General features: G+C 30.8%; 12 protein-coding genes, 1 long non-coding RNA gene and 2 pseudogenes across 18 annotated transcripts in view; 9 read left to right on the forward strand and 6 right to left on the reverse strand.

Moving 5' to 3' along the window:
• The window catches only part of LOC129320800 (uncharacterized), a 3,055-nt gene extending 2,202 nt beyond the window's left edge, over nucleotides 1–853 (reverse strand). Inside the window, exons 1-2 of the long non-coding RNA XR_008595829.1 lie at nucleotides 699–853; nucleotides 1–324 (exon numbers count right to left, since the gene is read on the reverse strand). The exon at nucleotides 1–324 is cut by the window's left edge and continues 2,202 nt beyond it. This is a non-coding gene — a long non-coding RNA (uncharacterized LOC129320800). The remainder of the gene's footprint in view (nucleotides 325–698) is intronic.
• A 7,323-nt stretch (nucleotides 854–8,176) lies between these two features.
• LOC129320602 (suppressor of disruption of TFIIS-like) lies at nucleotides 8,177–11,841 on the forward strand. The gene is made up of 8 exons (XM_054966130.1): nucleotides 8,177–8,359; nucleotides 8,456–8,521; nucleotides 8,632–8,729; nucleotides 8,822–8,859; nucleotides 8,968–9,055; nucleotides 10,670–10,879; nucleotides 11,301–11,366; nucleotides 11,470–11,841. Exons 1-8 carry the CDS (start codon nucleotides 8,299–8,301, stop codon nucleotides 11,641–11,643), a joined length of 801 nt encoding a protein of 266 aa, XP_054822105.1. The 5' UTR covers nucleotides 8,177–8,298; the 3' UTR covers nucleotides 11,644–11,841.
• Nucleotides 11,842–14,075: 2,234 nt separating this feature from the next.
• Nucleotides 14,076–18,598, reverse strand: LOC129319371 (linoleate 9S-lipoxygenase 5-like). 2 transcript variants are annotated; one of them, XM_054964419.1, is made up of 9 exons: nucleotides 18,256–18,598; nucleotides 17,884–18,176; nucleotides 16,953–17,193; nucleotides 16,411–16,758; nucleotides 16,100–16,185; nucleotides 15,839–15,946; nucleotides 15,449–15,753; nucleotides 15,080–15,343; nucleotides 14,076–14,983 (listed from the first exon to the last, which is right to left on the reverse strand). In XM_054964419.1, the coding sequence occupies exons 1-9, from the start codon at nucleotides 18,419–18,421 to the stop codon at nucleotides 14,215–14,217; spliced, it is 2,580 nt and encodes an 859-aa protein (XP_054820394.1). In that variant the 5' UTR covers nucleotides 18,422–18,598; the 3' UTR covers nucleotides 14,076–14,214. The 2 variants fall into 2 exon arrangements, with proteins under 2 accessions (XP_054820394.1, XP_054820395.1); XM_054964420.1 differs by having other exon boundaries at nucleotides 17,884–18,156; nucleotides 18,256–18,366.
• Nucleotides 18,599–24,052: 5,454 nt separating this feature from the next.
• LOC129319660 (uncharacterized) lies at nucleotides 24,053–26,714 on the forward strand (annotated as a pseudogene).
• A 3,278-nt stretch (nucleotides 26,715–29,992) lies between these two features.
• Nucleotides 29,993–37,316, forward strand: LOC129320350 (vacuole membrane protein KMS1-like). Its single transcript, XM_054965769.1, has 8 exons — nucleotides 29,993–30,390; nucleotides 33,176–33,387; nucleotides 33,700–33,778; nucleotides 34,048–34,347; nucleotides 34,839–34,987; nucleotides 35,871–35,987; nucleotides 36,218–36,400; nucleotides 36,739–37,316. The coding sequence occupies exons 1-8, from the start codon at nucleotides 30,312–30,314 to the stop codon at nucleotides 36,904–36,906; spliced, it is 1,287 nt and encodes a 428-aa protein (XP_054821744.1). The 5' UTR covers nucleotides 29,993–30,311; the 3' UTR covers nucleotides 36,907–37,316.
• A 2,675-nt stretch (nucleotides 37,317–39,991) lies between these two features.
• Nucleotides 39,992–42,471, reverse strand: LOC129320387 (uncharacterized). Of its 2 annotated transcripts, none has more exons than XM_054965816.1 (3): nucleotides 42,335–42,471; nucleotides 41,902–41,996; nucleotides 39,992–41,405 (listed from the first exon to the last, which is right to left on the reverse strand). In XM_054965816.1, the coding sequence occupies exons 2-3, from the start codon at nucleotides 41,952–41,954 to the stop codon at nucleotides 40,175–40,177; spliced, it is 1,284 nt and encodes a 427-aa protein (XP_054821791.1). In that variant the 5' UTR covers nucleotides 41,955–41,996; nucleotides 42,335–42,471; the 3' UTR covers nucleotides 39,992–40,174. The 2 variants fall into 2 exon arrangements, with proteins under 2 accessions (XP_054821791.1, XP_054821790.1); XM_054965815.1 differs by having other exon boundaries at nucleotides 41,874–41,996.
• A 5,781-nt stretch (nucleotides 42,472–48,252) lies between these two features.
• LOC129320718 (uncharacterized) lies at nucleotides 48,253–50,694 on the reverse strand. Of its 2 annotated transcripts, none has more exons than XM_054966281.1 (3): nucleotides 50,382–50,694; nucleotides 50,128–50,268; nucleotides 48,253–49,444 (listed from the first exon to the last, which is right to left on the reverse strand). In XM_054966281.1, exons 2-3 carry the CDS (start codon nucleotides 50,196–50,198, stop codon nucleotides 48,295–48,297), a joined length of 1,221 nt encoding a protein of 406 aa, XP_054822256.1. In that variant the 5' UTR covers nucleotides 50,199–50,268; nucleotides 50,382–50,694; the 3' UTR covers nucleotides 48,253–48,294. The 2 variants fall into 2 exon arrangements, with proteins under 2 accessions (XP_054822256.1, XP_054822258.1); XM_054966283.1 differs by having other exon boundaries at nucleotides 50,128–50,300.
• Nucleotides 50,695–55,124: 4,430 nt separating this feature from the next.
• On the forward strand, nucleotides 55,125–58,038 carry LOC129319661 (uclacyanin 1-like). The gene is made up of 3 exons (XM_054964751.1): nucleotides 55,125–55,271; nucleotides 56,369–56,537; nucleotides 57,674–58,038. The coding sequence occupies exons 1-3, from the start codon at nucleotides 55,125–55,127 to the stop codon at nucleotides 58,036–58,038; spliced, it is 681 nt and encodes a 226-aa protein (XP_054820726.1).
• A 3,393-nt stretch (nucleotides 58,039–61,431) lies between these two features.
• LOC129319274 (sugar transport protein 13-like) lies at nucleotides 61,432–99,903 on the forward strand (annotated as a pseudogene).
• On the forward strand, nucleotides 70,898–76,107 carry LOC129319275 (sugar transport protein 13-like). Of its 2 annotated transcripts, none has more exons than XM_054964288.1 (5): nucleotides 70,898–71,336; nucleotides 71,686–71,864; nucleotides 73,940–74,064; nucleotides 74,416–74,707; nucleotides 75,178–76,107. In XM_054964288.1, exons 1-5 carry the CDS (start codon nucleotides 71,201–71,203, stop codon nucleotides 75,802–75,804), a joined length of 1,359 nt encoding a protein of 452 aa, XP_054820263.1. In that variant the 5' UTR covers nucleotides 70,898–71,200; the 3' UTR covers nucleotides 75,805–76,107. The 2 variants fall into 2 exon arrangements, with proteins under 2 accessions (XP_054820263.1, XP_054820262.1); XM_054964287.1 differs by having other exon boundaries at nucleotides 70,899–71,336; nucleotides 71,557–71,864.
• Nucleotides 78,253–79,142, forward strand: LOC129320060 (mavicyanin-like). Its single transcript, XM_054965208.1, has 2 exons — nucleotides 78,253–78,433; nucleotides 78,790–79,142. The coding sequence occupies exons 1-2, from the start codon at nucleotides 78,253–78,255 to the stop codon at nucleotides 79,140–79,142; spliced, it is 534 nt and encodes a 177-aa protein (XP_054821183.1).
• Nucleotides 83,946–98,946, forward strand: LOC129319276 (sugar transport protein 13-like). The gene is made up of 5 exons (XM_054964289.1): nucleotides 83,946–84,230; nucleotides 87,175–87,500; nucleotides 95,609–95,733; nucleotides 96,057–96,348; nucleotides 98,439–98,946. Exons 1-4 carry the CDS (start codon nucleotides 84,083–84,085, stop codon nucleotides 96,262–96,264), a joined length of 807 nt encoding a protein of 268 aa, XP_054820264.1. The 5' UTR covers nucleotides 83,946–84,082; the 3' UTR covers nucleotides 96,265–96,348; nucleotides 98,439–98,946.
• A 322-nt stretch (nucleotides 99,904–100,225) lies between the features above and the next one.
• On the forward strand, nucleotides 100,226–101,386 carry LOC129319662 (uclacyanin 1-like). The gene is made up of 3 exons (XM_054964752.1): nucleotides 100,226–100,517; nucleotides 101,153–101,230; nucleotides 101,328–101,386. Exons 1-3 carry the CDS (start codon nucleotides 100,226–100,228, stop codon nucleotides 101,384–101,386), a joined length of 429 nt encoding a protein of 142 aa, XP_054820727.1.
• Nucleotides 101,183–112,826, reverse strand: LOC129320084 (chloride channel protein CLC-d-like). The gene is made up of 23 exons (XM_054965259.1): nucleotides 112,285–112,826; nucleotides 112,072–112,144; nucleotides 111,049–111,270; nucleotides 110,908–110,954; nucleotides 110,714–110,812; nucleotides 109,893–109,967; nucleotides 109,683–109,771; nucleotides 109,263–109,403; nucleotides 109,100–109,170; nucleotides 108,935–109,014; nucleotides 108,575–108,718; nucleotides 107,726–107,785; nucleotides 107,567–107,641; nucleotides 106,898–107,049; nucleotides 105,031–105,166; nucleotides 104,830–104,961; nucleotides 104,284–104,361; nucleotides 104,142–104,197; nucleotides 103,946–104,032; nucleotides 103,722–103,878; nucleotides 103,538–103,639; nucleotides 103,351–103,438; nucleotides 101,183–101,742 (listed from the first exon to the last, which is right to left on the reverse strand). Exons 1-22 carry the CDS (start codon nucleotides 112,465–112,467, stop codon nucleotides 103,382–103,384), a joined length of 2,316 nt encoding a protein of 771 aa, XP_054821234.1. The 5' UTR covers nucleotides 112,468–112,826; the 3' UTR covers nucleotides 101,183–101,742; nucleotides 103,351–103,381.
• Nucleotides 112,827–123,788: 10,962 nt separating this feature from the next.
• LOC129320403 (cyclin-T1-4-like) lies at nucleotides 123,789–128,742 on the reverse strand. Of its 2 annotated transcripts, XM_054965837.1 has the most exons (7): nucleotides 128,573–128,742; nucleotides 127,537–128,052; nucleotides 127,269–127,350; nucleotides 126,912–127,043; nucleotides 126,546–126,721; nucleotides 124,909–125,054; nucleotides 123,789–124,106 (listed from the first exon to the last, which is right to left on the reverse strand). In XM_054965837.1, the coding sequence occupies exons 2-7, from the start codon at nucleotides 128,046–128,048 to the stop codon at nucleotides 124,075–124,077; spliced, it is 1,080 nt and encodes a 359-aa protein (XP_054821812.1). In that variant the 5' UTR covers nucleotides 128,049–128,052; nucleotides 128,573–128,742; the 3' UTR covers nucleotides 123,789–124,074. The 2 variants fall into 2 exon arrangements, with proteins under 2 accessions (XP_054821812.1, XP_054821813.1); XM_054965838.1 differs by lacking the exons at nucleotides 123,789–124,106; nucleotides 124,909–125,054 and adding an exon at nucleotides 125,788–126,172.
• Between the last annotated feature and the right edge of the window lie 15,024 nt (nucleotides 128,743–143,766).

Raw genomic sequence — 143,766 nt, forward strand, 5'->3', positions numbered from 1 at the left:
AATTCATCTTACAATGCCCCAAAAAATTCTACATTCCGATGACATAGAAAAAATATATTTTTTTCTGGAAAGACATGCGGCTCCTTACAAAAATTAACTCGCATACGCCAAGGGGGAAAGGAGGAGGGAATATAATACCCAACAAGAAATGCCCAAACCTTAAAAGTAAAGTATTCAACTGGATCATCCCAATTGAACCTCCGCCCCTCCCTAGCCCAATATATGTTAAAACAAAGTTAAATAACCACACCTTCTAACCATGCAAAGCTTGCAACTTCCGAGTTTCAAAGATCAGTATAATTTACAGCGTCTGGGAAATCGATTCTGGTGAAAAGAAAACAAAAAATATGATCACAAGGTTTGAAGAAAGATATCATCAATTGCCCCATACCAGACACAACTTTTACAAAACAATCTGTGATCGAAGGAGCCAAGGAGACAAATTTCCCTGTAAATCTCTATCTATCATTGCCCCATACCAGACCCAACTTTTACAAAACAACCAGAACAAAGATCAAAGCCACACATCTTGCGGGATGAAGAAAACAGAACAACCACAGATCTCAGAACAGGGTTCGAACAGAAAGAAAAGAACGAAGAACGAAGAAGAAAACCAGGACGAAGCTCAAATCAAACATAAATCAAGCAGATCAATTTAAAGAAAAGATAGACCGAGCAAATGTGAGGAAGAATCTAACCTGAGAATGCAATGAGAGCTTCGAAGAGGAGGACTTGATGGGACGACGCACAGGGGGCTTCGAGCATGGCAAACCAGAAGCACGGTGAGGGCTCCGATAGACCGAGAGCTTCGATAGACCGAGAAAAAGACCCTGGAGGACGAGACAGACCGAGCTTATGGAAGAAAAAGAAAGCCAGCGAGCTTCTACGAGTCAAATGCTTTTATTGTGTTTCAAGGGCAATATTGTAATTTCATAAAAATAATGAGGACAAATTAGTCAACAAATTTAACTCTCCCTCCAAAAAACCCCAATTTGGAGGGAGCCAAAATAAGGGAAGGAGAGGGGAGGGGAGCCAAAATTTTGGCTCCCCTCCCCTCCAAAAATTTTGAACCAAATGAGAGAAATGGAACCCCTCCCCTCCCCTCCCCTCCATTTACCTCCAACCAAATAGGCCCTAATTATTGGGAATTTCAACAATTTCAATCCTCTTTTCTTTGTATTTTTATTGTTGGTATCCCTTATACTCTCACCTCTTTTTTCATATATTGTCCTTGTCTCTCGCCAATAAAAAATAAAAATAATTTGTCACTTTCAATTTTCGGTTTTCATTTCAAATCAACTTATATCCCTTCTTTGTTTGAAATATTTTGCACTATCCAAACAAATAATTTTAAATATATAAAATTTAAATATAAGATTTTAAATTTAAAATCTAAATTCAAATTCAAGTCTATTAATCCAAAACTTACTTTATGTTAAAGTCAGAAAATTTCCACTGAAAATACACTTGAAATGAGAAAAATAAATAGAAAAATCATCTAAAGGTTTCACTTTCTCCCTTTTCTACATTCTCCGATCCAAGCATATCAGAAAAAGAATTCTTACCATTAGCAAGAATGAAGCTACTCTTGACTAATGAGATAGAATCCTTAACACAACAATTTGCAAAGGGGCGACAGTTTATATTTGATGGAATTGCTGAATGTCCCTAAGAAGGGTAAATAGATGACATTTCTGACAATATGGCCAACATGAGAATCATGACTCTTGTTTATAAACTTAAGTTTATAATGTTTACTATTTGACCCCATAATAAATTATAAATATTATTTTGATTTTTACACATTATTTTCATAACAATTACATCGCTAAGTCTTAAAACTTTATTGCAATTAGGCTTGGTTTAGTAATGGCCATGCATTTTTAATATAAACACGTGAGATTTTTATTTCAATAGAGTTATGACAACATAATAGATGAGTGTAATTCAACTAACTACGATTAGAAACTTTCCCCTTTCAACCTGATATTCCCTTCTCTCTCTCTCTCTCTGTCTTTTTTATATGATTATATATTTGGTCAAATTCAAACATTATCAAGTTTAATTAGAGGTAGCTGTACCCTTATCTTTCTCGTTTTTTCAACAACATAATGACATATGTATGTATGTATGTATGTATGATGCTCTCTGTTTTTTAAAAAAATTTATAGGTATCTTTTTATTAGAGATGATCCTATTCAAGATGCCAAATGTGAACACATCTTTTATTAAAAATTCAAACTTTAATTTATCATATCATTGAAGGACTAATCTTTTTCGATACACCTTACTTTTGATATGTGAGGCTCGTTTATGATCTAAGGAATTCTTGGGTACTCCAAAATCCAAATAACAACACGGAGAAAACCCAACTATAAGTGAAAAAAAAAACAAGAGAGACCATTTCAGCCCAAAAAAACATTAAAGTTGTCCAGCAACAGCTCCAAAGAGCCCAAAACACGAGAGGAAATCATAGTGACAGCCCAACTTGTCAATCAAATTCTAAAGATCACCCCTAAAATTTTAGACCGTTCAATTTTTTTTTAAAAAACTTTTTTAAAATTAGTCTTGATGAATCGTGTAATTAAGCCATGCCAAATCTCAAGGTTTAATTAGTGCTGTTAGAATGCCAATACCAGGCTTATCGCCCATATCTACCAGGCTTTTTTCCGTTCTCATTTTTTATTTTTTAAAACTATTTTGTCATACAATTTTTAAAATTATTTAAAAAATAAAATGAAAATTGTTTAGTTATATCAATTAAAAAAAGTTTTAGAATTAAAAAATAGACTGATAATGATAGTTATAGGTAATTAATGATGATAGTTAATTATAAAAATTGGTCAAAATAATTATAATTTTCAATAATCAAATGTAGTGCATTTTAAAAATAAGAAAAATAAAGTGAAAACAATTTAAATTTATTTATATTTTTTTTGTTTTTAAAGAAAAATAATGAAAATAATTTTAAAAATAACTAAATGAAAAATACTTATAAAAACAAATTTTTAAAATTTTTTATTTTCAAAAAAAAAAAAATTAAAATAAAAAAGCCTCGAAGGACCTGTTTATTTCTATTCCCATTTTTTTTTAAAAAATATTATATAATATAGTTTTTAAATTTATTTTTTAAAAAACAAAACAAAATAAAATTCTATTTGGTTATGTTAATTTAAAAAAAATTGATAATAATGATTATAGAAGTTCAATGATAATGATTTTGTATAAAAATTGATCAAGATAGTTGTAATTTTTAATAATTAAATGTAATGTATTTTGAAAATAAAAAAAATAAAACATAAACAACTTAAACTTTTTTTGCTTTTTTGTTTTTAAAAATAAAAAATGAAAACAGTTTTAAAAACAATTAAATCAAAAGCATTAATTTAAATAAGCTTTTAAAGTTTTCAATTTTTTAAAAAATAATTTTTAAAAATAAAAAATAAGTAGGCCTTAAGAGTGTTGATTTCTTGGCTTTTTTTCGCCTTGACGTTACATTCTGATCTACAGTCTACATGACTTGAAATGACCACTTGATAAATTAAGGTTCAAATATCCAATAAAAAATATGATCACATTCAGTTCAGGACAAACGTGCCTTGCATAGTATTCAATTTCAATAAACAAACACATGTGAGCAACCAAAAAAAAAAATGTACCATTAATAAAAAAAATATTTATTGTTCACGCTGTTACATTGCACATCACCCCTATCATATACTTCGTTCAATCTTGTTTATAAATTATTTTTATAATTTCATTAATATTAGTAAAATAAAAATATAAAAAATAAAATATAGTAAAATTATAAACATAATCCTCAAAAGATAAATAAATTATATCAAATTATTTTTTTATTTCTCTCTTTTTTATATTTTAAGAATAATTTAAATATTTTATTTAAAATAAAATATCAGTATCAATTTACTAATTTAAAAGTGAACCACCTTACCTTCTTAAAAGGGAACTAATAAAATAAATAGAAGGGAGAATGCTATCTGAACATCCCAATGCGTGCAGTATAATATATACATTAATTTGAACACACATGTTTTTATTTATTTATTTATTTATTTAATCAATGCGATCAACAAAACGCGGATAGTTGTATGATAACTTTTGACTTGATTTCACTTAATTTTTAAAACCAATGCGCGCGATATAATTATTACGTTATAAAAATAATAATAATTTTGTCCAAAAACTATCGTCGTTACTTTGTGAAATATTTCTTAACTCTTCTAATTTTATTTATAAAATATTTTTAATATATTTTATCAGTATTAAAAAATTTTTAAAATTTATTAACTCTATTTTAAAATTTAATAAATTTTTAACTTTGCTCTTATTAAATATATATATTTCAAGAACATATTTTTTGCTTGAACTTTAATGCAATTACACATAACTTTCCTTATATTTAAATGTTTAAAATTAATTTTTTTAAGTTTTTATTTTTTTCCAAAGTCCCTAATCCTTATCATTAATAACTCTATTATAACATAATTTGCCATATCAGATTAATGAGATATATATATATATATATATAGCGCATGAAAAAAATAATTTAATTATTAACACAACTTAAGGAGGAATAGCACATAAGTTTGCCAAAAAAAAAAAAGGAGGAATCACATAAATAAAAATGTATCCTTTAAAAAAATAAAAATATGCACAATTAATAAGCAATAACAAAAAAATATGAATAAAATTTTTATAAAAGTATTAATATTATTTTTAGCCTACTTATGATATCACATGAGTTGCCACGTACGCATCTATTCTTAAAATTTAGAAGAATTTTAAATATTAATAATGAAAACATTCTTAATCTAATTTCTTAAACACTTTCAGGAAAAATATGTATATTTGATTGATGGCAAGAATTAAAAATAAGTAATAAAAAAAATTAATTATTTAACAAGGGAGTTGAATTTTGTAGAATGAATTAATCTTTAACAATATAACTATATTTAATGTTCGTGCATTTTTAACATATAAAGGATAAAAATAAAAAATTATAAAAAGTTAAAAATAATTTTAAAGTACTTATAATTTAAAGTAAAATTTATTGTCCTCCTTTTATTTTATTTTAGTTGTATAAATTTTTTTCTGCTTTTTAAGTTTATATAAATATCTTTTAAAATTAATAGATACAACAAAAAATTTCTTCATATAAAAATAAATTTTTATTTTTATTTTTATTTTCATCGACTCAATTGAAAGTTGAGTCATATATATTAAATTAAAATAATATTTTTAAATATAACAAAGAATTTTCATATGAAAATAAATTTTATTAATTAAATTATGAGTTTCACAGTAACCCCACATATTTTCTAATAGTACGCCCCCACACTCAATTTTTTTTATCATGGGTTTTACGTATACTTACGTTTTATTAAGATTTAATGAACAATTTATATTTTGCTCGCTCCTCTATTTTATCTTAATTTTAAATATTTTTATTCTATTTTAAATTTGTGATAAAATTTAATAATATAATTCATAAGTAGGATTAAAAAAATATTCTGTTTTCGTCTCATAAATAAGACCAAAGGCAATAAATGTTATTTAAAAATTATTTAAGTTACTCTCAAAACACTCTACATATAAGACGGATTTTGTGTTATTTATAGATATTTTTCATCTAATGTAAATAAATTTTATTAATTAAATTATGGGTCCCACATTAATCTTAATTTTTTAATGATAAGTCCCACACTCATTTTTTTATTATGGATCCTATGTTTATATTTTTTTGACAAAATATCTATTAACTACTATTATGGATCTTATGTTTATTTACATTTTACTCTCTCTCTCTCTCTCTATATATATATACACACACATTGATGATTAATCAATATCCGAATGTGGATCGAGAGAAGTGTTCAAACTAGCAAATTTGGCGTCCAACAATCCAACGAGAAATAATAGAAGAAAATTGATTGTAAATAAACCAATTATTCTTACATATTATACCAGACGGTGACACGTGTTAAAAGAGGCTTCCTCAATTAAGAGCGTAACGGAAGGTCGAACCCACAAAGCAAAAGAAAAGCTGACAGCTGACAAGATGCTTTCCACGAGGTCCACGTGTCATAAAAAAAATTGTCTCTGGTAGTCACGACACGACATTTACTATATTGTTGTTTTGTTTCACGTGAATCATTGTAATATTTTTATTTTTCAATAAAATAAATTATTTTTCAGTTTTAAATTATAAAATATTTTTAAATTGACTTTTACATATAATAAATTTTAATAAATGAACTTAATAGTTTTTATTTTTAAAATATAAATATAAGTTTTTAAAAAAATTTTTATTTAATATATTAAAAATAGAGAGAAATGATAATATTAAAATAAATTTATATAATAAAACTTTAACCTTATTAAAATGTCTTACTCTCTCTGTTTAAAAATGTAAGATATTTTTAATTAAATTTTATTTTTTAATAAAATAGTTATCTACTTTTAAATTAATCTTATTTTTTATATTTATCCCTATTAAATATCTTATAATAAATATAAAGTTATTATCAATATGAGCATTTTTTAAAAAAGGCAATGATTACACCTCAAAAAATTAAAAAAATTTTACATTTTTTAACATTCAACTTCTTCAAAAATACTTTACATTTTTTAATAAAAAGAGTATATTTTAAAATATTAAAATTTTTTTTAAAATATTTTATAATTTAAGACAAGAACATTGCATTAAACACCACCTTGGCTCTCATTTTATATTAGCTTTATTACATCACCCTAAATTTTCATTTGAGTGTATGATTATATAGTAAATCAAATTTAAAAAGGTCTATTACTTCACTTTTATAAGTATTTGAAATAATAAATACTCAGTCTTAAAAAAACATAATAACAATTACAAGTTTATAATTCAAAAGATAATTAATAATTTCCTTTAAAAAATATTTTACTTAAATAATGATAAATCTTTTAAAGTTTCCAAAGCTGTGCATCATCTTATCTCATTAATAAAAAATTCTTAACTAACTTATTCGAATTCCATCTTGTATCCATTGGGCGTTCCATTTCAGAATATTCCTTTTGTGTGTTTCAAATTATTCCACGAAAATATAACAGAATAGTACTTCAATAATATAGTGTCCTTATATATAATAATTATTGATAATTGATTGGTTCAATTTTTTATCCATGATGATCTAATTTGCCATCTGATCATATAACATTTTTTATAAAATGAGTGCATGAAGCATTGAAATATATTAATGGAATTATAGAACTCAAAAATTGAGCTACTCCCTCCAATTATACATGACATTTTTAACTATCGAATCAAAATTAAAGAAATATAATTAAATTATTAAAATGGTCTGAAATGATTTTTCAAATTTGCAAATATTTAAAAACATGAATTTTGTAAAGAAAAATTCTACAAAAATGTAAATAGTGTTGATCTGGAAAAATACTAATTAATATTTCAGTTTTTCATGCAAAATGGCCAATATAATATTAGAGTATTGTTCCAAATATTTTGCTATATTAAAATATAAAATAATTTCATAAAAATAAAATTTTTTAATATTATTTTTCAAGTAAAAAATATAATTTTAATAATTCTAAATTTAAAATTATATTAAAATAAATATATTTTTAAAAGTTATGTTTTTATTTTATAAAAATAAATTTATAAAAGGTTATTAGTGGGCTTGCCTTACCAATTTGAGGCAATATATTATTTAAAAAAGGTGAAGGTATATTTTTTTCTTTGATTTATTTTTTGAGGAGCATCCAATATTTTAAAATATTTATTAAAGTAATTTTATTTTTAAAGTTATTAAAATAAAATATTTTACTCTTTTTGTTAAATTTTTTAACGATTAATGTTTGAGATCAATATTAAAATTTTAACAAAAAAATAAAAATATTTTATTTTCATATCACCAGGGATAAAATTATTTTAACAAATATTTTAGGGCAGTGGCTGTTCATTGGGAAATATATGAGGGGAAAAATCCATCTTTGCCCTTTTAAAAAATATCATCCCGTGTGGACCCCACGTCTAGTCGGATTCCAAGATAATGATGTGAACATTGACTCAGCAGGTCTGTATCCGATCCACATGGGACACATTATTATTATTTCTCCAAGCTATAGCTATTCTTCCCTATATATTTATTCCTCAGCTTTCCTCAAATTTCCTCGGCGAAACTTAATCCCAGTCGGCTTCCCTGCGTTTATAAGTTGATACTACGTCGTTTTCTTATTCTCCTTCTTCTTCTTCCTTGTCATCATCGGCATTTTTCCGCCATGGATTCTTGCAGCAAATCTGTTCGCAACCCTGTTTCTCCTTTTGACTGCATCCTCTTCGGTGAGTTCCTTTCTGGTTTCCCTTACATCTCTCCTGCAATTTTCCCCCCAATTTCTTCACTAAAATCTGTTCATTTCATTTCGTACGGAATCACAGATTTGGATGATACTTTGTACCCTACCAACACCGGAATAGGCGAATCGCTCAAGAAAAACATTGACGGTAATTAATTAATCAGCAAAATCTCTTGGTTCATTTAACTCCCTGTCTGGAAATCGTGTGTGAACTGTGATTTATTGGATAATTTAAGAGATTATACCTACCAAATGCAGATTTTCTGGTGGAGAAATGTGGATTCCCCGAGACCAAAGCGTCAAGTCTCCGAATCGAGTTGTTCAGGACCTACGGAAGCTCCCTCGCTGGCTTGCGAGTAATTCATACGCATTCATACACTTGTTCTCTTTCTGTAGCTTCGATTTGATTGTATTCTAAAAATGAATTCTGTTGATTCATTTGTTTCAGGCTTTAGGCTATGATATTAGTGCAGAAGACTACCACAGGTTAGAACCTTAATTTTATTTTTTAAAAGTAATTCGAAATTTCAAAACTAGTAAGCTTAGACTTGAATATGAGCTGATCTTTTTCTTTCTTTCTTCCTAATTCAACAGTTTCGTACACGGAAGGCTTCCTTACGACTCCATCAAACCAGATATTCAATTGCGCAACGTCCTTTGTAGCATTAAGCAAAGAAAAATTGTAAGTTTGAATGTTCAAAATTTCTTTCCATTCTTTTGGAACGATTGACATTGTAAACTAAATTCAACTTTGAACTTTCCCCCTCCTTTCTTGCTTTTTTCTCCCCCTGGAACTATTATAAACGTTCGTCAGCCGACACTAGATATTAACTATTTAATGCGATAATTATATTAGGATTTATTATTGCAATTATACTTTGCCTTAGTACCTATAAAAATATTTTTAAAATTTTATCAAAAAAATATTTTTTAAATTAAATCAAGACATATTTATCTTTTATAGATTATTTATTTTTAACTAAAATATACATTTAATATTTTAATTTTATACAAGATTTCATTATAGTCTTTTGATTTTATAAAATATTTTTTTGTCCTATAATCTTAATATTATTAAATTTATCCTAACAAATTTTTATATTAAATTTTTAAATATTAATAAAATATATTTAAATATTGACATATTAAATTTATTTTTTTAAAATAATAATGTTTGAGATAAAAAATAATTATTTAAACTAACAGTGTTAGAATTAAAAAATTAAAAAAATATTTTATAAAATTAATAGATCAAATTAAAATTTTATATGAAACTAGAGAATTGAAAATATATTTTAATCTTTACTTTTTAACAAATTAATAATAATAATATATTAAAATTTATATATCTTGATTTATTTAAAAAAAGTATATAAAGCATACAAGGGGTAATTGCATAAGTGGGCGGAGTCTTTTTTTTTTTTTTTTTTATACTAGTGGGCAGATTCTATTTCTCACGCTACCAAAAACAAAAGAAAGTAATCAAATATTCTCTCTGTTTAAAAACATAAAAAATTTTTGATTGAATTTTATTATTTAATAAAATAATTATTTATTTTTAAACTAATCCTATCTTTTTATATTTACTCCTATTAAACACTCCACAATAAATATAAAATCATTATTAATAGGGACACTTTTAAAAAAAGTAATGATTATATCTTAAAAGATTAAAAATACTTTACATTTTTTAACATTTAACTCTTTAAAAATATCTTCTATTTTTTAATAGAGGGAGTATAAAATATATGAAGATATATTTTTGAATGTAATAGTTGTTGTATTTTTATGCTCAACTTTATTACTCTTATCCTTTTCAATCATATTAATTTTCAAATAATATGTTTCATTTTCTCTTTTCGATTATAATAAACTACCTTTATTTAAATTCAAAATTAACATTTTTAGTTTTATACTGTTCTAGAATAAGCGTTTGGTCGTATGTATCATATCCATTTACGGTGAGTGGGAATGTTTTATCAAATATTGATATAATATTATTTCTGGCCCCAAAAAAAATGAGTGGCAATGTTTATCGTGTATAAATGGCGCAGCTTTTTATGAATTTTTTTTATATATAGATATAAACTATTCTAATTTCTTCCCTTTGATATTCTAAGTCATTTTTTAAAGTATTTTGATCTTTTAAGATAGTAATTAATAAATTATTTTTAAAAAATATCCTTAATTTGTACTACACTTTTATTATTTTTATTTTAAAATATAGATTATTTCAAGAAAAAAAAATTCAAACACTTGTGCAAGTAAAATATCATCAATATTGTACTTTGTGCAGATTTTCACGAATTCAGATAGGATTCATGCGCTGAAGGCGTTGGATCGACTCGGGATAAGTGACTGCTTTGAGCAGATCATATGTTTTGAGACCATGAACCCGCACCTCCCGGAGTCAACTCGACCCGATGAGTACCCGATCCTTTTGAAGCCATCACCGGATGCCATGAAGATCGCCCTCAACGCAGCTAACGTTGATCCTCGTCGTACGGTAAGCTCATGCATGTCCTAGCATCCTCGTTATCAATCTAGAATTCTAGATTGTTCAATATAATTAGACTCGATAATTTGAATCAAATTCAATGGATCAATTCAAATAAACTCAAAAATTTTAGGTTTAGAAATTTTTCTTTTAAGGCTATATGAGCTGATAAAAGCCTGATTTAATAAGATAAACCCGGCCTGAATTTTAATAAACATAAAATTTAAAATAAAAATAATATAAACATAAATTTATCAATTAAAAAAGCACAAATTAATCAATAAATTTAGGCTGTCCAAATGGAATTTGAGTTTTTGATCTCGTTATGCTCATTGCTTGCTAAATGGAGATGACTCTCTCTACAAGTGAATTATCTTTTGGTTAGGGTTGTGAAATTGAATTTTTTTCTTTTTTTGTGTATTGATTGCAGCTATTCCTAGATGACAACGTTCGCAATGTGGCAGCGGGAAAAGCAATGGGTCTCCACACAGTTTTGGTAATTTCCCATCACTTACTTAATAATCAAGTAATTAATTTGTATAATCTTTATTTAATTCATAACATCTGTTACTAATTAATACTTTGACTTGCTAATGAAGGTTGGGAAGAGCATGAAATGCGAAGGAGCAGATTATGTAGTGGAGAGTGTGCATAAACTAACACAAGCGGTTCCAGAAATTTGGACAAGCAGAAATGATGGAGAGCATAAAAGAATCCAACGTACCAAAAGCGAATTGGATACAATTCTGGCCACTACAGCAATTGGAGCTTAGGCCCAATATTGTACAATACAATGTGTATTCCACTTTACTAGATCAGCCAGGAACATATATATATATATATATATATTAAAAATAATGGCACTGACAATGTAAAGGGCAAGCCACCCAATGTATATTTATCATTTCAAGTCATGTGGATGTTGTAAAAGAATGTGAAATAAATAAATAAATAGAATTTACTTTGTACTAGCATGCACATTTCATTGAATTGTTCTGTGGTTATTTTATAAGTGTTGTACATGATAAACTTCTACTAAATGGTCCAAGGTTTTGAGGATATAATGAGGTAAAGAACACGGTGTTTGGAGTTTGTAGGTCAGGAAGCTCTTAATTTATAGTGGACAAAGTTTTTTAAATCATACATTTGAAAGCCATGAGAAAATTATATGCGTGTGCTTAAAGATTTGGCAAGTTAGTTTATAATTAAATAATTTTTTTGGTAGGCTATAAGTAAATACATTCATTTTAAGTTCAAGGTGCGAAGGGTTGGGGAGGGGTCTTGGAAGAGATTAAAAGTTCAAACCCTCCCATACATTTGTTTTTGAACTATTCTTCTTATAGTTATTTAGGACATGTTTGGCTTACTGCCAAACAATGATTTAAAAACTAGATCAGGTTGGATGGTCTAATTGATTGGACCACTCGTCAATCACTTTAATGATTCGATTTAAACCATCTAGCCATTTTAATTATTGGACTGCTTTTGATAAATAGTTAAAAAAACTACGAACTGTTTAAAAATTGTGAACTTGAGTGGTTGAATTCAATGGCCCAATTTTCATATTTTCAATTTATGGAGCAATTTTATTTTTTCTTATATTTATATTATTATATGCACTTATAATTTTTTTAATTTAATCATTATGTTATTAGTTTGACTGTTGATCCAATTAGTTAGACCACATATACCACAAATTGCTAGCCTTTCTGGTTTAACATTTGGTTCGATTCTAGAAGCACCAAACCTTGGTTAACCTCGTCTAAACTTCAATTGCGATAGGAGAAGCTTGTTTGACAATACAACCTCATATTTAGATATAAACTCACTTCAACTAGCTCTTGTATCCTAACTTTAGGTGAGTTGGACTTTATAATTTTACTAAAATTCAGGTAAGCTTCATGATTAACTTTTATTATGCTCAATTGTTAATAGATTTTATGGTATTTAACTATCTTGTAGGAATCTAAATGTAATTCTTCAAATAAATAAATTAATAAAATGCCAACCCATAGTTGAAGTTGGGAATGTAGGTCAAGTTATATGATATTTAACTTTGTTATAGGGTAGAGTTGGATTGAAAAAAATAACCCATATAGAAATGGATCTTCTTTAGGTTGAATCAGATAACTCGTGAATCAAACAAACTAATCTTGATAAGTCAAAGTTGATCCATTTAACTCATTATTTATAAAAAATAAAAGAAAATTGAAATTTTAAAAATTGAGGGAGTTTTGGCAATGAAATCCCACAAAACAAGCAAATTTTGGAATAAACTATGATGAAATTGACAAATCTCATACATTTATGATGTAAATTTTTTAAATTTCATGGATTATCATATTAGAACTTCTTATTTAGTTGTAATTTAAAAAAATATAGATAAATGGATTAATAAGTTGACTCATTTAACTTACGAGAATTGCGTTAGGATTTTTTCAACCCATATAAACATGAGTTAAACCCAATCCATATGGTTTTAGTTAACCTATATTTTCAACTCTATAGTCATAGTCTTTATGTGCATTTTTAAAACAATGAAGATTGATATTGGAAGGTGATAAACCAAAAGAGATTGGGAATAACCAAACAAAAAAAAAAATTACAGGTGCTAAAAATAAAATGTAATCAAAATATATATAGATAAATCTACTGCAGTGTGTGTCTTTCTATTAAAATATTGTGAATTACAAAATTATTTTAAAGTTGATTGAGTAAGTAACCCCACCTGTGATTTAAGTAATTGAATGAAAAGTCAAAGGTTTTTTCCCCTTTTAAAAGGATCATACAATAAAATATATCCTTAATTTAAAATAATATTATATTGAGATGCTTAAAGAAACTAATAACAAATAAAAGTAAAAGTACAGAAAACCAATTGATATATGTGAAAAGAATAAAAGCATAACAAAATTGCACAATTCTTGAAAAAGTTGCCCCATTTATAATTCAGTGATTTCATATATTTTTTATACCTCGTGTTATTATTCTACGTTAGTCTTGTTTATTTATCTTAATTTATTAATTTCCCCTAAACTTTTCTAAAAAAGCCAACGGGGATAACTTAAATTAAATAGCGTGAATGAAATGAAAATATCAGTGAAGATTCAAAACCCTCTAATGAATTTTAAAAAAAAAAATCCCAAGGACTATCTTTTTTTTTTTTTTAAAAAAAAAAAAGAAGAAGCAAATTTCTTCAATCGTGAATCTCTTAACTAAAGTTCTTCATTTAATACTACAATAGAGAAGAATTATACACAATCACATCTCATCAGTTATTTCTCATCAACCTAATATTATGCAGCTACTATAGTTTTATTTGAGAGAATAGAAAACCAACATTTCTAGATTGATATGCTGTTGGGGATTCCCTTTCCTGTAAGTCCACCCTCTCTAGAATAATCTGATGTGTTTGGATAGAGCAATGTATAAGGCACATTCACAGTCCCAATTCTATTCTTGAACCTTTTGTCTCCATTCATTTCCATTATTCTCTTCTCAATTTCAATCAATCTCTGCCTAAATTTTTCAAATGCAACAAGAGGTTCAGAATCTGAAGTCCAGTAAGGAGAATCTCTCTGTCCAAGATAAACCTCATCAGTTGAGTGCCTGGACAAAATCTCTATCAGTGACACACCAAGGAGGGTCTGAAATTGCGCTGTGATTGTTTGTAAAAATGCCAAGTCAGGATTTGACTCTAGCTCTGCATACTCAGGAGTTCCTAGCTCAGGCATGAATCTACGGCTTATCGTAGGACGGTTAGGGAGGTAACCTGCATACGGATATTGCCCGAAATTCATGGCTGCGTGGAAGGCAGAAGCCACCCAGATGATAATGGAGCATGATTGAATGAGCTCAGCTCTAGTTTTCATCTTTGGCCAACGTTTCTTGTCTTTCAAGTCACCATGACCCTTGTTGAGTATTTCATCCCACCATGATTGAAGCTCATTGTCATTTTGAACCATGTCATCAGATTGGTAATATAAGTAGCAATAGTCTCTCACCCATGTTTCAATTGCATCCCAGATTTCTAGTCCATCCACAGCATAAGGGTAGTCCTCTATCACAAGTCTAAGTCCATGAGGGCACCTTGAATCTGGAACTGCCATTCCCCTAAAATGCAGCAAAAGAGAGTTACAGTTTGTTTTTATTTATTCAAATGAAACCAGTGGAAATCATTTTCCCTATTAAGTTTTTCTTTACATTCACCTCTTGAGTAGATCAGCAGGTAGTGCCTGATCAGTGAAAACCCAGTTTTTATAAACAGCTGATGACATTTCCATGGCAAATTCACCTGGGAAAACTGTTCTTTCAAGTATCCCTCCAGCGTTGATGAGGATTTGGCGAGCCAATGCATTTATGAACATTGTGTCCTTGAAGTGGGGCTGCAAGAGTTTATATATTGGGTGAAGGACACTCAACTGCCTGTTTGTAGCTATTATGAATGGTTCTATGGTTGCATGACTGCATAACCTGCAAGTGAGTCCTAGCTTTTTGGTCACTCGTTTTTAGACCAGAAACACAAACAAGTTTAAATATTCTCTTCTAACATTGATATTATTTATGCACACATCATACCAGTGACTAATAAGCTGATGGTATCCAGAATCATTCACTGCTACATAAGCTTTGGCTAGCTGCCACACTGAACTCGCAACACCTTCTTGTGCTGGAATAAAAATTTTGCTAGTAGCACCATGATGATACCCTTGAGGATGGGGCAAGCTTAGTTCAATGGCCAATGGCTTCAATGTGCCATCATCTTGAAGAAACAACAAAGTCCTAGTAGCATAAGTCTTGGTGTCAGTAGAGTTTATTCGACTCAGGTATGGCATCAAAGCGTCATGATGATCCAATATAAATAGCTTCTTGTTTTCAAGTGCCTAACACAAAAAAAATATAAGCATGTTAGCTGTTTGATCTGATGCAACTATATTCAAGTAACAAAATGAAGCCTGATATTGGTACCTCTTCTACTGTTAGTCCATCCAAATTATATTCTATGTGCCTTGCTGTGATGGAGCTATTTTGATTCCCAAAGACTTCAGGGTCAAGCTTGCTGATTGGTGGGAAAATCTACACATGCCATTAATATTAAAGTAAATTTTTAGGGAAACAAATTAGAAATACACTCTCATCTTTATAGATTAAGTATAACAAATAATGTTATCTTTCCTTGCTAAACACAAAACCTCCAAAGTATTAAATAAAGCTATCATTTTAAAATACTTGTAGGCATTGGATGACGACGGGGTTAACCCCAGCAAGCATTTCTCTTGCAAATTCTTCATCTGTTCTCCAAGCAGTCTTGTCCTCTGCAATCAATGTGAGGTTAAAATTGCATAATACTCATTACTCAGTCCATCCAAATCCCAAATGAAAAATGGGAAATCTCCTTCTTCTTTTTTAATCAGAGGAGTAGGCACTAATAGCCTGAGATTACAAGCGGGATTGAACTTGTGACCTCCCACTTATAGGAAAGTTTATATGCTACTCAATTACAAGGCCATTGGCAAAAATGGGAAAACATTAGTGTGTACCTTTGATGACATCAGGCATAGGCAATTTGAGAAATCGCTCACCATCATTGCGAGTAAGTTCTCTAAGAAGTTCCCAAGGGATAAGGTGTCTAATTTTAGCCTGTGTAGGACCGTTTGGTAGTTTAACAAACCCTTTATAGATATTAAGAACATCTTCAAAGGTTTCAAACTCATTGGTAGTTAAGTGACATGGAGATTTGATCTCTGGAAGGATCTGAAACAATACTGGAAAAATAGATTTCAAAGCATAGGCCAAAAAATCTGAAAACTTGACTGGGCCAAACCGTTCATCTCTAGGAACATAGATGTTTAGGTTGAGAAGAAACAACCTTTTCTCACTTCTGGGATCTGCAACAAACAATAAAGACCGCAGTCAGATTCCTTATTGAAACACTAGCTGTCATCAGATTCTACAACCACTATTTTTTTCTGCCACCCTTTTGAATTACTTGAAACCATGATCAAATGCAAGTTATATAATGCCCATGTTTTAGTGTATGTGATTCATAGATTCAGATGGAGCATTCTGAGTTCTGACTAACCTTGTTCAGTTTTTTCTCGACCAGTTCTTCCTCTACGGGGATAAGGATACTTCTCTGAACCACCCAGAACAGGACGAGCAAATTCTGGACCCTTTTCTGGGTTTCCCAGGTCATTGTAGTAGTCATAATCATAGACTCTATCCCACTCCTTAAGTTCCTCTGATCCATTTCCTTGCAGGTTTTGTAACTCTTCTTCTCTGAACTTGCTCAGTGGCTTAGGTGTTTGACATGGAAGATAAGTCTATATCACATAGCCAGTGAATTTTCTGAGATTAGTAAATTAAGGAAATGATAAAAGGTCTTTAGATTTCATGGCTCTTGGGGTATATGCCAAATTAAACAACATATATGTAATGCACAACAATAGGCAAAATGTCATGACCATGAAGCTCCATTATCATGCTGAACCATTTTATTATGAACATTGATACCTTCTAATCTGCAAAATGAGTTGTTGACTTTCTAGATTTGGAGAGAGAAATAGACTCACACTAGACCCCAGTTAATTTATTCAATGCCACTTCCAGTCTCACACATATGGAGTCTTTCTTTTATTGAAATTGACAATTAAAAAAATACATAGAAATATTTTTCAAAACTGCATCATTTGCGGATCTGGAAATGCTTACGGGAAGAAGAGCCTGAACTGCTTTAGTTTTGGATCTGGGTATGTAGAATTTGGATACTTTTATCATTACATTTTTTTTTTTGGGAACATTTGGGTTATTACTTCTCAATTCATTGGCCTTTAAAAAAGGAAGAAGAAGAAGAAGAAGAATACCCCACCTTTTGTCACAGTGAATCAGACGTCGTTTAGCCTATAATCTGGATCCCATAATTTACATATTATTCATCCAAAAGAGAAGATTTAAAAGCTGAAGCTTGTAAAGAAAGAAAAAAACAGAGAAGACTTGAAAAAGCAAAATCCTACCTTATTTGCAAAGAACACACGTCTGTAATTGTAGCGATGAGCAGGGTACACCCAGGAATTGCAGAGAAAATGCACAGGACCATGACCTGGTACGTCCTCTATGATAAGTGTCTTGAGGTAGAACTGGCTGTGGTGATTGTTTCTGATTATGAATGCCCCTGGAACTCCCAAGCTCTCGTCCCAATTAAAGCTTATAGATAACTCTATGTCCACCGAACTTGATAACGACGAAACACTCGAAACCCACTTCTCCAAATGTGCCTCACTTCCCATCTTCCCTCGCATCCCATGTTCTTAATTATCACAGTGCAACAATAATAAAGTTCAGAAGAAGAAGATGAGGAGGAGGAGGAGGAGGAGGAAGAGGCTGACCTGGGTCAGGGTTGAGAGCACTGATGAGTTGAAGAGAGACGCGCTTGCCCAAGAGCTCGTAGATTCTGTCAACAATGGAGGATTTGAGGTCTGGGAAGTCAAGAAGGCTCTTCTTCATCAGAATAGCTCTCCCTTTGATCACCTTCTTTTTGATCTCCTCCTCCATTTTGCTTTGATGATTAATTCTTCTGATTTTTCCTTATAGAAAATGAGCAGAAAGTGTGATTCTGAATCTGATCTACTACATGTGCATGCAAGAAGAGGACACAGTTAGTTACTGTGTGTCTTGACTTGTCCTAACTCCTCTTGTAGCAGGAAAAGAGAACAGAGATTATGAAAGAGAAAGAATGAAGAAAGGTATGAAGGTTTAGGTAGGACATCGGATTTTGACCTTTTTGAGTAGTGATCTCTCTATTAAATTAAAGAATATAATTAAAGGACCTGATTCCAACCAGGAAAATGATTTTCTGAGTTGGTGTTTCATTCTTTTTGTAGCCTTGGTGTTGCTTAGAACTGAAAAAGAGAATATCATTGTAATGCTATCGAATTTTAAGCATTTATGCATGCAGAAAAAGTGACACATAAAAGTTTTTTATGAATTACTTTTATAAATTAAATGTAGGAGATCGGATTGTATCAATATTCTTTTCCCTTACAATTCATAAAGGGTCTAGTATACTCACTGTTTATTTGGATAGACAAGGTAAAGAGGAAGTAAGAATCTAGGACTTTTGTTGAGCGTGAAAAAAGTGATGAGAAATTGCAAAGGACATAAAGATACGTTAAAATTATCATTAGATTTAGTTAGCAAGAATTTGACTAATAATTCATAAAGTTATGGGAATAAATTTTATTGTAGATGTAAGATTTTATTGGTAAATAATCTAGCACTCATTAAATATGGAGACATGTTTAAATTTTGATGAATTCAAGGATCTAACTCACCTATATTTATTATTAAAAGAATTACTGTAGATGATCATTTCAAATTTGAAGCTCAACTTTCATCTTACCTTTTGTAACGAAACCAAAATCATATGAGAGAATACATGATGCTCATGCAATCCTTTTTCTTTTATTTGGAAGTGTGTTTGGGGGATGGTCTTTTTGGGTGTTCAAATCTAAGGTTTGGGAGTGAGGTCAATCCCTCAAACACACACTATATCTTTCAATTATTTTAAAAATCCCATAAATCATAACAAATATAAAAGGGTTTATTGTAGATATCATCTCCATTGTTTTGAAAAAGACAGATAAGCACAAAATTACTTGGTCCCTTTCGCTTTAAAAAGAGTTTGAGAGCAGAGAGTAGAAGAAGACAAGAGGGTGAGTTCAATTAGTTGGGTTGGCCAAACCCTTCTTATAATGCATGGTGTTTCAACGTGTTGAGGACCAATTATGTAACCACCTAAAGACTATATATATTATTAATTCATTAATGGTTAAAATATATTTTTGGTCCCCTGATTTTATATGAGATTTTAATTTAATCTCTTAATTTTTTATAAAGTATTTTTTTAATCTTTTAATCTTAATATTATTAGTTTTAAATGAATATTTTTTGTCAATCATTGTTATTTAAAAAAATAAACTTAATATGTTAACATTTAAAAATATTTTTTTAAATATTTAAAAGTTTAATGCAATAAATTTTTGTGATGAAACTAACAATGTAAGAGTTAAAGGATTGAACAAATATTTTATAAAATTAAGGAATCAACATAAAACCTTGTACAAAATTAAAAGACTAAGTAAATACTTTAACCTTAATTAATTATGACTCAATGAGCTTTGTGATGTGAAGAAAACTAATTATCAAAAGGTTATAAGTTGAGTCTCTGCTTAAATAGATTCATTGCACCCATCATAAAATACACAAGATTACAAAGTGCTAATTTGTTTTGAACTCAATAATCAATTAACGTCAATTCACAGTATATATAAAATATTTAATTTTCATAAAAAAATATTTAATTTGAATTGAGAGATTGAAACTATTTAACTAACTGTAGTCTAGAAGGACATTATTGATCATTAGAACAAAAGCTATTATTTTGGTTGAAAAAGCTATAAAAATTATTTAAATATCAATTAATTCGAAAAACCAAAACTCTCAAATCATAAAGTATATTAAAACAATATATCACCCCAGTTGTTTTGTATTAAAAGAAAATCATAGCGGAAAAGAGTATACAAAGATCACATGAAAACCATTGGTTTAGAACAACTTCCTTTCTTGTTTGCCGTGGTAGGAATCAAAATAGTAAATTGTGGCTAAAAAAAGAAGAAGAGAATAGTAAATTATTGACTGTCCTTTTATTTTATTAGACTAAAGTATATATTATTTTTTTAATTTTATATAACATTTTATTTTAATTTTTTAATTTTATAAAGTATCTTTTTAATCTTTTAACTTTAATATTATTAATTTTATTTTAATAAATTTTTACATTAAACTTTCAAATATTGACAAAACATTATTAAATATTGACATATTGAGTTTAATTTTTTAAAATAAGACAGTAAAAATAATCATTTGAAATTAAAGATATTAGAATTAAAAGACTAAAATGATACTTTATAAAATTAAAGAATTAAATTAAAATTTTATATAAAGTTAGATGATTAAAAATATACTTTAACCATTATATAAACCTCTCTTCTATTTTAAAAACATACCATTTAGTCTGATTCATTAACTCCATTAGAAATATTCTAAAAATATTTTAAAAAATTATTTTAAATTAAAATTTATATTAAAAAAATTTTATTTACTAATTTACCCTTCACCCTAATTAATTCAAAAGTATATTATTTTGGCAATTAGATAAGTTAATTGTAAAAAACATGGTTATAAATTTTAAATTTTGAATTTAAATTATTTCTATAATCTCTTGAACATATATCATTTTATGTGATGTGATGAAAAAAATATATTTTTAGCAATTCTAAAATATAAATAAATAAGTTTCAATAAATTTGTTAAAAATTAAAATAATAAAATTTTATAATATGACAAAAACGAATACATTTTATAATTAAAAAATATTTTATTTTCTAAGTTGTATACAAAAAATATTATTTTGAAAATATAAATTTTTAGAAAATTTTTATATTAAAGAGGGGAATTTTGATCAAATTAAAAATTTAAAAATCAAACTTAACAACTAACTAACAATTAAATGAATAAAATAAAATTTTAAACGTATAATGAAAATTTATATAATATATATTTTAATTTTAAAAATATTTATATTTATTTTCAAAATAAAAAGTAAGTTTATATAATTAAATTATAATAGAAGGATGATCAATATGTTTTATTTAAGTTAAAAAGAAATATTCGCCTTCTCAGAAAGGAAAAGAGGATGCGAAAATTAAAGTGGCAGAGTTTGTACTTTTCCTGACCTTTTTCCCACCCCACGCACCTTTTCCACGTGGATGATTAGATACTTTTCTTCTTCAATGGAATGTAAAAAGAAAGGGATTTATAGTAAACTTAACTTCCATAACAAAGCTGTATTTTCTTTGCTGTTATATTATGTTTTGTGTATGAAATCATCCTCAGAATCGTTGAATAGTTGAAAATAGGCTCATAGAAAAGAAAGGATAAAAATTCTTGTCGTCAAGTTAAAAAAAAAACAAAAAATCAAAATATAAAATTAAGCTTATTAATATTGCTACCATCATCAATACTGCCCGTTACCTCAATAACATAGGTGTGTCATTATACTTTATTATTAATTAAATTTTTAAAAATATTATCAATTAAGAGATCATGTTCAATGACTTTAATAAGTATTTTTTTTAGTCTTTTTCTATTATTCCTTACCAAGTTCAATGCTATTCATTCAACTATTCTCATCAGTGCTTCCCATGATCTAATATGAATATATCCAAATCATTTTAAATAATTTTCTATCATTTTTTCTACAGTAAGTGTCACACTTACCTTTTTCCATATATATTTATTTCATATTTTATCTTTTCATACATACTCATACATTCATCTCAATATTTTTATTTTTATTACTCTAATTTTATGCTCTTGTTGTCCTTTTAACGCCCAACATTCATTGCTTTATAGCATGGCCAATCTTATAGCAATTTGATAAAACTTCTCTTTAAGTTTTGTTTGCATTCAAATTGTAAATTTGGAGGCCCAAGCTCAACTGAACTTAATCGGCCTTAAAATAATCAAAAATTAATATTTATAAAGCTTTAACCACTAAGTTAATACCAGGTCTAGGCCATTATCTCCACACTCTACTCAGGATGAGTGACCACGATGGAGGAAGTACTTCCTAAAATCAAGAAAAGTGGCGATCATGGAATTTGGACACCAAACCAGGATTATCCATAAATAAAGCAACCCTCTCTCATCAAAAGGGATAACATCATTAACAAATAATCAATCAAATTTTGAGGCTCTGCATCTACTATTTTATTTTTTTCTTTTATCATGTAATTTTAGTCTTTACTTTGTTGTTGTGCAGCTGGCATAGCTCGCCATGTCTTTCTTTAATTAATGTATCTCTACTTCCTTGCATCTACATTACTTTTTTCTCACTTTGCATCTTAGCATCCGGGTGAACTGTGATAAGAAAGCCTGGGTCACATTCCATTAGGCATCTTGCTACATAGTATCTTACTGGCAGTGGCGGACCTACGTAGTAGTCAGTGTGGGCAAATGCCCCCCCTGAAAGTAAAAAATTTACATGGGTATATGTGGTAAATTTTGCATCCTGCCCCCACTCATCTCTTTTTTTTGAACCCAGTGAAATTTAGTCCAAATCAAAGCAATAAATTTAGCCCAAATTCAGTCTTTGTAACAAAGCCCACAAAACAAAAAATGAACAATTGATCCTCACCCAAACGACAAAACCTCATCCTCAACAATAATTATTTCAAATAATAAAATCTAACAAAACTTAGCTTTTAAAAATTGTGCCCTAACAGTCGGTTGGCCTCATACGCAAGAGAAGTAGTGGCAGACTCGCACAGGAGGAGAATTGAAGAACTGGATTTTCGAGGACCATAGCTTCAAGCTTTAGCAAAAGAAGAACACGCCAAACTCAGGTACTTTCCAGTTTTTCTTGAATCTTCTCCTTGATTATGAATATAGAGCAAGCAGTTAAGAGCTGTGAGTTGAAAAAACTTCACTTTCATGTTTGAATCTGTTGATTGGGGAAACGAAAATCATGGAACTGGAGAGTCAACTAAAAAGAGAAGCTGAACAGTTGAGCTAGAGATGAGATTGAGAGATAATGGGATTGATTGAGGGAAAAGATGAAAAGGTTGTAGAAAAAGTGATTTGAGAAGGAAAAGTCATTGAAAAATGAGAGCTTGCACGTGGGTAGAAGACTGTGGAAAGTTATTTATTAATTTTTAAATAATTATTTAATAGATTTACTTTTGATAATGTTGGTAAGTGTTGACGGTGGAATGAACTTCTCTTGCACATCAATATTAAAGATTAAAGTGACAAAAGTGGCTTGGACGTGGCTTGTAATAGATTATCAAAATGTTGGCTTGCAATAGAATACTATATAAATAAATCTAATTGATTGTGAGTTGCTTTTGTTTGTACAGTTGTACTGAGTAGTTATTTTGAATCTTGAAACAATAGATTTCAAGAATAATTGGATCATGAGATGCCTATTTGTTAATTATAAAATTAATTTTTATTTTTAGTTAATTATTTGTTTATGATGAGATATTTTTTTTTCAGTATATTGATTAGATAATTTTAATTTACAATAGGTGAATCACAAATTATTTGAATTTTGAAAAGAATATGGAAAGATTCTTAAAGAGAAAAGTGCCATGTGAGGAGCATCAATCTTCATCCATACATCATCAATCAAATCCTCACCACCACTATCAACAACAAGAGAATCAATCTTTAGAAGGGTTGCCATCGAACCCAGGAAAACCGATTAAAATTTCATCCTATCATCCTAATGAGAGGGATAAGATAAGAAGAGTTTATTTACAATAGGGACCATGTCAACCTATGCAACATAATTTTCCCCAAAGAAGAATTGGGAAGACTTTGAGAAGATTTTGTCCATCTTGGTTTAATGAATTTGGCAATTGGTTAGAGTATAGCATAGAAAAAGATGCAGCATTTTGCTTGTGTTGTTACCTTTTTAGACCTAATTTTAGGAAGCAATTTGGTGGTGATTCATTTGTTATAGAAGGATTTACAAATTGGAATAAAAAAGAAAGACTCTCATCTCATGTTGGAGGCCTTAATAGTGCTCACAATATTGCTTAGAAGAAATGTCAAGATTTGATGAATCAAAATTAACACATAAAAGTTGCAATTGCCAAGCAAGATGAACAAGTTCGAGACTTATACTGAAAGTGATTGACAGCTTCAATTGACTGCATTCGCTTTCTTTTAAAGTAAGGATTAGCTTTTCGTGGTCATAATGAATCATGTATGTCAGCTAATAGAGGTAACTTCCTTGAACTTCTAAAGTTTCTTGCTGATCATAATGAATCAATTAAAAATATTATCTTAGACAGAGCTCCTGAAAATAGTCGTTTAACTGCTCATAAAATTCAGAAGGATATTGTTCATGCTACTGCTGTGGAGACCACTAATGCAATTATTAATGATCTTGGAAATGAATTGTTTTCCATTATTGTTGATGAGGCACGTGACAATTCAAATAAAGAGCAAATGGCTGTTGCTTTACATTATGTTAATAAAAAGGGAAGCATTGTTGAACGATTTCTTGGCATAATGCATGTTAAGGATACTACAGCTTTATCATTGAAAAGGGCAATTGATAAATTGTTTAGCACATATGGGTTGAGTACATCTAGCATCCGTGGACAAGGTTATGATGGTGCTAGTAACATGCAAGGTGAATTTTGTGGTCTCAAAAGTTTGATTTTAAAAGAAAATTCATGTGCATTTTATGTACATTGCTTTGCTCATCAATTACAACTCACCTTAGTTGCCATTGCTGAGAATCACATTCAAGTTGCTTCTCTTTTCAATTTGGTGTCTACTTTGTTAAATGTTGTTGGGGGCTCTTGTAAAAGAATTGATATGCTTCGTGAAAAACAAATAGCTAAAATTAGAGAAGCTTTTAAAAATGGAGAAATTTCCACTGGACGAGGCTTGAACCAAGAAGTTAGTCTCAAGCGAGGAGTTGACATATGTTGGAGTTCTCATTATGCAACTTTGGTTAATCTAATAGTAATGTATTCTTCTGTGATTGATGTGCTTGAAATTATAAAGGAAGATGGCTCAAGTGCAGACCAAAAAGCTGAGGCTAATGGTCTCTTACAGTTGATAGAAGCTTTTGATTTTGCATTTACTTTACATCTAATGAAACATGTACTGGGTATTTCACATGAATTGTCACAGGCATTACAAAGAAAAGTTCAAGATATTGTCAATGCCATGAATTTGGTTAACATTGCAAAGAAACGATTATAAGTTATGAGAGATAGTGGATGGGAGTCTTTATTGGATGAAGTAACTCTGTTTTGTAATTTGGATGATATTGATGTTCCAAACATGGAAGATCTTTTCTCGTCTAAAGGGAGATCACGTCGCAAAGGTAAAGCTCAAGATATTACAGTAGAACATCATTACCGAGTTGAATTATTTTATACTATTGTGGACATGCAACTTCAGGTACTTAATGATCGTTTCACTGAGACAAATACTGAATTGCTCCTTTGCATGACTTGTTTAAATCCAGGCAACTCATTCTCTAGTTTTGACAAGAGCAAATTGATTAAGTTTGCCAAATTTTATCCACATGACTTTTCTTCAATTGATTTGGTGATGCTTGACAATCAGCTTGAGACTTACATAATTGATATGCATAGTAGTATTGAATTTACATCTCTAAAAGATATTAATAGTCTTGCAGAAAAATTAGTTGAAACGGGAAGACATGTTGTTTATCCACTTGTTTATCTTCTATTGAAGTTAGCAATGATTTTACCCGTTGCTATAGCAACAGTAGAAAGAGCATTCTCTGCCATGAAGATTGTGAAAAATCGATTACGCAACCAAATGAGAAATAAATGGATGAATGATTGCTTGGTGACCTACATTGAAAAGGATGTTTTTAACAGTATTGACAATGAATTGATTATTCCACGGTTTCAAAATATGAAACCACGCCGACAACAGTTGTAAGGTATGTAAATATTTGATTTTATATAAATTTTACATGACATTAGTATGGTTTTCTATGATATGACAATAGTTATCTTTTCTTTTAAATAGATTGCCCCCACTGACCCAGGGTCCTAGGTCCGCCACTGCTTACTGGGCGTGTCACAAATTGTTAGGCAAAAATAAAGGGGGTATCGCAAGGAGTACCAAAGACATGGGTCTCAGAGTGATGGAAGAATATGACTTCCAATTAAACGTGATGAACCTAAGTTCTCTTGCCACAGTTCACTTGGATGCTAAAATGTGAAGTAAAGAAAAGTAATCTAAACTTAGGGAAGCAGAGATATCTTAATTTTGAAAGAGGTGACGGGTTGTGCCAGTTGCACAACAAAAAAGTAAAGACTAAAACTACATGATAAAAAAAAATAAAATATTAGACACAAAGTCTAAGAATTTAATTGATAGTTTGTTGATGATGATAATTACTTTTAATGAGAGAAGGTTTTTATATTTATAGATGATTCTGACTTGGTGTTTAATTCACATAATCGCCATTTTTCTTGAATTTAGAAAATATTTTCTCTATCATGGTCACTCATCATAAGTGAAGTGTGGAGATAATGGCCTAGACTTGATATTGACTTAATGACTATGGTTTCATAAATATTTATTTTTAATTATTTTAAGACTGATTAAGTTGAGTTGAGCCCGGACATCCAAATTAATAATTTGCGTGCAAAACAATTTATTAGGTACATTTCTATCACAAATAACCCCTTTAACCTTTCTTAAATTATATCACCAAACTTATATCCTATATGCAACATCTTCATAAAAAAATAAAATTAAAAAAATGTAAGAATTAAATTATAAGTTTTAAAATGTAAAAAAAATTAAAAAACAAAAATGAAATGAAACTATACATTTTTTATTATTCCATTAAAAAAAATAAAACAAGACTACAGATATCGCATCATTCTAGTTGCATGATATGAGTTCATTCATTCATTCACCCTAAAAAGCAACATAATGAATTTAATTATGTGCTAGCCACCTCTCATTCAAAAAATATTTTCAAGAAAAATTCACACAACACACGTTTACCCCCTGCAAGTTTAAATTTAATTTATAAAATAATAATACAGATAATATTTGGATGTTCATAAAAAATAATTATTTGGATAGGAGGGTTGTCATAATCACGTATCAATCTGACTTGTTAAAGGGCTGTGATTAGTTTGTTCAATGAATGATTAGAAGGCCCTTATCTATTTTGGGCCGCCACAAGGTCCAGTTCAAACAGCATAGTAACTGTTAGGTGGAAAGCAAATTGTTGACCGTTTGTTTAAAATTAAAAAATAAATAATTTTTAAGCAGTCTAAAAATTTTATAAAAAATAAACATTATTTTATGTTTGTTTATAATAAAAAAATTAATTATTAGTTAGTTATTTTTAAATTTTATGATATTTTTCTTAATTTTTATAAAAATAATTTATTATTATATCATTTTAAAATTTTATGATATCTTTCCATTAAAACACACTCTTTCATATATCACATTAGATTATTTTAAAAATTACTCAAAGTAGTTTCTTAAAATAATAAAATTTTTTTTATTCTGATTATTTTCAAAAATTTAAATAAATATTATAAAAATTCACAAAATATTTTTTTTTTCAAAAAATAAGTAATTTTTTATAAAATAAATTAAAACAAACAAGCCGTGTATGATAATAATTAATAAATTTCACCTTGGTCTTACTTTCTTAGAGAAAGGTGTTATGAGGATTTAAGTAGGACATTTTTTTCAACAATTAAACTCAACAATGATTGAATTTATCTCAATTAAATAGGATGTATGTGTGTCATTGATGGCTGACTTTCATAGTTCTTTTTAAATTTATTTAAGATATTATAGTTAGTTAATATTATAAATACACATATCAAATCAAATTAAAATTAAAATTACATAATAATTTCATGTACATATTGAACAAATAAGAGAAAATTATTGTTAAGGACATGGAGAAAATAATATTTATTAGAAAGGATATAAATAATAATATAATAAATTTTTTGGCCAAAAAATAATAATATTTGGCGTTTGAAGGGAAAAAGTTTATACATTTGAAGTGTTTGTTTTTAATTAAATCAATACATGTAAATCTTTTTATAGATTACTTAGTTCATAACAAAGTCTTGTAATTAATATTATTAACACATTAAAATTCAGTTGCCTTGATTAGATTAGATAAAATTACAATAAGTATATAAGGTTAAATATTTAAGTCTTGTCCTATTTAAAATTAATATTTATGGTAAAAAATTAATATTGTAAAACATGAAATATATCATGTATCAAATGCTATCCAATTCATAATACTAAATAATAAGGCATCCTATAATATAATCACATGATATGAGGCCAACTCAAGTGCTAAGAGCCTGTTTGATATTCAAAATTATTTTTGATGGTAATAGAAGTGGAAGTGAGTTTACATAGTATTTGTTGGGAAAATTATTGCTAAGGATATGAAAAAAATAATATTTATTGTAAAGGATCATAAAAATTAAAATTAAATTGAAGGATTAAAATAAATGTAATTGACCATTATATTATATTATAATCTTAATATAAAACCTGTTAGTAATACCTTAAATTAACAGTATTACATGAGTTAGACTTTTTTAAAATAAAGTCTTGTAAATTTCAGTTCCACGCAAAAAAAAAATATAGTATTACATTTAATTTAATTAATTAATTTTAAAAAATAACTACTTTTTAAATAATTTATTGTTAAATCAATATAATTTTAAAAAATATTTGTTTTAAAAATTATTACAATTATTGTCATTCATATATCGTAAACCAACCTGCAAATTGGAGATGATGCGGGGAAGCTTGCAACACTTGTACATTCAAATTTGAAATGATTGACCAAAAAAAGAAAAAAAAAACTTGAATTGATTTTGAGATCATGTGATGATGATATTTAACTGCTCTTATATTTAAATTTGTGAATCTGCAAGGCGTGAGAATTTTTTCACTTTCTTTGATATTCAATATTATTTATTTAATATTATCAATAACGTAACTATTAAATTCAATTTAAAATTTAATTAAAAAATATAAAAAATCTGATTAAGAATAATTTTATATTTTAAAAGTTATATTTTAATATTTAATCATTCTCAATAATTACTATTTGAAAAAATATAACTTTAAATCTTTATATTTTATTCACGTTTTGTAATTGATTCCTATATTTTTTTAATATTTTAGATTTTTAAGTTTTTATTTTTTAATATTTTAAATTCCTTAAAGTTCTTACACTTTATTTATAAAAAAAATTTAAAATATAAAAAAAATAAAAATTAATAATAAAATATAAGGAAAGTATAAATAAAATTATATTTTTTTATTATTTTTAATAAAATATTGTTTTCATTTTTCAACATGTTCTTAGCATTAGTTTGCTCAAAAAAAAAAGAAAAAGGTTCTTTGCAATAATTTTCGCTATTCATTATTTTTTTCTTTTGCACAAACCTCGTTATTATCAGAAAAAAGGAACAAACCAGCTAAATAAATTCTAAGATGCGAATTTGGTAGCGTCGGGGGAACTCCATCGCTTCGCTGGGACGGAAGTGAGCGAACGACAAAGGCTCCTCGCCCGATCTTCAAACTAAGCCTTGATTTTGTAGTTTTAGATCTGCAAAATTGGCTTAAACCATTCGGAAAATCAAACTCCGAAAACATGGGTGTTTATTTTTAAAGGATACATTTATTCTGATTTCTGAATCATTTGTTTGCTGTTGCCGTATTGTGAAGTCACAAGACGCAACCCATATAGCTAGAGGAAATTAACCAAAAGGGGATTCTTATTTAGCATGTGAGAGCGATAATGGGGCTTGGAAGTAACGCAGCTTCGTCTTCCTCGTCGTCGTCGTCTTCTTCTGAAAGCACTGACATGTCGATCACAGGCAAGTCGTTTGATTTCAGTACAATATATACTATTCTAGTAATTCTATTCTCCTCTTTTGTAATACTTACTTTCAGATTTATTCCTGTATGCGTAACTTTCAATTGTTTTGATTATGCGCTTTTTGGGGTAGAATTTTATTTTGGGAAAAAGAGCGTGTGGGTTTCGGAAGTTTGGCGTGAAGTCATAGGTTTCAAACTTTGGACCTTTGAAGAACGTGAGAGACCAGTATCTGTCTGGGTCGGAACTTGTAAGAGTGTGTGGTTTTGCCAAATTGAAAGTATTGCGGTCAAAGAGGGTTTCATTGAGTCTTTCAGTTCATTAAATTTCTCAGAAAGCACATACTTTAATTAAAGCGTCTTATTTTTTTGGTTAAGTCGTAAGGGATTAATCTAACATCAGTCTATGTCATTAGAGGGATTTTGCAATGTGATGGGGGACTACTTGGAAAGAGTGACAACTTACAAGTGCAAAAGAGTCAGTTGACTTGGCTATCTTGAAGGGTTTTTATCTGGTGTCTTGGCAGCCTTAGAAATTCTCTATACTTAGCTATCTGTTTTCCAACGGAGTCTTATATTTCAATTTTTTGGGATTGTAAATCACCAATTTATGAATTATAGCTGGAATTCCGAAGGGTTAGAATTCTGGAGAAGGTTTTTAGATTATTTATATATATGGATGAACACCTCAATGGATGAACTCGCTTTCACTCAGGATCATCAGATGTATGATTATATTTCATACATTGAAATACTTGTTATTCTGGACTTTTGGTCCGTTTCTTGCTATTTGGGTAGGTTGGAGGGAAAAAGGAATCGGCCAAGGGAAGTGATGTGATTTATATCAGTATCAGATATTCTATTCAAGTGCTCTGTGTTTCATAAGATATTAGTGGCCTTAGAAACCATATAAGATTTGGTAACTATTATTCTCGCTACAACATAATGGCTTTAAAATGAATAGAGTAAATACTCTTCTGGCTTCCCCACTTCCCTAATAGAAGTTGATTCAATTGCTAAGATCCTCTAAGTGCTTCTTGTTTTACAACCATGGAATGAGATGTTTTTTAAGTTTACTCCGGGTTAGAAATTATTTCTTCTAGGAGCTATGACAGTTGGAAATGAGCACTTCCTTTTACACTGGAGTAAACAACTGGAGCTCTTTCCACTTTGGGGAAGAACCTATTTCATAACTTGGTCTATTGGTCAAATGTAACTGTGAGGTTTTCCTTTTATTATTTTTTCTCTAGGAGATTGTGAAGAATCATATGTTCACCAGCTATGGGACATCTATGAATTGAGGCTTCCTTTCTGATAGCATTTGTAATGTCATTTGGACCAATACAGCTGGGAATGGCAAGTGGAGGAGGTATGATCGAAGATGAGAATAAGAAATGGTGTTGGTGGCTGATTTGAGGGAGTGCACTATTTTTTCGCTCTTCACTAAAGGCTATTTTAGGCACTTAATCAAATTAACTTGGTCATTGAATGCTAGCTAGAAATTCCATTAATGTCAGTTCTATATTGAGGTCAAATGGTGGTGCCTTTATATTCATTATGGAAGGTTTAAATATATTTTCACAAAAGAGGGAAAGGATGTGTAACAAATGCATTACCCTGGGGATGGAAGAGCATTTTGTGGGGACAAGACAGAAAATATAGGGTGAATTTAAGCGCATTTCACCCATGTGCATTTACCACTTCCAATTGCTGACATTGGAAAGGAGATAGCAATGCCACTCTTGATGTCATGGTTTTCTCATTGAATTGAAAATGGAGCTGGTTGAAGAACACATCAAGTATTCATTTACATTGAAAAAGGTTGAAATTATATTATCATTACGGTTGATGTGAACCAACATTTTAAAATATTAAAGAAAATATAAAATAGTAGTCTTTAATGATAAGTTCGCATGCCACAAACAAGATTACTTGGTCAATTCACCACATTCTGAAGCTATAAAAGGAGAGTAATAATTGCCACTAAATTTCAAGGGGTGGGAGATGATGATGGAAGTTAAGAAACCTTGGTTGATGTATTATTTTTTAGATATCTATGATACTTCAGTTTTTCTATTGAAAAAAAGATCAGGGTGTTCCAGGTTTGTGCTCCATTTCTTTAATTTGTATTTGCTTCAATTGGGCTGAATTCTCTTTGAGATGCATAACATGAGTTAATTGCAAATTCTTGGCATTCAAATGAGTGATTGGTCCAAAGTTGGGTGTTGGTTGGTTTGAGTCAGCTTCTTTGTTATCATGATGCACATCGAAAATAAGAAACAATTTTAATATATATTCCTCCGGTTCAGTATATAAGTCACTTTCTAGAAGCATAACCTGATCCACTTTATAAGTCATTTGTTGATGGGATTGTTTTGTTTCAAATTAAAATCCCCAAATTACCCCTAAAAAATAAGAAAGAGAAAGATAGAAAAAATAATATTATATGATTGACTTACTTTTTGCTTCTTACTTGCGGGTTATGTTTGGAATTTCACTTATTTTTGTTGTATTGGTATTGGTGAAGTTGGTAGAAATGACTTAAAAATAGGATCGAAGGGAGTACAGTAAATTACCTTAGCCTTATAGAATGAAGGTCACTATTCAAGCAGTTGTTTTGCTATCCTTTCACTATTATTGGAATCTTGGACTTTATTGGCATATTTGATATGGCCTTTTGTGCTGGAGTTTTGAACAAATCTGTCTAGACAATACACGTAATTAGTTGTGACTCAATCTGCATTCGTGATCTGTGGAACTAATAAACAAAATTTCTTTGTTTTGTAGGTCTCCGGGAGAGGCATCAACAGGAGCTAGAAATTTTGACTCTAACCACACAACCATTCAAAACAACAAAATTCTTCACATTAGCTGTTATTGAATTTATGAAGAAGATGATATTCTATTTGTTGGCAAAAGGTGGGTGGCTTTTGCTTCTTAGTGCGTTTGTAGCAGCTTTTGGCATAGTGCTGATGACCATCGATGGTCCTCATGAAAAGGTATTATCTTATATTCTATTACCTTCATAGTAGGCTTGGTTGGCGATTTCAAACTATATGCACCTTTGATAAGGTGAACATAGATCAAAATCCCTCTGAAACATCCAATAAATTATAGAAATCTTATTAACAGAAAAGGATGTCTATAGTAATATGTGGGATCAGTATTTGTTCAATGTCAATAGCGATGATGTTAGAATTCATGCATATCACTTTTGTTACCTTGTTGACTTCCTTTGTATTATTTATGATAGATCTTTTGTCCTGTTGTTGAAATACTTGGGACTGCAATAACTTATTGTAATCTTGCAGCATATCGAGGAGCTTCTTAAATATTTCCAATTTGGATTGTGGTGGCTTACCTTAGGTGTTGCATCTTCCATTGGTCTTGGTAAGTAAAATATCCATACAAGAAGATAGTTTATCTCCATACCTAGACGTATATTCTTGATTATGCAATTCATGTTTAGAAACACCATTGGTTTGTGATTTGTACATAAAAAGAGGCACTTGTGTAAAATATGCGTGATCATTCTTTTAAGGATTTACCAATACCTTTGTTAGTATTTTGTACTCTGCAGCCATAACCATTTTTTCTTTTTACCTTCCGCCCCTATTTCTGTTATGGTAAATGATCTTATATTTTTTTCATTGGCTCAGGATCTGGTTTACACACTTTTGTCTTATATCTGGGTCCTCACATAGCATTTTTCACAATTAAAGCAATGCAATGTGGCCGAGTTGATTTGAAAAGTGCTCCATATGACACAATACAATTGAAAAGAGGTCCTTCTTGGCTTGATAAAGACTGCTTTGAATTTGGGCCACCATTGTTCCAATCAGTACATGGTTCACGGGTTCCACTGAGTAAGATTCTGCCTCAAGTTCAGATGGAGGCTATTCTATGGGGTGCTGGAACAGCTATAGGGGAGCTTCCTCCTTACTTTATCTCAAGGGCAGGTATATATTGTTATGCTAGTCATTCTCTTAGTTTAATAATCTAGTTATAATACTCTTTAGAAACAATATGCTTCCAGTTGAAATGGTTTTATCTATTGAAACTTATGTTATGTTTCCATCATGTGTTGCAGAAATTTCTTTGTGATTGGACAGAGTTAATACAGCAAGTGCATTTTAATATGTTTGAAAGTTATTGTATATGACAGTAGTTATAGCCAAGCCTATCTCTCCTCCAATTTATGGATGACATATGTGGGATTGAATCCATTTCTATCTCTTGCTTCTTCTTCAGATCAGTTCTTATACCATTTGACTTTAATCCTGTATTCTTCACCACCTTTGCCCAAGAAATTTTGGCCATTTGCTTCTCCAATTTATGTCATTAGCTTTTCCATTCTGATAAAAATACTTTGTGATGCCATTTTTTGGTCATTTAGTTCTCTGTTTTGGGAACTTGTTTGTGCATGATTCTAACAATCATATTCCTGTAGCACGGGAGTCTGGGAAGATTGTTGAAGCCATGGAAGAGTTGGATACTGAAAATAAAGGGTTTATGGCCACCCACTTGAATAAAATCAAGCTGTGGCTCCTTTCACACTCCCAACATTTGAACTTCCTTACCATTTTAGTGCTTGCTTCGGTTAGTATGGACCTTTTCTACATTACCAGCTTGACCTTTTCCTGTACATTTTGGTGCTTCTTCTATAGGTGGAATTTCTTTATATGTTGCTAACTTTTAATATTAGTTGCCTTTTTATGTATTTATTATTATTTTTTTAATGACATTGGGGCTCTTTACTGTTGTATGCACTCCACCATGTAATAGTTCATAATCTTCATTGACATTTTTCTTTCAGACCAGGCATTTGAGTCTTCCTTGATGATCACTGAGACGATAACGGGCAATTTACATTTGATTCTAATTTTTTTTTTTGGGAGAGTTGAGATATAGGAAATAATGGTCATCATTTTATGCTCATATCAAAGTGGGATATTCTTTGACTTGCCCTTAGCATGTGGTAACTAGACAAAGGATGATTAACTTAAGGTGATTAGATGAAAACTTAAATGAGTCAATTTACTATGCTTTTGCGTTAAGGTCCCTTAATTTTTGTTTTAGACTGTTGGTCATTATGGTCTTCAACGGTTCATCTCATTAATGGTTCCATCATAGTCATTGAATGATTGATTTGTCGACCATTTTTTACCTGATTCTGGTCATAGAGAATGCATATGTTTTTGGCCCTTTGAAATCAACTTTTCCTTATTGATCAAATTGGGTCGTTTAGTTTGCACTTTTATACACAGCAGTAAAATTGGTTTATGAGCATTGACCGAACCCTTGCATTAACGTATCAGTTTTCTAGAGTGGATGATTTCTTGGTTCAGATTGTTGTGATTTTTATTAATTAGAAATTGGGATTGAGAAATTAAAATGGTGGTGGTTATGTTCGAGGTGTATCTGATTTTAAAATAGCATTGTTTGTATCTGCATGTGAGCTGCCTTAACTTTTTTATTTCAGGTACCAAATCCTCTATTTGACCTTGCTGGCATCATGTGCGGACAATTTGGGATTCCGTTTTGGAAATTCTTTCTCCCAACCTTGATTGGAAAGGCACTTATTAAAACTCACATACAGGTTTGTTTAAATTTTAATTATTTAGACACGACTCTGTGTTACTGGGTATATTTCCTTGCTTTAGTTATAACAAATACAATTATGCTCTGCTATAGAGGGAACTCTTGTTGATCTCTTGCATTGATATTCAATCTAAAGAAATGTTTTGTTTTACCTGTTTAACTGCCGCAAAGTGTGAACCTACATATCCCGCTTTCGAGAGGTTCATATATTATGTTCTCATTGTACAGACAGTATTTATCATCTTAATCTGCAACAATCAACTTCTTGATTGGATAGAGAATGAGTTCATCTGGGTTGTTAGCCATATTCCTGGTTTTGCTTCCGTTGTGCCTGGTGTGATTGCGAAGCTCAAGGCTGTCAGAGAAAAGTATATGAAGGCACCCCATCAAGGTTCCCCTCAAAAAATCCAGGTACCCATTGATCTGTTTGGGCCGAAGTCCGATAAATTCTTAGGTGTCAGGCATAAGCCCATCATCAAAGCTGATGGCCCAAGTTTGTTTATTTGCTTATAAAACATAGTTACTTGAAATTGGGAAATAACATTCTCTGAATTTCTCAATTTTTGCAGATATAGACATCCCTTTAACAAGGGCAGTATTTTCCAATTAATTTCACATGCATGTCTAGCCTATAAACATCACATACTTGAGTTCTGAACTATTCAGTTGTGTATGACAACTTAAAAGTCTTCATGTTGGTTTATTGCATACATTCTAATTTCTTTTAGGGTCTATCTTGTTACATTCAGGGTGGAAAGTGGGATCTCTCATTCTCTTTGATCTGGAACACGGTTGTGTGGCTGATGCTTATGAATTTCTTCATCAAGATAGTGAATTCAACTGCCCAGGGTTACCTGAAGAAACAGCAGGACCGAGAGCTACATGACTTAACAAACAAATCTGCATCCACCGATTAAGTTGTGCAATAAAGTGCTTGTCTTCTCTTGGAATTCCTCCTCTCTCTCCTTTTTGTAAATCTTTATTTCCTCTCCTCCCTCCTCTTCCTTCTTTCATGTCCTGCTACTAGGAGGGGTATTGAGACTTGATTTGCAGCTAATTAATCCTCAAGTTGTAAACCACATTTAACCAAGCATTGGTTTCATTGGTAACTGCTACGATAGTACTAAGGAGTCCAACTATTCTTTTGAACTGATAGGGACAAATTAGTTTATCATCTTAGTATTTTAGACATCTAGGAGATTTTCTGTCAATGTTTTTACTGACATGAAAGGTTTGGGATTGCTGCAGATTTCCGTTTGTAGAACTATTTTCTTCTGTTCTTCCCCTTTCTCTGAATGGAATTTCATCAAAGGCATTATAAGTTTCAGCTTGTGTTTAGTAAAAATTATTTGATGAGTGCTTTTATTATTGACATCATTTATATTTGATAAGTAGTCGTATTATTTTGATGTCAAAATAAAAATGATGTGTTTTAATAATGACTTTTATAAAGGGATAGTTTGCTTTTATCTTCTGTGATTGTTGGAAGAGACTACCAATTAACATGGTAGAAACTTTCCTCTTATGGACAAGGAAGTGTCTTTGAAATAACATAACTCTTCATTAAATGGTACAGTTTTTACTTTCACAACCCATAATTAATAATAGCTTTTGTTAAAATATTTTTTATAGATTTTTAAAATTTTTTTCATATAAAAAGTGTTGGAATTTTGCTATCATGATACCGTCAAGTGTTTCATAAGTATAAATATATGTAAATACATAAATATAAATTTTACTGTAATATGGGAAATGGAATTTGATTCAAGAAGTGAACGCTACTTGCACATTTTTAAAGAATGCCAAGGAGTTAATCGTAGTAATGTTTGCTCTTCTATTGATAATTATTGTGTTTGATGATACAGTAAATCCATGATAAAAATAATGAAAATGACATGAATAATTTACGTGAGCCTCATTTGGGCAACAATTTTGTATAGAATAGAAGCACTAATGAACTCATTGCATCTAATTTAAATGAAAATCCTTATGGTGTTATGTTTCTATTCAAGATTCATTTTTTGAATTGAAATCTTCTCTTATCAATGTTTTACTTAAATTCTGTAAACTTGCAAGAGAAGATCCTCGGAGATGCATTTTTTTTTTGTATGTGCAAATATGAAATAAATTAGAGCTCAGGTGGATTATGTATAATTGATGGTATTTCACGTTACTCTGGAAGGTGCAGCAAAGGATCAATGCTTGATTAGACCAAATCTATGTAAATGCTAATGCTGATAGAATATGAGGTTGTCATAAACATGTCATGTCAGAGACAAATGAAATGATTCAATCCACTTGGATCCAAAAAAAAAAAAAAGTTTTTGTTTGAAAATTTTTAATGAAAAAAATAGATGCATGTGTTATGTATTAGAGATATTATTAAATAAAAATGTATAAGCTTACGTGTATGGTTGTAATTATTATTCTGTTTTTTTTTTTTTTTGGTAACCAAGTGATTAAGAAAAGGTTTCAGAGAAGGAGATATTGAAAAGAGTGAATCATTTCACATTTTATTATTGTAAGCAACGTATATATATACTAGGTGCGTAACCAAGTCAGTTAGCACTTAAACGCTTGGTTAACAGAATGATAATTACAACGGTACATATAAGCATATACAATATACATGTTATTTAATAATATAATATAATGTATGCATCTACCTATCTATAGGTATAATGACAATTGCAACATATAAATATGTGAATGTGCATCAAAATGAAGAAGATAAAGAGTATAGGAGGGAATGAATAGAAAAAGAAACTCCTACAAGTAAAAAGTGATGCACTTTCACTCTTCCATTTTCCTAATAACACAATTTGATCTCTCAATATCCACTTTCCTCTATCTTACTCCTCTCCTTATTGCAATTGGGAAACTTCAAGTCTTTCTACTTATAGGAAGAAAGTGTTTAGATTGGTGACAAGTGGTATTTACAGTAAGAAAAAGTATTTAGATTGATGGCAAGTGTAAAGATAAAATAATTTTACACGTGTTTAAAAAAAGTGAGAAACATTCAATAGTTTAAAATGAAAAAGAGTGCACAAGTATGCATAAAGTTATTTTTTTGATATATCTATAATCAAATAGTTAAAAGTCAATAATGTTGATTATTATATTGTGAATCTAAAAATTTAACGATTTGATCATAATTGTATCAAAAAAATAACTTTGAAAATATCATTGGATGTTCCTAACCAACAATTTTTTGAATATTTTTACCCCCTTGCCTCATAATTTATTTATAGTTATAGTTTTCTTTTAGGGTAAGAATTTAGTAACTTAGTCCATAAGCTTAATCATAGTTGCGAATTATTTTTTTCAGCCTTTTAATATAAAATATTAAAAAAAACTAAAAAGTTGAGAAAACATGATAAATATGTTCTTTGTTTTCATGTTGTTTGACTTGTTTGGGTCAAGTTCAATTAGTTTAAAAAGTTGAAAATGAAATAACAATTCAATCATTTTCCCTCTTTACAAGAAATAAAAAATAAAATTTACAAGACTTATTTAAAAATAAGTCACTTAATTGGCACTTATTCATAACTGTTCCAAATTGATTTCTAGTATCATGCCACTGGTTTACAATTCTATCAATAACTTCTTGATAAACTAAAAAAACTCCTCTCTTCCAACATCAATTCAAGTTCCCAAATATTTTCCTCTAGCCTGGAAGCAAACTTGGAATTGAATAGGACATGGAGATATATTTTATATTTTCTCTCTCTTTAGCATGTGCCTTCTAGGGCTGAAACACCATAATGCAGTTATGAAAATTAAAATTCTGGTCCAAAATAATGGAGTAGGCAGGTGTCAATTTTGCAAAAAGCCGAACTTTGCACGATCAATCTCAGATAACTACCCATCATAGTTTCTTACCAAAACCAGGTTTTTTAGGTCTAGCCTTTGAAGACCTCAACGCTAAATAAGACCCATCATAGTTCATATAAATACCCTGTGATAATTTTCTATCATGTTTATTGTATTGTGCAGTCAAAATGAAGTATAAACCATTGAATATATTCATCAATACAAACAAACCTATACATCCACACGGTACAGAGGTATGCACGTATATAACCTAGGACAAAATGAAGGAAATAAGAGTACAGAAGGCAAAAGAGTTATGGAACAAAAAGTAAATAAATCTTTATTGCTCTTCTAAAGAAAATAACAGCTATTTTATGGTGGTTCAGATAATTTAGGACAACACATTGATGTGTGAGATTCAGAGGTACATTTACCAACAAGTCTGGGAAGCATCCAATGGATACCATAAAACGTTCTGAACGGAGGTAACCAATTAACAATTCCATCTTTGAAAGAATATATCCCAATATTCTTATTCAAATTACTAGTGAAACATATTTGGTTACCTCGAAAAAGAAGGGAAGGAGGACAATCCTTAACGTTAATTATCTCAGAGCATGAGTCATTCAGCAATACAATTTGATCTCCCAACGTATCCACTTTCACAAGCCGATCTTCATACACCTTATAGATCTCAAACTCAACTGTCAAAAAATCAACTTTAACCTCCTTACGATGGTGCATCACAAGAAAAAGATTATTTTCTTGAGGCTCCACCACTAAATATGATTGGAATGGTAGATCCCACTTTGCATTAGTAACTCGAGAAGAACCAGCAACAGCTAGAGGAAAAAGCTTGATATCATTGTCAATTTCTATAGCACCCACATGAAAAAGCTTCAAATCATGGTCAATTTCAAATATGTCAACCTTGTTATATTTCTTTCTGATAGCATATAATTTGTTATTGTAAAATGCCACATTGACATATTGTTCATCTGTTTCATGAGCTTCCCAAGCACTGCCTCCAATCTCACACAAGGCTAACTTCCCATATTTAGAAACGAATGCAATCATAATGGGACTCAAAAATCTGCAGAATAATACTGCAAAAGCTTTGGCATGCTTACTAGGGCCAACAAGAGAGAGAGATTTATGAGAAGGTATAAACTTCATGGTAGACAAAGATGGGAGATCAAGATGAATATTGGAGAAGAGATTCACAAGCTGGATTAGTTCCTCCTTGTAATATTGCAGACATAACCATCCCTTGAATGATCCAATAATATATGGATCAGAATGCTGGAATGATTTTGGTTGTATTTGATAGCATGTTATCTGGTTGTGTATTCTTCTTCCAAATAGAGTGGGGTCATTCGAGAGACCAATGAGTGATGGAGGCTCATGTGCTTTAGGATTAACTCTTTTGAAGGCCACTGAGTGCCATGACTTGCAGACTCTAGCAAATTGAAGTTGTTCTGAAATCGATAACCGATCACACAGGAGCTCAAGAACATCTTTGGGAATATCGAGGATGTCTCTAGGTATGAAGTAGAACAACCTCTCATTGATTCTCAATGCTTCTTGAGAAGATTCTTCCATGCTAAGGTAACAAGATTAGAAAATGACATTCAGTTAAATATCAACAAGATCTTTTTGAGCAATTCCTACCAGGGAGTAGTGAAAAACTAGAACTCTGCAACTCTTTGATGCTCATAAATCACATCATAAACTGAATTTATTTCACAGTAAAAAAAAAATGGAAAGAATCATAATATATAGTCCTTCTACATTATAAGGTGTTTTCAACTAAATTGCGCACATCAATTATAAAAGCAACCTAATGTTCCACTTTTGGCCCTATTTATGAGAAGGGATCGCTATTGCATCTACCCTTAATCACTACTCTTACAATTTCCAACTATTAGAGAATATAACAAAGCCCCTGCTAGGGAGGGAGTATATTAAAAGCAATCATATACTTAAGGTTCAAAATAAATTTGCCAATGCAATTCAACCAATTGATTCTTGTTTATGAAATATAACTCAAACAAAAATATCAAAAAGTCACCAAGGAACTCCAGTAGGGTAGATCCAACCTCCAGTTGGTAAAATAAAGTGAAGACTTATAACTGCACCCATTATCATCCATCAAACATGACGCATCCCTGGGATGCCATGTATATCAAATATCCTGCAAAAATCCACGGCAACAAAGCATTCAATATAGATTAAGACTACCCAACCGGTTCCAAAAAGAATCTCAGGCTGTATTTCAGGGTTTTTTCAGGGTTTTGATTTAATGGAGAGGAGTGATTAGGACGGGAGTGATTCTAATGATTTCTTGTTTGGTTAATGGGGAAAAGAGGTTTTGACTCCCAAAAACTCTCCAATTTAGAGGAGAGGGAAGTCTAAAACCTTCAGAATCTCAAAACAAACAGGATTATCTCATACCATGAATATTTTTAGGCATGCGTGCCCAAAAAAACAAGATCAATTAGGTAGAGAATAAGAAAATCGCGAAGCACTTACTTAAGACAACAAGCGTGAAGGAGAAGATGATATGTCTCAACGCTAAAATTTTCCTTCCAATTGCTCCTCTCTTCTTCTCCTTGATCGTCCTTTCTCTGCTTCGCCCTTTGCTCTCACCTTGTCCCTCATATTAACGTCGATCAGCTTTAAATACGATCCAGAATTTGTGCATTCCCTTCCCGGGTCACGCCCCTTGGCCCGCCTTATTTATTTTATTCCCCTAATTATTTTGTCCTAATTTTTTGCGAACATTATTCTCTTAAATTTAAATCTTAAAGATAAATTAAATAAAAAAGAATTTAACATCCCATTTGGTCACTAAAAATAAAAATAAAATAGAATAAATTTAAAAAAATCAAGACACAAATAAAGTAAATCACTCTTTTTTTTATAATAAGTATGATAAAACTCATTAATATATATTACAAATATGAAAATTATAATACCTTCAAAAATCTCATGAATTGTGATTCATAATCTCATAAATTAAATTACCCTTCCTCTTAAGAATGTTCTTATCTATCCCTTTTAATCATTTTATTTTTACCTTTATTTTTTTAATCTATTCTATTCTAATAACCAAATGCAACCTATATTTGGGTTTGGCACAAATTTCATGGGGCTTATTGAAGTAACTCAAAGTAAAATAATTTTTTTTTTAAACTTAGATTCGGCCTTAAAATTTTTTGACCTCATTCAAGTTGACTTGTCAAATTTGATTTAAATTATTAACTCTTTATAAATATGGGAGGAAAGTAAATGTTTTTTTTTTTATGCTTTCAACACAAATAGCTAATAGATTGAGCACGCACGCACGCACATGAGTAATTAAGTGCCAAGTGAATAAAATATATCGAATTTTCTAATTTTGTGACTCAATTACAATATCATCGACTTAGAGAATGCTATGGTTTGAGGGTCATGACATGGGAGAGCTTCTTTGAAGATCTCCCTCATCGGATTAAATGACAAAATGATTGACTCCTAAGTTATACTCAATTTTGGTATAATTTTTTAAATTTTTAAAAACAATACAATGTGATTCCTCCTGTTAATAAAAATTTATTTCAAAAGTTAATTGGTTAAAAATGATTTAAAAATTACAGACATTGACATAAAAAATTACAAAAAAATCAAGAAAATTTCCATAGATCTATTATGTAATTTTTTAGGTTTTTTTTTTCATTATAATTAACTAGTGGTCAAATTTAACTTTCCTTAATAATAAAGGTAACATTACACAATTTTTAAAAATTAAATGAGAACATTGCACTAAAAGCGACTTGAAGATCCCTGATAGCTGATAATCCTCAACATATATTTTAGGGACCAATTTATCATTTAACAATTTTTTATTTAATGTATACTTGACAAATGACATGTTTAACATTAGATCCCATTCAATCTCCTGAAAATAAGCCTCCATGACAGCTTGTTTAGCCAAAAGACCATGATTTTGAAAGTTAGCTTAGGACAGAGTCAATATAAGACCATGATTTTACCAAAAAAAGAAAAATATATATAATAGCGTGATTTCCAGATTGCAATTCTGTCACGAAACAAAATTTAAATAATCTATGTTTGACGAACAAAATTTAAATAAATGAATGTAGTTTATAGTAAAACCCCAAACCCTACACACACACCACGGGATTATTAAAAGTCTGAGTTTTCTTAGGAATTTGTGTTTATAGGCACGAACTTACTTTAATTTCCATGTGGTAGTATTTTTTGGATAATTAAATAATTTATCTAAAATATTATTATATATATCTCTCTCTATAGTGTATAGTATATATTAAATTAAATATCTTGAGATTTGTTTATTTTAATTTTTAAATTTATCTATCACATTAAATGATTCTAAAACTAAGTTATTTGAATTTTGTGGTGTGCTACTACTCCAAGTCAATGGAAATACAAATCTCCGTTTTTAATTGTTTGGCCTTCTTTTCTTTAATATAAACATGCATATATCTTCGGCTTTGATCTCCCTATATCCACAGGTCTTTCAAACGCAGAATTAATTTTTTTTTTTTGGCCAAAAAACGCAGAATTAATTAAAAAATGAGAAAAATAATTTCAAAATATAAATTTTGTTTAAATATTATTTTTTAAATTTTGTAATGAAAATAAAAAATCTAAATATTCAAGAACCTTCCACAACAAATGGAACAGAGTACGGCAACTCAACATGTATGTGTATGTCATTCATTTATCTGAGAGGTTGCCGAATCCGAATCAAATAATTGAGCCAACATATTATACTATTTTTGTTACGGATTCAGATTCAGTGAATGTTCTGAATAAATCCCAAATTCGCTCCTTGATTTATGTGCATCCTCATAAAATTGTCATTTAACTCATTGTTTCATTTATTTCTGGTAAAGTATGAATTTTTAAGTATTGTTGATGAAATTTTATGACTCTAGTATAGACACTCACTAACTCGTGAAAATTAAAGTGACATAAACAAAAACAGAAGAAAGGTCACTATTTATAAGAAAATATAACTCACGCACATATATAAAATAATAATCATGAATATATTGAAAGAAGTGAAGAAAAAAATAAAGGAGACCAGAAAAAAGTGTCTTTCTTTATTGATATGAAATGCTTACCATATACAGATAAACTTAATAATAACTAATAAATATTTTAATAATATCTAGGCCAATGCAAGATGTGACTTGCAATTACATTCAGTTGTAGTAAATCTGGGAAATATCCAATGCAGACAACGCATGTCCCTCCCTGGCGATGCCCAAATAATAGTTTCATCTTTGAGTGAATAGATTCCAACATCATGATAAAATGTACCAATGAAACATATTTGGTTACCTTCAAAAATCGGAGAATTATCATTGGAACAATCTTTAACGTTAATAATCTCAGAACATGAATCACCCAGTAACAGAATCTGATCTCTCAATGTATCCACTTTCACAAACTGATGATGATCATCTTCCACCTTAAAGATCTCAAACTCAAAAGTTAAACCAAACATCTGGTGATGTTGCATCACAAGAAACAGATTATTTCCTTCATGATCCTCCACTAAATATGCTTGTCGAAGTAATGGCAATAACGAAACATCAATGACCTGTGAAGAATCTACAACACCCACAAGAACAAACCTCAAATCATCATCAATCTCAAATATGTCAACCTTGTGAAATTTCTCGCTCACAGCATACAATTTTTCATGATAAAATGTTATATTAACATAGTAACATGCATCATCTCGGTGATGATCATGATGTTGATGATGAGTTTTCCATGTACTGTCTCCAATCTTGCACAATGCCAAGTCACCATATTGAGAAACAATTGCAATCATAATGGGTCTCATAGATTTGCAAAAAGATAATGCAAAAGCTTTGGCATAGAGATTATCAGAGAAGCATGGGAGATCAATGTGAATATTGGTGAAGAGATTCACAAGCTGCATTACGTTGTTGTTGCAGAAATATTGCACGTATAACCAGCCCTTGAAGTATCCGAGAATGTCTGGATCGTAATGTTCGAATGATTTTGTTCCTATCTGATAACAAGTGACTTGGTCGTCATACTCATACATTGTTTTGAAGGAGGACGATGACTTCTGATCATCAATGAGACCAATGAGCCATGGAGTGTCCCGTGCTTTAGGGTTTGGTCGTTTGAAAACCAGAGAACAAGATGACTTGCAAACCCTAGAAAATTGAAGTTGATCTTGAATGGATAAGTTATCACACAAGAACTCAAGAATGTCCCTTGGTATAAGATCAAACAATCTCTTCTCGCTTCTCATCAATTCTTTTTGCTTTGACTCTTCCATATTCTGTGTTAACTACACTACTATATTGAGAATAGTTCATTCATAAGATCAGTTTTTATATATAATGTAAAAGAACTTAGCAAGTTGTGAAAAAAATATAGAAAATATACCACTTACTTTGGGTAAAATTTTACTTTTATGATGATATCCAACTTCGAAACAACGCTTAGTGTTGCTATGCAGCAGACTAGCATTATATACTACGTTGTATATTTAGGCCAGTGAAATTTGATTTGAATCGTTTATATGCCTTGTAATTATATGATGATGATTTTTAGATGATATGCCTTATATAATAAGAAGATAAAATAATAATTAAACTAGATAATTTTCATTTATTTCAAATCATATCAGGATAAATAAAATACGCTAGGATCAAATTCAAATGCGAAAAGATCAAAAGACCAATAATTTTAAGAGGTTTCATTCTAGTTTATCTTATTTTTTACGCTTATTCATTGGTTTTGGTATAAGATATAATGGTGGCATTTAGTATATATTTTTTAAATTTTTTAAAAAATAAACTTTTAAAGAATTATATTTTTTATTATTTTGAGAAGTTGCTTTAAATGATTGGCTTTTAAAAATAATAAGATGCATGCATATATGAAAAAGAATATAGATGAAACAATCACTTTTCCCAAAAAAAAAAGACTTTTGAGAAAATTTAAAATGTTTGTTTAAAAATTTTCAATTAAGACAAACTAAGCTCGTGCAAATCAAATCCCAAAAAAAGAAAAAGAAAAAGAAAAACATTGAAAAAAACAAATTACACAGAAAAACCAAATAGGTACACATTTTGGCAAAATCAATAATCAATTTTCCCCCTTATTCCGCGTCTAAAATGGAACCCAATCGATTTTGTAATCACCCTTAAACATGATAAGTAAGTCATTAGATAACAAATCATATTTAATAAAAAATAAGATTAAAAAATTTAAAATATGAAATTTTCAAAATACTTATCCAAAAGATAAAATTAAAAATTTTCAAAAAAGGAAAGAAAATATGAAATTATATTGCAAAATATTATTATTCTTATTTAGATTAAAGAGCATTTTTCCATTCAATTATGCGCTCAGTTTTAAATGCCGAAGGGAAAATTAGACTATAAATAAATTTAGGAACAAACAGTTAAAGAGCAAAACTGCTCTTTAATTTTTATTTTTAATCAGAGAAATTGGGTAAAAAAATATATAAGTTGCCAGTTGTTTTGGAGGACGGTCATAATTTTTTTTTAAAAGATAATCTTTAGTCTTGTAGTTTGATTGTGTTTTGTTTTTAATCTCTATAACTTTTTCTTTTCAATGCTTTCAGTTTTTATAGAAACTAAAATTACTGAAAAAAAAACTATAAAGATTTAAAAAAACAAAGATTACTGAATTTTTTTAAAATTATAAAAACTGAAAACACTTAAAAAAATATAAGTGTTAAAAATAAAACCTGATAAAATTATAAAGATTAAATATTATGTTTTTTTTTGGGCCATTTTAGGCAAAGAATCAATATACTAAATGAAAATTCAGCCCAAAAACATATAGGATTAAAGAATAGTTTGACTTTTTTTTTTTGGGCCAGAAAAAGAATACTTTAACTTTGTTTTTTTATTGTCCATTAAAGATATGAATATACTTCCTCAATTGAATTGAATCTTATCTTTTAATAAAATAATTATTTATATTTAAATTAACATTATTTTTATATTTTTATTTTTATTTAAGAGAGTATTTCACTTTAAAATAAATTTAAAATAATTTATTTATTAAGGTATTTTTGAAAAAATATATTAATTACAGTTGAAATGTTAAATTTTTTTACATTTTTAATATTCAATTTCTTAAAAAATGTCTTGTATATTTGTTGAAGGGAAGGAGTAACATTCATTGGATAGGAGATGGACTTTGTTTTTTTTTTTCACAAATAGTAATTCTTGATAAAAGGTTCATATTTGATACTAATTTTAATTTGATATCGATGATACTACTTAGTTTAAAAGCTTCACACTTTATAATACCCACATACAATGGATGGAACAACAAAGAAGAATAACCCTAATGACAAACAAAACAGAGGAAATCGCGCAACTGAACAAAAAGGCTTGAAACTTGAGATTTTATTGAATATATGATGAGTACAAAATTTAACATTTAGGATGTGATTCACAATTACATTGGGATGCAATTAATCTAGGAAATATCCAATGTAGGCAATACATTTTTCTGAATGGCAATAACCATTCAGTGGTTTCATATTTGAAGGAATAGATACCAAGATCATAATCAAATCCAGTAGTGAAACATATTTGGTTTCCTGGGAAAAAGGTAGAAGGAAGGCAATCTTTAACATCAATAATCTCAGAACACGAGTCACTCAGTAACACAATTTGATCATCCAACGTATCCACTTTCACTAATTGATCTCCATCTTTTATCTTAAATATCTCAAACTCAATGGCCATCAGAACAGAATCCAACATCTTACGATGTTGTAACACAAGAACAAGATTATTATCTTTAGAATCCCCCAGTAGGTAGGCCTGGAAGGGTGGAGGCAATGGTAATGAGGCATCAATAACTTCCGAAGAATCTATAACAGCCACAAGAGAGAGCTCCAATTTGTCATCAGTTTCATTTATGTCAACCCGGTTGAATTCCTTTCTCATTGCATACAATTTCGATTTGCAAAATGTTAGGTTAATATATTGTTCCTCTTTTTTATGACCTTTCCACCTACGGCCTCCAATCTTGCACAAAGCTAGGTTCCCAAGACTAGAAACAATTGCAATCATAATGGGTCCCATAAAATTGCATAATGATACTGCAAAAGCTCTTACATGCTTTATATCAGAAGGGGTAAAATTCTTTATAGTGGACAAACGAGGGAGATCATGATGAATATTGGAGAACATATTTACAAGCTGGGTTAAATTGATTGATTTATATTGCAGATATAACCATCCCTTGAAGGATCCAATAATATGCGGTTTGGAATGTTTGAATGATTTTGCTCGTATCTGATGGCATGTTACCTGGTTGTATATACTTCCACGGAAAGTGGGGCCTTCAGTGAGACCAATGAGCCATGGAGTCTCATATGCTTTAGGGTCAGGTCTTCCAAAGGCCAAAGAGTGCCATGACTTGCAGACTCTAGCAAATTGAAGTTGGTCTGTAAATGATAAGCGATCACACAAGAGCTCAAGAAATTCTTTAGGTACATCAAGGATGTCTTTGGGTATGAGGTCCAATGATTCCTTATCGATTCCTAATTCCTCTGGCTTTAATTCTTCCGTCCTGAGAGATAAACGTCAAAAGGTGAGATTCGTTTAGCTGTCAAAAGCTAGTTGGGGAAAGTAGAGAGAATCATAAACACGCATCCCTGGCCTATCTTCAATTAACTCAACAAACAAACAAACAAACAAACAGCAGCAACTGATTGAGAAAGACTAAACAGTGAACCCAAAGCTAATTACTTGTTTATAAACTAAAAGCATAACTCTAACAAAAACATGTAAACTTCATATCTCAGTTGGCACCAGATAAGCAAGATGCAACATATGGTGGTCCATAATAGAATGACACTATCAAAATTTAAATTGGACAATATTCTTCAAATTAGCAGGAGTTAAAAAAAAAAAAAAAGGCGAAGGTCGAGCAAACTAATTGTGTTTAATCAGCAACTGATAAATCAATAGTGGATCAATCCAGTGGCAGGAATACTTTGTTTTATTAGGGATCAGCAGTTTGTGTCAAGTCCTTTTTCCTTTCCTATGATTGCTCATTTACAGAAACTTCCACATAGCCTTTTGTTTTAGGTTATCAATCTACCTCCTTTCCACTGAGGTGGATTCAGAATGATATTGCACGTTGTCAAACTTTCAGGCTGTGTATATTTCTACTTATTAATATAATATGCGGTTGAATGAAAAAACAAAAATATGAAAAATACAATTCAAATAAAAGCATCACAAAGTTACCAAGGAGCATCAATAGGGAGGATCCAAATTCCAGTTCCTAAAATAAATTGGAGACTTATTGCTGCACCCATTTTCAGTTGATGGCATCCCCTTATAATAACCCAGCAAAATCACCAGCAATGAAAATCCAATCCAAATCTTCTGCAAAAATTCGTAGCAGTTGAGTATTCAGGCTACCCAATATCGGATTGTATTTCGTGGGCAATATTTGTAGGAGTGGAAAAGAAAGCAAAGGGATATCTCCAAGCGGTTACCTGATCTAAAGAAGCGTGAAAGTGATACTTCAGCTATAATTTGCTCAAAGCTTGACAGTTATGCTGATTCTTCCTCCAATTTCTTGCTCTTCTTCCTCAAACGCTGTATCGTCAGTCTAAATTATCTCCTTTTCGTCATCCAATTCTTGCTCTCGCCATCACTCTTAGTTTGATTTTCCCGCCTAGAATGAAGCTCTGATCTGATATGCGCGGCGCTGATAACTCCGCCATTGAATTCCGAAATTTGTGCATTCCATTATCGCCACTTAGTCGCGTACTTGCCTTGCGTTTTCTAGTCCTCTTTGCTAAGAGATCGAATCCCCCGTTTCGTTGATTTTAGGGACGATTATATTAAAATTCTACACAAAATAAACGTTATAATAATTAATTTTTTTTTTTCAAATCTAATTACAATTCTTCTTTAATTTTATTACTTAGGAACAATGATATTTGAAGACCTTTTAAATGTTTTATTATATTTAAGGACCCCGAATTCTAGAAATTGAAAACAAAAATGAAAAATCTTTGGCCGGAAATAAATTTCTTTTTTAAACCAAACTCTAATTTTTCATTCAACTGAATTTCCGAATTTTTCATTTTTTTACTTTTTAACAGTGATAATTTAAAACCATTACTAAAAAAATTAATTTTAATTTTTGTTTATGAGTAAATCTCCAAAAACTTTCTGACATACATTTGATTTGATTTATTTTAGTAGTTTTTTTTTATAAAGATTACTTTTGAAAGTTTTTCACAATAGTCATCCTTTATAAGAATGATTTTAATTTTTCTTTAAAATTTTTATAATCCTGAATCTTTAGACGTAATTAAAGCCTTAAAGTTCCTTCAAAATATCTTTTTTCCTTAAAAATTAAATTAAAAAAGAAAACACAATTACTTTTATAGGCCATTCTATATTTTAAATTGAAAAGATCATCCTTTTTAAAAAATAGTTTTAGTGAAGCTTTTTGGTATCTATCTTTTCCTTTTTTATATTTGAGAAAATTAATATGTATGGCCTTATAATCTTGTTCGATTTTGAATTATATCCCTGTAACTTATTTCATTTTAATTAAATTTGTATAGTTTAATCCATTAAATATGTTAGTCTCTCAAAGTTAAAATGCTTTATTACACCACAAAAAGTTAAAATACTTTAATTTTTCCTTTTAAAAATAAAATTAAGAACTTTTATATTTTTATTAAAAGATTATATAATTTTAAAATTAATTATGTGATTTTTATAACTCAAAATTTATATAATTAAGTCATGTCTCCTAAATAACTTTTATACATATAACATTTTATTAAAAAATTAAGTATTGTATTAAATCAATTTTGGTTAAAAGTATTAAATCAAACTCGCTATAAATTTTAAAATTATTTTTTTTGAAAAGTCAATCATTGATTAAAAATTTTAACATATATTCTAAGACTAGCATATTTAATCAACCAAAATTATAAGGGGTTGATTTTTGTTTTGGCCAAAACTATAAGAACTTGATTAAAACAAAATAAATTACAGATACATAATTTAAAATTATAGAAAACTAGAAAGGCATGTAGATTAATTTTTTCTTTATATTTTTAGATTCAATATATTTTATATTTTTTTTATTTGAAACTAGCTGAATAAAAGCAAACCTCAAGCAACTTTATGGTAATATATTTGTAACGGTGAAATTTGATTTCACTGGCTAGTATCTCGATGAAAATTGAGGTGAAAGACCAAATGAAAAAAGATAACTAAAGAATTCCAATTATTTTTGTCCGTCTCAAAAAATGCTCTTACGTAGTTAGAACCTACACACTTTCATGGTCCATCTTAGTAACTTACATTCACATTTTATTTTATTTTATTTTTTTAAAAAACTTACATTCACATTATTGTCACCCAGCAAAACATCAATGAGCATGTCAAACCCCTAAAGTTTCTACTTTTTACACCATAATCTTTGTCAACGTTCTTCGTTATTTGACCCAAAATGTATTCAAAAATCATATATCACGAATAATCAATCAATAGTTGTGAAATCTAGGCAGGCACAATGATATTTCAGTGAAGGTTCGCCCATGAAGAAAATGTGTTGCCAATATTAATAAGGAAAATATATTTTTTATTCCTATAATTTTATCATGTCTTATTATTGGATCCTATACTTTTTTTTTGTTATACTAAGTCCTTATAATTTTTTTTTTCACTTATAATATTAGTCCTTCTATTTTTATATATGTTCAGAAGAATAATAATATAGTGCCGACGATGTTAAATTATCCAACGTGTAATTAATGTCATTTCAGTGCTCACCAAACCACTGTTCGGTTTTATTTTATTCATTTTTACAGACTTTGAACTCATATCATCACCTTTGTTTTGGTTTCATTCGCAGCATTAAGACGTACCTTGTTTCATTTTTCTGATTTTGAAGCCATTCATTGTTTTTTTTTTAACTAGAGTTTATTTTGTCTTTGTATATTCAATTATAGTTTTAAATTTCTTTCAATTGATTTCCTTATTCTGTATTTTATGATTTGTAATTTCTTTGTTTCTTTCTTTTTATTTTAACATTAAGCACAAGATTTAACATTGTTAATTACATGTCAGATAATTTAATACCGTTAGTATTACACCATCGTCTCTCTAGGCACTTTTAAAAATAGAAAAACTAATGTTATAAATGAAACAAACTATAAGGATTTGGAAAAAAAAAAAAAATACAGAGACCAATAATAAAATATAATAAATAAAACTATATGGTTATTAGTTATGTTTTTCCTATCAATAAATATATAAAAAGAGGTTTAGGTTTTAAAAAAATAAGAAAGAATATATAATAATTAAGATAAAGTAGAGACTAATTCATGATTTCAAGTCGAGACTAAACACAACAAAATTTTGAATGAGCGCGTATGCAAAACAAAGCCTTGTATGTTACTTAGTGCAAGTCTTTTCGTAAAGTTCCCAACACTTTCCATATATATATATATATATATATATATATATCATTTCAATTACCAAACAACATGTTCAAGCCCAATTCTATTGACTTAACTAACTTCCGATGTAATTGACCGAAAAATCCTTAGGATTTCTTATGCTTCCATCCTTCACATCATGGTGCAATAGAATATGATCCCAAAAATGGAATAATCTCATTCTCATATAATAATTATATTGAAGAATTTGGTGACAGAAATTTCTTTAAGAGAATATTGTACCAGTGCAGAGCCAGCTGCCAGGACCCTAAATTAAGGTGGGCAATTTTCTGTTTTTTTTTTCCTTTTTTTAAATAATGTTAAAAATAATTTAATATTAAAAAATTAATTATATATATTTATTGTATTAAAGTTTTGATATTTAGTGTGCAACTGTGAATCAAACAAGATCTCCTCTAATAAAAGGATACCTATAAACAATAAAAAAATTGAAAAATTTAATTTGGATTCTAAATCTAGAGAAAAAATCAAATGGATTTAATGTTTAAAATATTAAAAAAAATTAGGTGCAAAATATAAAAAAGAGGGGGTGCAAAATTTGAAATTCCATACTAGTTAGATATAATTTTCCCAAATGCGGAGGCAGGTGCCCGCCGTCCCTTGTATGTGACTTTGCTACTATATTGCACTGTAAGGTTTGCAAACCCTTCAATATTGACAATATCCTTTTGAGCATCGTGATTATCGTATACTTTTGTAATCAGTACTGATATGAATTGTCTAGATTTAATAGTTATTGTTCAGATTTAATATAATTTATTATATTTTTAATAAATTATTATTTTAATCGAAACAGAATTTAAATTACAAAATATCATATATCCCACAATAATAGACTTACAAGAACACCTTTTCTTTCAACAGTCCAAGTGGCCAATCAGGTCATCAACCAACCTTTTCTTTGCTAGCTTGACAACTTAAACACGCACCTAAACATACATACACTGGCACACAAGCACAAGTTCAAGCATATGACTTTCCTTATTAAAAAAAAAAAGGAGGGTTTTATTATGCGACTAGATTCAAGAGTCTTTGACAATGAACCACTTTTTAGCAAACTCTTATTGAGATGCTATGTCATGAAGTTATTATTTTCTCTTTAAAAGGTTAGTCTATTAGGGCGTGTAGCGCACCTGCTTATGTAGTTAAGTTTTTTTTTCAAGTTTCTTCGATGTGAGACCTAACAGCTCTCTCGACTAATCCGTGACGCCCCTATCATAGGTGATCCACCAGAGAGGCTTATTGATTGAGTAAACTTGAGTCTAATTCTGATACCACTTTGTCACGAGGCCATTATTCTCTTCCCAAAATGTTAATCCACTAAAACGTTCAGCACACCCACTTGTATAGTTAGGACCCTCCCCAAGTTCTTCCGATATAGGAAGTGACATATAGCTTATAAACAATAATAGGAACCATTTCATTTGACAAGATCAAATTCAAACCCTAAGCCCTATTTGGTACAAGGTATCAATTTTTAAGAGATTGTGAATGTGATTGTGAGTGAAAGTAGGGATAATTTTCAAAATGATGTTTGGTATGTGATGGGATTAAAAAATAAATAAAATTCAAATAAAAAAAAGTAAGTTAAAAGACACAATTGCCCTCATCTTCTTCCTTCCTTATTATTCCTCCTTCAATGTCTGCACTTAAAATTGAAAACTAAAGAGAATGAGGTTGACTAGATACACTTTACTAAGGTACCTTCACTCCAATTCCATGTTCAAAAAATCTAGATTCATCTCCATGGAAGTACTTCACCTCCCTATTGTCGTCATTGGTGAGTTCGAAGATCTCTCAAGACATCTCTTGTCGGCGTGGGGACCTGGGTTTGAAGGCATGATGGAGTCTGGAACTATCGGTAGCTACTATGCTAAAGAAGCCAAGGATGAAGTCTAGACCCTAGAATTGCCACCGACATCACTAACTTGGGTTTGAAGATGAAGACAAAGGAAATGGAGTTGGAGAAAGCTTGAATGTAGTGATGATCTAAGCCCATGGTAGCAAAAGAAGAAGACAAAGTGATGATCTAAACGAATTGTTGATGTAGAAATGAGGGGCATTTTAGTCTCAAAAAAATTACTCACAAGATTGCCTTTTCAATACCAAGGGAGTGAGGAGGTGGTGGTATTGTGTAATCTCATATAACATGGGATTGAGATTGGATTCACTAGTAATACATACCAAACATTTGGGATTATCTAATCTCAATCTTTCAATATTTCTTACTAAACAGCTTGAGAGCTCATGTCTCAATGAGATCCATTAGAAAATGATAAGAATTATATATTTAATTTTATATACTTAATATACTTTTATTCAATCAAATTAAGACAAGTGTATTTTAATATATTAATAATATTAATAATGAAAATTTGTTATAGAATAAATAATCTATAAAAAATTCATATATCTTAGTTTAATTGAAAACAAATATTTTAAATATATATAATTTTTCTTCCTTGAAAAAATGTGGAGTAGAATACAGTTTGGTTGCATGCATAAGTATAAATGTAGCGGTAAATTGAAGGCGACGAGGTGTAAAAAGTTTTTGTTGCAAAATTTGTAAGTGGATTTGATGTATATATTGCATTCAGATGAATTAATAAAAAAGCTAATATTATAAAAACAGGGCATGCATTCTACAAACATAAGATAATGATCATAACCAAACACAGCAACTGAAAAACAAAAGGCAACGGGACAGGGACTGAAAAATTAATGAATTTGCTTATAAAAGAACTATAAAGTTATGATGAAAATTGGATTTAACAATTATTACCAATTATTCCTTAACGTCCATTACTGAAGTTGCAACCTCCAAAACCCTAATCAATCTCCTTATTGAACAAACAAGAGAGAAAAATGTATCTATAAAAAGAGAAGATCGCCAATTAAGTCTCAACACACACACAAAAGAAGGAAGCTAAATACAGAGAACTAAAGCTAATCTTAATCTGGTTCTGAGAGATATGTCTTGGCTGGTGCAGACAAATAATGTTGTGATGTTGATTAGCATAATAATAATGACGAAGATGATGATAATATCAGAAGGAGCAGTGTACAAAGTTGGAGGCTCTTCTGGTTGGACCTCCATTGGCCGTGTGGACTACAAGAACTGGGCTGCCTCCAAGATCTTCCAAGTTGGTGATACCATCAGTACGTTCCTTAGATCCCACTTGCTCAATAATTTGATTTCCTCGTTGATATAACAAGTAAATAAATTATATTGGAGGGAAAATTACAAATGAGCCTTGTTAAAAAAAACTTATTTATAAGTCATTGTCACCCATTTGTGGAAATACCCAAGTCCCATCAAACTTTAATGTAATTAATTTACCAACTCAACTCTTAATAAAATAATTATTTATTTTTAAATTAAATTTAAATTTTTATATTTATCTTTATTTAATGAGATGTTTTACTTTAAAATAAATATAAAATAATTTATTTAATAGGGATACTTTTAAAAAAGTAATAATCACATTTTAAAATATTAAAAATGTCTTATATTTTTTAATAGAGTGAGTAAATTGTTGATTGGTCAATAGCCATCATTGACCGGCCAAAATTTTTTTTTTTGAAAATATATTTATTAATTATTTATGTTTTAATATGTATAAGTAAAACATCATGAATTTATAAATAAATCTTCAAGATTTAAAAGTCATTTTTGTTTGACCTTTACAAGTTGATCTCTTGTATTTATAATAGTTTAATTAATATTTATATGTTAAAATTTATAAATTTACAAGTTAAACTTCATATATTTACAAGTCTCTCGTTTTATATAAAATCTAATAATTAAAAGAAAAGAAAAAAAATCAATTAAAAGATTGCGCGTTACAAGCAAGAGACACTAAAAAGTGGGTCCACGTTAGAGGCTCCAAGCCAATGAAACCCACATCTATATTATAGCATGGTATAAAATCCTTGTTTTAGAAGCTTTGTTTATTGGAGGAAAACTCCAGTATATTTAATTATTAATTAAGATTGTATACTTAACATACTATTTTCTAATTAAATTAGGACATGTGAACTTTTCCTTTATATATATATATATATTATAGATTCTAATTAAATTATTAACACTTTTAACTTGGTCTTAAATTTAAAAGTCAGTTGTTCTATTTTGCTTGATAAGGAAAAGAAGACATAATTATAAAATAAAAATAAAAATTAAACTACAAGATATATATGTGCATTTATGTTTTCATTTTAAAACTGTTGCCATGAATTATAAGGGGAAGGACTAAAACTGAGATGTGTGTGCGTGTGTGAATTTGTGTGAGCAGTTTTTGAGTACAATCCTGAGTACCACAATGTGATGAGAGTGACATATGAGATGTACAAATCATGCAATGTTTCAGCTGGGACTCCAATAGAAACCTTCAACACAGGAAATGATTCAATAAAGATCAACAACCATGGCCACAATTTGTTCATGTGTGGGTTTCCAGGGCACTGCCTAAAAGGCCAAAAGGTTGATATCAATGTCATTAGGATTTCTGCAACAAAACCCCCATCTCCATCAACAACAAATGACGACGACGACGATGACGATGACCTTTGTCCTTGCCCTAACAAAGCTGCCCCTTTCACAGCATCATTTGGGCTTATAGGATTAGCCTTATCATTCCTTGCACTTGCTGGTTTCTAGCCTAGCTATAGCTTCTGTACTTTACAAGAATATGGCTTTGTTTGCTTTTCTGTTTGTTCAAATAAAGCAAGATACTCCTATTGTACGAATAAAAGGTCGCATGGCTTATAGGAAGTCTCCTCACTTAAATAACTAATGGTCAAAGGTTTGAATTTCACCCGTGCAGCACTTTAATTGGTAAAGATTTTACCCTTTGTTCTAGTTCTTTACAGAAGATAATTTTTATCATCGGTGAAGTTTATTTATTTTATTATAAAAAAATTAAGATATATTTTTATCTTTAAATTATTCTTTAAGCAGCACTCAATATCTTAAATTATCTTTCATAGCAATTTTATTTCTAAATTAAAATGTAACATAGTTGTCCCTATGTTAAATGTGTCCTAAATATGCTATGTTAAATATTCACCCCATGTTAATCATTGAAAATCTTGAATAGGATTTAAGTTTGACTAAAAATGTCATGTCATGCTAGATGGGTCTAAAAATATGTTATGGTTTAATTATCTTAGTAGCAAAATTGCTATATGATAAATAGTTTAGGAAGTATTCCTCTGAGAATATTTTAAAAGCAAAATACATCTTAACTTAGCTTTACCTAGCATGTTATGTGGCATTTTCACTTAGGTTTAAGTTTCAGTCAGTATTTTTAACAGTCAACATTAAGGAATTTAATGTTAGGGACAAATATATTATGTTTTAATTATTTTAGAGATAAAATTACTATAATAAATAATTTAAAACACCGCGTGCTCCTCTTATAATAGTTTGGAAGCAAAAATATATTTTAGCCTTATAACAAAAAGATATGTCTATTATGTATTGCACATAGTTTAAAAAATAAGGTATACTACTTACAATATGTGAATAGTGCTGTTTTCTAAAGATTTAGAGTTGACTTTTGATAATGTTTATGCATCAACACATGTCTCATGAATCTTATTTTACATAGAAATTAAGAGACTTGTGTATATATTTAATTTTATAATTTTAATATACTTTTATCCAAGTAAATCAAAATAAGTAAATTTTAATATGTTGATAATATTAACAACAAAAATTTATTATAGAATAAATAATCTATAAATAATATGCATGTCTTGATTTAATTAAAAATAAATATCTTAAATGTATAATATTAAATATATAAGTTTTTTTTAAAATAATATACCCAAAAAATGGACTTGGGTTAGAGTTTTGTTAGATCCAACCATTATAAATCTATCTAACTATCCATATGAGATCGATCTATTGGAATCTTTTCTAAGTTGCACAATAGATGCCTCAAAAAGAGAAAAGAGAGAGAGAGGAAGAATAAACACTAAAAAAAGGTTCTTGCTTTGGGTTGTGTTTTTACTTCAGCTATTTACAGTGTGGAGACGCCATTGTAAAAAAGGAAAATCCAATCATCGTAATTTGTTCCATGATGGAAGGATTTAATGCGATGGAATATTTCACAATGAATGCGATGGAAGACTTCCTGTTCTGGAACCAAACATAGTTCACAATTCATGACTTCCCGTCATTTGTAATCAATCTGGAATATGTTAGATTTTAGCTGATTGCTCCGACATAATGACCCAATTATCATTAAGGGTGGATCAATAAATTCCACCAAATTGAATATGCTATTGCAAAACTAATCATCATAATGTTTAAGTTTAATAAGACTTGTTATTATTGATAAAGTGTAGGTAGGGCTGTGTAAAAGTACTTCAATCTTGTATAACATAGTTCAATCCAAACAAACCCGATCTAGTCTTGTCTTAAAAAAAATGACTTGAAGGAGTAAAAAGATTGAGATTAGACTTTATCTTCAAGTTAAATTGAATAGGAGACCAAATTTCAAATCACATAGTCTAGTCTAGTCTTATAAAATTATTTTAATATAATTATAATTATAATATAATTATTTTTAATATAATTGTAATTATAATTTGAAGCTCAAGTGTTGAGTTGAACTCAAGTTTTTTCACTTTAATTCCTTTCCTAATAGGTAATGTCCTCAATCTTATGTCTCTCAATTTAAATTTATACATTATATGTTTTCACTTACTAGTCACTTTATATATGTGCATATATTTTTTTTTTTGGACAGATGTGTCAAGTGCAATTGATGTTGGAGAAGACAATTGATTGAAGATTGATTGAAGTTTGTTTTTAACTTCTTATTGTTATTAGATATGTTATTAAAGTTCGTTGAATGTTGTTATAAATTTAAATCATTTGAATTATAATTGAAATGTCTTTTGTTTTAGTTGGAGATTATTATAGATTTATTATGATTAGTTTTTAATTTTTGTGTAATGATTTTTATATAGTTATAAGTATTTTGGTTATATTAATTGAGTTTGTCATGTTAAAATGAATTGTTGCCTTTCATAGAGAGAAAGAAAGAAGCAAAGTAAAGTATTAGACTATCGAGATTAGTTTTTAAGTTTTATGAATCAATTTTAATCCTATTTAACTCCAAGTTAAGTTTGGATTAAACTAAACCACAGGTTACCTGTTTTAGTCTTTTTTATAAAAGAAACCAAATTTTAAATTAGGCTAAAGTTTTATCCTATCCGCCTTTCATGATTCATTCACATTCATACATAATATATCAATACCTTTTTTAAAAAAAATACTATTTATAAATAGTATGACCTTGACCTAATAGTTAATTTGTATCGGTTAAGAGTCATTATCAGAGACAATAAACAGCGATTGATCTTCATCTCATATCCATTCTTCTCTTATCCATGATTTATTTACGATAGAAACTATTATCTTGGAGCTTATTTATCAGAATATTTGATAGTCAAATTTGAAATTTTTCAATATTTGTTATACTTTTATTATTATTATTATTATTATTATTATTTAACCATGACTATTTTCAATACCCTTTTAAAAGCGTAACTAAGAAATATGTATATTTTATCTTTAAAAAAATATGCATTCTCTCCATTAAAAAATATAAGACATTATTAATTGAATTTTATCTCCTAATAAAATAGTTACCTACTTTCAAAGTAACCTTATCTTTCTATATTTATCCCTATTAAATACTCTATAATAAATATAAAGTCATTATCAATAGGGCCGCTTTTGAAAAAAAAATAATTACACCTTGATATATTAATACCATACATTTTTTAATATTTAATTCTTCTAAAAATACTTTACATTTTTTAACGAATAAAATATATTTTAAAATATTTTTGAATTTAATTTAATCCTACTAATTCTCGTACCGAACTAATTTTTTTTTATTGTAAACATCTGTAATTTGATAAAAATTTGTGATTTACACTGTGAATTTAGTTTATTTTTTTAAAAACAAAATTTCGAAATTAAAAAAAACATTAATTTGGAAAATTTGCGACTGAAAATCTCCCACGAGACGGCCTCTCTTCATTTCTTCCAAATTTGTCCTTATTCGGATTACGGCATTAACAGGCTTCGTCTCGAAACGTATTGAGGCCACTTCCTCGATTCATTCTCTCCGCTCCGTTGCTCCTCCTCCAATGTTCTGCTACTCTTCTTCTTCGTCTTCGTCTTCATCTTCTTACTTTCGCTTTTATTGATTTGATTGATTGTTTGTGCGGTGACCCACCTGTCTTGATGCGAAACGGCCATGACTGGCGGGGATTTCATCACCAGAACCAGCAGCGTCGACGGAAACTTCGAGGCAAAGATCACTTCGATTGTCTTAACTTCCGGCTTCATGGCCGCCACCGGTGGCCTCTTGTTCGGCTACGGCATCGGCGTTTCAGGTGTATTTCTTCAACTTCTTCTTCGTCGTCTTTCTCATATGAACCGAAATCGTGACCGAAGAGGACTTAATTGATTTTTCAGATGTTAATTGCAATTTCAAGTCGCAATTTGTAAAAAAAAAAAAAAAATTGGGAAACGAGCCCATGGACTGTATTATACTCTACTCGGTTTTCGTTCCATAGTATAGAAGATGGGCAAGATGCATCCCAAATTTTATGTGTTTTTTTTTTTTAATTTTTATGGATAATATGAATATGAATTTGTCACGAGAAAGATATTTCTTTTAAAAATTAGGTTATTTGTGGGTGTAGAAAAATATCTTTTTACTTGTCCATTCATTTAAGAAACAAACAAACCATACTTTACAGGAATAAAAACCAAAAATTTTAAAATTTATTAAATTTTAAAAATTTCATGAAATTTTCAATTTTATCCCTCCAATATATATATATATATATATTATATTATATTTTAATAACATAGAAAAAATTATTTATTTGATTCTTACTTGGATATGACTTAATTCTTCAAACAAAACTCATCATAATCTCAAATCTGTAAAGTTTGATCCATCTAAAAACTTTATCCTTGCTGTTAGTAAATTAGACTAGACCTAACTCATGTGTCACAACTAATACTTACGTGACATCCTCATCAGCATCATATAATGATAAAAGATTAACATGACAATATATTAAAAAGATAAAATCACAACAAGCAAAAAAGAAATTTGAAATAAAAAAGGGGGCGGAGAGACGAGCGAGTCCAGAACAATACGAACAAGTAAAAGAAAAAATGGCAGAACACAAACGAATCAGCCGAGAAGCTAAGAAGTGGGAGGAAGTAATCGTGGAATCGAAGCCATGACTGAGGAGGAAAGAATCTAATCTCCAAATTACTTTGGATCGAGGGACGTACCTACACACAGTTCGGTACAGTTTCCATCCTAACAAAAATTGATTGAAAAATTAAAAATAAAAATAAAATGATTAAAGAGAATGTATGAGCATCATAAGGTTAAAAATTATAATTCATAATATTTTTAGAGGGTGTGATGATTTTCACATTTGTGATATATATATATATATATATTAATGAATTTTATCATATTTATAATGAAAAATAGTAATTCAATTCATTTTTATCAGTTAGATGCCTTTAAATTGGGGGATAGATGGTTAAACTATAAGGAAAACTTAATAATTTTAAATTTATCAACATTATTGCAAATAAAAATTTAATATTTAAAAATATTAAACAAAATATTTTTAACAATGTTAAATTTTGGATTAAAGTGTAAGCTTTGAAATAAATGGGTAGTCTTTGTATTTTGACAAAACAAAAGGGATGTTATTTTTAAATATTATTAACCAAATTATTAAGGATGTAAATCAATTAAAGTGTTTTACAATTATGAATGCAGAGGGAGCATATATTTCAGAGATATATATAATTTTTAAATACATTTTAATAGAATTCGTCTGAAATTTGAGTCTATGGGGATATATTATTTTCTCTAAACTATAATTTAGTTACAAGATAATACATGTCAGAAACTTTGAATTCCAGAAAATTATAATTTTCCCTCACGAGAAAAAATGGTGTGCTGTGATGAGAGATTGAATCAGGTGGACTGACGACTATGGGACCATTCTTGGAGAAGTTTTTCCCTGTGGTGTACAACAGCACATCAGGGCGGGAGGGCCGAAGTGTAATTACTGCCAATACGACAACCAGGAGCTCCAAGTGTACACGTCGTCTTTGTACCTGGCAGGGATGACAGCGACAATTTTCGCAGCTTATACGACAAGAAAATTTGGGAGAAGAATGAGCATGCTCTTGGCTGGCATCTTGTTTCTCTGCGGAACTGCGTTTAGTGCAGCTGCTCAAAACACCCCCATGCTCTTCATTGGCAGACTCTTGCTTGGTTGTGGTATTGGTTTTAGTAACCAGGTTAGTCCTAAGTGTGTGTGTGTGTTTTATAAACAAAAGGATTGTATTAACAAAAAAAAAAAAAAAACTCAATCCAATCTCAATGTCTAAGGGTGAAACTAGAGTTGAAAATATAAGTTAAATCAGATCATATGAGTTGAAAAAAATATAAATTGAATTCAGTCCATGTTATTTTTTTTTATGGTTTAAAAAGTTACAACCCAACTCAATTTTGAATTGACAAGTTAAATGGGTTAATTTGTTAATTCCTTTTTAGTCAGTTCATTTTTTTCATAAATTCAAAAAAAAAAACTATAATGATGATGGGTTCTAATATGATATTTCTCCGTAATTCATATTAGATGCACCAAAATATTACATCATAATGTTTGCAACAAAAAATATGAATTGAGCTGGTAAGGCCGTGATAAGCCATGCCATTCAATTTATGATAAAAGTCAAGTGGTTCAACCTTTTTTTATTTTATTTTTTTAAATAACATGGGTTAAATAGGTCAAATCTTATCTATCGAAGTTAGCTCATATGGTTTAAGGATTATTTAATTTGAGCAAGAAAAAACTCATTTTTATTTAAGTCAACATTTTTCAACCCAACTCAATTTTTATGATCGGTTATTTAGGCCAACCCATATAATCTAATTTATATTTTTGACTGTGGGTGAAACCCACGTTTCATTATATATTATTTATTTGGCATCCTTAGATTCCATGGTGCATCAACTATATATACTTTTATCCTTCTCATAAAACAAAGATTAAATTACACAAGCTTCTCCCTTTGCAACTATATCCAGTTGATGAATTGGCAATCAATTTAATACCTTAGGTTTCATCATATCATCATCGATAATCTCTGCGTGTATGTGTATTTTATTTTATTTTTTCCAATAATATATAAATATATGTAGGCTGTGCCAGTGTTCCTTTCTGAAATTGCACCGACAAGAATGCGAGGAGCAATTAATATACTGTTTCAGCTCAATATCACAATTGGTATTCTCTTCGCTAACCTTGTTAACTATGGGAGCAGCAGCAAGTAAGTCCTCTCTCTGTTTTGATTTGTTCATTGCAAATATTCTTTCCAATGAGCAATAAGGTGCTATATTGAACATTAAAAGCTACAAAGCATTTAATTAATGACATGTTTGGAAACATTGTGGGTTTGGCTTTCAGTTTTTTAAAAATTCAGTTGCTGAAAGTCTATTTGATAAAAATCAATTTAATAAAAGTTAATTATTATAAATTTATATTTGAATATATTTTTTTAAAAGTCAGTTTGGTAAACTAAAAATTATTTAAATTAACTTTTAAATATACAATAATAAAGAATGATATTGAATTATGATAATTTATAATTGTTGTTACACAAATATAATATATTAAAAAATGTGAAAAGTTAAATAACATAAAATTTAATATGCTAAATAATAAGAATAGAAAATATAAAGTTTAATATATTAAAAAAATTATATAATAAATAGTTCACCATTTGTTAATATTCAACATTCATTATCGGATGATGGAGCACTGATGGCGAGGAGAGGGAGATAGAAGAAGTTCAATGGGAGAAATGATAGATGATACTGAGAGGAGTAGAGACAAAAAAGAATTTAAAGATTGTGAAGTGAACTTGTGCGAAGAAAGCAAACAACAACAAATTAAATGCCCCATTAAATGCCCATCTCACACTTAACATTTGAAATCTAACTCAAAATAAAGTTTTAAAATTTACTTTCAAACTTCATTTCAATCTATATCTCAAAAGTCATTTAGATAAATTAAAAATTTTTTAAATAAATTTTGACATTTAAAAAGTTTAAAAGTATTTTTTAAATGTCAAAAGCTGTTTACCAAAACACACCCTAACATTATGGTTTTGGCCTAAGCAATTATACAAATCGGCTGTGCAATACAGTCAGGTGATTTGATTTGACACTTAAACAAAATTTGTTTTGGAAGAGTTTTACCTGGATTAGTCTAAATTCAACGTGGGTTTAAAAAATTGAATCAATAGGTCATGCCTATGATATTAAAAAAGGAGAATTATATCTAGAGCTCCTATAACTACTTAATTTGAATCAAAGCTCAATATAATCTGAATATTATCATAAAAGTTCATAGGATTGATTGAAAAATATTTTTGAATATGAAATAACTAAAACACTCCTGATTTGGAAAAGAGAGAACATCTTGTGTGGAAATACATAGGAGAAAATAATAGTAAAATCTTTCTGAATTATATGAATGATAATCTAATTCTTTAAAATGTCATAATTCTAATTAAGTTTTTAGAAACTTCTTTGTCAATAAATTTTAAATTAAAAAAATTATTTTACTTTTATTGATAAGTTATGATTTTGTGTTTAATTCTTGTAATTCTTTAAATAAAAGTCATTATTATTTAAATAAAAATTTTTAATGGTGTTTGTTATTTTGAAAACTTATTTTTTAATAATAGAAATTATACTTGATAAATTATGATTTTTTATTCAATTCTTACTTTTCACCAGAAAAAAGTTATTATTTTTTAAGTAAAAGTTGTGATTGAGACTTGTTTTTAAATAATAGAAATTATGCTTCATCAGTTGTGATTCTTGTTCAACTCTTATAATTTACAAAATAAAAGTTGTAATTGAAGCTTATTATTTTTAATAAAAATAAAATAGTCTTTTCATTTTAAAATTTTTTGACACAGAAGCCTACAGGGATTTCATTAAAATTATAATATTTTGAAGGACCAGCTTATCATTTATATAATTTTAAAAAAATTTATTATCATTTTTTCAATATTGAACCTTGCATGTGAAAACCTAACATTTTTTTGGTAAAAATTCAAAATTTACTTGTTATTTTGCCAAATTTTTTCCAACCTTGGATAAACACAGAACCTATACATGTGGAAGCCATATATGCACTTGTAAAGGAATAAACTCGTCCTTGTCAATAATTAGAGCTTGCTCGTTAATTGTTAGAGAAACTTGGATAAATATTATAGTACAAGGAAATGCTCGGTTTTTTTACAAGAAAATGTTTGATTTTTATAAAAAAGAAATGTCTGGGCTTTACATGTATAATTTTTTTTTTCCATGCTAGATGTTCTTTTCTCAAATTAGGAGCACTTCAATCATTTTTATATTTAGAAATATTTTCTAAGTGAGTCCCGTGAACCTGCAGTTCAGATTTTATTGGGCATTCTTTGAAATTAAGTGAGTTTAGGAGGTTCTAGATGAGATTCTCCCATATTAAAACTCAATCCGGGATGACTAATTAGAACAATGAACCGGTACATCAATTCTTTAATCAGCTTAGTCAAGAGTTTTGGATGGATGAACATGTTAAATTAATATTATATATATATATATATATATATATATTTGCCCTCATCACTAAGCCCGAAACGCATGTTTTAAGTTAATCAGACTGAGTTGATTACAGTTTCACTAAGACCTGCACCATTGACTCTATTGTCTTGATCATTCAATGAATGATAATGATCGGTCCTGTTTCAATGCCTTTGTTTTTGGTGGGTCCAAAAATTAAAATTCAAGAAAGAATTTCAATTAAAATTCAAGAAAGAGGCTTAATTTTTGGTGGTCCAAAGATATTTTTAAACTTCAATTTAATTTGAGGTAGAAAAGTCAAAAGAATTTAATGATGAAAAGATCAGAATACCTTTAACCTATTAGCAAATTACTAGTTATTAATTTTTTATTTTACTTATTAATTTACAAATATGAGTTATAAATTATATAAGTTGACATGTCAATAATTATATAAGACTTGATATTAGTTTTTAATCATAAACCGCAACATAAATTAACAACTAATGTTACTAATTGTTTGACAAACAGATATAATTTTAAAATGATATTAATAAATTAAAAAGTACAATAAGAAAATTAATTAGTGATTTTGCATAACACTTGAAGAGTATTTTAGTTTTTTTATCATAAAAATTTTTTTGACTTTTTTTAGATTAAACTGAAATTTTCAGAATATTTTTGGATTCATTTAAAATTAAATCTCTTCTCTAATCCTTGATTAAAATTTTCCATAAAAACTATTGTTATATATTCATACCCGTGAAATACGACAGACAAATTGATGCTTGATTGTTGAAATAATTTTGAAGTACTTTGTTGAGGTGAATGGATTGAACAGGATAAAAGGGGAATGGGGATGGAGAGTGTCGCTGGGAATGGCGGGAGTGCCAGCGGTGCTGCTGACGGCGGCGGCATTGCTGGTGGCAGACACTCCGAATAGTCTGATAGAGAGAGGACACGTGGAAGAAGGACAAGCTGTGCTGAGAAAACTCAGGGGTACAGAAAACGTGGAGGATGAGTTCATGTATTTGCTTCACGCAAGCCAGGAGGCCAATCAGGTGAACAACCCTTTCTACAACCTCTTCATTCGCCAGAACCGGCCTCGCCTTATCATCACTGTCGCTCTTCAGGTCACTCTCTTGCTCTCCTCCCCTTTTTTCTCTATATTCACAACTCTTATCTCATCTCCTTCATTTCGTTGTCTCGATTCCAAAATGAAATAGACACAATATGGATGAATCCTATCGCGATTTCAAAAAATTGGATTTCATTTACCTAAATCATTTTGCCGTATTACCGAATCTTGCTAATCAAAATCTCTGTTCCTCTTTGCACTGCAATCCAGTCCTTTCAGCCAATTTACAGGCATCAATTCGATTATGTTCTATGCTCCAGTCCTTCATGATACTAGGCTTCCAAAGCGATGCCTCCCTCTACTCTGCAGTGATCACCGGCGCCGTCAACGTCTCCTCCACCATGATCTCCATCTACGCCGTCGACAAGGTCGGCCGCCGCACGCTTCTCCTTGAAGCCGGCGTTCAAATGTCCCTCTCGCTAGTACTCATAGCCGTTATCCTCGGCATCAACGCCAGGGATCGGCCCACCGAGCTCTCTAAAGGCCTCGCCATCTTCGTGGTGGTCATGGCCTGCACTTTCGTCTCCTCCTTCGCTTGGTCGTGGGGCCCACTGGCGTGGCTCATCCCCAGCGAGATCTTCCCGTTGGGGACTCGATCGGCAGGCCAAAGCATCACCGTTTTCACGAACTTCCTCTTCACTTTTGTGATCGCGCAGTCTTTTCCGTCGATGCTGTGTCATTTGAGGTATGGAATCTTCCTGTTCTTCTCTGGGTGGGTGTTGATTATGTCGTTGTTTACCGTGGTGCTTTTGCCGGAGACGATGAACGTGCCGATTGAGGACATGACGAACAGAGTTTGGAAGCAGCATTGGCTATGGAAAAGATTGTTGAATGAAAACATGAGCATGTTGATGTTGAATGAAAACATGAGCATGTTGATGATCAAATTTGGAATGAATGACATGATGAAGAATTCAACTAAATGTTGGGTTTGGTGTAAGAATTTGAATGGAAACAGTGAATTCCACATACTCTTGCTTTTTTCGGCCAAAAAAAAAATGTTGCTTTTGTTTTTTTAAATAACAAAATGTGCAGTGGTGTACGAGTATGTTGGTATTGTTTTTATTAATGCTGGTGATAGATTGAAGGGGATATGTAAAGACTTTTATAATTACTAAAATTATTAGTAGTTCTAAAATTTTCATTTTAGCAAGGCTAATTGACTTTGCCTGTTCTTTAGCTCATTCTTATCATTCTTTTAATAATATTTTGTACATCTTTTGATAAAAAACCACCATTCCTTAATGGAGGTTGTTGATGAAAGATTAGTTTTATTTATGCCGTGACTTTGTACTCCTTTTGAATTAGTTATTATTATCCTTTTTACTCCCCCCCCCCCAAAAAAAAAAAAAAGAAATCATTCCAAAAGAACTCAAATCACCATGTGCTCAGTTAAAAACAAAAAAATCACAATGTGCTTATTTCAACTATTTTTTCTCCACGTTTTTCTCCACGCAGGTGTAGGTATGGTCCCATTTTGGCTTTTAGATGAAGGTACCCAAACGAATATATATTCATGGGTTAATAGTTTAATATATAATTTGGACCTAAATTTTTAAATCGAGATGATTTAAATTTTTTTTTAAACTCATATTTAATACATTTAAAATTATAATATTAAATTTGAGACAATTTCGCCACGCTACTACCATTAAATTAAAAACAAACATCCGTAATTTTTTTTAAAAAATGGGTATAATGTACAATTTGTCTCTCTTTCTTCTCTCTCCCACCCTCCTTTGAAGGAAGTTGCGCATCAGGTCCATGTTTTTTTTTTTGCTTCATTTGTCTAATATTCCATTCATGTCAAATATAAGATAATTTAAATAAAATTATACATATTAATAAAATATAATAATAATATTATACAGATTTATTTTTTTAAAATAAAATTATAAACTTTTAAATACACTTAATCGGTATAATATTTTTCTTTTTCTCTCCACTTGAAGAGTAATTTAAAAAAACTATTATTAATAATGTCTTTTTTTTTTAAAGTATCTTATAATTTGAGATGGAGGGACTATTATAATGTACTTTTAATGAAATTATACATTTATAAGTTTATTAATTATTTTTAAAATTACATACTCTTCACATATTTATTCTTATTTAATATAGTATTTCAATTAAAAAATTAATTAAACACTTTAAAAGATTCAAAATATTTTATATTTTTTAGTATGATATTTGAAAAAAAAAAGTTTTTATAATATTGAATGGAGGAAGTATTTTCTTTGGATAAAAAGTTAAAATTACTACATCAGACTTTATTTATAAGAAATACTTGATAATTAAATTTAAATTTTTTCAATATTTGCTATACTTTTATTATCATTTAATCCTAGCTATTTTTAATACCCTTTTTACGAGTGTAAGAAATATGTATATTTATTTTTTTTTCTAATTATATTAATCCTTGTATACTCAACTTGTAAACTAGAAGTTTTTTTTTTTTAATTTTTTAATGAAAAACATTCTGTAATTTGATAGAAATTGAAGATTACCATTACCATTATTAGCTTTTTCCAAAAAACATCAAAATTTAAAAACATTAATATGAAAAATTTAAATTAAAATATCAAAATAACTTATTATATTGGTGGTCGGAGAAGAACTACTATTGGATGGAATTCATAAGAACCAATTTGAATTCTCATTTGAAAAAATTTGCCACTGAAAATTTTCCGCAAAAGCACTCTCTTCGTTCTTCCTCCTGTGTCGCTTTGACTGGCTTCGTCGTGAGAAGTGATGGCAGCCGTGGTGGAGCCGCTTCCTTTTAATATCTATTCATCGTCTCCACTCAGCTCAGACCCCATTAATTGTTTTTAATATCTATTTGTCGTCTCCACTCAGACCCCATTAATTCTTATCTCATCTTCCATTCTCATTGTTCTTCTTCTTATCCGTCTTACTTTCGCTTTGATTGATTTGATTGATTGTTTGCGCTGTTCGACCTACCTGTGTGACTGTCTTGATCCTAAACGGCCATGACCGGCGGCGATTTCGCCATCAGCGGCAACATCAATGGAAACTTCGAGGCCAAGATCACTTCGATTGTCCTAACGTCCGGCTTCATGGCCGCCACCGGTGGCCTCATGTTCGGCTACGACGTCGGCGTTTCAGGTGCATTTCTTCAACTCTTCTTCGTCTTCTCTCATATGAGTCGAAACCGTGATCGAAGAGGACTCTACTGATTTTGAATTTGTTAATTGCAATTTCAAGTTATAATTCGTCAAAAATTTTGCAAACCGACTCAAGGACTGTATTGTATTATTCTACTAAGCTTGAATTCAGTAGTATAGAAGATGCATCCCGAAATTCATGTGTTGTGGGATTGAATCAGGCGGACTGACATCGATGACACCATTCTTGAAAAAGTTCTTCCCTGGGGAGTACGAAGGGTATAACGGTACTTACTGTCAATACGACAGCAAGTGGCTCCAACTTTTCACGTCGTCTTTGTACCTGGCAGGGATGACAGCGACAATCGTCGCAGCCTATACGACAAGGAAGTTTGGAAGAAGGATGAGCATGCTCATAGCTGGCATTTTCTTTCTCAGTGGCACGGCGTTTAGCGCAGCCGCACAAGACCTTCCCATGCTTATCATTGGCAGACTCTTGCTAGGTTTTGGTATAGGCTTTGGTAACCAGGTTAGTCCTGTATCTATTTGCTCTTTTTAACTTTAATGATATTTATAATCTATTGATCAAATATAATTATAATAAAAAATGGGAAAACGTGATTTTAGAGCTTTACAGTTTTGATCAACCTGGATTAAAAGTCTCCATGTATTTTGTCAAGGAATTAGTTCTTAAAATTATAGTGAATTTTAATTGAAGTCCTTTGAGATAAGTCATCGTTATTAGTGTAGTAATGACATGGCATTGATATGAGAGATATTTGATAAACATGAAAATTATGATTAAAATTGACTACTCTCTCATTCAAAAATGTAAGAAATTTTTTAAGAAATTGAATGTTTAAAATGTAAAATATTTTTAATCTTTTGAGATGTAATCATTAACTTTTTTTCTCAAAAGTACCCCTATTGATAATGACTTTATATTTATTATAAGGTATTTAATAGGGATAAATATGAAAAGATAAGGTTAGTTTGAAAGTAAGTAATATTTTATTGAGAATTAAAATTCGATTAAAAACACTTTATATTTTTAAATAAAGTGAGTATAATTTTAAGGATTGATTCCTTAATAAGAAAATAAAAAATACCTTGGTAGTTGATCACAATTTTAAGGAACAAAAACTATTTTCCCTTGTAAAAAAGTAAGAAAAGACCTAATTCAATCCAACCTTTATCTCAAAGGTGAAACCAACATTTTATTATATATTATTTATTTGCCATCCTTGGATTCACGTTTTTTTAATTTTTAAACTTCTTTAACTCTTTGTTGATCATTCTCTCATTTTTTAACCCAGTGCATTAATTATATTATAATATATATATATACTTTTTTGCTTCTCATAAAACAAAATTTAAATTAATTACACAAGCTTCCCTTTGGAGCTATATCTAGTTGGTGAATTGGTAATCAATTCAATACCTAAGGTTTCATCATATCACCGTTGACCATCTGTGCGTGTATGAATATTTTTTTTGGGAGAATTAATTTTGACCTTTGTAATTTTGATCAAATTATAACTCAATACTTAATCTTTAACTTATTATAACTTAATTTTTATAGCTTTAATTGAATTGTAATTCAATTTTTAAATTTTAACTTTTGCAATTCATTTTTTATAGTTTTAGTTCTTTTAAATATTTGTCCTTGTATTTTAAGAATAAAATTATAAAGACTTAAAAATTCAATCTTTATAAAGATTGAAACTTTTAGTAATTTAAAATATTTGTACTAAATTTTAACATGTTTTTAATATTTTTAATTTTATTTTTTAAAATATAGGACTAATAATTTAAGTGATTAAAATTATGAGAATTGAGTTGTAAAAGTTATATTTTAAAGATGGATTACAATTAAGTTAAAACTATAATGATTGAATTATAATGAATTAAAATTAAAGAATTAAATTTATATATATATACTTTTTTGCTTCTCATAAACAAAATTTTAAATTAATTACACAAGCTTCCCTTTGGAGCTATATCTAGTTGGTGAATTGGTAATCATTTAATACCTAAGGTTTCATCATATCACCGTTGACCATCTGTGCGTGTATGAATATTTTATTTTTGGGAGAATTAATTTTGACCTTTGTAATTTTTGATCAAATTATAACTCACTACTTAATCTTTAACTTATTATAAACTTAATTTTGATAGCTTTAATTGAATTGTAATTCAATTTTTAAATTTTAACTTTTGCAATTTATTTTTTATAGTTTTAGTTCTTTTAAATATTTGTCCTTGTATTTAAAAAATAAAATTATAAAGACTTAAAAAATTCAATCTTTATAAAGATTGAAACTTTTAGTAATTTAAAATATTTGTACTAAATTTTAACATGTTTTAATATTTTTAATTTTTATTTTTAAATTAGGACTAATAATTTAAGTGATTAAAATTATGAGAATTGAGTTGTAAAAGTTATAGTTTAAAGATGGGTTACAATTAAGTTTAAAACTATAATGATTGAATTATAATGAATTAAAATTGAAGAATTAAATTATAATTGAATTAAAACTATGAAGATCAAATGATTAATTTTTTTTATTTTTAATTCTGATTCTGATAATATAATGTATGCAGGCTGTGCCAGTGTTCCTTTCTGAAATTGCACCATCAAGGGTGCGTGGGGCAGTGATTATGTTGTTTCAGCTCAATGTCACCATTGGCATTCTCTTCGCTAACCTCGTTAACTATGGCACCAGCAAGTAAGTCCTCTGTTTTGATTTGTTCATTACAAATATTTTCCTAATGATTGCCTATTAGGTTCTATGATTAAACATTAAAAACTACAAAGCATTTAATAATGACATGTTGGAAACATGCCTGTCAAGACTCGAATTACGGTTTCGGCCTAAGCAACTTCATGTTTGGGGTAAGTTTGACCTATATTAGTCGAAATTCAACATGACTCTCAAAAAATTGAATCACATATACGGGGGAAAAAAATTATTGTGGAAAATAGCAATAAGTAATGCTAGATAAAGATTATCGGTATATACCCATATGTTGAAGTGATTTTGAAGTACCTATTGGGGTGAATGGATGTGATTTAACAGGATAAAAGGTGAATGGGGATGGAGAGTATCGCTGGGAATGGCGGGAATACCGGCGGTGGTGCTGACGGCGGCTGCATTGCTGGTGGCGGACTCTCCGAATACTCTGGTAGAGAGAGGACACGTGGAAGAAGGAAAAGCTGTGCTGAGAAAACTCAGAGGTACAGAAAACGTGGAGGGTGAGTTCATGGATTTGCTTCAGGCAAGCCAGGAGGCCAATCAGGTGAACCACCCTTTCCGCAAAATCTTCATTCGCCGGAACCAACCTCGGCTTATCATCGCTGTCACTCTTCAGGTCACTCTCTTGCTCTCCATCTTTATTTTTCTCTGCGTACACATATCTATATTTCATCTTCATTTCATTGCATAGACACGATATGGATGAATCATATGCAAATAAGATCCTCTCTAGTTGTAGTCGGTGAGACGCACAAAAGCAAGTTTAGCAGCGAATTGAGATCCGGCACTGCACTTAGAATTTGGCTTATTGCTTGCTTTCTCTTCACTTCAAGTAAGGACCACTTTAGAAAGATTAAGAAAAAAGCAGAGAAAATCTAAACCCAACCATTCATTCCGTCCTCAAAAAAATAAATTTGAACCCCACACGTCTTCAAATGGAAAGATCAGACCAGTTCACTCTTTTAGCCCTCTTTGAACTGCTAAAACAACTAACACTGAAATGTAGCAATTTCTTTTATGACCATTTTGCTGTATCTGCAAAAATTACTGATAAAATCTATTCCTATCTTTGCATTACAAACCCAGATTTTCCAGCAATTTACAGGCATCAACGCTATCATGTTCTATGCTCCACATCTCTTCCGGACACTAGGCTTCAAAGACGACGCTTCCCTCTACTCCGCCGTGATCACCGGCGCCGTTAACGTCCTCTCCACCTTAATCTCCATCTACGCCGTCGACAAGGTCGGTCGCCGCATGCTCCTCCTCGAAGCCGGCGTCCAGATGTTCCTCTCGCAATTAATCATTGCCGTCATCCTCGGAATCAACGCCAGGGATCACCCCACCGAGCTCTCTAAAGGCCTCGCCGTCTTCGTGGTGGTAATGGTGTGCACCTTCGTCTCCTCCTTCGCTTGGTCGTGGGGCCCATTGGGGTGGGTCATACCCGCCGAGATCTTCCCGTTGGGGGTTCGATCTGCAGGCCAAAGCGTCACCGTTTTCACGAACTTCCTCTTTACTTTTGTGATCGCGCAGTCTTTTCCATCGATGCTGTGTCATTTGAGGTATGGAATCTTCCTGTTCTTCTCTGGGTGGGTTTTGATAATGTCGTTGTTCATGATGGTGCTTTTGCCGGAGACGATGAAGGTTCCGATTGAGGACATGACGGACAGAGTGTGGAAGCAACATTGGCTGTGGAAGAGATTTGTTGAATAAAAACAAGTTGGAATGAATGACATTTTGGCCAATAATGGACCAAACAAAATGTAGGTTTAAGAAATTTAATGGAAATGGATTCACGTGAAGTGTGAAAAAGTAACCTTGATTGACGACGTTTCGTAGAGATAGTGAATTCCACATGCTCTTACTTTTGTTTTTTTAAATAAAAACAATGTATAGTGGAAAATGTTGGATTTGTATTGTTGGATTTGCATATAGTCACATTTTTATTTTTTGGTGTATATTTCAAATGTTATGAATGTATTAAATGTAATGTTAGAAACGTAAACTTTATTTGTAGAGCAATGTCTTGTAGATTTTGATGCATTTCCTTGTTTGCAAGGCTGAAAACCGCACTAGAGGCTTTTTTTTTTGGGGGGGATTACATAGTGCAAGCAAAATATTTGAAGTAACATTGGAAGTAAACCTGTGATATATTACCAACAAAGTTAATATTCATGCTACTATGCCAAAGGAGCCCAACTATGCATCTAAACTCTTGGTTATTCTTTAAGAACTTACTATGTGTTAGAAATTGAAATATTTCAACATTATCGTTAATCTGGATTTCACTGAAGCCCTCACATTTATTTAAAATGAATTTTCTCCAACCCATCGGTTCACAATTCTCTCAGAAAAATTAGAGATTTTTTGGCTTTTAATACATCATTGGATTGTAATATTATTTAGAGAAACTAACGAATACACAGACTAGCTTGCTCACCAGGAATCTTTGATAACTTGGATACTAAATTTTTTTACAATCCATTTATATGATGTAAAGATCTTTTACATTTTGGCAGAATTTAATCTATTGTATTCTACAATCTGCACAGCTTTAACCATGGCTCTCTATTAAAAGAAATCGGCACAAGAGTTCAAATAAAGCAACAGTGAATTTGCTCATTTGTTGTTCTTTAGCCCTTTTTTTGGTTTGGGGGGGGGGGAATCTATTCTCAACTTTGCATTTGAACCACAACAACGAAAACCCCAATGTGTTTATGCTAAACCCTACTATTTGATTATTCATTTGAGGGCTGAAAAGTGTAGGGGAAGACATTGGCTTCTCACCATTATCTATGAAAATTATTTAGATTTAAATGAATCTTCCTTTCTTGTAAATCTCATCAATCTTCACTGTAGAGATCGAGTGAAAATATCTCAACTATTCCTCTGTCAATTAAGTGTGTTGTGGGTCCACTAACAATCTCCTTCCTTTTGTAGTTACTGTTGGAGGATTGCCGTAATTTTACAGTGATTGGGTCATTCCATAATTGATTGGAAAAAAAGTCACAAAAATATATATGGGCTTGGAAGGGAAACATATCTTAAGGTAACCCATACTATTCTTCCACCTTCTAAAAGTTGAATATTTTAAAATGATTTTTTTTGCACGGTTTATTTGTGGCTATGTATTCAAAAAGTAAATAAATCTTTAATAGTTAAATAGATTTTCATTAAAAATATTATTAAAAATTCTTGATATTTTATCCAATTAATAAATTTTAAATTGTACCTTCCGTAAAGAAAACTTGAATTTTTGTTTCTTATATTGTAAGGAACTAATTCATCCTGCTAAACTCTACTATCATTAATAATTAATTGATATTTAAATTCTATTGATTTTTATATTTTGTTTAATTATTTGAGGGGAATGGGGATTTTAATGTGTTTGATTTTAAAAACTGAAGTATGTTGTTGAAACTTTTAAATTAATTATTTTACTTTTAATTCTTACATTTTATAATATAGTTTGTATTTTTTTTTAAATAATTGAAGTTGTTAGGACTTTTATTTTCCCCCCTTCCCCTTCATTCTCTTAGAGTTAAATAAAGAGTTAATATTCTTGTGCATCGCATGAGTATTAAATTTAGTTAGTATAAAAACAAGTTCCACATTGAGAAAGAGGTATGTGACCAATAGAAGCCCCTAATTATATTAATTAGACTTTATTCTCGACAAATTTGCATAATTCTAAATGATTAATTTGCTAAATTTAGTTTTAACAAATTAAATCTATCCCAATAAAATTAACAAAAATAGTGTTTATGGCAGGCTCAAATATCTCTTCCAGAAAAAGTGCAGAAGCAGCACATCCATACCACCTAACACATAACAACAGCTAAAAACTAATCCACTGCAAGGAGGATAATGATCATAACTAATTACCAAAAAGAGAAAGAGACATGTCAAAATTAATTTTCTTTTTTTAGCAATATTGTTATGATGATAATCGCATTTAACTGTTATTACAAGTCATTTCTTAACCATAATCTTCTTTCCATTTTCCATTAATCAAATTGCAACCTCAAAACCCTAATGAATCTCCTTAATCAAAGTGATATATAAAAAGGGAAGAACCTCCTTAATTCTCAAAACACAGTAGAAGGAAATTAAATACAGAAGAAAGGAATTAATCTTAATTGCTTCAGATAGCTTAGAGATATGTCTTTGGTACAGAGAAATAATATTGTTCTGTTGATGACAATGACCATAATGGTGATGGTGATAATGTCTGATGGAGCAGTGTACAAGGTTGGAGACTCTGCTGGTTGGACCTCCATTGGCCACGTGGACTACAGCAATTGGGTTGCTTCCAAGAACTTCAAAGCTGGTGACACCATCAGTAAGTCCTATAAATCTCAATTGCTAAATCTCATTTTGTTCACTTCTGGTAATTCTTCACTCCCAAGTTTTCTACTAGTTAGAAACAGCCTTTCATATGAGATCATAGGAAAATATCACATTGAATATTTATTTCTGGATTAGAGTGCAGTTTTGCCCGAGAAATATATTTGAAAGAGTTATGGGCACCTTAAAATGCTCTTAGTTTTTATGACAAAAATACCCTTTAACCCTTTGTTTCCCCCAATTGTTATTCAGTGTTTTTAAACAACTTTTTCATGTGATATCAATATGAAAGAATTCTTGGTATAAATTAGAAGGAGACCAGAAAACTGATGTGGGAATTTGTGTGAGCAGTTTTTGAGTACAATCCTGAGTTCCACAATGTGATGAGAGTGACAGATGAGATGTACAAGTCATGCAATGCAATGGCAGGGACTCCTCTAGAAACCTTCAACACAGGAAATGATTCAATAAAGATCAACAATTATGGCCACCACTTTTTCATATGTGGGTTTCCGGGCCATTGCCAAGAAGGCCAAAGGATTGATATCAATGTGATTAGGGTTTCTGCAACAAAACCTCCATCTCCATCAACAACAGATGATGATGACGACCTTTGTCCTTGCCCTAACAAAGCTCCCCCTTTCATGGCTTCTTTTGGTCTTGTAGGACTGGCCATGTCATTCTTTGCTCCTGCTGCTTTCTAGCCTCCCTTCACAATACTTTTATTTTTAAGTATAATATTTCATTTGTTTAGTTTTAAAAAATGGAGACACGTATATATGTATATGTAATTACTAATTATAAAAAAATAAATTATATATAGTTCATACATAATTCAATAAAAATATTGAGTAATTAACCTTTTTTTCCCTTCACTTTCCCTAAATTTGGGGAGGTAAATTATCAAGTCCCTCTCTGGTTGTGACATTTCTTCTAAGTTCTCCACTGACAGCTTTTTAATATTGCAAACCATTTTATACTGTCTAGGCATATACTGAATAAGAAGAAGACTTAAACCAACACATCATGAAAGAAATGGAAAGAATCCATTTATTTTTGTTCTACCAGCTTCAGCCATCTATGATGAATAACTTGACTAATAATTGGGAATGCTATAACCTATTCTAACATGACCGAGAAAAACTAAAAGAAAACGAACTTCTAGGAAAAATGGAAGCTCAGAGAGTACTTTGAGTTGAACTAGTCATATATTTGACCATAAGCCAGAAAACCATTAAGCGAATGAAGCTCAGCATCTGCATCCCTTGTCATCTTGTTGGAGAATCCTGCAATATGGAAAAAGAGAGTGAGGATTATGCTGTCAATTTACCATGGGCAGTATCAACAACCTGATCAAATATAAAAGCAACTGCTTATATATATGCTACAATCTTCGATTGTTGGTGAAGAACAATATGAAACTGATGAAAAAGCTAACCTACAAAGATAATTCTACTTCTTTAGCAAGAGCATGAAAATTGAGCCTTATCACACCACAAGGGGCACAAAATGTCATTAGAAGATGGAAATGCAGCCTCATTTCACATCTCAATCATCATGACAAATCTAGAATCAGATGAATCAAGTAATTTCACAAAGAGACATGATTTGATGTCATTTCCAATAAGGATTGGGTTTTTCATCCCAACTATTGACTATATCTGACATCATTTTACAAGAAACCACAAGTTTTTCGATACCCAGATCCCTCCAAGTTCCTAGCAGATTCATGCCCTTCTAACTTACAAGAAGGTCTGAATTTGGGGACAGCAGATGCTTTTATTAATAAGGGCATGCTGAGGCATGTTTATACCAATGTTTTGAGAAATAAACCCTACCAACCAGTTTGACGAATTGAACCGAGAATTGATCACATGTTTGGACTGAAAAAAGAAAACCGACTAGAAATCTTGAGAACTGGTGGTAAACTGGTATAAAGTTGAATTCAGACCAGTTAAAACCAAACAGTTGAGCATGTTGTGAGCATAGCATGGCCATTGGTAGCAAAAAAAAGGGAAAAGAAAAAAAAAAGGAAGGAGAAGAAAGGAAAGAAAAAGAAGAGAACAGATGAATATTACATGGGAGGAGCTACATGATTCATCATAAAACAGTACCATAGCATCAAGTGCATCATGCATGATTCACTGCACTAGCTTTATACGGACAGGGGAAAAACATAGCAGCACAAGCTAAAATCTAAAGACATGTAAAAAGATGAGAAGAAACCGAAAGATGAAGAGGATGAGGCCAAGAAGGAGAAAACTCTTATCTCTTTAAAACTATTTAAGCCAGTTCTTCTATTTCTATTACCATAGTATTTGATAAATATTACAAACTAAAATGACATGTATACGTTTGACGAATTGCATTTAATGCTATTAGTATGAATAAATAATTTGACATATAGATAAACTCACTCTTTTGTCATAGCGGATTGCAGAACGATGAACGATATGTGCATAGTTATATTCAGCTGAAAATCTGGGAAATGTCTAATTAGTACTATGCATATTTCTTAGACTTAGTGGGGCGAAATCCTTTGTGAGGTATTCAAATTCAGTACAGGGATCAAAAGAATAACCTTATTTGCTTGTATTACTGCTACCATGTATGCTGTGTGGAGGGGAAAGAAAAGAAACTGCAGCTGTATTTGTGGAGATTCAACAAAGTCCGAAAATTAGACAATAAACTTGCTTACCACAGAGGATCAGTCCTAGTGAAGACCAGGCCAATTTATTCAGTCCTTGTTCTGACCCCTTTTTTTATAGTACAGTCATGTTAGTAGAATAGTACAGTCTTATTAAAAGGGTTTTTGGGGTAGATGGTAGCTCAAATATGGGGTTGTCTTTTAATTTCTAGGCTTAGACAAGTTAATGCATAAGCAGGAACCTTTTCTAGAAGGTATTCTTTCTAACTCTTTTATGCATACTCTTAAGAAGCAATCTTGCTCTGATCTGATATGCACGTTCATATCAGATCACAAAACTACTGATCCTGTTTCTCTCTGTTAGTTGGAATCAATGAGTTATGGAAAGGTTGTAAATCTGATTCTGATATAAATTTTCAACTGTCTGAATTAATATCTGTGGTTGATTTTTCTGAAAATTTTATTAGAAGCCTAATTATTATAAATTCTTTATTTTGGAATTTTAATGTCATTCTCCCTTATAGATCTTCCATTGGGGCACTGAATACTTGAACACGTTAAATATTTGAAATAGAAATGTTTTCAAATATTCTTTACATCGATATTTTCTAAACAATTAAACAATCTCCTCTAATTAGTAAATTTATTGAGAGGAACATTGAAATTTTAAAATATTTACCTACTTTTAACTAAATTTGTTAAGATAAAGAAAATTGTTAATAGGTCATTCTGATTAGGATTGAATCGAGTGTAGATAATTTTCCTTGTAAATATTAAATATTAGTAGTTTTAAAATTTACATCCCGAGTGAACTCAAATAATCATTTCAACTATTTTTTCTTAATGTTATGAAAATCGGACAAGCCATTCAATTGATTGAGATATTGATTTATTGTTTAATAATTAGACTAGGGTTGGACTGATTATAATTAAATTAATATATTTAAATATTATATATAAATTTAAATTAATTTTCTTAATTTTTTTTGGAGTTTCGAAATGATTGTTAATTTTTTAGATATGGTAATAATATATTTTTTTCCAGGAAACAACAATTAAATTTATTTAAAAAGATATGTAAATAAGTATTTGGATAAATATAGATAACAAGAAATCATGTACATGTAAAATTACCAAATTTAAAAAGAGATAAAAAAGATGTATGTTTGTTTTTCAGATTGGTCTTTAAACATTTTTTAAAAGTAAATTATAATTAAAATAAAATAAAATCATATAAAAAAATATAAATAAATAGTTGAAATAACAGAGATAAAAAAGATGTTCATATATAAGAAAATAAGATTTAGGAACTCACACAAAAAACCCACAAAAATAAAAAGAAAAAAAAAGAAATGAAACACACACAAATGTTGCTGATGCAATGGAGGCCCCACATCGTTTGCGTGTTGCGGGGAGAGAGATGTGATGATTCTGCCGTGACAATGTATCTGGGTGATATCTTGCTTAAAGCTGTGGGCCCAAAATAAAGTTTTTCTTTTTTTGTTTTTTTTTTTGACCGATCTGGTTTAGAAAGCGGTCTGGTTGGTTCTAGGCCGGTTTTAGTTTAGTCCAGTTATTAGTGCGTTTCAGGTTGGACGAGGTACTGATTTTTGGTTCGACTGGTCAGCCTAGTCCGACTTTCATAGCAATTTTTTTTTTCCCTGCCTAGGTGTGAACTGTGAACCCATTTTAACTCTTATAAGAAGGTACTCCAAAAAATAATCATTCATTCACATTCATATGAAAAATATCACTACTTTTTTTTTAAAAAAAAAATGCTATATATAAATAGAATGATTATTGACTCTGATAATTTGAACCGTTTAAGAGCCATTACCATTTTGGTTCCGAGTAATTCATTAATTTCTTATCTTTTTTCCTATCTGTCATCATCAAATAACAATAAATTTATATTCATAATTACCTAACATATCAAGTTTTTATTGAACTAAGTAGGTTACATTATGCACCAGGTCCATACAAGAAATTTTCTTATTTGACTTTAGAATTGCGTTGATTTGGTTGGTTCTTAAAAGCAAATAATTGTTTATTTGTGATAGATTTTTATCTCTTATCCATTTCTCTCTTGCTCTTTTTTCAAACAAAAACTACAACTTCAAAATCTATTTACAAGAAATTCTTGACAGTTAAATTTGAAATTTTTCAATATTTGTTATACTTTTATTTTTATCTCACCATAAATATTTTAATACACCTTTAAGAGTGTGATAAATATGTATATTTTAAAATATTTTTATTTAAATTCTATTAATTCTCATATCTATTGGTTAATTAATTTTTTATTTTTTTTATGAAAACGTTATGTAATTATAAGACAATTTAAGATAATATTATTAATAAGGCTAATGATACTTGTCAAATTTATTTTTTCAAAATAAAATATAAAATTTTAAAAATACCTTTCATTTAATATAATTTTAAATATAATAATTATTTTAATTTTTTTCTATTTAAAGGGTAATATTAAAAAAGTATCCTTAATGAAACCTTATTTTTATAAAATTATTTTATATTTTAACAAAATTCCTCCACCATTATCTTATAGTTTACCTTTACCACCATATATTTAGTTTTTTTTTCAAAAATAAAAAAAAAATAAAAACATGGAAATAAAATAATAATAATTTGAGAAATTAAAATTTAAATATTTAAAATAACTAATAATATATTGGTGATCGGAGATGAACTCCCATTATTGGACGGAATTGGCAGAAACGTTACAATTTGAAATTTTGAATTCTCATTTGGAAAATTTGCGACGGAAAAATTTCCTCGAAAGCACTCCTTCTCCTTCTTCCAATTGTGTCCCCATTCGGCATTGACCTGACTTGACTGGCCTCATCATGAAAAGCAGTGAGGGATTGTGTGTGGTGATGGACTCACTCCACATTATTTGTTTTCTCCTCCTCCTCCTCCTACTACTTTCGCTTTAACTGATTTGATCGATTGTTTGTGCCGTTCAATCTACCTGTCTTGATGCGCAACGGCCGTAACCGGCGGGTATTTCACCTCAGAAGCAACGATGGCGGAAACTTGGAGGCCAATATCACTCCGATTGTCTTAATTTCCGGCTTCATGGCCGCCACCGGTGGGCTCTTGTTCGGTTACGACATCGGAGTTTCAGGTGCATTTCTTCACCACCTTCTTCGTCTTTCTCATATGGACAGAAATCCTGGTCTGTCGAAGAGTAATTGATTTACAGATTTTGCTGATGTGAATTGCAATTTCGAGTCGTCAAAAATTTTGCAAGCCAACTGATGGACTGTATTATGTTATACGAAGTTTTCATGCGTTTTTGTATTTTTTTTTTAATGGAAACTGAGAAACTATATTGACAAAATATTAACAGATTATAGACGGTTAGTATTACCACCAGGATCTCCTTCATCGTTCTCCAACTCTTGACTAGGAGGTGGGCTGGGGGGATGATCAATGAGAAGCTATACTTAAGTATTGATTTATTATTGTCATATTTTGAATTTTTATGAAGAAGATTAATATGAATTTCCCGTGACAAAGACAGTTCTTTCAAAAAAATAGGTGAACACGCTTATATTCATCGGTTGTGACAAGCTAATGTATCGCGGCAAAATTTAAGTCTTTTATTTTATTTTGAAGTGATTTCTATCATTTATTTAAATTAATTTTTAAATATTGTATTTATTAATATAAAAATTATAAAAAAAATTTAATATTACATTTGGATTGGCTTTGGTACTTACCAAAAAAATGAGTGCCATAATATTTATCACTTTTAATGAGACTGATCGTCTAAATTTAAAATTTTTTATTTTCATTTTACATTTATTAAAATAAAAATTTATAAAAAATATAATAAATCTTTTATTACCAATCTAGCCGGTATAAATTTAATTTTCATAATTGAATTTAACATTAAATTTTTTTTAATAATTTTATAATTTGACTATTCAGATGTACATTGGATAGTTCTAATATAATTTAAATGACATAATTTAATATTTAAAATTTTAAAATTTTATAAATTAAATATTTAAATATGCTCAGGAGAGACAGATTTAATATTACAATTTTTATATTAATAAATATAATATTTAAAAATATTTTAACAATTAATTTAAATAAATGACAGAGATCATTTTAAAATAAAATAAAAGGCTCAGATTGAATCTCAATGAGCATGCGATGCTCATCACAAGCTATGAGCATGGAATGCAGATACCAAAAATAGATTAGATGTGATATGAAAACACCCATTTACCTTTGTGCATTCAAGGAACAAGCCTTGTGGGTGTTCTCAGTGTTTCATAAAGTGGTTTGTTCTTTGGTAGATAAACTGAACGGTGAGGATATTGTGTATTGCGCTCCATATAATAGTTGCATTGGTCATTAGGAAAAGAACACAGCTAATTAAATATTTATAAGATGTATGATAGTAAGAGACTATATCTAAAGATCCAGATGTGATAAATGCTATATTAATTTTTTTTGAAATTATTATTTTAAAAATCATAATTTTTATCAGCTTTTTAAATAACTCCTGAATTTTTAAAAATTAAAATTTTTTATAAAATTTTGTAATATATTTCCCTCATCCCAAATTATAAAATAAGTTAAGACAAGATTATAACATATTAATAAAATTCAATAATGATACTTTATAAATTTATTTTTTCAAAACAAAAATATAAACACTTAAAAATGTCATTCATTTATAAGGGAAAATAGAAAGGAGAGAAAATTAAAAGAAAAGAAAAGTAAAGGGAAGTAATTTTCTCCCATTATACTTGGTTGAGTAAGAGAAAATAAGAATGAAAGAAAAGTTGTTACTTTTATATAAAAAATAATAACTTTATTAGTTATAAAAATATTTAGATTTAATGAAGTTTAATATTATAACATATTATATACTCCCTCTATTAAAAAATATAAGATATTTTTTGAGAAGTTGGATGTTAAAAATTGTAAGGTATTTTTAATTTTTCGAGGTGTAATCATTATCTTTTTTCAAAAGTGTCCCTATTAATAATGATTTTATATTTATTGTAGAGTATTTAATATGTATAAATATAAAAAGATAGGGTTAGTTAAAAAGTAGGTAATTACTTTATTAGAAGTGAGATTTGATTAAAAATGCCTTATATTTTTAAACGAAGGCAATATATATATTATAATAATTTCTATCATATATTATTGGTTGAATAAAAATATAATTACAAATTATTTTATCAGACCAAAAAATATTTTATCCAATTTATAATTTTATTTATTAAATTATTAAATATATAATAATGTTAAAATTTTGAAATTACAACCAAATATAAGGAACTTAATTGAAAATTTAGAATTAACATTTGTCTAATTAATTTAAACATTAAATATATTATTTGTTTAAAAAAAGTCCATAATCAAAATATAATTATGCTGCAAATATAAAATTTAAAAATTGGTGGGTAAATTTGAAAATAGAATTTTCTCTATTCAAAATCTCTCCATATTAGAAGAGAAAAGTTAGAGATAAAAATATATAGGTCCTACATGTTATTTTCTTTTCACTTTTTTCCAATTTTTTCTGCGTAGCCAAGCAGGGAAAATGTTATTTTTTCTCACTTTTTTCTCTTACTTTTTTTCTCCCTTATATTTTTTTTTCCTACCAAGCATAACATTAGTGTAACTTTAAATCTAGAAACTTAATCATTATATTACCATTATTTCAATTATCTCTCTTGTTAAAGGTAATATTAAAAAAATATCATTAATGAACCTAATTTTTGTTAAATTATCTTATATTTTGAGACAATTAGATATCTTCAAAATTTTTTTATAATTTGGAATGGAGGTAATTTCTTTTAGAGGTAAATATAATTATTAAAATCTTTTAATACAATTCGTGCAAAATTTGAGTCTATAGAGATATTATTTTCTCCAAATATAATTAGGTTTCCAATATACTAACAATTAACATGAATTTAAAATAAAAATTTAAAACACTAAAAAATAATACATGTTGGAAACTTTGAATCCAAAAGAAAATTATCATTTTCCCTCACAAGAGGAAAATTGGTATGTTGTGACTTGTGAGATTGAAGGTGGACTGACAACGATGACGCCAATCTTGAAGAGGTTCTTCCCGGTGGGGTACAAACGGACGTTGAGAGAGAAAGGGCGGTACGGTAATTACTGCCAATACGACAACCAGTGGCTCCAGCTGTACACATCGTCTTTGTTCCTAGCAGGGATGGCAGCGACAGTCGTTGCAGCTTATACGACAAGAAAATTTGGCAGAAGAATGAGCATGCTCTTAGCTGGCATCTTCTCTCTCTGTGGAACTGCGTTTAGTGCAGCTGCTCAAGACCTCCCCATGCTCGTCATTGGCAGACTCTTGCTTGGTTGTGGTATTGGCTTTAGTAACCAGGTTTTGTCCTATATCTATTTCCCCCTTTGATTTTAGTGCTATTTATAATCAATCCATCAAATATAAGTATAATAAAAAATTTGGAAAACATAGACCTTTAAAATTATGATCAACTTGCTTTAAGGTCTCTATATTTTTATGAATGAATTAGTCCTTAAAATTATAGTGAATTTTAGTTTAGATCTTCTAAGATGACAAAGTGGCTAATATAGTAATGACATGGCGTTGATATGATAGTGATGTTGGATGATGATGGAAACTTCAACCAAAATTGACCATAATTTTAAGAATTGATTCTTTGGTGAGAAAATTAGAAGGAACTTAGATTAAAGTTGATCACAATTTTAGGAAACAAAAACTACACGTTTTCCTTGCAAAAACGTGAGGAAATGTATAAGCTTGTAAAGAGCAATACCCACAATCCATGAAAGAATCAAAATACTTTCATTTATCCAAAGAGTCATTTACAATTTACTTGGACTAGATATTTATAGCTCTTAACCTCTGCATATACAATCATATATACAACCAACTAACTCAATAAATAAGACACGTATAACATACATGTAACACCTTATGCATCTAACACCCCTTTCAAGTTGGGAGCCATATAAGTTTATGGTACCCAACTTATCAAACTAGCATGAGCATCTGTACTAAAAGATTTAGTAAGCACATATACTAATTGTTCCTTAGATCTTACATGATGTAAATTAATTATACCTTCCTACATTTTTTCTCTAAAAAAGTGGCAATCTATTTTTATATGTTTGGTTCTTTCGTGAAAAACTGGATTGCTAGCAATGTAAATTGTAGCTTTGCTATCACAAAACACAACTACAGGACCTATATCTTTAAGACTTGAGTCTTTTAACATTCTAGACAGCCAAACAACTTTTGAAACTGCTAATCCAAGAGCCCTATCCTCTTCTTCTACAAATGACTGAGAAATGGTATTTTGTTTCTTGAACTTCCAGTAACCAGTGACCCAGCAAACTTGACTATACAGCTTGTTACTGATCTTTGGGTATCCCTACAAGTGCCCCAATCTAAATCTACATAGCATTCAAGTTGGTTCCCTTTTGTTGCAGATAAAAGTATCCCCAATCCTAAACATCCTTGGATGTACGTAACAACTCGAACATCTGCCTTCATGTGTGAATTCCTTGGAGCACATAAGGACTAACTCAGATTTTGCACAATATAACTCAAAGCAGGCTTAATGGTAGTTAAGTGAGAAAGTCTACCTACTAATCTTCTGTATGATGTTGGGTTCTACAGTAATGGGTCTTCCTCCTCCTCCTTCCTTCTTCCTTTCATTTGCTTCTTGCTCTTTGGAATGACTTTGCCTTTTACACATAACTGCAAATTTTGTTCCATTAGGATACTTAGTGGCTTTACTCCAATAAGGCCCATGTTAGATATTAAATCCAAGGCATATTTCCTTTGTGTGAGAACAATATCTTTATCAAACCTAGCTAGTTCACTTCTCAAGAAATATTTCAAATCACCCTCATCCTTTATTTTAAACATGTGATACAAATGTTGTTTAATTTCATTTATACTCTGCATATTAGTTTTAGTGACAGCCAAATCATCAACATAAGCCAAAATGAGAGTGATATCTACTTTATTCTATTTAATGAACAAAGAGTGGTCATATCTACTCTTCCTAAACCTCCCCTTTGATTAATACTTTAGTAAGCTTCGCATTTCGTTGTCTTGAAGCTTGTTTAAGGCCATACAAGGATTTGGTCAACTTGGCAACTTTATTGGTTTCTATGTGATCAAATCCTTGTGGGATTTTCATGTAAACTTCTTCATGCAAGTCTCCTTGCAAGAAGGTGTTGTTAACGTCCATTTGAAAAAGGGGCTGGTTATTAATAGCAATAAGGGTAAGAATAGTTCTTATAGTGACCATCTTCACAATAGAAAAAAATGTTTCAAGATAATCAATTCCCTTTTGTTGGCTATAACCTTTAGCTATTAACCTAGCTTTACAACATTCTAAACTACCATCAACCTTATATTTTTTTTATAGACCCACCTACATCCTATGGGTCTTTTACCTCTAAGCAAATCAACAATTTCTCAAGTTTTATTATCTTCTAAAGCTATCATCTTAGATTTCATAGCATCAACCCGTTAGGAATCCTTAATAGCTTCCTTATAATTACAAGGTTTAAAAAATTCATCGATATTCAGTAAGTAATGCTTATAATCTAAAAAGATATTAGCATATGATATATATAGTTATGGATGGGATATTGACACTTTACCTTGGTGATTTGTTTTTACATGACATATATAGTCATTTAACCAAGCTAGAGGTCTCCTTTCATGCCTTAGAGGTGGTTGCCTTAAATGTTCTATATCAACATTAGTTAAATTTCCTTCATCTTCATCATCTAGGTTGATTTGAGGAGAAAAAACTGGCCTTTCTAGTGTACTTCTAGAGGCATCAATAGCTGTTTCTTTAACTAAAATTGATGGTGGCTCATTCTCGTATTAAAAAGGGTTAAGCATGGTAAAAGAAACAGATAGATTTTTATTGAAATTTGAAAGAATTAACTCTCTAAAAGGCATCTTATTTTCCATAAAAGTGTTTGCTAACAAAGATATTCTTTGTTTTAAAATTATACAAAATAAATCTCTTTTGATTGGGTGGGTAACCTATAAAAATATAAGGTTCATATTTAGGCAAAAACTTATCATGAGTATTTAAAATAGTAACAAAAGCTAAGTAGCCAAATACTTTAATCGAAATCAAATCAGGTGGCTTATTATGTAGTAGTTCATAAGGAGTTTCCTATTTCAGATTTTTAGAAGGAATTTTGTTTATAAGAAAGGCTTCAGTTTTCAAACTTTTACCCCAAAATCTCAAAGTAAAATTAGAGTGAAATATTAAACTTCTAGCATCCTCAAGTAAGTGTGACACTACTATCGAATAGTACCAAAATTAATAAAAACTAGATTTAACAGTAAAACACAACCTAGGTCATCTCCCTAAGAGTTAATATAATAACTATTTAAATTATGATTATAAAAAGGTAAATAGTGGAGGGATTTTTTTATAATGAAATTAATTTAAAGAAACTAAACTAAAATTAAATAAATAAAGGAAATTCAATTTAGAAAATTATCAAGAACAAGTGGCGCAATCAATCACAACTCAATTCCCAAAACTTAATTCTTGTCTACTAAATAAATTAATTTTATTTAACTTTATTATTCTAATTTTATTATATATTTTTCAAATTATCATTCAAGAATTAAACAATAAATTAAGTTATAGATTAACTGAAATCTCCCTTAACCCATAACATAACAATTATTCTAAGTTAGCCACATCAAAAGTAAAGCATGAATAATCACTCAAGCCAGGCCAAATTACTCTTATGATGCTATAACAATCGATTATAGCAAATAAAACCTCGGATAAAATTTATAACCTAAAAATCATATAATAAAACTGCTCTAATCAGCAATAGCAATTAAAGCATAAAATTTAGAGATAGAGAAAAGAAGAGCAAATTGAAATAAAGTTAGAATAAAATTTTCCTGAATATTAAAGACTCTAATTAAAATTTAAGATCACGATTTGTGATTGATCACATTAGAAAATTTAGCTCTTTATCAAACTAAAAATTGAACAACACTGCATATTAAAATGAGAAGCCATCGCTCACAAACTGGTTGCGCTACCAACTCCATTTCTTTTACCCCATAAAGTCGTTCGTCTCGTCTGCGGCTTGCTTTATATATATACACTGTGCATCTCACGTAAGGGTGCATATGGGCAGGGCAGGGCTAGGTAGTACCTTGCCCGATACCCAGCCTGAAGAATGAATGGGCTGCAAAATGCAGCCTGATGCCCAGCCCTACCTGCAAAAATGCGCTATTAGTTTGGGCTAGGCAGGGCTGGTTGGGCAGCCCAGTCCATCAAATAATTGCCTTGCCCATAAAATCACAACTCTTCTTATCATTTCAAAATAAAACTATCACAAATCAACAATAATAACCTTATACATCAACTCAAAATAGCATCCATAAAACCACAAACTATAAATCCACAATAACAGCCACAATATTCAATTATCCATAATTCAACATTTAACTTAAAATCTAAAACTACCATAAGTCTTGGCACAATATCAAATTATCCATAATTCAATCCAAAATAATAGCTATAATTTAAAATAACAAAAGCTTTGAGCATCATATAAGAAACAACAATTTCAAAGAGGAGGCAATTCACAAAAAGCCTCTTCCTAATTCCCAACTTGCATGAATGGAAGAGAAAAATGTCATAACTAAATAAAAAAATAAAAAAATTGCAACATACATGAAAATTTAAAGCAAAATGGGAACCAAAATATGAGAGAATTAACAACAATAATATATAAGTTTGCTAAAAAATTAATAAGAAATCATAGAAAAGTTTGCAAGAAATTAACAAAAAAATTAATAAAAAAATCATAAAAAATCGGGCTGGGCTAAACGGGCAGGGCTGCATAACTTGCCCAATGCCCGGCCCTACCCGCACATTGCCCAGCCCAAACATGTACAGAACATTTCGGGCCTTTTTTTTTGGCCGGGCTGGGCAAAAAATAATCAGGTTCGGGTAGACATACTAGGTAATCGGGCATCATGAACACCCCTAGTCTCATGTTCTAAAAAAAACCTAATAATTTAATGAAAATGAAAAAATCACCCAAAATAACCCTAAGTAAAAACTATACTAAAATACCCAAGATAAACTTAAATAAAATTTTAATGATTTAATTGTTAATTTGATCTTCAAGAATGTCCTTATTCTTCTTATCCAAAACACTCTTTATCAATATCTTTTAAATTGAATCTAGAAAATCTACACAAATAAGATAAAATAAAATAGCAATTGTGTAAAAATATTAAAGATATTGTTTATATTTTAAAACTACAAATTTAGTTAGTTAAAATCCCAAAACTGAATATTAGCTAAAAAAATAAAATAATATCCAATTAAACTCAATTGGCCTCAATTAAATATTTAAAAGTTTAAATTAAAAGGATAAAAATATATAAAATTGTCACTTATTAAAGTGCCTATGTTTTCTTTCCACCACCCCATTTTGTTGAGGTGCGTAAGGATATGATATCTCATGAGTAATACCCTTTTCGTTTAACAATTGTCTAACTTCATTGTTTGCAAACTCAAGCCCGTTGTCACTTCTCATTTTCTTAATAATAGTAGAAAACTGAATAGTAACATAAGCAAGAAAAGTTTTCAAACATTGCACAGCTTCATTCTTTTGTTGTTTTAAAATCAACCAAGTACAACAAGAGAAGTCATCAACAATAGTAAGAAAAAATCCATGTCCTTTATATGTGGGCTCATGACATAGACTCCAAATATCTATATGAATTAATTCAAAATAAGCTCTAAACTTAGATGTACTAAAAGAAAAGGGTACTTTTGTTTGTTTGGCATGAATACAAATTTCACACTTATCTTGACTAGTAGAAGTAATTTCCTTTCTCAAGGGTTCTACATGTTAAGAACATCCAATGGAGTATATCCTAACCTATTATGCCGTCAAATAGCCTTTTGATCATCATGTATATTATTATCTATGACTATAAGATGCTCTTGCTTTACAATTTTTCCAATTAGGTAAAGCCCATTAGTGAGCTTACCAATCATTCTGGGGTTTCCAATTGAGATCTCTTCCAAGGTACAAAACTCATGATAAAAAGCCATAATATAGTTTTGACTCTTCGTTATCCTAGATACAGATACAAGATTAAAACAACATTTAAGGGCATAATAAACATCAGTCAACCCAATATCATCAAATAGTTTTATTGTATCAGTGTGTATAATAGTAAGTTTGTCCCCATTTGGCATTTTAATCTTTCTTAGAAGCCCTAAGTAAGGTTTAATAAAGTCAAGCATAGTAAGATTACTAACCATATGACATGTTGCACCAGAGTTTAAAATCCAATTAGATTGACAAAAGGAAGTAGGAAATGTGTTAACCAAACATGATAAAGTCAATCGTCCTAACAACTAGTTCATTCTTGTCTTGCTTAATTAACTGAAGGAGCTGATGATATTGCTCTTAGGTTAGAGAAGAGGTAGGAGCTCTAGGTGTTAAGGATTGTTCTAAGATGACTTGATTGATTTGGTTAATTTGTTTCCCATAATCATTGAAACCATTTAGGTAGCCAATCAATTGATAACACTTTTCTCATTTATGACCCCTGTGATTATAATGAGTTATTCCCCTACCTCTTCCTTTGCCTTGACATCCACCCCTCATTGTCATAGTAGTAGGCTCAATTAGGGTGGTTTGTATTTGAAAGGATATCACATGTTGATCTTCCTCTTGTGAAACTATAAAATAGGCATGGTTTACTAAAGGTAAAGGGTACATGAGTAGGATTTGAGACTAAACAACCTGATAAGTGTCATTAAGACCTGTTAGAAATTGGAATAGGTATTGTTACTACACAATGGAAACATACTTCTTAAAGGTGGCGCATTGGCAAAATGGGGGCGACATAAGCAAACTCTATTTATCCCACATCTCTTTTAATTTGGTAAAATAGTCAAATATGCTAACTGATCCTTGTGTGCAAGAAGACAGAGTGCGATGCAAAGAATAAGTTCGTGTATCATCTGTCTTGTGAAAGTGCTCTTACAAATCAACCCAGATGAGATAAGCATTCTCAGAAAAGACAATCCCATTAGCTATTTGCTTGTCTATCGAATTCAGGAGCCAAGAGATTACCATAGCATTACATAGATCTCATTAACCACATAGCTTGGGATCTTGCTGCTCTTTGGTAAGGTGCCATTAAGAAACCCTAGCTTGTTCTTTCCAAGAATAGCAAGTGGGATGGCAAAACTCTAAACGATATAGTTGCTTGAACCAGTGAGTACTTGTGGGACTAGTGTTGATGTTTGTGTATCAAAAGGGTAAATATAAAGGGGGTGTTAAAAAATAATAGAGATGAAAGACGAAGATTATAAGTCCTTATCCTCAATAGTCATCTTGCCCTCTTCGCGTCATGAGATCTTTCTGCAAGGTCTCCGATGAAGTATAGGGATGATGGTGATGAGCATGATGTGAGAAATTAGGGTAAACAATGAGATTCTAAAACAGACCCAACAACACTTGACTCAACACAATATTTAATCAAGAAAATTCTCAAGATGATGTCTTGACTTAATGATGCTGTTTCTTTGATGAATATGAGATGACGTTTTAGATAGGTGAAGGAGAAGCCAGGCACAAAGTAATAGAATGGGCTTCAATCAAAAGAAATGGACTCTTTGGAAAATGGGCTCAAGGATACTTTGAACCTGCTTTGATGCCATGTAAAGAGCAATACTCACAATCCATAAAAGAATCAAAATACTTTCATTAAACCAATAGGCGCTCAGTCGAGTTGGAAAGGACTACAGCCGTCATTTCTTAGGGCAAGTGTTCGAACCCTAGGGAGTGACAGATGTGATAATTAACTCAACTTTAAAGAGGTCATCCCATCAGTATCTTGCTACCACTGTAAGGTCTTCTTGCGGGGGGTTTGAATTAGTTTGGGTAGGCAATAAATCCAAGATACCCCAGGATACCGGATGGTTTATATTAAAAAAAAAATACTTTCATTAATCCAAAGAGTTAGTTAGAATGTGCTTGGACTACATATTTATAGCCCTCAACCTTTGCATATACAATCATATATACAACCAACTAACTCAATAAGACTCAATAAATAAGACACGTGTAACATACGTGTAACACCTTATTCATCTAACAAAGTCAGTTCAAACATTACGTCAAGGATGAAACTCAGTTTATTATATATTACTATTTATTGTTTGGCATCTTTAGATTCCATGCTTTTATAATTTTTTTTCCTTTAACATTTTGTTGACAAATCTCATTTTTTTAACCTAGTGCATCAATTATATATATATATATATATACACTTTTTCCTTCTCATAAAACAAAGATTAGATTACACAAGCCTCCCCTTTGGAATTATATCCGGTTGATGAATTGGTAATCAATTTAATAGGTTACATGATATCACCATCGATCATCTGTGTGTATGTGCAGGCTGTGCCAGTGTTCCTTTCTGAAATTGCACCGACAAGAGTGCGCGGAGCAATGAATATATTGTTTCATCTCAATGTCACTATTGGCATTCTCTTTGCTAACCTCGTTAACTATGGCACCATCAAGTAAGTCCTCTGTTTTGATTTGTTCACTATAAATATGCTTCCTAATGATTGCTTATTAGGTGCAATGATAAACATTGAAAACTACAAATCATTTAATAGTCATATGTTTGTCAAGACTCAAATTACGGTTTTGGCTTAGGCAACTTCATGTTTGGGGTAGTTTGACCTGGATTAGTCGAAATTCATCATGACTTCTAAAAAATTGAATCACGTACACAGGGGTGAAAACTTGTGGAAAATAGCAATAAGTTATGTTAGATAAAGATCAATGTTAAAGCAAGTGATCATTTTGAAGAACCTATTGGGGCGATTGGATTGAACAGGATAAAAGGTGGATGGGGATGGAGAGTATCGCTGGGAGTGGCAGGAGTACCGGCGGTGCTGATTACGACAGCGGCATTGCTGGTGGCGGACACTCCGAATAGTCTGATAGAGAGAGGACACGTGGAAGAAGGAAAAGCTATGCTGAGAAAACTCAGAGGTACAGAAGACGTAGAGGATGAGTTCATATATTTGCTTCAGGCAAGCTAGGAGGCCAATCAGCTGAACCATCCTTTCTGCAACCTCTTCACTTGCCAGAACCGACCTCAACTTATCATCGCCGTCGCTCTTCAGGTCACTCTCTTGCTCTGCATCTACAAATCTCCATTTTATCTTTCTTCATTTCATTGTCTCAGACTTCAAAATGAAGTAGACACAATATGGATGAATCCTATCATCAGTAACCAGTGATACAAAAACAAATTTAGCAGTGAATTGAGATCTCCTACTGCACTTAAAATGTAAAAGAATGTTAAAGAGAAAGGCTTAGCGTATGGTTGAGACTATAGGATGGTAACGGAATGGTCATTAATCCAATAGATTGGAATGGGGTGTGACTTAGTGGGACAGAGAGGAACATGGGGAGTTTTATGTAAGGAATTTACAGTTTTATTTAATCATTATTAAAACATTATTTTAAATTTGAATTGATTATAATTATGTTTTTTCAGCTTTAGGATAAGAAGTAAAAGAATGTAACTAAAGAAGAAGAATGAGGATAATTTTATAATAATATTATTTATGTTAGGTTAATATATTCTCTGTCCCTCAGTCAGTGGGCTATGAAATAGTAATAAGTTTACAATGGTTAAAAATGGTTTTGAAGGTCATCCCAAACTAATCAATTTTTTTTTAAAATCTCTTAAATAATAGGCTAAAATGCATAAAATTTCACTTGAGGCAATTGCATATAACTTCTTTACCATTCAACATTTAAAATAACCACCTAATCTTTAATTTTTACTTTATTAATATAGTTATTGTCATGTTATATTAATACAATACATATGATACATGATATAGAAAAAAACTATTTTTATTACTCCCTTCATTTAAAAATATAAGGCATTTTTAATAGAATTTTATTTCTCAATAAAGTAGTTACCTACTTTTAAATTAACCTTATCTTTTTATATTTACCCTTATTAAACATCCTATAATAAATGCAAAGTCATTATTAATAGGGCTACTTTTGAAAAAAAAAAGGTAATGATTACACTTTAAAAGACTAAAAATACTTTTTATTTTTTAACATCCAACTCCTCAAAAAATGCCTTACATTTTTGAACGGAGAGAGTATCTTTTAACACAATTTAAGGAGCGGTAAAATTATAATTTTTACTTTTAATACATATGACAATGTTCTCATTTTTTTCAATTGAGCGACATTGATCTCATTGTTCACGGATAATATAATTTACGAGAAAAATTATAATTTTATTATTTTTCATCAATTAAAATAGTGTTTTACATTAAAAAATAAAAAATATCTAAAAACTATTGTTGATAAGAGTCATGTAAATAAAAAATTATTCTTTAACACAAGAAAACTATGATATTAAAGGATACAAATTTATCATTTAATATAAGAATCTGAAGAAAATAAATAAAATGGTATAAATTTTGTTATCTAGTTTATTTATTTTCTTTAGATTCTTATATTAAATAATAAATTTGTATCCTTTAATATCATATTTTTCTTGTGTTAAAGAATAAATTTTCATTTATATGACTCTTATCAATGATAGCTTTTAGATATTTTTTTATCTGTTTAATATAAAAGGCCATTTTAATTGATAAAAAATAATAAAATTATAATTTTCTCTTAAATTTTATTACACATGAACAATGAAAACAATTTCACTCAATTGAAAAAAAGTAGAGTATTGTCATATGTGTTAAAAGTAAAAATTAAAAATTTTACCCCTCCTTAAAGTGTGTTAGAAAATAATAAACATATTTTTTTCTATGTCACATACTATGTATATTGCATTAATATGATATGACAATAATTGTAGTAATAAAATAATAATTAATTAATGGTAGTGATTTTTGAAAAATAAAATTAAAGATTAAAGAATCAATTTTAAATATTGAAAGTGACTGAGGTTATATAGAACTATTTTAAAGTTAAAGTTAAAGAGAGTTTTATGTATTTTAACCTAAATTAATAATATAAAACTTTTAATCATACTATGTATTCCATTGCATTCTAAAAAAACTATTCACCTTTAAAGTTAAAGGGAGTTGTGTTTGAGATTGATTGCTCCACTCTTGTCGCTTGTTTTTAAGATCGAAGACCAGAATTATGTGAATGGTTTAGTTGAGATGTGGTCTTAGATATCATAGATTTGATGATCTTCAATTCATTTCTCTTTCACCAGGCGTGAAGGTAACAAAGTAGCTGATTTGTTGGCTACTGGTGCTTGTAAAGATGTGTAGTACCTTTTGGGGTGGATGTCAACAGCTCCAGTTCCTTTGCTTAATTTGTTAGCTATGAATGTCATGAGAGCTGGGTTGTCTACAGACGAGCATCTGCATTCAGATGATAGAATGGGTGTTGGCTTATCTCGCACTTTAGTTTCGCTGTTTGCTTCGTTTTTTTGATTTCGGCTTTGTTGTTAATTTGTTGTTTGTTTTCATTTGGTTATTTGCTTTTGGACTTTCATTGTTGCCGTGACTTTTATTATGGAGAATGAAGTGTTCAGTTGATCCCAAAAAAAAAAAAAATCGACCACGCTACAGCAGTGATATTTAAATTTCATGTCCAAAAAAGCAATGGCTTCGGCACTTCATTCAACCATCTTTGTCAAAATTGATTCTGGCAAACCTAGTCATTTTGCTGTATGTAAAAAACTTGTTGATCAAAATCTGTTCCTCTTGGCATTACAAACACAGATCTTCCAGCAATTTACAGGCATCCATGCGGTTTTGTTCTATGCTCCACTGCTCTTCACGATACTTGGCTTCAAAAGTGATGCCACCCTCTACTCCGCCGTGATCACCTGTGCCGTCAACGTCCCCTCTACCTTGATCTCCATCTACGCCGTCGACAAGGTCGGCCGCCGCATGCTCCTCCTCGAAGCCTGCATCCAAATGTTCCTCTCGCAAGCAGTCATAGCCATCATCCTCGGAATCAACGCCAAGGATCGGCCCGCCGACCTCTCTAAAGGCCTCGCCATCCCCGTTGTGATCATGGTCTGCACCTTTATCTCCTCATTCGCTTGGTCGTGGGGCCCACTGGCGTGGCTCATCCCCAGCGAGATCTTCCCGCTAGGGACTCGATCTGCAGGTCAAAGCGTCGCTGTTTTCATGAACTTCCTCTTTTCTTGTGTGAACACGCAGTCTTTTCTGTCGATTCTGTGTCATTTGAGGTATGGGATCTTACTGTTCTACTCTGGGTGGTTGTTGATTATGTCGTTGTTCATGATGGTGCTTTTGCCGGAGACGATGAACGTGCCGATTGAGGACATGGCGGACAAGGTGTGGAGGCAGCATTGGCTGTGGAAGAGATTTGTTGAATAAAAACAAGAGCGTGTTGATGATAATCAATTTGGAATGAATGACATGGTGATAATGGATTCAACAAAATGTAGAGTTCGTGTAAGAAATTGAAAGGAAATGGATCATGTAAAGTGTGGAAATGTATATCCTTGACTGACTACATTTCGTCGAGGTAGTGAATTCCTCATACTCTTGCTTCTTCTTCTTTTTTTATTTTTCCGATAAAAATAATTGGAAGCGGAATATGTAGGTCTTGTTCAGTGAATAATTAATGAAGGTGGTAGATTGAAGATATATGTAAAGACTTTGTATTATTATGCTAATTTATAAGGTTTGTTTTTTTTTTTTTTCCTTTGGTGGAGTTTTCATTGGATTCTTGGTATGAATTAGGAGACCAGAAACTGACGTGGGAATTTGAGTGAGCAGTTTTTGCCATGAAAAGCCACTTGTTCTAATTTGCTTAGGAAAAGAAGACACAACATAAAATAAAATAATAATTAAACTACAAGATATATATGTTCATTTATGTTTTCATTTTAAGACTGTTGCCATGAATTACAAGAAGAAGGACTAAAACTGGTGTTCGTGTATGTGTGTGTGTGAATTTGTGTAAGCAGTTTTTGAGTATAATCCTGAATACCACAATGTGATGAGAGTGACACATGAGATGTACAAGTCATGCAATGTTTCAGCAGGGACTCCAATAGAAAACTTCAACACAGTAAATGGCTCTATAAAGATCAACAATCATGGCCACAACTTGTTCATGTGTGGATTTCCAGGGCACTGCCAAAAAAGCCAAAAGGTTGATATCAATGTGATTAGGGCTTCTGCAACAAAATCTCCATCTCCATCTCCATCAACAATAGATGATGATGATGATGATGATTTTTGTTCTTGCCCTAACAAAGCTGTCCCTTCCATGGCTTCTTTAAACCTTATAGGACCTGTTATGTTAAGTATATACCATTTATTTAAAATTCAATAAAATATTGATAATTCACCTTTTTTTTCCTTCAAGGGGAGGGGTTGCCTGTGTTTCTTGTGATGAAATAAATTGGAGAAAATGACAAATAAATCTCATCGAAATAGGTAAATGACAAAATATTATAAAATAGGATAATTACTTTAAAGTTTCTAAAAAGTTATTTAACATCATTTTTGTGAAATTACATTTATGACCCTTAACAAAATAATAAAAACGTAGTTGTTAAAATCTAAATTGAAATTATTAATAACAAAGTTAAAGTTGTTAATATAAAAAGTATAGTTAATAATTTAATCGTGCAATAACGAACATGATTCTTATCTTAACAACTTCAGTTTAAATATTAACAATACTAGCTAATTATAACTTTAATTTATCTATGCAATAACAACTATAGTCTTTATATTAACAACTTTACTTTCCTAAGGACTTCAGTTTAGGTTTTAGCAATTATGACTTTTATTATTTTGGAGAAGATTAAAAACATAATTTTACAAAAAAAAATGTCAAATAAATCTCTAAAAACATTAGAAAAATTATCTCATTTCGTGGTATTTTTTATCATTTGCTTATTTGAATGAAATTTATTTGACATTTTCCCAATAGGCTATGACCTCAAATTTGTGTCTTTAAAGGTGGTGCAAAGTTCATATCACTTCATTGACAAGAAAACAAATTACAGATGTATTACAATGTTTTTAGAATTTACTTTCCCTAAATTTGGGGAGGTAAATTATCAAGCCCCTCTGACTGACATTTCTTCTAAATTCTCATCTGACAGCTTCCTTAATACCCCAAACCACATTATACTGTCCAGGCATTCTGCATAAGAAGACTTAAACCAACACATCATGAAAGAAATGGCAAGAATCCATTCCTTCTCATTCTACCAACTCCAGCCAGCTATGATGAATCTTCTTCCCTCTTTCTCTAGTTGATAATATACAAAATTTTTCAGGGCATGCTTTCTGCAAACCCCCAGAAAATGACTAATAATTGGGGATAGTATAACCATTCTAACATGACCAACAAAAACTATAAGAAAATGAGCTTCCAGGAAAAATGTAAGCTCAGAGGACTACTTTTAAAGGGAACTTTTTGAGTTGAATTCCTCATATATTTGCGGGCATAAGCCGGAAAACCATTAAGCAAATGAAGCTCAGTATCTGCAACCCTTGTCATCTTGTTGCAGAATCCTGCAATATGGAAAAAGAGAGTGAGGATTATAGTGTCAATTTACTATGGGCAGTATCTACGACCTGGTCAAATATATAAGCAACTGTGTATATGTTACAACCTTGGATTGTTGGTGAAGAACAAATATGAAACTGATGAAAAAGTTGAACTACAGAAATAACAACTTTAGGACAATACGGCTCAGTTCAACAATAGTAAGAGCACGAAAAATAAGCCTTATCACACCATAAGGGGCACAAAATATTAGGCGGCACAAGCTCAGTTCTTTGGGAATGCCAATTATTATTAGAAGATGGAAATGCAGCCTCATTTCATTGAGTTCATCTGACATTTTACAGGAAGCCGCAAGTTTTTCCGTACCCAGATCCCTCCACTCCAAATTTCTATCAGATTCATGCTCTTCTAACTTACAAGAAGGGTTGAACTTGGGAAAAGGAGATGCTTTTATTATAAGGGCCTTGCAGAGGCATGTGATACTTGCAGGCTTTAATTAACTGCTCATTTGTTTTACAGTTAATATTACCTATATTAAGCATTATCACTGCCTATTTGGATTTTGAGATGAATGAGTGAGATCAATTACTATCCAAGAAAAACAAAAAGACGGGATGTTTATACAATTTTCTGACTCCTGCTAGTTGAAAAGGTTGGATTGGATTTCCAGGAGGCTTCGAGTAGAACCCATTTTGATTTGGTTCCAAGGTAGGGGGAAGTCTCCACCATAAAACTAAACCAGAGAGCTTGTAGGTCTTAGTTGTGGAAGCCCGTCCATGAAGAAGGATTTGAGAACTTCTTTTTCAAGATAAAGAGAAACCAAATCCAATACGTCTCACTGTAGCTGAAACATAACATTACCACGAGACAACCGAAAACAAAAAAGCACATGAAAATTAAAATTTCCCATAGACAGACGGCTACACAACTTGGAAGAAAATTGAAGAATATATATTGAACGGAATCCAAAATCTCAATGGAGATCAAATTACAACACAAGCATGATATCTGCTCAACGGATCAGAATCTTTACTTTGGAGAGAAAAGTTGATAACGTTGATAACAAATTAACAAATTTTCGATTTTAAGACGAACAGCTATTGTTGAAGGAGCCAAATGGCACCGTAAAATTCATGTGGTATAATACTTGCTATTATTGTCGGCAAAATTAAAAATACAAGTTTTACCCACAAAATTTACAAATGAAATCTATAAATAAAAAGTAAAAATAAAGAAAAAGAATAATGATCATCAACCAATGATGGTTATGTTGAATAGAAGGGATTCAATTTTCCTTAAAGAAGATCAAAGAGGTCAAATCTTGTAAATAGGAAAGAATCAAGTTAGGAGAGCTACTTACAATTGGGTCCAACAATGCTTGACTCTAACTCAATAATGTCATATATCAAATAATTGAATAAAAGAGAAAACAATGATTATCATGAACTGAGTCGCATGTCTGTGCAATGTATAATATATGAAAAGCTCATCATACCATTACCGCATGGATAACCTCATTCATGCTCTAAAGCACTATGTAGAAATAAAAATCACTAAGCCACCAAATCATGGCTCTCAGACTTCATATATAATCTAAACAAACAGGAACTCACTTGAATCAAACAGATGTAACTGAGTGAACCATCATAAAGACATTACACTAGTTGGCCGGAGCTGTATTGTATTCACATTTTCTGTGTCCTGCCAACATATCAATCGCGAAGTAAAAAAGATGAAGGAGAATTAATTTTCTGTTGTTCCTATACAATCAAAAATTCAATGATCAGTGAGAAAGATTACCTCAATCAACAGATCTTTTCTAGTTATCAAACCAAGCACACAAGATGGGCGTGGAACAACAAATAAATGCCTCAAACCTAGTTGGCGGAAAAGATTGTAGACCTGTATCATCAACAAGAATTAAATGACTCTACGACAAAAAATGGAGAATGAAAGAAGTCTTTGAAAGATAAATATCACACACCTTAGACAAAGACATATCTTCAGGTACAATATAAGGTGAGGGGTTCAAAAATGGGGCCAGATCTATGTACTTTTCTAAGTCATCTGAACTTAGATGAATATCATTTAGACAGATTCCTTTACTAGAAATAGGCTTTGTGAATTCATCAGAATGATGCCTGAAAAGTATGATGAGCCTTCAGAATACAGAAGAAGACCAAATTAAAAGTGTTCATCAAGCATTACCTTATCAGGTTGGCCGTGCCTCTGGTATCACCAGGTATAGGAATATGCTGGAAATCAACCTTCGAATGCAGAATTACCAATAGATGACTGTACCCAAATATAGATATAGGAACTTTAAAATTCAATCAATGCAAGCTCATGAATTGAACGCCCAACCAAATACACAAATAGACAGAATAGAAGAAATTCATATTACCTCCGAAGCACTAATCCAATAACAAGTGATTCTCCACTTCTTGTGTGATCAATGACCTATGTATTGTAAATTAGAAAACAAAATTTAAACATTGAAGGAATTGAAAATTAAAAGAAGGTATCATTACAACAGCTGTACATACAGGAAAGCCATTGTGTTCATTGCTCCGAAGAATGGAAACTGCATCTGCAACTTTGACAACACGAGGGAAAGAGACCACCTTTGACAAAAATAGTTAAATATAAGATAATTTGCCAGAGGAATATTTTAAAATGCAAAGCCTGTGAAATATAAACCAATTGGAGCAAATACTATGACAAAGCCTATACTCTCACTCCCTTTCTGTCTGCCTTCTTTGTACAAAAAACCAATCAGATTCCTCACATTCTGAGGATGATCAACTACATAAATTCTTTATTCTTGCCCAGACCAAAAAGAAGAAAAAATATATATATAAAGCTGATCTCATTCAACATATGACAATTGACGACCTCATTTTCCTAAGACACGGATATTTGAAAGAATCTGGGATGACTAGTAGCTTGCTCCTTTCAAATTTGGTTGATACGGCCATGTTTTCTATGTTACTAAAGGTTTTGTTGCTGAAAACTTTCACAGTGCAACATAATTTACTTGACAACAAAAAATGGATAGGCAATTTCTTAAGAAAAAATCAAAGAACATGTACCCTTCTGCTCCCACAGGCCTCCTTTGCTGTCATATTCCGCATCTCATATTTAGGCCTTGATTCCAGCAATGGGATTCCCTTAAGTCGTGCCTGCTCTTCATAAAAGCCCTCATTAAAAGCATCACCAACAGCCTGTAATGGAAAATGCTTAGTGCTATTTAAACCGATTCCTTTGTAGACAGGGGAGTTCAAGACATATACCTTGGATATGAGGAGAACAAGCATAATAAGCGGTAAAAGTTGTAAGTTATTTGTTATTTCAACCATAATGACACAGAGAGACACTGTCATTCGCATGGAACCTCCAAGAAAAGATGCAGCTCCCAATAAAGCATACCTGAAGACAAGAAAAGCATCACATGTACAATTCAGGGCCAACAGAGAGCGCAGTGTGTTGCAAATTATTCTTAATAGAAGAATCAAGTCCTATACAAAAATATATACACCAGTAGAATACCATCTAAATGAAGTTCATATTTTTGCAGAAGAAGAAATTGTCAAGAAATTTTGAATAGCATCTATTGAGAACAAACAGATGGAACTAAAACTTCAAAAACGTTTGTATCCTTTTAATTACCACAGCCAAGTCATGTTTAGGATTTAGAAATCATTTTGGTCAGAGGACTATCCTCGCATGTTAAGCAGAACATAGGTAACGTAGCAAAATTAGACAGTAAACAGCTGAAACCCACTGTAGAGCACAGATAACTTGTTACAGGAAATTCTAATCAAGCTTGGCTTTAAAGAAATCCAAAGAATGCACCAGATTCTAAGGCAACCTCAATTCCCAACAGTAATCAGTGTATAAGTTAGCAATGATAAAAAGCATCTACAATTTTTATACAAAGTAATGATCAGTTAGTTATTTTGAGAACCACTAAAAGAAAAAGTCTCTCCATCTGCTTCTAAATGCATGACAAACTCCAAAAACCAAAGAAAAATGGTGCACAAGGAGCCTAGAAAAAACTATGGCACTTCAAAGGACAATGAAAGCAAAACCAGGAGGAAAAAAAAATACTGACAACAAAGGTCTGAGAAAACAACTTCTAAACAAATAAAAAAAGTAAATAAATGAATAAATAAAATAAATCTAACAAAAGCAAAGTAAATAAAATAAAGAAGCATGGGGAAAGTGGATGAAAGACAATAAAACAAGGACCCCCCTAATTTCTTCCTCCTGTCGCCCTTCAAAAAAAAAAGAAAAGAAAAATAAAAAAAGCATATTTCAAATGAATATAACCTAGTTCTCTAGTTCAAACCAAAGACTGTTGAAGAATGAAATGATGAGCTGTTTAACCACTCCTTTACATGAATAAAACCAACTCACAAAACAAATTCCTAATACTTGAAGATCTGCTGCTAAGGTCATAGCCCCCTCTCCAAAACACTGAGAGAAACAAAGCAGCCTTGTGTGGCTGCATGAAAATTTCAACGTGATGCCATAAACGCCAATTGTTATTCAAGGTTAAAGAGTGATGGCTAAAGATTGGGATAAAATCCATTCTTCTGGTAACACCAATCTCCTATTCAAGATTATAAAAAAAATGGTCACCATCTTAATCCCTCTTCTTGATAACTGTATAAAACATGTAACAGAAAAGCATCTATTGAACAATACCAACATCTTTAAGATGTCTTATAAACCTTACATCCAAAGCACCTTCAATTAAATCACCTCAATATGACTCAAATTTGAAGCATATTTATATGCAGCTATGGAAAATAAATTGTGATTGTTTTTTATCTTTAATTAAGGAACTAATGGCAGCTGGGAGATATTGCACCCATCTAACATTTTCATGTAGAGACAAATACACATAAACAGTGCAGCTCCATTAGCAGTCAAGAGAGAAGGATAGAATATATAATTGTCAGATATAAAGACAAACACATAAATCCCAAGGGGACCAACAAACATAGATATCTGACCACATGGTTGTCAGCTAGATCTTCAGAAAGAGAATGCATCTTTCTTAGGCACCAGAGAAAAGGATACTAAAAATGTAGTCATGTGTGCATGTGTCTTTTTTATCATGATTTTGAAGAAAAGCAATAAGCAAACACCCACGTTCCCTCTTCAATGTTGAGCTTTCTGTAATATTTTACAACAAGCATGCCAACGAGACGTCCATATGTTGATCCTATCATAATTCCAGGAACAAATTGACCAGCTGGAACTGCAGTACCAAATGTTACAACCGCTAAAGCATAGAACATTACCTGCCACATGTAAGAGAAATAAGCAATATAAAAGTAATTAAAGCATAAAACGTGCTGACTACCTCCCTTAAGTGGCTATACAAATAATACTCACGTTAGGAATGTCATTATTTTTATATACAAAAAAATAAATAAATAAATAACTTTTGTAGCAGGCTTATAAACTAGGAAGTATGGACGCCTGGACATAACATTAACTTGAACATGACAAAATAGCAAAATCTCAAGCGTCTTTCGATAACCAAAATTTTGCAACTGTAGAATCATGTCTGATATATCAAACATGGATACAGCTCCTCTTTTAAAGTGCCCAAACTTTATAACTTACTAAAAGTTAAAAAGGAAGGAAAAGACGGAAAATTTTGAGTTGACAGATCTATTCTTGAGAAAAAAGCTTAAACAAAAAAACAAAAAGAATCAGATACAAGTCAAACATTTCTCTTGCAATATAAAAAAGCAGGAGAACAAAATCTCCCAGGTATGAGAAGTCCAAAGCAATAGGTGAAGAATGCATTACCAAAAAGGTCAATAAACTTTGGGGACTGTACTCATGTATTGTTTTTGCACTAAACAAGTTCCTTATGGCGTCATCCTGAAACAAATGAGAAGTAACTTAATGTGTCAAAGGAGCTAGAAAAGAAAAATATACAAAGATTTCCAGAGATTCAATCAAAACCTGTGTATTGAAGAAAATTGTGGCAAGATCATTGTATTCCTTGTCTTTCCTACAGAAGAACTGAAAAGGGCAAAAAAAAAAAAAATCACAACTCAATCTCCAAGGCTTGGAGCACAATTTCAATCAACTTTAGAAATGAGATAGCATTTCAAAAAAATATTCTCTCTCCTTAATAATAGTTTGTAAAAAATAAATTTATGTGCATTTGACATCCTAGTTAATCCAGCATGACTATTTCTCACAAAGTTCTGGTTACACTATTTCAAAAGCTCAAGTCAGTAATTTTAAAGCTATAGGAGAGCAAAGTTTTTGCATAGTATTAAAACCTTCAAATAAGCTGTCAACCCTTGCTACCCTCATTCTCCTGATTAAATTAAAATTTTAGATCAAGGGTCAGCCTATTATGTCAGTAGGAGTTTTAGATTTAAACCTATTCATGTGCTGACACCTGACAACTTAAGCCTTTAGAATAGTTGGTTTCTCTTTCCCAGTTTTGTTTCAGTTTTGGTTTCAGATGTTCTTTGATGTTGAATCTTTCCATTTCAACTATCAAACTCTCTCTTTTAATCAACGAAGATTTATTATCAAAAGAGAGAAAGAAACAGAGAATAATATGTCCTCCTGAAAAAAAAAACAAAAGAAAAGAAAGACATGGAAAAATCAAAGAACAGACAAAAGAAAGACATCAACGAAGCAAAGCTTTTCCGTCTTTGTTTATCTGACAAGATATGAGGATTATAAAGATTGTGGCTAGATAAAATTGAAGCCCAACATAAACACTAGTTCAAACAAAAATTTTGAAAGAATAAAGAATCTCAAGGAAACATAAAGAAGAACAAACAGTCTTACATTTACATAATTCCCGTACATTCCAGGTGGTCGAGGACATTCAATAATAGAATCAGATTCAGGGCACGGACTACATTTTCTTAGTAGCGGCAAACCAAATGAAATAACTGAAGTTAACACAGAGACGAGGCATGCTTCAATGATCTGTAAGACAGAGGAAGGTATGAAGAGGACAAAATTGACAACAGCAAGGGAAAAATTGCATCCCGCAGATTAAACATCACTTCATGTACAATAACCTCTATCTTCATTTCAGTTCTTTCTTGTGTTCTTTTCCCTACATATCTTTTTCTCCCATTTATTTCAAATACGGAGGTTCTGGAGAAGATGGTGATAATTGGATCAAAGTCAACACCATACCTTGATTCGACCCCCTTTCTTGTGCAGATGATTTTGACGCCAAGAAGCCACATAAAGGGTAAGCTGGTTAAATAAGGCTCCTGCAGATTTTTTTCACTAGGTTAATGATAAGAAACTGAAATCACCAAATAATTTTAAGTTCAGAACAAAGGTGATAATGCCTACCTAGCAGTCCTCCGATAACCCCAATAACAGCCATGGGTAGTAACTCAGAAAAGGAATAATCCTCTTGACCACTAAAAGTAAAGCCAGTCAAAAAGGATTAAATTATAAGTGAAATTTTAGAACCCAATTGGAAGTAAGAAAAAGTAAAAGCTCATATGCTAACCCTGATATATCCCATATGATGAATCCACCCGAGCCAAAATGTCCACACTTTCCACTCTTACACCACCCCATTGCAGTACGCACCACAACAGCCACAACAGCAGAAGTGAAGAAGACACGCCACATCAGTTGACTTCTCCACCTTCAAGTTCACCCCAAAAGAAAAAAGTTAATGCACAACATTAGATTCTAGCAAAGGTGAATGTACATTTAGGAGCTTCTACAAATAAATAAACAAGTATATGCATATGTAACAAGATATTGAAATACGTATGTTTATACCAGTGTCAATGGATCTTTCCTCAATCCTCATATATGTACATTAACAAGTTATAACTATCGAAAAGACAAATATGTGATCTTCAAAGCACGTACTTCTAAATAAAGAGAATCATGTAACCAAGAATAAAAATGCTCTTACCAAGATGTTACCTCTTCCAATGCAAACAAAACACCACCAACTGGAGCTCTAAATGCAGCGGCTACTCCAGCTGCACACCCACAAGTTACCTGTTCAAGACGTCAATCACATAGGAAATGAGCACCTCCTTTGTGCTTTCAAGATTGGCGCAGGATTAATAAGAGATGGTATCCCCTATGGAATTCTAGATTAAAAGGACAATTAATTTACAAGATCTCGCTGATCCCGATCACTTTTGAATACTTGAAACCACCTTGAATTTAGATGATACTTGGCAGATCCGCCCTGCTCATTACATGGCATCAAAATGTTATTTCAGTCTTGTCATGCAGACAAATACACGTCTACAACAAAAAAGCTCATGAAGCTCAGCTTCAGAAGATAAAGTCCATTGGGATGCTAAATTTCATCCATATAGATCTATCTAACCGCAAACAAGACAGAATGTACCACAACCCCTTGAGATATCCATAAATTAATTTAGATAATGAACTAGAGATAATTGCACTGAACAATGGTTATGTTCAGAAGCCGAAGATGATTTCAGTACATTGGTGAGAATCTAGGAAGGGGGCAAAATCATGGCACAAGGCAGGAAAATCACATGTTTTGACTCTTGAAAGTGAATTTATAATAAAGTAGCTGCACCCCAAGCAACATGCACTGCCCTCGTTTTATGTTTTAAGAATAAAATCTTTCCTTACATTGTAATCTTTTAATAATATATATACACATTCACATCTGTTCATTCTTAATGCCATTAAATTCTCCATGATGATGGGTGCAATGGTTATAAACAATTAACTTACACCAACACGACCTAGAGAAAATAAAAACTATAACCTCATTTTAAATATTTGAGTTTGATAAAATATCGAAAAGAGATGGATGCAAAATCTAGTGCATCCAATATCTTAAAACTAACTTTAATATAACAACCTCAGTTCTTGCTCCCAAGTGGCCAACAAGGGGGCAAAAAAAAAAAAGAACAATTACGAAACAATAATGAGCACTGAAAAATATAGGCTTACTTGTCCAAGCAAAGAAGCAATACAAGCACCAGTATGCACAAGAGGACCTTCTTTACCCAAAGCAAGGCCACCTCCCACTGAACCAATGCTTCCAAATATCTGTTAACCACTAGAGGAATCTTCAAATTAATAGCAAAAGCATTGACCTAGAGATTATTAACCAAAAAGAAAAAGTACAATGCAAATCATCACACCTTTCCAATCAAGGTTCTGAGAAGGAGGATTCCATGAATATCAACTCCTGCTTGTAAATGAGAATTAGTACTCCCAACATGAATGAAACTTATAGAAAGTAAGGGGAACACATGCAGAGACACTTGTAATGTTCATCTTACCATTCAAGTAACCCTTAATTTCAGGAATACCAGATCCAGCTGCTGCTGGAGCAAATTGTGTGATAATATATACAGAGGAATAGACCAAAACCAAGTTGATCAGGACATATACCAAAAAGCCCACCACATACGATTTCTGAATTATATGAAATGTCAATGAAAACTTCCAGCCAGCGAAGTTTTCAACAGAAATATTGATGAAAACAGCAGCAATTCCAGTACCTGCAAAAACATTGGATGAAAAGTTACATACATTATCAACAAAATTCTAGCACATAATACATGAAAAAGCTAGGGGTATACTAGGTACATGTAAGGCATTCACATCACTGAGCTTTATGCCTATCTCCCCCCCCCCCCTATGAATAACAATCAATCTCTCCGAGATACAGGTGCCTGCCACCTATAAAGGTCTGAACAAGGTTGACAAAAAATAAGCTTTGTAAATTTAGATATAGAAACAAGGAACTATCAGATTAACTACAGACATTTAATTATCAAACCCTCTAAATTAAATCTCTCTCAACGTCATATTTCTTAGCCTTTTGAATTCACTGGCACCATGAATCAAGTCCTTATGCACATGCCAGCATGGATTTTATCAACATTTCTGTTAATTAATTAGTTAGATTATATATGGCACAAAGCAAAATAATAATAATAATAATAATAATAATAATAATAATAATATGTTAGCTATAATGCTTTAGTGCACAAAACGGGAAGGAACGAAAAAGGAAATAAACGTGAAAAGAAAACTTAGAATCGAAAAAATATCATCATATCTGCATTAAAATAATAATAGATAGATAAAAAAAGAAAAGAAACGATTAAAAATAAATACAGACGCAAGATAATCAATTATCAATTATTTTAAAAAAAACAACAAGGATCTTTCCAACCACATACCAAACGACAAACGAGAATAGTTAAAACATTGCGATTCAGAATCAGTTCCCACAAAATTGAAACTTCCGGAAAATATAAGGTTGAGATAGAATTCAACGAGCAAGAAGAACATACCAACGCCTATGAGCAAAGCAAAGAACCATTTCACCACCAACAAATAGCCCATATACAGCTTCCCTCTTAGCGCCTATCAATATCAAAGTACAGAAAAATAATCATTTAATTAACCAGAAAAAAAAAAAGATGCCGCAAAAAATCCAAGCATAATTGAACTAGAATGAAACAGAAACCGAAATAGCAAGAAAGCTGGAAGATAATCAGAGGAACCTGTTCTTCTCGATAAGCATAATTCTCTATGACTTCATAATCAAGGCTCTCAACGCCGCTTCCGTCACTCTTCTTCAACAAGCCAAGAGTGTCGTCCTGGTCTTGGGATTCCTCCGAGTTCGGAATTCGCGACCAAACATGCTTCGCCGTTTCAATACCGTTCTGGAAATGATTTGCCAACATCGTCGTCAATCAGGATCAAACGCCCGACCAAAGATCACGACCTAGAAACCCAAAATCCGCACGGCATAGTCCTAATTTCTTTGAAATCGAAGAAACAGTAACACGTAAAAGGCGAGAAGTCGCTGCTCTTTCTTCCAAATGGCGCAGCAAAGAACACAGAGACAAAAGTAGCTCAGTGTTGCGGAGTGACAACACTTGGTGTGCTAGTTCATCGTTTTCCACGATGAGTATGGCTCTTCCAGGTTTAGAACGTGGAAGTTCAGCAAATTACGCGGAAACGGTGTACGATGGAAGTTGGTTGGCGCCACAATCTCGTGTGCAAGTTACGATTCGGATTTTCCAGTTTGTCGTGTGCCATACAGCCAAACGCAATTAGTATTTACGATCAACGGCTAGTGAATTTTGTTGATCTTGCACCTATTTATTTTTTTATTGGCGTGGCTCCGAACCAAATGACGCGTGATTTTGCACGAGTCTTCCACGTTATTTGACCCAGCCAGCGTCATTGTCCCAGCCAGCTTACATCTTTTGTTCAATTTCTATAAATAATTAATTCTTCAGAGCCAGAAAGAAAAACAAATAATTATTCTCATTTTTATATTTCTACAAATAATTATGAAAAAAACTTTATTATTAATAAGGGAGATGGGTTTACAGAATGTGAATGTGGAAAGAGATTGTAGAGTTTTGTTTAATATTGTAACTAAAGGTGTTGCTGTAGGTTGTGATTGGAAAAGTGCTAGTGTTATTAAAGACACTCAAAGCTTAATTCATGAGTAATGGACTGTTCTCCTTCCTTCGAAAGCTGCCGCAAGGAGGAACCTCCTCCTCATCCCAATGATGATCGCTTCATCAAGGAAGTAAAAATTTGCGCAAACCATGATGAAGCTGACGCAATGGATGCTGACTTTTCTTCTCCTTCATCTGATGATGAGATGCACGTCTCCACCACTCTTGTTCCCGAGATGGTTCCTGAAACGCTAGAGATCACTATTGCTATGATGTTAGTTGTTGAAGCCCAAAAAACACAAGTGTTACCACCCTTCAAGGATAAGTTGCTCAACGCAGATCATAAAAGTACAGAAGAGGATGATGATGAGGTCAAACTTGCACAGGACGACGTGATCATCAGAATGTCTAAAGGTATCCAACGATCAATTTCTCAACCCATATTCTTGCGGTTCTCAACAAGAAGATGGGTTTGCCAAACTTCTGGGGAGGCAAATCAACCATCGAAGGCTCAAAAGACAACTGCAATACATCTGGAAACCTACTGGTTAGTTCCAATTGACTGACCTCGATGAAGAATGTTTTATTATGAAGTTTCAAGAGGAATCTGATTATCAAAAAGTGCTTCTCACTAGACCCTGGCTTGTTTATGGACACTACTTATCCATACAACCATGGATGCCAACATTCAAACCACATGATCATACAAGTAACCAGGTCATTGGTTGGGTGTGTTTACCAGGCTTACCTACTTGGTATTATCACAAGAACATCATTAGATTTATTGGAAGCATCTTTGATCATGTAGTTCAAGTCAATTACAATACAGATTTTGGAGACCGTGGGAAATTTGACAGGCTTGCAATAGTCATTGATTTAATCAAGCCATTAACCTCCAAAATTTAAGTGGATGGAGAAATAATCTATGTTAAATATGAGGGTCTGCCAACAGTTTGTTTTCACTGTGGCCGTTATGGCCACTTGGAAGATCACTGCTCGGAGAAGACAAAGGTTATGACCATGGAACCATTAGAAAAGGTCATTGACGCCCCAAAGCAAGATGCCCGTACAAAAGAAAAGTATGGATCATGGATGCAAGCTCTAGTACCCCTACGGTACAAACACAGGTATGACAAAAGAGGCAGAAAGGACGATCACAATGGTGGTAAAGGCATTGCAACATCCTCCAGGTTTGGCATGCTCATTGATGCGGACAAGTCTAGTGCACAAGGACAAGAGATATATGAGGTTGTCAAACCTACAACTAATAGGGCAACCACTACTCTAAGGCGAACCGTTAAGGAGACAAAGGAAATCAAAAGGACAACAGTGAGGGACAAACAAAAAGATAACTCTACAATGCCACCTAGCAATGAATGCATCTTCAACACAGCTACCTATAAAGCCACGCAAATGACCACATCTCTAAACAACTCATGTCACACAGCTGTCATCATCCAAGATGAGAGAGTTAGCCCATAAAAGCAAGCCTAAGACATCCAAAGATGAGGCTAACTACCTATTTCTCAAGCCCAACCTTTGGTGTCTGGACAATTAATTCCTCAACCCAAACCCCCAAACCCTAAAGTAGAAAAGCGTGGCATGCAACTGTCCGATGGGATCCAAATACATAAACTTTAGGATAAACCCAGTGGAAACGGTATAGGACCTTCTGTTCGAGTAATGAAAGAAATTGCAAGAGGAATTCATGAGGATGCTCCAGAATACGAAAAAGATGAGGCAATAGCCATGCCTGTGGAGGGGGTAGATTTTAGCTCTAACCTAAAGCAATAATTTATCCTTCTTTATGTCTATCATCACCTAGAACTATCAAGGAGCCTTAAATAAAAGGCTCCCTTCTATTGTTAACTCTTTTGTCTCTAACTTTAAAATAGAAATTTGTTATTGTAGAGCACGTATTTCAAGGATAATGGTTGATAAGGTAATTAAAAAAATCGATCTTCCTCACTCTCAGAGTTAAAGCCTCTAGATTCTCGGGTGGCATTTGGCTCCTTTGGACAAATAATGTTGATGTCAATATTATTGCCAATCATGCTCAATTTATACATATGGAAGTTCTTCATCCTGCTTCTAGGAAAAAGTTCTTATTTTCATACGTTTATGGAAGCCCCTAAGCCCGCTGGCGTAAGCTTTTATGGAATGATCTCTCTAATATTGCTCCTTCTCCAAATTGTCCATGGGTTTTAGCTGGAGACTTTAACGCCACTTTATCAAGTACTAACAGACAAGGAGGCACGGGATGCATTAATGGTGGCTGCAATCTTTTTCGCCAATTTTTGAATCAGCATGGGTTACTTGATTTAGGCTTTAATAGCCCAAAATTTATATGGAGGAGAGGCACTCTTTTTGTCAGACTAGATCGGGCTCTTGCAAACCAATCTTGGCTCACTTGCTTCAACTCTTATTCAATGGACCATCTACCTAAAATACTTTCGGATCATCGGCCTATTCTAGTTAACTTGACTTCTTGTATGAATAGTCAGATTTTAGATAAGCCTTTTAAATTCCTTGCTTCCTAGACCTTGCACTCAGATTTCATAAACTTGATAAAGAGCTATTAGCCCTAAGATAATTGCATATGGGCTAATATTGAAGCTTTCACTTCTAAAGCCAAGGAATGGAACACATCAATTTTTAGAAAGGTTGGAAAGAATAAACGCCGACTTTTATACAAACTATTGGGTATTCAAAAGAAACTTGAACACGCTACCTTCTCACCTTTTCTCATCGATCTTGAGCAAGTGCTTAGGGAGGAATATGAGGAAACTTGCTTTCAAGAGGAATTATTATGGCTTCAAAAGTCTTCATCTGATTGCCTTTGTTTGGGAGACCGTAACACTTCATTCTATCATACAAAAGCCCTCATTCATCAATGGTCAAATTGAATTTCTCGACTCTGCACAGACCAAGGTGATTAGGTCTTGAATGAGAAGCAACTAATGGGCATGGCTGTAGACTATTTCACAAATCTTTATTCCCTCACTAGTACGACCTTTCATCCATGCCCAATCTCAAGTGTATTCCCCAGGATTCCTAATTACATTCTTCTTAACTTAGATAAGATGATTTCTATGAAAGAGGTCAAGCATGCACTTTTTGAAATGAAGCCCCTGAAATCTCTTGGTATTAATGGCCTCTATGCCCTTTTTTTCCAAAGTCAATGGGGAATTATGGGGTACAGCTTTTTTGATCTAGTTCAATGTTTATGGAACAGTGAGAATTTGGATCCTATTTTGAATCGTACCTTAATAGCTCTAATTCCTAAAATTAACCAGCCCCAATACCTTAAGGAATTTCGCCCCATCAGTCTTTGCTTAGTGGTATATAAGGTGGTTATTAGAGTATTGGCCAATCACCTTTAACCCCTTATGGCTGCAATTATTCAATCTTATTAGACTAGCTTTGTCCAAGGTAGAAGTATAATTGATAATATAATCATTACTCAAAAAGTCATGCATTCTATGTGAAAGAAGACTAAGGGAAAGGGCTGGATGGCAATCAAAGTGGATCTAGAAAAAGCTTTTGACAAACTTCGGTGGGATTTTATAGAAGATACACTTAAAGATGCTAAGATTCCTCCCCGTATAATCAATCTTATTATACAGTGTCTTACCACATCCACAATGCAAGTCCTTTGGAATGGTAAGCCATCTCTATCATTGTCACCTAAAAGAGGTATTAGACAAGGTGACCCTTTCTTATGATACATCTTTGTCTTATACATTGAAAAACTCTCCCAAGCAATCATTGTTGAAATGAATTAGAATAATTGGCACCCGATCAAGATGGGACTTAGAGGTGTACCTTTTTATCACTTATTTTCTGCTGATAATCTAATCTTATTTGGTGATATGTCTACCTCTCAAATGGAAGTAGTTAAATGAGTATTGCAATAGTTTTGCTTGTCTTCAAGATAATCTGTGAGTCATGCTAAAACTCAAATTTATTTCTCCAGAAACGTCTCATCTATTACAAGGAATTTCATCCACCAAAATTTAGGCTTTCAATGCACTGAATCCCTTGGTCAATACCTTGGGGTGCCTCTCATCACTAGTAAAGTTAGCTCACAAACCTATAATTACATTATTGAAAGACTCAACCAAAAGCTTGCCAAATGGAAAAGTCAGTCCCTCTCCTTAACTAGGCGAATAACTATTGCAAAATCAGTTATTGCATCCATTCCATTTTACACAATGCAAAGTATAATGCTACCTACCTCTTGTTGTAATAACATCAAAAAGTTAATTAAGAAATCAATATAGGGCTACACTGCTGATCGTCGTGGCATTAGTTTAGTAAAATGGGAAGAGCTTTTTCAACCAATCCGCAATGGAGGATATGGACTCCTGTCTCTTGAAACTCAAAATAGAGTCTCTCTAAACTGGCTTATAAACTTATTGATGAGCCTAGTAACCTTTAGGTTCGAGTAATTAAAGGTAAATAACAATTTTAGAATGGCATAATACAAGATATTAGCAAAAAACATTGCTCCCATTTCCTTCAAAATAGTACTAAAATCTGGCAAGATACGATGATGCATGTTCAATGGAAACCAGGTAATGGTAACCATATCAGATTTTGGTTTAACTATTGGGTAGGCAAATCAGGACCTCTTAAGCACCTTTCCTTTACAAAAATTAGTGCACAAGATCTCAAGAAGCCTATCTCTTCTTTTTTGAATGAACATGGCCAGTAGATATAAGATCTCTTCAACCATTTGCTTCCTAAAGATATATTGCAATAGATTGTGACATTCTCTATAAGTGATTCCCCTATTAAGTCACCCTCTTGTTTCTGGAATCTCACAAGTAATGGAGGCCTCATAGTGAAATCAGCCTATTTTGCCACTCACTCACTCAACTAGAGTAATGATACGATCAACTGGTCCAAGATATAGAAACTACCTACGGCTTAAATTGTGAGAACTTTCATTTGGTTAATGCTTAAAAAGAAGTTGTTTATTAACTCAGAAAGAGTTTGTAGAAGTTTGACTCATGATCCAAGATGTTCCCTTTGTAATGTTCCATTAGAGGATATTAATCACATATTCAATGAATGCACCTTTTCTACCTCTCTTTGGAAGAAAGTCCTACCAATTGACATGTATTCTGATTTCTATGGTAAGGATTTCACCTCATGGTTAACTTGGTGTCTTCATCACCCACATCTGGACATATCATGAAAGGTTGGAAGTAGCATTACTTGTTGGAGGCTCTGGGAGATTTGCAATCATCATGTTTTTACTGAGAAAATTTTCTTTATTTATTCCATTCTATCCCAAATTAAGGCTATAGTTAATTTTACTTTACACTCTTTCAACAAGATTAGGTCTCTAATGTAATTTTCTTATCTTCTTTTGTTTCCTTACAGTTTTCCTCTGTACATTTTTCCTTTGAGTTAATGATATCTCCCATTTACTCAAAAAATAAAAATAAAAAACATTCAAAGCTTGAGGAACTCTATGAAGAATTATTTTTTTCTCTTTAGTTAATAAAGATTGCAATAAGATTACAATTTTTTTTGCACGTGATGCTAAAAGGAAGATGGATCCAGTTGGTGTGGTGTTCTCACCTCCATCTACCTTGGCTTGTATGCTAAATCTTGATAGAGTTACAGCCTTAAATTTTTCTATGAATGACAGTTATGCTAGTTTGTTCAGAACAAGAATTGGATAATGGCTTTGTTGTTTTGTTTTTTTATGCTTGAATTGGTTATTGTATTTTTATCTTTGGTATTTTTCTTGGTGAATTTTTGTGTGTTAGGTCGTATTTGTAAGTTTTTTTTAGTTTTTTTTTTTTGCTTCAGCTATTAGTGTGTGTGTTTTGGCGATTAATAAAATGGACTCCTTTTTTGGGTAAAAAAAATTGCATTCTATCTTCTATACAAGAGTTAACTTTTTTTTTTTTGTTTGCATGAGTGAGTGGCTCTTGACTATTTCATTTGGATGAAGAGGTAGTTAAATTATTTATATTTTTCTGGAAAAAAAGGTTTTTTTAATTTATTATTATTTTAAAAACATTTTTTTACATAAAATTTTACTCTACTTATAAAAATTATAAAAAATTAAATAATTATATGTTTTGGGCAAAATTTATATATTTAATATATTTTTATCCAATTAAATCAAAACAAGTAAATTTTAATATTAATAATATTAAGAATTCATATGTCTTAATTCAATTGAAGACATGCACCATAGGTATAGTTTTTTCCATTTATTTTTATACAAAATAATGTATAAAAAGACCATTAATTTTTAAAAGATAACTTATATATAGCACTAATGAAGTGTTTTATATTCATTACTAAGGTGTCACTCATTTAACTTATAAGTGATTGTATCAACTAATCAAGCGAGTTGAATTAGCTTATTTTGGAGTCTCGAGATTGACTCCTAAACTATGCAGTCGTATTATATAAACACGCCAAAGACATTATCGAGATATCTATGAGGCCACCATTGATAATAACGATTCCACACAGTTGAGGTTCTGTTTAGTTTAGGTGAAAGGTAGTAATATCTCCAAACTTCCTAAAACACCAAGTGATTAAAAAAAGCAAAAGAAGGTGTCACTCACTCATGTGCGCGTGGATGCATGCATTTATTTATAAATTATTTTTAACTATTTCACCAAAATTAATTAGAGATAGTTGAATTTTTAATATTATCTAAAAAAGAAATAATTTTTTAATTTATCCTAATTAAATGCATCATTTAAAAAAATATTTTCTCACATGATTTGTTACTCTTTACTAATCAAAAATCATGAGAGAATAAATTTAAAAGCAAGTACTTAATGATTCATTTTCAAAAGAACATCTTCTCTCATGTAACTTTCTCTCGTGAATTTTTCTATCAAAAAAGAAAATATCATAAATTATTTTATAGAAGATAACTTATGTATCGGAGAGCGGAGGAAGTTATTTTTTGAATTATTCAATATCTTTTTATAAAATACCTCTCATTGAAGTTTGGATTTAAAAATATTTTACTATAAATTTAGTTAGTTTATCTTTTTTTTTTTTGCAACTTTTATTAATTTTATTGGGTTGTATAAAGATTGAAAGACACTTGGCACATAAGAATGAGATACAAAGAACATGGCCCATAATTGTGCGTGGACCACTATCGAGAAGTGGTACCGTGAGTCCATTACCACTAAAGGAAAAGGCAAAATTGAATCAGAGTGCACTAAATGGGGGAAAAAAACAATGTTGACGACCTTTTAATGAAAAATATTTACACAAATTGGATTCTAAGACTCAAAACAAGTCTTACAAATTCAATGAGTACTTTGAAGGATATCTAAAGAAAAAATTGACAAGACATTGCTATTAAGATTAGAATTTGAAACTTCATCCTTGTGTCATTGTGGTTATTAAAAAAAAAAAAAATCCATCCTTGTGAAACTTTTATCACTTTCTAATAATTTTTTTTAATTATCCAATCAAAGTGTTTGGTGTTTTGTCAACATAATTTTCAATATCTCAAAAACCGAAATTTAGTTATATAGAAGAATAATTATAAAAAAAATATTGAAAATTAGATTTACATTGCATACACATATAGATGAATGTGTTTTTCTTTAAAAATTAATATTTAAATCTATGACTAATTGTCTATGAATTTAATATTTTAATTTTCAAATATAGTTTTTTTTTAGTTCTAAAGTATGAAACATTTGTTTTCCATTTTATTGCTAAAGATACCTTAAAGGAAAAAGAGAATTGCGTATAAATCTCGCATAATACAATTAAATAAAACAAGATTAGTTATTTATATATCAATGAACTTGATAGTATTTAATTGTGTATTAAGGGATTTGAATGTGTTTTTCTTTCTATAGGAAAATCTCAAGTCGGCTTGAATGAAGACAGATTATAAGGAAAAAAAAACACATTAAATTCCTCTCAAATGATAAATAAAAGTTTTTTCATGTAAAAAGGTATTTTCATTACCACTTGAGATAAAATTGGTCCATGATTTAAAAATAAAAAACAAGAGGATTACGTTTTGGGAAAATAAAAGTTCAAGAGTCTATATCTTAGTTGATGCCACTTTTGACTATAATAATAACGAGATGGTATATCGCCAAACTTTTGATTCCTTTATAAAAAAAAGAATTCAGTCCCGTTTTTTCTTCTTGTCTTTGTGGAAGATATGAAAATCAATGTCAATATGTTAGCATCAAAATAATGAATTGCCAATATAAATTATATAATGTATGTCAAATCACATTATTCACAATCTTTAAACAGAAGCCTAAATGTCATAATATTATTTCAAAATAAAATAAATAGAATAAAAACTAATATCAATATAACTAAATACCAGCACATATTATGAAAGGGAAAATTCCATAAAATCCCTGCTTGAAAGGCAAGTTGTTCAGAGAGACTAAAATTAATTTAAGAATCAAATGCATATCAGGTATCTTTTTTTACATATCAAGCTTATCATCTTAGACACCAAACCTATCATCCAACATTCCAAACCTATCACATTGTACATTAAACCTATCACTTTGCACTCCAACCTATGACCTTGTACACTAAACTTATAACCTTACACATCAAACCTATGATCTTTCATAACAAAGTTTTATGTTAGCCTTCAAAAATTTCATGTAATTTATATGCTTGTAGTATAAACAATCCATTGTCTGTGTTTAAGATAATAGGTTGTATTTTCATAAAATTTGTACTTTTATGGTGTGGAAGCTTATAGGTTTGAGATACAAGGTCATAAATTTGGTTAAAACATTATGGATTTGGCGTGCAAAGTGATAGATCTGATGTGTATTTGATCCTTAAATTAGTCTTGATCTTTCAAAACAATTCGCTTTTAAAGAAAAATTTTATGACAATTTTTCCACTATAAAATTTATAAAGGCATTATTCACAGCAGTGTTATATTGAGCTCATTCATCTATTTCTGTGCAATCGTGCATGGTCACACCTGGTTGCAATTGCATAATTCTAAAAATAAAAGAAATTAAAAAAAAAGTTCTGTTAAAAACTGATAATCGTTATTTTGAAGACAAAAATAAAGTGAGTAACAAAAAAGATAGAGATTGAAACGCATAAAAATACAATACAAAGAAAATTTTCTAAATGCAAAACGGCATCTACATGAAAGATGAAGACGATCCATAAGCACAAAAATTATTACTTTTATATAATGGCACTAGCCTCATATTGATCAAATCCAATCCAAACTCCTCTGCAAGAGTTGACAAATGGTGAGAGAAACTTCCTAGGATCCCTTGATTGCAATAAACCCAATACATGATATCATCAATAGTCTATTCAATTAAAACATAACATTCAAATGATATTAAATATAAATAAATTTTGATATTAATAATAGTAGAAAGAAAAAAATAAAAAACTAAATAAATATTTAATTATAAAAATAAAATCATTAAAAATAATAACACATAATATTTTATTTAATTAAATTGATACAATTTTATTAAATAAATCACAAATGTTGTAGTGCACCAAATTCATTAAAAAAAATTCGTCTAGTTTATAAGGCATGTTTCAGTTTGATTCCAAAAAAAAAAAAGAGCGAGGACCTAACTCTTTGCAAGGCACATTCATAGGCTCCAATAAAAATCTTGCTTTGTATATATCAAAATTAGTTTTGCTCGTACATTTTAGTATATTTCCCTCATGCAGGGGCCTGTTTTAAAATGGAAACTAAGAAAAAAAAAAAAGGATAACTCTACTAACTGCCAAGTGTAACTAAGCAACCCAGCCTATGCTCCCGAATCTGTTTTCTTCTCAACTCTAGATTTCTGAGCCATTACACCTGGTTGCAATTGCATAATTCTAAAAATAAAGGAAATTTAAAAAAAAAAAAGTAGTGTTTAAAACTGATAATTGTTATTTTGAAGACAAAAATAAAAAGAGTAACAAAAAAGATGGAGATTAAAACGCATAAAAATACAACACAAACAAAATTTTCTAAATGCAAAACGGCATCTACATGAAAGATGAAGACGATCCATAAGCACAAAATTATTATTTTTATATGATAGCACAAAATTATTGACCGGAACAAGTAGAGCTTTGAAATGGGCCAACCTAGCCCCATATTGATCAAATCCAAAAGTCCTAGTTCGGAGTTAGAACGAGGACGTAACTCCTTAGGTCCTCCGCAAGAGTTGACAAATGGTGAGAGAAACTTCCTAGGATCCCTTGACTGCTTGTAACTTGTTTAGCTTATAGAGAAATTTGCCAATAAACCCGATACATCTATTCAATTAAAACATAACATTCAAATAACACTAAACATAATTTAATTTTAATATTAATGATAGTAAAAAATAAAAAATAAAAAAAACTAAATAAACATTCTATTATAAAAGTAAAATCATTAAAAATAATAATATATAATATTTTATTTAATTGAATTGACATAATTTTATTAAATGAACCATGAACGACGTAGTGTATTAAATTTATTAAAAAGTTTTGTCTAGTTTATAAGGCATGTTTTAGTTTGGTTCAAAAAAATAAAATAAAAAGAGCAAGGACCTAACTCTTTGCAAGGCACATTCACAGGCTCCAATAAAAATCTTGCTTTGTATATATCAAAATTAGTTTTGCTCGAACATTTTAGTACATTCCCCTCAGGCAGGGACGAGTTTTAAAATGGAAACTTAAAAAAAAAAAAAAAAAAAGGGATAACTCTGCTAACTGCCAAGTGTAACTAGGCAACACAGCCTATGCTCCCGAATCTGTTTTCTTCTCAACTCTAGATTTCTGAGCCATTTCCTGACTTGAATATTTACGAAATCTATACTCTGTACTATGAAGATTAATTACTACGATCATGTTATAATACAATCAGAACAGCTCCATTAATTGCCGTGTGACATCTGCATCAAAGTGAAATAAATAGTTAATAAGGAGGAATTTAAACTTCAAATTTAAAATAAAAAGTCTAGGAACAGTGGATGCCAGCAGTGTGTGTTGAGCAACATATGCTGAGAAAACTTTTTCCCAAAAGGAGTGCAGAGCCACAGCATTTTGGGGGATCTCCATCTTGCATGGTCTAGATTTACTTTAGACCATTTAAATCATGTCATCGCTATTATTTAATTTTTCAGATAAATCATCATTTTTTTTAATATTGGTGAAAAATTGTATTTTTGAAATTTACATTACGCCCCCTTCAAGATAAGGGAAGAAATAATAAGACCTATAGTAAATTCTCCCAATTACATGTAGACAATCGAGAAGAAATATGCACACTCATGAGGCATTCATGAGCATTGGATCCTAAACTAGTTATTGAGATGGGAAAACTAATCTAGTCAAGAGGTTATGTGCATGTTTGTTTACACGCTAGAAACCATCAAAGCCATGGTTTTTAACATAAAACCAAACACGCTCTAAGTGTGTATCATACTACTAGGGCAGTGGCAGAGATTCAGTAGTAGCTTAATCTCCATCACGTACACACACATGTTGGTAGTTTCCCTTTCTTTTTGGTAATAAACTATTATCTATATCCATGTGAGACTCAATAGAGTTCTGCGTTGGCTATTGAGGACTTAATACAACATTCCTCCTTTATCAAGGTTTGAGACCAGCTAAAACATAAAAGTTTTCTGATGATAAACTAATAATACATTAATTTGTTGGGAGAGAAACAGAAAGTTTGAGGACGTGGAGTACCTTGAAGAATGGATGGTGTTGTCTGAAACTCGTGCCAGATGTTATGATAAGCAGCAAGATCCATGTTCAGAAACTTGGCTGCAAGAAACGCAGCACCAGCAGCAATATGATGGGGTTTAAACTGAAGCCATAGAGAGCTACGAAGCCTGCAAAACATCATATTTTTCAGCTACAAAAGACCTTGCATTGATACAAGACATACAGCACTTCTACTTCCAGTCACAAGAATTGCTCAGCACAATTAGAGATGCAGAAATTATCAAACTAACCGTTCGGAAAACAGATTCTTCTACAACTTAGCACATATTCCCACCACGACAGAGATCATGTCAGCTTCTAAATGAACATTCATACCAAGCTAAAGACCCAAGTACATTAATTTTTCCTTACCAACTAGAAAAGCAGCAACTCAGGAAGAAAATCATTCCAAGAATGTCTGCAGGATTGCCGATACAGTACAAAATTATAGCAAAATTTTACAGTCATCTAAGGAGTTTATCAGACTTGCAGGCCCAAATGTGCTGTGCGGGAACTCCAGAGATATTATGCAATTAAAATGCGAAAACATAAAGGCCAGCTGCACAAGAGACAAGATACCACAATTTTCCTCCATATCATCATTAACTTGAGCCAAGTAGAAAGGCCCACGTTTGAATAATTTTATTATTGATTGAGATTGTAGTAACTCATTCTGCATCTAACTTCCACTAGTTTGCCTCCTTACTCAATTTTTTGGTTTTGGATTATCAGATCTTACAGACAGACCAACATGGTTTTCAGACCCTGATCTTCTTTCCACCCATGTTTATATGGACAAAATTGTGCCCACCCCAAAAATACATGGATCCTCCAGTCATAGAAGTGACTGTGGAAAATATATTTAGAGAAATATAAGGTGAAAAGAGAAAGTGTAAAAAGACAGTGAGTCCCATTAAGAGTCTCACTTCTTTGATACTTTCTTTCTGACTACATAACAGTAAAGAATCTACTTAAAAAATGGGGGAGGCATAGATAAGCCGTTTGGCTAAAGGTCTCAAGCATAAGGTTTAAGGACTGAGGGTAGGATAAAAAAGTGGGCTGGGGATACTGTGACTATCTTGGGTAGCTCAAAGCTCAGTTATGGGATGGGACATAATCAGGGGTTAAGCAAACCATTAGACATCAGCAGGTCTACATCAGATGCAAAACAAAACTTTCCAAGAACAGCTATCAATCCTCCAGCTAAGATTATCATACAGGCCAGCATGTTAATCTTGTGAACACCCTGCAATTGTATGCATGCCAAAAGAATCAATATCCATGACAAAATAACTACACAGAGCAGTTGCTCTAAAATTTAGATTGAGAAAAAGAACGTAATCTTGAACCAAAAATAGACTTGAGACACAAGGCATTCTCCTTAGCCACTTGTTCTCCAGACATCAAAAACATCCCTTATCCTGTTCCACCTAAGTTTTCCAATCCAATTACGCCAGATCGGAAGACGTTATATAGGCATGAAAGATTGAACACATCTAAGGTCAAATTTGATGCAAGCCAACTCATTTTTTCCTCAGGTTGATTGAAAACAACTAATGCCCATGCTCCATCTGTAGGAGATATTAATCTAATAAATATAAATGGGAAAGATAACTCACCCTTCACTTATCAATTGTAATGCCAAATTCACCAAAACAGTCTGTGATAGACCTAATTTGGTAAGAATAGAAGTAAGTGGAGCATATGGATGTTGCACATTGAGTTCAAAGTTCAAAGTAGTCAGTATTAATGTCTCAGCCTCAAGCATCCGTTCACGATATTGTTCAAACCAATCCTGTGAAATAAGAACATATCATGTATTATATCACCCAATACAATTTTAAAGTACAAATGTCATTCAAAGATTATTCAAGACGCTAAAAGTTCATAGACTCATTTATGCACTGACCTTTCTAAGGCAATTATCTTAATAATGAAAAATACATACAAAAGAAGAAACATGAGGTAATTTTAGGTATACTCACCAAAGGAAGATATGGTGAAAAAGTATAATTATGCTTGTGTAAGATTTCACTGGATGCCTGTAAAACATTGTTCAAAGGACGCGGTGTGTCCTCAGACTTTGCAGCAAGAAAAAGTGTGGCAGTAGAGATCAGCTGCAGCAGAACAAGATCAACATTAACATAAAATCATTCAAATCTAGAAGTTCAACTGAAAAAAGAAAGAAAGAAAGAAAAGTATTCTGATGGTTAAATAGACTAACAAGTACCATTACCATCCAGAACATATCCAATGAAGCACAGTTTTAATGGTAAAACAATTCAGAGAAGCACCTAGTAATAACGAAGATACATAGACTAAGAAAACAATAAAATACTCACAAATCTGTCATGGCAAGCATGTGATCTCCGAACAAAAAAACGATGGCACAGAACCATGGCTGTCCCAATGGTAGTTTGAGGCCTGAAAATGAACATGACATCACTTTACACTTAGGCCAAATAATAGTTGAGAATGAATCATATTCAAAAGTACCACGACTACAGCCATGTCCTTTGCAGCATTATCAAAGAAACCAAAAAATCTCGACTAAAATAATAGAACTTTAACATAAGGAAGTTAAAATGGAAATCATGCAGCATATCTTACAGCTCAAGCCTCATTCCAAGATCCTGAAGGAAAGCACAATAAGAGTAACGCAAGTTTGTCTCATAAAGTGCATCAATTCCATCTTTTCTTGATGGTGAGAATCTATCAATCTCATCCCTTGAGAGAAATACCAAGTCTTCATCTTCAAATGTAGAACATTCAAGCTTGCAACTAGCTGATGTAGAAGAGATACTGTCATGAACAGTGGCTGGAAGATAGTACCTCCAGCAGTTTTCCCAATTAGAAGCTGAATGCTTCCTCCTCTTCAAAGATGATTGTACGGAATTATTGAGTTTCACATACATAACATGATCTGCCCTGAAAAAATTAGAATTCCCACTGTGCTCCGCACATGTTGCCCAGTAATCATAGTAACTGCCGTGATTCCAATTATTATAGTTATTCCTACTTCTCTTTCTATTGGTGTTGCTGCAGTTATTTACGGTGGATGCGGACCAATAAGCACCATGTAAAGCATGTCCTTCCTCCTGAAAATTCGCTGCTAGAGACATTTTACTGCAAAATGACACATTCCACAAAGTGAGAATCGAAATTAATGCACTTATAACTTAACAGCACCATACCAGTAAAAAATAACAAACCATCTGCTTCTGGATTATCATTTTTCCAGCAATTGAAAATTTTTAACATGATAGGGACAACGTCCTGTTTTCATCTTTGTTCCTTCACCAATTAATTTAGTTCTACTAACAACAAATGCAATTCACAACAACCAATCGTCTGATCTCGATTCATGATATATTTATCCGTACGGTACGTTTAACGAGGGAAAAATCAAGGTTTGTTCTTTGTACATCCATCCCCCGAAAACCTTCTATCTGTTTTGCCGGATAAAGAATAGAACACGCAATTTTAAATGAATTATATAGCAAATAACGCCACAGAGAAACCAAAAAACACAGATTTTGAAGATGGAGATTATGTAACGAAGATCTCGTCGATCAAAATTTTCTAGGATCATGCTATCGGAACCATCTCCAAATTGAAACAACAGGTAAAACATAGCTACGCTCACCTGATTGATTAGCGGTGAAACTGATCTCGTAGCAACAGGTCTATGATTCAAGATTCAAGATTGCAATTGGAATGAAAGGTAGGGTTTTATATGGAGATGAACAACAAAGAACTGGTCTTGGAAGGTCAGGGAACAAAAAGGTCGCTAAAATGCCAAAAACCAAGGACCCTCCATCTGAAATAAGGGTAAGGCGTATCATCCGTTATTTATTATTATTATTAATTTGAAAGAATTTGAGTCATGCGCAAATGAATTTGAATTTAACGACCCGTTTATTTAAAATTAAAAAATAAATAATTTCTAAGTAGTTTAAAATTTTATAAAAAATATTTATTTTGTAGATATTTTATAAAAAGCAGATATTATTTTATATTTAGTTACAATAATAAAAAAATTTATTATTAGTTACACATTTTTAAATTTTATGATATTTTCTTTAATTTTTGTTTCATAAAAATAAGTTATTGTTATATTATTTTAAAATTTTATTATATCTTAATGTTTATCACATATTTAAAATATTCTCTTTTATCTATCGTATTAGGTCTGATTTGTTTTAGCTTATTTCATGAAAAGTTTATTTTGTAAGTTTTTATTATATTTGTTTAACTTTTGAAAATAATTAGAATCCAAAAAAAGCATATTTTTGATTATTTTGAAAAGTTGCTCTAAGTAGCTTTTTAAAATAATCTAATATGATAGATGAGAGAAAGTGTTTTGATAGATGCGTAAACATATCATAAAATTTTAAAATAATATTATAATAATAAATTATTTTTATAAAACAAAAATCAAGTACGATATTACAAAATTTAAAAATAACTAACTAATAATTACTTTTTTATTATTGTAATCAAATATAAATTAGTGTCTACTTTTTATAAAATCTCTACAAAATAAATCTTTTTTATAAAATTTTTAAACTACCTAAAAATTATTTTTTTTAATTTTAAACAAATGTACCCTAGATTATTTTCTAGAACTGTAATAAGTTTTTAAGTTTGAAATTTATAAGTGTTGGAAAGGGTAAATTAATCAAAATAAGAGAATTATGAATTAATTATGTTTTTGGATGACTAATATAGTTTTTGAATTATTGGACAGTCTTAGAAGAGGGCTAGGACAGAGTTCAAGCAAATCTGAGCATAAAACAGGGCCCAAAATCATGTTAAGTGTAACAGCCCTCCTGGGTCACCACTGCCTCTCCAGGGTCTTTTCTCAGGCGCTGGACAACACACATGTCACCACATGATTGCCGGCTTTCCCACTGGTGGTACAGTGGTTATTCCTCACCCCACCCTCACGGAGGTCTTTTGGAACCTCCCCAGACTCGAACCTCCAACCTCTACCACCTTAACAAAGTTGAGGCTAAGTCTGGTACCATTGAGTCACTCAATGGTACCAGACTTAGCCTCAACTTTGTTAAGGTGGTAGAGGTTGGAGGTTCGAGTCTGGGGAGGTTCCAAAAGACCTCCGTGAGGGTGGGGTGAGGAATAACCACTGTACCACCAGTGGGAAAGCCGGCAATCATGTGGTGACATGTGTGTTGTCCAGCGCCTGAGAAAAGACCCTGGAGAGGCAGTGGTGACCCAGGAGGGCTGTTACATTAAGCTATTTTATGCCATCCGTCATGGCAAACACATCATGCATTGCAGCGCATGCACAAATTTCTACTTTTATCAAACAGTCGCATGAGTCTAATTCTAGAGCAAGAAAAAAAGAGAACATAAGAGAGAGGATAGAGGAAGCTTGTGGCCTACTAGGCCTTCATCTTGAAAGCAATTTGGGAGCATTTTAAGCAAAATTAATGCTTGAGTAAGCTCCTCATACATCTCCCTATCACTTTATGCTAAATTTTTGTGGTTTTAAGGGAATGTGGGGTTTCATTTCATTTTTCTTGGGTTGTAATTGAATCCATTGGCTTAGTTGAAGCCTTAGAGAGTTAAGTCAAGTTTCCAAACCTAAGTTTATAGATTATACAGTGATTTAAAATTTTTGGATAAGGTTTGGACGAACCCTGAGTGAGATTTGGGAGTTTTAGAATAATGTGGGTAAAGAAATGGTATTATTAGTATGTTTGGGTGTTAAATGAAATTGATATAATGTATTAAAAGTGTAAAGGGTGTTAAAGTCAGACTTTGAATATAATGGGTGCCCAAAATTATGCTACAAAGGAGTTAATTAGAGTGAAAATTGATGTTAAATGTTTACTATTATAGATTAAATATTGATCGAGCTTTATTACACGAGTGGACACTTGTGGAACTAAGTTTTGACCAAGGTAACAAAAGGGTTAAAGTAACTAAATTATCTAAACTTATTATTTGTGTGTTTGGATGACTGTGTGTTGTTGTGAAAGTTTATTCCACTATTATTTTGAACTAATGTACTCTTTGTAAAAATGATCATTAATTTAGAAACTTTATGTGAAGTAGAATGGATAACTATGTTTTGCACATTTGTGGTTTTAAAAGTTTCGTGCTGAATCCTATGTTTAGATATATGTACTTGCAAAATTGTATGATTTATAGTAGAAATGATTATTCAAGTGTAATTTACATGTTTTTGGCTATGTGTGAAACTATTAAGCATAAGTTTGACATGATTATTGTAAAAGGGTGGGAATTCACCTAAGTATTGATTGAAAACATTGTTTGGAAATCCATATGGTGCACTGTCATCGTAAAAGCCCTAGTGGATAGTGCTATATTTGTTTAGAAGTTCTGGTACTATTTGAGATAGATTGGGCATACGACACCCCAGGTATTCATAGAAAGGGGAAATATGTGGTCCATAGTAGGTAGAGGCACCTTTAGTCGGGCTGCCTTCTACAATTGGTGAATTTGATTCTATCCAGTCATATGAATTTGGTTTTATCAAATTCTCAGCCCGTAGATTCAATCGGAGGAAATAAGGCAGTGTTTTTATCATGAACATCTCTATTGTATGGCCATGTGTGTATGAAACTTGATATATATATAATATATAACATGTTTAAATGCCACTTTATATACTCACTAATTGTTCTCACACCTGAGTAGTTTATTTAAATTATTTAGTTATTAAGCTCTCAACTCACTCCATGATTATATTTTATAGGTAAAGACTCGGATAGGGATAAAGGAAAGGAAGATGCTACGGAAAATTGAGAGACTTATGTTTGTATAGTACTTACTCTATCTTTTGGTTTTGTAATGAATTTGTATTGAGTATGCCAACTTAGGATTATGTGTTGTTTTGATGTCACTTGCATGAGAAATGAATGGAATTGTAAGTATGTCAAACTAGGATAATGTAATTGTGATGAAATTATTGTGGGAAGTTAAGATACTAGTATAAGTGATGTTTTGTGTTGTTTATATGTTGGAATAGCCAAAATCATGTTTTATGTGAATTATTATTACTCCTCGAATTATGGTGAATTTGGGGTTTTTTATAGCCAATTTGTGTTTGGAATGTTATCATTGTTGTGCAATTGCTCATTCAAGTTGTTTGAGGTCTATTTTAGTTAGTTCAAGTAGTTTCACAATTATTGGCATTAGGTTTATGGGTTTGACATCCTTTTGGTTGTTTTGAAAGGAAAATGGATAAATTTATGTCCAAGTGTCTAACTTTTAAATGATTGAGTGTTTAGATATAAAATCAGTGCCAATAGCTAAAGGGCTTAATGAGCGATGTGTAAATACTTGAATTGCTCAATTCAAATGTTGAATGGCAAAATGGCACACTCCAAAAATTAGCTGGAGAAGCTGTCATAACAGTAAAAATGTGTTGCAGCACATTGCATTAAAAGGGACATGGTCCCTCTGTGCCATTTGCCGTGACAGGCAATGCCTGCTCTATGACAAACAGGGCCTTTTTTAGAATTTTTCAAAATGTTTCATTAATGCTTTTAAGAGCTATGTGTAACTCCTGAGCTAGACTAGTAAGATTTCCCTTACTAATCCTCCATAATCTCTCACAAATCAATATGATCAATCATTTGATAAAAATTACAATTGGAAAGATCCAAATTTCCAAAATTAACAAATGGGATAAATAATTTTACACCATACACAATGAAATCTCAAGATTCTTAACATTTAAATTACTCTTATATGCTTTTGATAGTCTCAAATCAAAATTTCAAAACGTTATGGAAGGTTGGAATTTAAATGGGACCCAAAAACTTTTGATTTTAAGCTCAAAATTATGAATTATGTAACAAATGGCACATGCGTCATGGCTAAGTGTCATTACACCGCAGCTCGTTAGCCTCTCTGCCACATGCCGCAATATATTGCACAAAATTTAATAGCAAACTTCTACTGTTATTTGATAGCACAGTAATAAACTTTCAACACATCCCAAATCTCTGTCTGATGCCCAATTGAGGTGATTTCAATGTCTATATGGAGCTTTATCCTAACTTTAATTATTGGCACAAGTTTCATACTCAAATTCATTTTCTACAAAGAGTTGAACATCTGAAATTATTTTCACTACTTTTTCACAAAAATTCACCACAAGGGTGTTCAAATTCACACATAAGTGTCAAAAGGCCACACCAACCACTCAACCACACTCATCGAACCTTATAGGACTCGTGCAACATACCATAACCACAAACATGCACATATAACACAAATTTAACCCTCAAACCCAAATTTAATAAAACATAAGGGGGAGAAAAAGTTTGTGCCAATCATTCACTTTCATTTCAAAACATCTAAAAATATATATAACACTACTTACACAAGTATTTTGATTCTATACAAGATTTACAACCAAATACTCACTAACTCAGGGTATTAAATATACAAGTTGGACACTATAGTAATGCAAATAGCTTAAAAATAATCATGTAAATCATAGTTAGTAAATTAACAATGTTAATACACAAAAAACAACACATTAAGGCATACAAAAAGGAATTAATCTACAATCCTATGCCTCAGTATGTTTTCCCTGATATTGATCCAATGAGCTGAGCCCTAAAAATATTAAAAATTGAGGGATAAGTATAACCACTCGGTAACTAAGTTTTACCTAATCTATACAGTTGCATATTAATTAAAAATAGATACAATTAGCAAATAATATATAAATAAGACACATGTGATAAATGTAGCCATGATTACAACAATAACAACCATGTAACCAGGCATAAAACTCATATTAGCCATTATGCACAACTTGAGATTGTAAAACTAACAACCATGCGTCCCTAATACATGTCGGACCATAAATAATAACAACCATATAGCTAGAACTAGATGTATGATCAAATACTAGCCTTATACCCTCTTGTTACTTCCGATATGAAATCAATAGCCATTAAATGGTTGCGTCCCTCATGGACTAACTTAGCCTTTCACTCATGAGAAGCTACTAAATCAGGGTTAACTTACTCACTTGTGTAACACAGTTTCTCTCAATACTAATAACCATACCACATGGATTTACCAAACTACTATTCTCCCTAGGTGAACTCCTACCAATGTTTATACTATACACATATTACACATAGTATGCACTTATGACAACTATTGTCATTTGATACATTTATCTCATCATATTCATGTACATATAACTCCCTCTTTCTCCACTATACTCCACATGCCAATTAGTACATACTCACACATTCGCAACCATCATCGTTAATCACATGTAAATGAACATGCATGTGATTTTTAACCATATCGCATTATAAAACATGCCAAATTTGCATCAAGAGCTTAAAATATCAATCATGTTTCAAATCAATCATTTCAACAAATAATCAATTAATATGCAATTATATAAACTAGGTTTGCTCCAGTTACCTCAAACCTTTGAGAGGTTAAATACTTACCCCTCATAATAACTACTTTCAAAGTGCTTTGAAGCTTGAATAGTGCTAAAATTAATGGTCTACAATCACATTATAAGAATAAGATCATCATCCCATCTTTAGTAATTTCTAATACCATAACTCCACATTCTCTATTTAATCAATCCCATAAATTCACTACTCATTCATACCTAATGATTTCACTAGGTGTCATTGACTCTCATTATCACTAAGGAGTCATTAAACCATCATTAATGAGCACCAAATACTTCCAACAAGCTTATTTATAGTAAATTTTGCATATTAACAACTCCTAACAACTAACCACTCTTAAAACCATTAATGTTGAGATTAAACACCCTAAACAACTTCCATTACATTCATTTTAACTAATAAATTCAGACCCATAACTCCTATGGATCGAAAATTAATCTCCTAACTCAAACCCTAAGTTTACTCTTCATAAATATGATAGAGAAGGGAAGAGAAAGACATAAACTACTTACTTTAGGTGTTTGAAAGCTCTAAAAGATCACCAATAATCCTAATGTTTGTGTTCTAGCAAAGCCAAAGTCGTGCCTTCATTTTCTCCTTTCCTTCTCCTCTGGTTTTTCACACGAACGTGAACTAGTTTATTTAGATTTTGACTGTGCACCGTGGCACATGTTGCCTTCTACAGTGGCATATAGCACAGAGAGGCCCAGTTCACGCTTATTTGCCTCTGTGCACCGCAATGGATCATTCACATATCGCGGCTTATGGCACTGAGGATTTTTCTTCATTTTTTCCTCTTCTTTCCTTGCCCGAATGGCCTAGGTTCAATTCAGACCTGCGTTTAGGGTTGAAATCAAAGTCAAATACATTTATTAGATCCCTTTGACCACACACCTCATTAATTCATTAATCACTGTCATCAAACTTAATTAATCATGCTTAAATTTCTCGAACGTTACACTGTGTTTGATTTCTTTGTTTTCGCTACATTGTTTAATTTGTTTTAAATTGCATTTTGAGCTCAAATGTCTTTTCAAAAAGAATTTCTTGGGATCTCAATCTTTTAAAGTAAATTTCTAAAATCCTTGTGTTATGATAATTTTGTTTAGGGAATTTAATTATTTTATCATAGCAATGTTGTTAGAGTGTTATTATAGTAATGTCAAAGTAGACACTATAAAAACTACTTAAAATAGCTTCTTAAAATAATTACAAACCTGCTTGTTTTTGGATTTTGATTATTTTTAAAAGTTTGAATAAGCATAATATTAAATTGTAAATTTAAAATCTCTTATTTAAAATTAATGTATTCAAAGTCATTTGTTTGGATAGTGTAAAAAATTTAAATATAAGGGAAGCTAATATTCAAAGCAAGAGTAGAAGATTCGAGGTAAGGAGCTTATTTTTAGTATTCAATCAATAAGAGGTGAAAATGAGAGACAAGAGAAGTGGCAAGAATAATAGAGACACCAATTGTAAAAACGTAGAGAAAACGAGAAGGTTAAAGTAGGTAGATTTTTAAATAACCAAAGTTTAGAAAAAATTTAAAATTATAAAAAAAAATTACAATGAAACATTTTTCCTGTTGATGCAGTTGAAATCTTTTTAGCTTTGAAATTTAGGTATGAAATTTAACCATTATTAGTAATATTTTTATTTTTGAGGTTGTTTAAATTTTAATTTTTTATTGCAATTTTTCTCATTTTTTAGGAATTAAGTAATGGAAAATGATAATAAAATTTTAAATAATTAAATTAATAAAAATTAAATCTCCAACAAATTCTTTTGACAGATAAGCAACAACTAGTAATTTAGATAGTTATAAATAAAAATTTCAATTGCAATATAAAAATTACATTTACAATTTAAATATTTTATTTGTAATTAAAATTTATTAATTTTTAATTATTTGAATAGATTATTTTTCAAAAAAATTATCGTGAATCTAATTATTAATATTATTATCAATTTATCTTTTTAGATTTAACTATCATTATCTTAATTGTTAAAGATAACCCACCATGCCCGTGAAGTTGCGGCTTACGTACTTTTGTATTTTATATTAATGTCTGGATAAAATATATTTTATATATCAAGTAGCATTATATCATGAATCACAAATATTTTTAATTTATTTTTATAACTCAAAATTTATTATTGAATTCCCCTAGTTTGAAGGAATTGTGTGGGTTCAATGAAACAAGACAACAAATAAATGAAGGATTAACTTGAATTAGAGCTTCATTTTATAGGAATTAGGACAGCAAATAAATGAGAACTTTCTATAATTAAACTTCATGAAATAGATAAGATTAAAATAAATCGATAAAGAGTTGCAGATAAGAGTAGCATAAACCTTATTAACCTGAATTAAATTCTTGGCTAAAAAAGAAAGGCCAAGACACATTTTACATTTATAAGTATTAAGTTAAACGTTATTTTTACCTCTCAACATTACTTGAATAGTCATTTGGTATCCTAAACTTAACTATAAATTATTTCATCCCTCAATGTTAAATATTTTCTTACTAGTTACCCTACCATTAACTTATTGTCTGCACAACATTCAAATTTTTAAATATTTTTTATTATAAAATATTTGAGTTCAAGTTACCCATTGACCTTTTATGATAAAGTTGAAAAATAAAAATGACTCTTAATAGTTAACACGGTATTTTATATTAAAAATATTAAAAAATTGAATGTCAAATTCACTAATAGTGAACAAATAGTGAGTTAACAATAAGATGATAAAGGAGAAAATATTTAATGTTCAGTGATAGAATTGATCCAAAGTAAGCTATTGAAAAACAAAATAATTATTTCAAGGCACTAGTCTAACAAATTAATAGTCAAAATTGTAATCAAATCGATCATAAACAAAATATTTTATTAAACTAATCAGGATATTGATTTAACGATTTATCAATTCAATCAAATGAGTTGATTGAATTTCCATTCTATGGCAAAAAGTGAGAGTAGTCTCTCTTTATATGTACAAAAAATGTATAATATGTATGTTATCCCATCCACTTTTAAATGTTGGAACTAATTGAAGAGATTTGCTTTGATCTCATAAATATAATATATTAATTTACTTTGTCTCTTAAATTTATAATTTTTTTTTTCAAAACATCCCTAGTGATTGCATATATCAAAGGGGGTTTACAAATTATCAAATATCAATAGATTAGTTTCCGATATAAATAATTAAAGGAGGCATTTTAGAAAAAGCATCCACAAATAAAATAACTAATTTAACTAACTAGTTTCCATCTCATGCATTTAACATGAGAAATAGATGTTCTAGTATTGACAACATTGCATAATTTTATTAGGTTATCATTAGCCCTATTAAAAATTTACATCGAGCTAGCTCTTATATTTAAAACGAGGGATATGTCTTAGCTTTGCCCTCTGTTTGGATGGAAAAAAATTAAAAAGGAGTAAAAACTAAAGGAGAAAACTCCTAAAAATAATTAAAAAATACTATTTTAGGAATTTTTTATATTTTTCTCTCCTTTCATATATATATGTATATATATATATATATATATATATTTTACCTTTACCTCAATCCAATATCCAAACCAAGCATTAACATTGGAGCACAGTTGTTCTTTTTAGTCTCACTTTGTCCATCAGCTTTGCCGTGTCCTTAGGTTCATGGTTTTTGTCTTTTGGTGGGTTTCATTGTGTTTGCATTTGTCTGCTGTTTCCTTTGTTTTATTGTATCAAACTAAAAAAAGTTTAGGACTATCCTCTATCTAAAGTCTAATATATGACATTGGTAATTACTTAATTGTTCTAAAAAAAGTTGGCCGAAACTTTAATTTTTTAAAAAAGTTACATTTTTTTCAATTATTCCTCATCAAATATCTTATATAAATGTCTGAATAATAACAATTGAAATTTTAATTCATAGTTTTATTTTCAAAATAATAAATAAAATAAAGATATAGTTAAAAATGATTATTAAAACTAAATAATATTTTATATTTTAGACCAAGCAAAGCAATTCTGAGGGAGCAATGCATAAAATAATAAAATATTATTCCTTTTATTAAAAAATGTAAGACATTTTTAACCAAATATCACCCCTTAATAAAGTGGTTACCTACTTTCAAACTAACCCTATATTTTCATATTTATTTTTATTAAATACCTTATAATAAATATAGGGTTACTATCAATGGGGGCACCTTTTTAAAAAAAGGCAATAATTATATTTTAAAAGACTAAAAATGTCTTATATTTTTTAACATCTAACTTTTTAAAAAATACCTTATATTTTTGAACAAAGTGAGTAAATATATAGTTAAAACATGGGAGGATGATAATAAAATACCCACAAAATATGTAAATGACAAATACATATTTTGAAATGTGATAATTATTTTATAGTCCAGGGACACTTCCAGCGTTTTGGTTTCTTTAAAAATGATATATTTGTCCTTCTTTCCTTCATTTGTCTCCGACATCTCTCTAGCTTCCTCCTCTTCTTTGTCATGCTCTCCTGCTTCTTCCATTCTATTCTTTAATTGTTTCTAATTTTTTTTTAAATTTCCATTGATTCATCTCAATCTTCTCATCATGTTACCACTTCCGCATTCAATCCCACTCTTAGTTCTCTTCCATAACAAATTATGTTCTTCCTTCTTGAATGAAAGTCATGACAAATTTTACAACAAATTCCACTAAAGATACCTTCAAGCCTTTGGAGTTGAGATTCTTGAGTCCTGAGGATGTGGACTTATTAATTGAGAGCAAACTAGTGCGCCTGCGAATTTAGAAGGAATTGTTGCTACTACTCATCTGATAAATTGGGAAATCGGGCACCATAGCAGGAAGGGGGTTGGCTAGCGATCTAGCTTCCATTTCCAAAACTCTCTTGGGGGTGCTGACACAATGGAAGTTGCTTTGCTAACTCTATAGAGAGTCCTGATCTCTTCACTAACACAATGGAAGTTTTAATGAAGAAGAAGGAGGAAGAAGATGTGAGGAATGGACATCAGAGACAAAGAAAAAAGAGAGGGTTGATGGAGGTAAGCAGGGAGGTGTAAATATGTCATTTCTCAAGAAAAAAAAATGTCAAACAAGCCATTTGGAACTATAACTTATTTGTCATTTACATGTTTCAAAGAAAAAATTATTGTCATTCCGTCTTAAAAAATCATCATAAGACTTTGCTCTCATTAATTAACTTTGTCCTCACCCTTTTTCTTTTAATGAATCCAAGAGATTCTTTATATGAGATAAGGGCCGTGGAAAGCACATTTTTACATAGCATCTTGGCTTGCCTTTCAAGCCACAAATTTAATTATTATAATGAGGATCAAATTTTATTAAAAATAAAAACCATTAAAAAGTTCAAGTTGAACTAACGAGTATTGAGGACCTGTTTCGGTAACTTTTAAAAGTATATTCAAACCTCATATGAGATGTGTTTTTAACAAATTTAACAAATAATCAGATTCACAAATGAACTTTTGTCATATGTAAACTAAAAACCAAAGACATACTAAGTCTAATAAAAAAAAAGTTAGTTTCTCATAACATGATAAACTAAGGTTTAAATTTTCATTGAGAGATGTGCTCATATTTAATACTTGACTATGCCTCAAATAAAATTGCCTCCAATAATAAGATATCTGTTAGCAACTAAAAAAAGTCAAGTTGATTGGATGACAAGAACAAAATGAACTATAATAAGCACACAACTTGCAAACCATACATGAAAGACCAAAAAAAAAAAAAAGGCATACAAACAAAGATAATCAGAACTAGTAATTTGTGCTAACTCGATAGATCAGTCAAAATAAGTTTGAAAAATCTTAAGGTTGTACTTGAGAGTTTATAAATTTTCATTTTTATTTTTTATTTGGGCTCCTGAATAAGATTGGCTTGAAAAAAAATTCTTTTTTATTAGAGCTGCCGAATAAGTATGAAAAAAAAATTTGAACTAAGCTTGAACTCAAATGAGAAAGACTTGAGCATCCAATTTTTTTTTATTATTAATATTTGAATATTCGTTGAATTTCAAACATAATTACCACTGATAAGAGGATACATGCTTACACACAAAATACATAGACCCTCTCTAATTCTAACTACAGAGTGAACATATAGCCTCTATGGTTTTTAAGGAATGGAATTTAATACACTTGAAGTTGTAAAAAATATTTGATATTCCAATTTTATCTTTAACTGAATTTATTGACTAATAAATAATGTCTAGTAATTAAAAACTCAAAGAAATGACATCATTGCTGTGATAGTTATAAGAGACTAGAAGCTACATAAGAAAAGAGGGAGAGGGGTTCATAGAACCATCTTAATAATCCCATCCTTAATAATCCCATCCCTATATAAACAATAATGGTTACCTAGACAGCAGATTACCACTTTCACACATCCGATTTCACATTAAGAGAGTTAAAATCACCAAACATGACAACAAACGAGCTACTAGCATCATTAAAAAAGCACCTTCATCTCTGTCGCAAACCACCATCTATCGAATTGAGAAGCTCAAGCCAAGACCCACACCAACAAACTCAAACCATCAAGATCCATATTGAGTCACAAAACCTATGATTAACCATCATGCATTGTTCTCTTTTCCTTTTTTTAACAACTCAAATCAAAGAAAGGAATAACACACACCAACAGAAAGAGTTAAAAAACAAACACACATGCACTCATGCTAGACAACCCTCTCATTATAGAAGTCAAGGAGAGAGGTGCCGGAGAACAAAGGTTATATAAAAGAATTTTCACTAATAAAGAGAGAAAAACTCCCACAAGGAAACATTGGGAGAGGAAATTGAAAAGCCAATGACAAATTTCATGGTCTAAAGATTATAAATTGTCCACTAATAAAATTCTTACAATATATAGCAAGATTTGAACAAGTGCTTTTATTTAGAAGCTAAGTTATGATTAACTAAATCATTTTTTTACCAGCTGCAAAGCTTAAGACTTTAGGTCAGTGATAAAAAATATTTAAATTTAAAAGTAGGAGGTTCATTAAGAATTTAAATGCAAAATACTAAAATTCATAACATTACATTTCCTAGAATGAGGGGTAAAATTGCCCCTCTTACGGTGAATTTTGTTGCAGTTTGATTAATGTGTTAAACGCAATTTCACTTTTTTTTGTTTTGAAGGTCTTTGAAAGTTAAAAAAAATAAATATATTTAATACTTCTTTCATTTTAAAATATAAAATATTTTTAATATTTAAAGTATAATTATTATTTTTTAAAAGTATCTATATTAATAAATAATTTTATATTTATTATAAAATGTTTAATAGAGATATATATAAAAAATAAAATTTATTTAAAAATATATAATTATTTTATTATAAAATAAAATTTAATTAAAAATAATTTATATTTTTTTACGGAGAGGATATTTTTTTTAACAATTATATGATAACATGATATGCATGTATGTAATAAATAGATGCCTCGTGCATCGTCCGCCATATCCGTTACAACCACGTGGTGCCTCATGTCAGAATTGAAAATTCACCCCTCCCTACAGTCGCCATGCTTGTCCTGCATGATTTGTTTTAAATATTTTTATTCTTTTTTTATTATTATTGTTTGTGAACATTCCAGCTGGGCGGCATTAAATGTGGATAATTTTTTGAATTAATGAACACCTTTAATCTTAAACTATTGCCCAACGAATAGCTTTAATTTTAAACTTTCAATATAAGCAAAAATTCTTATTAACTTATAAATTTTGAGTAAATTATCACCATTATTAATTTACATATAATGGCAATTAATTTTTAATTTATAAATGACAAGAGGTAATTTACTCAAAATTTACAAGATGCCCATTAACCTTAATTTTTTATTAAAAATTTAAATCATGATTTATTATGTTATGTTGGTGAAATATTTTTTTTTGGCCAAAAATTATTTTTATTCTTTAAACTTATAATATGACATAAATTATATTAAAAATGAATGAAGTTGTTTTTGACGTAAAGTTGATTTTAAAATATTCTAAGAATCTCTGAAATATTTGGATATGTATTTTTTCATCTTTTGGTTTACTAATGTGTATTAATACTATCATTAACTAGTCTTGAATGAAATTAAACGGACATGAATCCTCGTTACACGTTGGTGAGCATTTTTTGATTGAAGGATGCATGCTGTCGTTTGGGTCTTTTTCTCATGAAATTATATATGTTAATAGTAGTGAGGAAAAGAGTATAATTACGAGGATACAAAATTTGGTTGAACAAATCGTAATTACTCTTAAAATGTTTTATGCATGCATTTTTATATTAATTTTTTTATTTCGGTACCAAATTTTTCTCACTCTCAATATATTTAACACTCTCTCCATTCAAAAACATAAAATATTTTTTAAAAATTTAAATATTAAAAAATATAATACATTTTTAGTCTTTCGAAATGTAATCATTGATTTTTTTTTAAATTACCCTTATTGATAATGAATTTATATTTATTATAGGGTGTTTAATAAAGGTAAATATGAAAAGATAAAGTTAATTTGAAAATAGGTAATTATTTTATTGAGAGTAAGAATCAGTTAAAAATACCTTATATTTTTGAACGGAGAGAATATCTATTATTTTCCCAGAAATAAGAAGGAAATAATAGATAATCATGCCACATGTTAGAGAGATAGATACTAATAGTTTGGGATTGCAAGCAAGATTAAGCTTATAATTTCACTTATAGAAATGACTAGATAATGAGACTATTGATAACTTAATTAAATTTAATTTGTTATATACACAAGGTACAATGGTGGCGGAAGCAGAATTGGCAAGTTAAGGCCCCAGGTTTTGAATTTTATTTTCATATTATATGGGTGTTGTAGATAGATATTCAATCTCTAAAATTTATAGAAACATTATATAACATATTTTCTGCATTTTTTTCAAATCGTTTATAAAGATGAAAGTCCTTACCATTTACATTCATTTTTACAAAGAATAATATCTTACTTCGTCCCAACATTAAGCCATCTTATCAATTTTTGCAGTGAGATTAAAATACAATGAAAGTCAATATATGCACATACATATGTACGTGACACATAACCTCTCTCCAAATTTATTTATAAATCACTTTTAACATATTTTATTAAAATTTAAAAAAAATTAAAACTTATTATCTTTATTTAAATGTTTTCTACTTCATAACTATTAAATATACATATTTTAAAAATAAAATTCTCTAATACTCTCTTTGATCAAAAAATATAAATATATTTTAATAATAAACAGCATAACATTCTTATTCTAATAAAGATATATATTGTTTTCTTTTTTAATTTTAGTTTCAATTTATGATGAGTGAGAAGAAACTCATAAATTAAAAAAAATAAGAATA

Source organism: Prosopis cineraria, unplaced genomic scaffold, assembly GCF_029017545.1.
Source record: "Prosopis cineraria cultivar Desert tree isolate PC_DT_omini unplaced genomic scaffold, ASM2901754v1 PC9, whole genome shotgun sequence".
NCBI classification, from domain to species: Eukaryota; Viridiplantae; Streptophyta; class Magnoliopsida; order Fabales; family Fabaceae; genus Prosopis; species Prosopis cineraria.

What these genes read in the sequence shown, in the direction of transcription:
- LOC129319276 (XM_054964289.1), top strand. Translation starts at nt 84,083, where the DNA reads ATGCGCAACGGCCGTAACCGGCGGGTATTTCACCTCAGAAGCAACGAT. An exon ending in TTACGACATCGGAGTTTCAG is followed by an intron (nt 84,231 to 87,174) that starts GTGCATTTCTTC and finishes GTGAGATTGAAG; the next exon opens with GTGGACTGACAACGATGACG. An exon ending in GTATTGGCTTTAGTAACCAG is followed by an intron (nt 87,501 to 95,608) that starts GTTTTGTCCTAT and finishes GTGTATGTGCAG; the next exon opens with GCTGTGCCAGTGTTCCTTTC.
- LOC129320060 (XM_054965208.1), top strand. Translation starts at nt 78,253, where the DNA reads ATGTCTTTGGTACAGAGAAATAATATTGTTCTGTTGATGACAATGACC. An exon ending in CAAAGCTGGTGACACCATCA is followed by an intron (nt 78,434 to 78,789) that starts GTAAGTCCTATA and finishes TTGTGTGAGCAG; the next exon opens with TTTTTGAGTACAATCCTGAG.
- LOC129319662 (XM_054964752.1), top strand. Translation starts at nt 100,226, where the DNA reads ATGTACAAGTCATGCAATGTTTCAGCAGGGACTCCAATAGAAAACTTC. An exon ending in TATAGGACCTGTTATGTTAA is followed by an intron (nt 100,518 to 101,152) that starts GTATATACCATT and finishes TTTTCCCAATAG; the next exon opens with GCTATGACCTCAAATTTGTG. An exon ending in CAAGAAAACAAATTACAGAT is followed by an intron (nt 101,231 to 101,327) that starts GTATTACAATGT and finishes CTCATCTGACAG; the next exon opens with CTTCCTTAATACCCCAAACC.
- LOC129320387 (XM_054965815.1), bottom strand. Translation starts at nt 41,950, where the DNA reads ATGATAATGGGTGCAGTTATAAGTCTTCACTTTATTTTACCAACTGGA. An exon ending in TACCCTACTGGAGTTCCTTG is followed by an intron (nt 41,406 to 41,873) that starts GTGACTTTTTGA and finishes TTGTTACCTTAG; the next exon opens with CATGGAAGAATCTTCTCAAG.
- LOC129319661 (XM_054964751.1), top strand. Translation starts at nt 55,125, where the DNA reads ATGGAAGTACTTCACCTCCCTATTGTCGTCATTGGTGAGTTCGAAGAT. An exon ending in CTAAAGAAGCCAAGGATGAA is followed by an intron (nt 55,272 to 56,368) that starts GTCTAGACCCTA and finishes TGGCTGGTGCAG; the next exon opens with ACAAATAATGTTGTGATGTT. An exon ending in CCAAGTTGGTGATACCATCA is followed by an intron (nt 56,538 to 57,673) that starts GTACGTTCCTTA and finishes TTGTGTGAGCAG; the next exon opens with TTTTTGAGTACAATCCTGAG.
- LOC129320084 (XM_054965259.1), bottom strand. Translation starts at nt 112,467, where the DNA reads ATGTTGGCAAATCATTTCCAGAACGGTATTGAAACGGCGAAGCATGTT. An exon ending in CAATTTTCTTCAATACACAG is followed by an intron (nt 107,642 to 107,725) that starts GTTTTGATTGAA and finishes CATTTGTTTCAG; the next exon opens with GATGACGCCATAAGGAACTT. An exon ending in AAGATATGTCTTTGTCTAAG is followed by an intron (nt 103,640 to 103,721) that starts GTGTGTGATATT and finishes TTGATGATACAG; the next exon opens with GTCTACAATCTTTTCCGCCA.
- LOC129320350 (XM_054965769.1), top strand. Translation starts at nt 30,312, where the DNA reads ATGGGGCTTGGAAGTAACGCAGCTTCGTCTTCCTCGTCGTCGTCGTCT. An exon ending in CACTGACATGTCGATCACAG is followed by an intron (nt 30,391 to 33,175) that starts GCAAGTCGTTTG and finishes TTTGTTTTGTAG; the next exon opens with GTCTCCGGGAGAGGCATCAA. An exon ending in TTACTTTATCTCAAGGGCAG is followed by an intron (nt 34,348 to 34,838) that starts GTATATATTGTT and finishes ATATTCCTGTAG; the next exon opens with CACGGGAGTCTGGGAAGATT.
- LOC129319371 (XM_054964419.1), bottom strand. Translation starts at nt 18,421, where the DNA reads ATGGAGGAGGAGATCAAAAAGAAGGTGATCAAAGGGAGAGCTATTCTG. An exon ending in GTGTGTTCTTTGCAAATAAG is followed by an intron (nt 17,194 to 17,883) that starts GTAGGATTTTGC and finishes TATGTGATATAG; the next exon opens with ACTTATCTTCCATGTCAAAC. An exon ending in TCGTCATCCAATGCCTACAA is followed by an intron (nt 15,947 to 16,099) that starts GTATTTTAAAAT and finishes TGGCATGTGTAG; the next exon opens with ATTTTCCCACCAATCAGCAA.
- LOC129320718 (XM_054966281.1), bottom strand. Translation starts at nt 50,198, where the DNA reads ATGGGTGCAGCAATAAGTCTCCAATTTATTTTAGGAACTGGAATTTGG. An exon ending in CTCCCTATTGATGCTCCTTG is followed by an intron (nt 49,445 to 50,127) that starts GTAACTTTGTGA and finishes TTTATCTCTCAG; the next exon opens with GACGGAAGAATTAAAGCCAG.
- LOC129319275 (XM_054964287.1), top strand. Translation starts at nt 71,201, where the DNA reads ATGACCGGCGGCGATTTCGCCATCAGCGGCAACATCAATGGAAACTTC. An exon ending in GTTAACTATGGCACCAGCAA is followed by an intron (nt 74,065 to 74,415) that starts GTAAGTCCTCTG and finishes GTGATTTAACAG; the next exon opens with GATAAAAGGTGAATGGGGAT. An exon ending in TCATCGCTGTCACTCTTCAG is followed by an intron (nt 74,708 to 75,177) that starts GTCACTCTCTTG and finishes TTACAAACCCAG; the next exon opens with ATTTTCCAGCAATTTACAGG.
- LOC129320602 (XM_054966130.1), top strand. Translation starts at nt 8,299, where the DNA reads ATGGATTCTTGCAGCAAATCTGTTCGCAACCCTGTTTCTCCTTTTGAC. An exon ending in TTTTGACTGCATCCTCTTCG is followed by an intron (nt 8,360 to 8,455) that starts GTGAGTTCCTTT and finishes ACGGAATCACAG; the next exon opens with ATTTGGATGATACTTTGTAC. An exon ending in AGTGCAGAAGACTACCACAG is followed by an intron (nt 8,860 to 8,967) that starts GTTAGAACCTTA and finishes CTAATTCAACAG; the next exon opens with TTTCGTACACGGAAGGCTTC.
- LOC129320403 (XM_054965837.1), bottom strand. Translation starts at nt 128,048, where the DNA reads ATGTCTCTAGCAGCGAATTTTCAGGAGGAAGGACATGCTTTACATGGT. An exon ending in TTTCACCATATCTTCCTTTG is followed by an intron (nt 126,722 to 126,911) that starts GTGAGTATACCT and finishes CTTATTTCACAG; the next exon opens with GATTGGTTTGAACAATATCG. An exon ending in AACACCATCCATTCTTCAAG is followed by an intron (nt 124,107 to 124,908) that starts GTACTCCACGTC and finishes ACTTTGATGCAG; the next exon opens with ATGTCACACGGCAATTAATG.